General features: G+C 38.7%; 1 protein-coding gene and 1 long non-coding RNA gene across 5 annotated transcripts; one reads left to right on the top strand and one right to left on the bottom strand.

Moving 5' to 3' along the window:
• Positions 1-30,249: 30,249 nt before the first annotated feature.
• VWC2 (von Willebrand factor C domain containing 2) lies at positions 30,250-83,595 on the bottom strand. Of its 2 annotated transcripts, none has more exons than XM_014872298.2 (4): positions 83,542-83,595; positions 81,633-82,414; positions 74,956-75,085; positions 30,250-30,718 (listed from the first exon to the last, which is right to left on the bottom strand). In XM_014872298.2, exons 2-4 carry the CDS (start codon positions 82,344-82,346, stop codon positions 30,567-30,569), a joined length of 996 nt encoding a protein of 331 aa, XP_014727784.1. In that variant the 5' UTR covers positions 82,347-82,414; positions 83,542-83,595; the 3' UTR covers positions 30,250-30,566. The 2 variants fall into 2 exon arrangements, with proteins under 2 accessions (XP_014727784.1, XP_088027408.1); XM_088171282.1 differs by lacking the exon at positions 83,542-83,595 and adding an exon at positions 83,185-83,351.
• Positions 83,596-84,264: 669 nt separating this feature from the next.
• Positions 84,265-89,187, top strand: LOC148225343 (uncharacterized). 3 transcript variants are annotated; one of them, XR_015805986.1, is made up of 3 exons: positions 84,266-84,574; positions 84,660-84,789; positions 88,195-89,187. It is a non-coding gene; the product is annotated as an uncharacterized LOC148225343 (long non-coding RNA). The 3 variants fall into 3 exon arrangements; XR_015805985.1 differs by having other exon boundaries at positions 84,268-84,531; XR_015805982.1 differs by having other exon boundaries at positions 84,265-84,789.
• Positions 89,188-144,179: the final 54,992 nt, after the last annotated feature.

Raw genomic sequence — 144,179 nt, 5'->3', positions numbered from 1 at the left:
CCCAACAGGCAGAACCCCTTAGAAACACAAGAGCTCAATTTCTCTGCGCTTAAGAAGTATCTGTACTGCTGCCCACCAAGTAGATTTTAAATGCATTGAACAGGATGTTAGCATTTTACACTTGAATTTAACTCACTGCAGGCTCTTTTGGCCTGTTTCTGTGTCATAAATTAGTAGCAAAGCTGTTGAATTAACTCAGTCTGATTTAAAAGTTGAGCAAGGAATCCTAAAACAGATATTTTTTATGCAAATGCACCTTTTGAGGGCACGGTCATATAAAACTGGGAGGGAGGTTTGAACTGCTGTGGACCTGGGGGTGAATTGCCCCAAATTTCTATGTGTCTGATACTGATGTAAACTGTTTTTCTTCATTTTTGTTCTTCTGCAAAAGGAACTTGTTCATACTTTGTATGATGCCTGTAAAAAGTACAAGCCAATGAGGAATCAGACCCAAAGTATTTCTAGTGTATATAGCTGATTAAAAAACTTAACTAGGGAGTTAATTCAGAAATTAATTTATTTTTTCCCAGAAAGTACTGAAATAAAGCATTTTTTCCTGCTGCTAGTTAAGGATGTGTTCAGACAGAAGAGATGGAATAATATATTTAATGACTTTAAAATGTGGTTAAAGTAGTTCCCTTGTACTGCATTTTCTGTTGCTCTTTCTGTGGGACTTACTTACTTTACTTGTTAATTTATTTTTCTTCCCCGTATGGAATGGGTGTCTTTAACCTGATCACATACACTCTTTAAACAGAGAGAAGGAATGTGAAAATCATTTGTATTAGACATTGCTGCAGCAATTCTAGTAAGAAATCTAAAACAAGTTTTGAAAAAAATTTGAAAGACTGTCTCAAATGTGAGGAAAGGAGTGTTTGAGAGTTGGAATTCATCTGTGGACCAGAAGATTTGCAGAGTGAAATGTCTCTATGCAAGTGAAATGTGTATGCGCATGAAAGAGCATTTAAACTGACTTTCTTACAATGTAGCATGCAATGCCATTGAAAATACTAAGAAAGTAAATCTAAAAGTTCTACAGCATCTTCCTTTGGTAACTGTATTGCTGTCACTTTTTCTAGTTCTTTTAAAATAAACAGTTCAAGAGCTCCATCTTTGGGTTTAAGGTGTTATTGTAGAAAAATATTTCTTTTTGCATTAAGTAGTACCTAAACCTCCTACAACTTATGTAATGTACATCTTCTCATACCTTGTCAGTTTGCACTTCCTAACATCTCTAGATACATTTATTCCATTGCATTTTGATAAACTTGAATAAACTCTCTTTTTAATATCATTGTTTTCAATTCTTCTCTCATCAACTTACTTGGTTTTGGTGGATTATGTTTTTCCCCTTCAATTATGATACATAAATCAATTTGACAGTTCATAAAATATTTATGGACCATGATAGAAAATAATGGTAGATGGAATTTTAAAACAGGCTGTTTTTCAGGTAGGCTTTGTTATTTGTTAGAAATTAGTATGCTTTCATTAAAATGAGAACATATGCTTATTTTTGTCAATAGGGAATCTGTTCATGTTCTTTTGGGAGCAGAATTTTAATGAAACATTAATTTTGTTTCTGCCAGTAGAGTTCTAAAAGACTTAAATATTACAGTGAAAAAAAATTTAATCCATTTTGTTTTTCAATAAAAAGCCTCTAATTATTCCAGGAAGTCTTTGGGGAAAATAAAGGTATTTGAAAAATTTTGCTTCTCAAACAAAGTTGTGAGAGTGGTACATAACAAAAAATATTGTGAAGTAAATGAAACTATTAATCACAGTAATCCACCACCTGTGAGATACTCTTACCACTCTTACCAGCATCTTCTGTCTCTTGTTTTTTTCTTTCCTTCTCAAATGAAGTTTTATTTCTTCCTATTTTCTAAGTGTCTCCAGGGACATACTCTGCTGACATTCTGACATGACAAGTACAGAGAGTCCTTTTATCTTATCCTGATTGTCTTGTCCTTAGAGAATTTGCCTTGCTTCTGTTTTCCATAATGCTGCAGAGAAGTAAAACTGCAATTTTTGTAATAGGAGGGGTGACTTGATAATTACCCATTATTGCTTAAATTATTGCTTAAATCAAGTTAAATCAAACCCAAGTTGTGATTTCTTCTTGTCCTCAGCAAATATCTCTACCTACAACCAGTTCATGTGACTATTTATTGTTGCTTTTAGTTTTTGACTACTGAATCTAAGTTAGCAACAACTTCGGATCTGGTGTCACATAACTATTTAGCCTGCCTTCATAAAATGATTGCTACTCATGATATGTTAAGTATTTCATTGCTGCCTTTTATTTGAGAGTTTCCCCTTCATCGTTATTTACTTTCTTTCACAGATTTGTCCAAATGAATTAGAAATCACAATGCCTTAACTCCCTGTAACTCACATTCTTTCCAAGCAGAAGGTGGAGACAAAGAACACAAAATGCTGAGAAGCTGAACTCTGTCCTTATCTTCCTGCTGGCTTCAGTTCTGTACTCAGAAAACTCTGTCAGAGAACCCCAGATCTGACTTGTATTAGAATGCCACCTGAACGAAACTTCAAGTTTTCTTTCAGAAGCCTTGAACATCTTCCAAATCTCTGCAATCTTTATCAAAGTTTCTAATTTCTATTTAAAATAAAACAAATTACAGCAGCAATAGAATACCTTGTATTTTATCTCCTGAAGAAGTTAAGAAGGTCACAGTCATGACAGAAACCAAGGTCATTGCCTCACTGATGGTTGATGTATGTATGGATTGACCGCTGACTGAGGTCATTGTTACAAGGCAGCTGAATTTTATCCACATTTGGACAGTGCTTATTCCCCTTTTCCTTATCATGGGCAGCCTTAGTGTAAAATTTGACAGGTCTTTTTAAAAATATGAATATAATTAAAACTACATTTAAACTTGTTATTTAGAATAAGGATGTTTTTTGATATTAGGCCTTTGTCATTGTTTTTTGTTGCCTCAATGAGTCAAGGTTGTAAAGATATTAAGCAGATATTAATTGAATACCCATTGAAGAAAACAACTATTAAAGAGTGTAGATTAACCTAAAGTATGCTGATTGCTTTTTCTTATAAATTAAATAGTTGTATTAAGGTCATTGGTCTGTTGTCCAAGTTCAACTGTTACAGAGTTTTTAAGTATGGCACCAAGAAAAAACAGCTTAAAAAAAGTGGGATATATTTTATTTCCACTGCTTTTCTTTAAATATGAAGAAACAAATTCAGTGAATTTATTTTTAAAAGAAAAGGCTTTTCTTAATCAGATTCCTTGTTGCTGAATGGTTTAAAACTGTTATAAGTGTTTTGGATTTATTACAATTCTAGACTGACCAATGTATGCTTACTAGGTCATCCCACAGAATTCTAAAACTTTTTTAATGCTTCTTTGGATTCTTGCTCATAATTTTCATGAAACCAGGATAATTATTTTCTGTGATTATTGTAACAGTAACAATGTTCTCTGTACTCTTCCACTTGTTTGTAGGACTGTTTATTTCAAAATTTTGCTTTCTTCTACTGTAGGTATTCCAACTTCATCTAAATTGTTATGTTCACAGAACCTGAAGCTTGAAGTTTATGTTATATTCTACAAAAAAAAAAAAATAGGAACAGTTAAGAATTTATTGCTTTCTAAGTTACACATATCTAACTTGAGAATACGAAGTTACCACTTTATTTTCTCATTAAACAAAACAATTATTGGAAATTCTGAGAGTTAATTTTTTCTCTACAGGTGAAACAATTCTGGTTAATAAAGATTTCTTTTATTAGTTTGTAATATTATTTAATGTTCAATAACGGCTCTGAGTGGTATAAATGCTCATCTTATTAGTGTACTTTTTCTCTCTTCTGACTCTCTCTTCTGTAAATAGAGCTACTATTTGAATGGCTCAGTGAAATTTAAAAGTTAAGATGTAAGATTTAAATGTTTTTTCCCAACTCTGTTGCTAAATAATTTAGTATTAGGAAAGAATATTTTCGCTATATCTGAGACAGACCATTGTGAGTACACTAGGCTTGGCTTCAGTGTTCTTTTGAGATGCAGGGCAAGATCTTTATTTTAATGTGTGTTTTTCATTTTTCCCTACAAAAATTTGGTTCAATACAATCCTGCACTTTTTAAATCCTGCAGTTTTAAAATACTTGTCATTAATGTTCTTTCTTTGGAACAATATCTAATCAAAGATAAATATTTTTATTATGGAGAAAATATGAACAAATAAGAACAATAGCAAAGAAATTTGATTAAAGAGGGAGACTATTTTGAAAGGAAAAGGAAAATGTCGCAGACTTTTTTTCAGCCTTCATTTTCTATCAGATGCCCTTCTGTATCCTATAACACACGCTTACAAAACTGTCATGGAAATTTACAGTGGTATGATAGAATTTACCACCTTGGTAGGTTATACTGACAATGACACGATAATTTTGTTACTTATGGATAAATAGGTTTTTTTTTTTCTTATTGCTCTAAGAGAGAACAAAGTGACTTTGAGAAAATTAAAAAAAAAAATGTGAAGAGGTGAAGAGGGAAACAGGTGCAACATATAAAATTTTGCCCCAAAAAAACTACTATAAACCTGCTGGTTAGTAAACTTTGAGAAAAAGTATTAAAGATTTGCAATGGAAAATGATTAATCAGATTAGCAAATGCATTAACATGTAGAATTCATATTAATTTGCATGCTTCAAGGTTAAAACCTGAAACCTGTAAATGGCATTTGTTTCCAACTGAAAATGCATAGTGTGCTGTTTTCTGCATTATATGGTACAGTAAAAAATCGGAGAATTAGCTAGCATGGCCTATTGGTCTTAAGAGCATCAAAATTCTTTTTCAGAAAGATTCCTCTAATTATGACATTGTCTGAATACTCTAGTATGGCACGAAAGCCCCATATCATTGTTTCTACAAGAAGTATGTTGGGTTACTTAAATATAAGGATTGCTTGGCCATCATGACTGGCTCATCAAAAATATCTTTCGAAGTCTGAGCAGGGAATCCAAACTCTGCTTCTTTGTTTCCTTCTATGTATATCTCAATTATCCTTTGGTGTAATTTCATTTTTAAAAAGAAGTGTTATGATTAAATTATAATTCTGTTTGATCTCTTATTAATTTTACAATTTAGATTGTGAACCATTCATCCCTTTACAAGGCAAATACTATCTTATTTGTCTTCCTCTAGCATCTATCAGAACTCTGTCCTTGGTCTGATATTTTCCTATTACACGATCTGAAATACCATTTATATCATAGTGGTTCATCATTCTTAATCCCTTCATGGTAGAGCATGGCTCATTTATGTGATTTTTATCTAATACTGCCCTGTGTTTTACTCTCAATCTGATGATGGGCTTTTTCCTCTGAATTTTAGCAATCTTTACCTCAAAGTAGTTTTGTTTGTATTTGAGGCTGTGGGCAATGTCCTTGTAGTTGAAGCTGCTAATCTCCCTTTGGATGCATATATTCTGGTTATCTGAGTGCCCTGCACTGTAACTGATATATTTTGATGCCCAGCCTGTGAAGCATGACAGAGTATCAGAAGTGTCATGTGTCTAAGTACTGAGCTTAATCTGATCTGACAGAAGAAAACCTCTGATTCACAATTAACAAAAATTGCCTGTTTCACTCCTCTGGCTTCTGTTTACTCAAACTGCAGTTTCATCTGTGTAGAACAGAAAACCATGGAGACCTCAGACTTCTTCCAGTTGGCAGGGTTAAATCCCTTAGGGCAGATTACTTGAGTAGTATCCCAAGTTGCTATGCCAACCTTGGTTCAGTAGCAAAAAAACCTATGGTGGCAAAGATTCTTGGCTCTGTGGTAACTTCAGGTGTACTGCAATCAGCAGCAGGAGGGCAGAAACCATTTCAGTAAGAGAAGAAAACTTATGATTCCCTTATTTACTTTTGTATAGAGATGAGTTAGGTTTGGGAAAAAGAATTTTTAAAAAATATTAGTCAAAGGACTTCATCTTTACCCACCACACCGTGGTAAATACCACGGAAACACTCCTTATTTTAGAGCTGTGATACCTTTTTTTATTAAAAGAAAATATAAACAGACAAAAAAAGCTATTTAAAATTTCTAGCTCATTAAATATTTGCTGTGTGAAAAGAAGAACTTGATCATTTGGCCTCCTTTAACAATGGGTGTCTACACAGTAAAAAAATTTGGGTTTTTGTGTGACTGCTGAGTCTTCTAATATCTGTCATAGCAAGTCTCCATTACAGAGGGAAATTAGGATTCATAAACTTTGCTTGATACATCATTTCATTTTCAGTGTGGTTGTAGGAAAGAGAAAATGGATATGATGAATTGTGAATGAAGTTTTAGGAAAGACTAATAAAATATCTCTTCTTGGAATGCTTTAAAATAAATAAATGCAATTGTTTAAGCATAACATCTGCAGGAAGAGTCTATCCTTCATTGCATTATCTGCCAGAGTTAGGAAAACCAGATTCTCTTTCAGACATGTTAGCTCTTGACACATACACTCCCTAAGAAAGTGTTTTGTGCCCCAAAAGTCTGTCTAGCTACATCATTCAGGCATCATGACTACAGCAAAACCCCACAAAGTGCAATTAGCACTTTCCTTTCTATATCATTAAAACCCAGTTGTTTTTTGAACAAGCAGCTTTGTTCACAGATTGTTCCAGTCCTATATAGAGTAATGAAAAATTGAATACTGCACAAAATTTAATTTAAAATCACTACAACTTTAAAATTAGCAAGCCATTTTTCTTCAGTTGGCATAGTGGCTCTTTTGTACTGAGATCTGGAAATTGTACTTTGAAGTTTTTGAGCAGCTGTTGGGCTGGCTGAGAATAAGAGGTTTTTAAAATATACTTTGAATGAAAGCAAAAACTCTTCAAAATAATTTCTTCTTAAGTTCAGGATCTTAGAATTTTACTGCATTAACAAGAATTTTTGATGTTCTAAGCAGCCAAACAGTACAACAACAGCAATTAAAAAAGATAATGTTTCAACTTTTATTTCCAAATGCAAAGATTGGAATAGGCCTGTTCCAATTGGGTGAAAATGAACATAGGAATTAAGATTTACAAGAAAGTAACTGCTTTCCATACATATCACCTAATATATGCATAGAAAGAATATATGTGTGGCAAGACTGTGACTGTCCTTTCATACTGAAAAAAAGAGCATCCTAGAATTTTGTAAAACAAAGCAGATGAGCAACTGAGAAATGAAATACCTGCACTCAGCCTCTCAAGTACAAGCTAAAGCCCAGACATTCTAAAACTTTCTATTGGTATATAAAACAATATAAATGGCTCTTCTGTGGATAGGAAACAAAAGAGAATTAAAAGAAATATGAAACAGTTTTAGCAGATATGTCTATCTGTATACTCATTTTATCCTTATCATTGGTATGTGAGTTATTTCCTGATAAGACTGTCAGAGTCCTCCTACAAAACAGAGTACAGTTTATTCCTAAGAAGCTTTTCAGCTAACTCAAGTTTATTATATATGTACCTATATATATATATATATATATACATACACATATATGTATACACATGTAAGTTTTATATGTACATATATAACTATGTATGTTATGTTTTGTTTCTGTACATGAATAATTAATCACTGACTTTCCCTATTTGGACATCTTTATATGTTACTTATTTAAATTTGAGCATGCCCAGTCGTTTCATCTGAATTTATGGTGAATTTATGGTTTCATCTGAAAATTCTGTTTCTGAAAAGCCCATCAGCATGATTCTGCTGTCATTTAATTTTGTTCTTATTGCAAAATTTCAAAATACAGGAGTTGATCTACTGTAAAACTGGTCTGAATAAGAGATAGGGTGAAAGGATGGGGAGCAATTTCCCTTTTTACACTGAAGAAACTGGAAGAAGAATCAATCTGTTGGTTTTAAATTTAGTAAACAGAGAAACTAAAAATAGGGACATTTGTTTTAAATAAAATTATACAATGTTAAGGGATTCATAAACCTTGCTTGATACATCATTCATACTTTTTCAGTGGGATTTAGAATCTGTAACATAGTTTTCACAGAAATAGCTCTGTTTTGCATCCTTCTAATTCCAGAGGGTCCTGGGAAATGGTCCAGATCCCTCTCTTATCATTAATTTAGAAAGAATTACAGTTTTAAAATATGCCAATTTCGACTGACTCCAGGGAACCTCTGAATTTGCTTTTGGTCCATGGTGCATGTGAAAAGTATCCTGTGTAATAGAGACATATTCACAGAATCACAGAATAATCTGAGCTGGAAGGGACTCTCAAGGATCCCTGAGTCCAGCTCCTGGGTTTGCACAGGACCATCCCCAAGAATCACAACAAGAATCACACTGTGTTCCTGAGAGCATTGTCCAAATGTTTCCTGAGCTCTGTCACGTCTGGTGCTGTGACCACTTCCCTGGGGAGTCTGTTCCAGTGCCTGACCACTCTCCAGGTGAAGAACTTTTTCCTGATATCTACAGCAAATGAGAGGCTACATGTAATCCCAAAATCCACAAGACAAGTTTACCTAAGAGAACTGCCAGAGGTTCTGTTTTGTTCTGTTTTTCTGTCTCTTACAGTAGCATATAAAGGATTGCTAGGGGAAAAATGTAACAACAAACCAAAAATGGAATAAAGTTTTCATGGCGTTGACTCTTGCTTTTGGCAGTCTGCAGTTTTGAGACACCCTGAACCAAAGTCTCTGACATTACTTTTATAATTTTTAATGGTTCTTTAAAAACAAAATTCTAAGAAAAACAAAACAAAAACCCAAACAAAAAAACCTCCCCAAAACAACAAACAAACCAAGCTAATAAAACAAACCCCCCAGCATTCAAGTATGCATAATATTAAAAACCAGTGGGTTTGGTTTACTTTAAACTTGTTTAATTTTCAATGGGTACTCCTATCACCTGTAACACAACAAATGGTGAAAAATTGTTCCCCTAAGTCTATCCTCATTTAGTTTCTCAGTTCACAGCATCACAGAATAAGCTCAGTTGGAATTGACCCTCAATGATCATCAAGTCCAACTCCAGGCACTGCACAACTCCATCTCAAAGTCACACCATGTTCCTGGGAGCATTGTCCAAATGTTTCTTGAATTCTGGTGCTGTGACCACTGCCCTGGGGAGCCTGTTTCAGTGCCCAAACACCCTCTGAGAGAAGAACTTTTCTCCAGTACCCAATCTAAACCTCCCCTGACACAATTTCAGCCCATTACCTCAGATCATGTCACTGATCGCCACAGAGCAGAGATCAGTGCCTGCCCCTCCTCTTCTCTTAGTGAGGAATTTCTAACTGCAGTGAGGGCTCCCCTCAGTCTCCTCCAGGCTGAACAGACCAAGTGACCTCAGCTGCTCCTCATACAGCTTCCCCTCCAGACCCTTCACCATCTTTGTTACCCTCCTTTGGACGCTCTCTAATGGTTTAATGTCTTTTTTATGTTGTGGCACCCAAAGCTGTCCCCAGCACTGGAGGTGAGGCTGCCCCAGCTCAGAGCAGAGCAGGACAATCCCCTCCCTTGCCTGGCTGGTGATGCTGTGCCTGATGCCCCCAGGACAGGGTTGACCTTTCGGGCTGCCAGGGCACTGCTGGCTCATGGTCAACTTGCCATCAAACATACTGATTAGTTTATAATGTGATTCACACCACAAACCTGCTCACTTGTCTTACTGAACCTGCTGCAGAGAAGTAACATTAAAAAAATGCTAGATTTCAAGGAAGGGTAGATACCTTAGCAATTTTAAAAATTTTGCTTTGAAAATAACTGTATATGAACCCAAGCTGAGCAGGCAGTATTCATTTAGATAATCCCATGGAGCAAGGCATTTCAGGTTTGGTTTCTATTATAGAACTAGGGCAGAAAAGTCACATTAACCAACAATATCACAGGCTCATGATTACATGATCCAAAAGGAGATTTCTTACACTCAGACATACCATTAAAATGATTAATGGTTCCCATGTAGAAATTCTGATCTTTTCTGGTATATGAAGCAGTCACTGTTCTAGGTAGGATAAAAATTCTGTAACAAAGTCAGTGACTCACTTCAACAGAAGAACACTTTAATTTTCCATTGCTGCTGATACACTTTGAAAAAATATTTCTGGTCAGATCCCTTCACTGGATTTCCAAGCTTTGTCTTTTGCAGACTTCTTTTCATCTTTGCAGTTCAGTAAAATACGTTATACATATAACAAAGCTGTCCTTGATACACCTTAAAGGTGCTCCAGGTATCAATCAACTAACAGTGTTCTTGCTTTGGGCCCACACAGGACAGTTGCATATATCACAGATCTGAATTACATGTAGTTCTTAAATCTATACAATTTTTCTGACAAGGTTAATCTATCTATTAGCTATTGCAGCACACAGGAGAAAACGACACCTAGTCCACAGTCAAATCAAACCATCATCCAAAAAATGAAGGTCAGTGTACCATTATTGTAAGAGCCTAGGCAAATATGAAATCCCAAACCATTCTTGCCAAAGAATATGCATTTTCTTTTTAGTAGTTCTCCTTTTCTGAAGCACTTCAATTTTTTTTAAACACAGTCATCTATATATAACAAAATTATTTAAAAGCTTAAATAGTTCCTTGTGGAACAAAGTTGTCCTATATCCTCCTGCAAAGTATGTTAAGAGATGCAATTCAGTTGTGTTATTTTTATTCCTCTATATCTTTCTTAAAATCACAAACCAAGAAAACCAGCATGCATCTACAGCAACGTGTTGTTCTGAATAGGAGTGTGACTTTGAAGTGAATTGCTTGATTGTACCCACTTACCACATTTTGCTTGGATCTTTGTCCTGTTTTTTGAATGCACAAACTGGATTCATTTTGGATGAAGCTTATTGGAGAGGTTTGCTTCAAGAAATGTGTTCTCAGCCTGTAAAACCGCATTAGGACTGGTCTGAAGTAAAAGCCCTAAGCTGTGTGTAATACGGATATTTAATTGGGTTTTTTTCAGTAGAAAAATACACTGTTTTTGCATCACACTAATTGTCTAAGCTTGTATTGTCTACATAAAAGGTCTGAATTATTTAGATTGTTAAGTCTTGGAGGTTTTTTGGTCTGAAAATGGAAACAAAATATTTTTTCTCAAAATTTTTTACGAAGCGAGAAGTTTACCTCGAAATCTATTACAGTTGACTCAAACATATTCTAATATAGGCTTTTATCAACAGCAAGATGGGCTGCATATCAGTATTGTTAAACCCTTTTTTGTTAGTGCCTGAAAACTTTTGAGAAAAGGACCCGTCCACTGTCATCAATTGACCCACATGCAGAATGCATTGGGCCACTCTATGGTAAGTGCTCAACACAGACCTTTAGCAGTGCTTCTGTTTCAGTTTAAAAACTTAGTTTAAGAGCCATGCTCATGATCTGTCCTTTGAAGCAGAGCTTACTTCTGCTCAGCCTTGAACTAAGGAGTTAAGACTGGCCACCGTGACAATGCATGGCTTTCCCTTCAGAAGGATTATTTTACAATATTAAACACATTTCTTATTTTAGCATAAAAATATAATTTTTGAAGGTCCACTGTGCAGTACTTGCTTTACATAAACTTCCTGTCTTGCTTACTTTGAGGTTTACTGCATGTGAAACAACACCAGCAGCTAGCTCATGAAGCAGTTCTGAAGACTGAAAGGTTGTTAGTCTGTTTGCCTATACAGAGGTATAAAAAGAGATTGTTTACACACTTTGTCCTTTTTTTCTGGTAATATTTTTGAGTGGAGTCTGCATTTTTTCTATTATTTATAAACTAACAGCAGTGAAACCTGATAAAACCCTCATAATAAACTACTTTGCTTATATTATCAGGTAATTGGGGTGATGTTGCCTTGAAGAAGTTCTACTTTTTAACACGTCTTGCTAATTTTATTTAGAATTTAATATGCAGAGATAAGAACATTCAGTTTCTCTGGGAAATCGTTTTTAATATTAGTCACTACTATTAGGCAGTTCGTTTAATGCCATTTACAGAGCCTTAAGTGAAGCTCAGTGACTGACTGAGAAACTTGTGATACAGTTCTTGCCTTCAAAAAGAAAAATAAAACATTAAATGTAACAAATTGAATAGGCAGTAATCCTTAATAACATTAACAACTATAATTTTAAACAGTTATTCTTCAGGAGATTAATTTTAGCACAGCTATATGAGTTTATTTCACACATGTTAATGCTTTGATTATTATCTGATTGTGTTTTTAAAGAACATATAATTTAATGATGTAATACTTGTAGCTTATTTTTTCCTGCTCTGATTACATTTTCTTCTGTCAGCAGATAAAAAGTTTTTGATAAAGCGAAAGACCATAATGGCAACATAATTTATTAATTTTTAGCTCTTCTTTTCTTCTTTAAAGGATATTTTGTTCTTGGGAAGATGTAGGCAAGAGCTCCTATTGCCCTCAGCAGGAACTATATCTGTTCTTGAATTTACAACGCATACCAGTGCTCATTTAGAAACACAGTACAGCCCAATAACTTTAGTTAACCTCTGGGGAAGTTCAAAATTTGGTCGTGTAGCCTTCATTCAGAATAACTATGAATTTTAGCACCTGGCTTCCTTGACAGAACAAGAAAGGAAAAGGTTTCTTTGAAACATTTATGACAAAAAAGTTACAGTTTTTATATATATATATACAAAAACAATTCTGAAATATGCAGCAGCATATTTAAGATAGAGGTTCTAATGAGTTGCCTAAATTTGATACTATATTTTTGGTGTTCTCTTTCTCCTTTTAGGTGATTTGGTTTCTATTCCTTCTTTCCTTCTTGCCACCTCTTCTCATTTTTGTGATTGCACCCACACCATGGTACCTCTTCTTAATTTCTTTATTCCTATTGTCTATTTAACATTGTGCTTTGCTGATCTTCAGCGTTGGATAAGTAGAGTGGTTATCATGAAATAACTAGAAACATGTACAGTTGGATTATTTGTAAAAGATGCTCAGCTGTGCATTTAGCTTCATGGTAAATGTGAAATAGCCTATCCATCCATAAAAGTAAATTTCTTACCTATACAGAAATTCTTTCAGCTGCTTCTGCTCACACAGAAGGAATTCCTGTTCATCTGTTTGTTCATCTAGTAGTTCATCTTCTTGATCTCTGGGGAAGAGGATTCAATTTTTACACCCTTGAAAATACTTTTGTGATAGTTGACTAAAAATATGTACTATAACTGGCCAAAATATATAAGATGAAATATCATGCCACATTCTAAATCATATTTTGTATGCTTCTTACCCTTGGAGTTCATATTCCTGATTCTCTTCCTGTAATCTTCTGTTAGTTTAAAAACTATAAAACAAAATTACAATCATAAAGAGTAAGACTTATGTATGTATGTAAATAAGAATCTTGAAGTGTAAAAATCTCTTCAGTGTTTCCAACTGGCCCAGCATATACTATTTTATAATTTAAAATTCTGCATGGGTGCAAACCAAGTTTTGTTTATACACTGAGGATTTAAACAGGAATTTTTTTTTTCAAATATACATATCCTTGTCTTCTTTTGATTTTATATCTGTTCCTCATAATCTTCCACACTTTTTCTTGAAGCTTATTCTGATTCTAAAAATCACCATGAGTTCATAGCCTGGTATCAAACCTGCAACAATTCCCATAACACTTCTGAGGAAGTATTGCTTCTGATACTCAGGGAAAGTAGTTTCTAAACTTTTTGAATGGCCATCATGTAAAAATGCAGAGAGGAGGTCTACAGAATTTTACATCTTGAGGTAAAAATCTGCCTTGCTTTAAAAACATGATTAGAATTTTTATTTTAACAGTATTTACTGCTTACATGCAGAAAATATTGTAAAGATTTAATAATAAAGTTTCTCGATTGTAAAAGTGCTTCCAAGTATTGAATGTGAAATTCATGTCAATAGCAAAAGGATAGTTGATCTACTCAAAAGTGCATATTTGACATTATTTCAAACAGCTTTGGAACTTTTTATAGCTGTGGATAGATCAAGATGTTTTTAATTTTGTGTCATAAACCATTATAATGTCCCTTGTTGCACAGTAGCACAGGAAGGAAAGTGATAAACTGCATTATTTAACTGCCCTGATAACCTTCATCCAGCCACATACAGCAGGTGTTTAAATCACTCCATGGATGTGCCCTGGTCTTTATAAACAGCTTCCAAATGACAGACTAAGGCTGGAGGTCTGATTTTCAAGAACCAAAGTTGAATGAGATGAATCTAAATATTTTTTCCTTCTTTAAGTGGCAACAAAGAGAGAGATTTTAGAATTTTACATTTCTTTAAAACAAAAGGAATCTAAAGGAGACTTGGGTAAAATTGAGTTGTCAGAAATATTGAGTTGGCTTCATTTACAGCAAGTGATTAGGTGTCTTGGGAAGTTGTCACCAAATTACAGGATTTTAAGGATTCTTACTAAGTGTGATTGTATATTGTAATAATTATAAAACATTACATCTGATATCCAGGTATTTAGGTGTTTGAATATAAATGAGTTCATATATAAATGAAAACCCTTTAGTGTCATATTACTCATTCTCCTTTGATAAAGTTGTTAAAAATACATTTTTGCTTCAACACGAATTTGTTTTTATAAAATATTTTCATTACTAGATTTTCTCTAGAGGCTCATAAGGCTTCCACTCTCATAAGTGTGGAAGTCAGAAATCTCAGTGCCATGTCAATTCAAAAGAGAATTTTTCTTCCTGAGATTTGTTCTTAAACCCTTTATTCTGAACACTGAAGCCACATGAAAAAAAGGTTCATTTATGCTGTGAGTTGAAGGAACCTATAAGAGTTCCAATATACAATCAGCTCGTTAAAGTGCTTTGTTATTAAAAGAGATATCTAAACCCCAAAGGAGTGCTACTTATAATGGTTGAGCTAAACATACATAAGAACATCTGAAGTATTGCTTGGACTCACTGCTTCTAATTGTTTTGGTTCTAAAAAGGCCAGTGTTTCCCTATGTTGTATTAGATTAGTCACCATGTATCAAGACACAGAATTTGAAAAGATCCCTTTCTGAACAAAGTATACCAATTATCCTTCTTTTTCTTTTCATTAAAGCAATGAAATCTTTCGTCTGTTGTGTTTCTCTGAAAACTGTATTTGTAGTGGATGGCACAGATGTACCCGAAAAATCTGTTTCCTCTCATATGCAGTTAGTTAAGGTTAATTCTAAGGTTATTGAGACTACATAAATGAGACTTGGCAAATGTGAAGGCTTTATAGAATATTGGAATATTAGTAGGAGGAAAACCAAAATAACTTCCATGACAGAAGTAGGTAAAGCTTGGAATATAAAGAGTTAAATTGAAATGCTAGCAATGAAAACTTTTAATTCCTAATATGGCAGCTTGCTCTAATGTTAGTCCTGGAGAGCAGTCCAGCAGCTTAGTTAATGATTCCCAAGGTCTTGACCACAAAATGTTGGTACTAGTCAGCTGATAAAGAGTGTGAACTCACACAAATGGATTACTAAAATGTAACTATGCTTATTCTTCAGTCTATACCGGAAATCTCCCTTTGTTCCTATGCATCAGAGACATTCCAGGAAGAATGTAAAGGCTTGAGTGCAGGAGGCTCAAGAACTGATCTGTTTGTGCAGGGGGCTGGAGCAGTGAAAGTTTTTTAAAGCATTAGATATTAACCTGATTGATTGTTCTTGAGGGAAAACTCGAGTCCATAACTGAAAGAGGCAGGAGCTGGAACTGTTATGGTTCCTGTATGACTGTTTTATAAAGCTGAATCTTCATAAAACCACAACAGCAGGGAAGTTGAGAGGGAATAGCTTATTTTTTTAAGCAATTCTGATAATATAAATCTGGGAAGAGTCCAGAATTACACAATTCCTGCAAATAAATGACAGTTCCTATGAAAAATTTAAGTATACTGAAAATTAGGTGTAGATGTGTGATATTTATTAGAGGGATAAATTTCCTAAATTTAGTCTAGTCATCAAAGCTGACTAGAATCTTAAGTAAATAAAGAAATAAATTATTTCATTGACTTTGCTCTTCTATAATCAGATTATGTTTTGTTACAGTTGCTTCCTTAGACAGAGAAAAAAAATCAGAGACTAAGCAAGGTACTGTAGATGGAAGAACAAAACACCACCTAACATAATAAGCTACTCTCACAATAAAGAATAGCAGCACTAAAAATATGAAACTTATGTTGTTTAGTAAATTAATAAATGGATAGAAAAGTCCTAGTGAATATAGAATTTTACCAGTTACAATTGCTAATATTCTATTGCCATTATGGGTAAGGCAGATCACACTCTCAATCTATATTGAGAGCATTAAAAGTAGCAAGCCCACTAGGAAACTTTGAATGTGCGCTATCTTATAAATAACCAACACCCTGTTCTGCAATGGGAATGCCTTTCCATCACTTCAAAGTGATTTTATTAGTGATTGGGCAGAATTTTAGCTGCTTGAGGGCATTTGGATGTTGCATTCAAGAAACAGAAGCCAGAGTCCTGCTTACCAAATTATCTGTTAATTCAAAGATTCTTAGAGGGGAAAGAACAAAGGGGAAGGGAAGTACGAGGAAATACCAAAAAAGAAGTGTACTTTTGTGTACCTATTGTGCTTTGGGATTCCAACAGAGGGGTGAGGAAATCTAAATTAACATTGTAATCATTAAGCAGCTTCCACTTCATCCACTGAAAAAAGTCTAAATTTGTAGGGAAAGTTCATGACCAAAGTGCATATTTTCAATACAAAGGGATGAAGTTAAGAGAGCATGAATAAATTTGTTTTTGCCAATTTGTGTGTGAACTGAACCTTGTAAGCATTATAAAGTTTTTGCTTTCTCCTCTTTTCTTTCTCTCTATATAACTAGACCCTGGATACAAAGAAAGCACTGTGGGGATGAAGCACTGACAACTTTTAATGTTATATTTTGTCAGATAGTTAATTTTTTTAAAAATCTGCATTCCATGTATTTTAGCCAGTTATAAGTCACATCTTCAAATTTAACTGCTATGACTTCAAACCTTTAACACTGAAATGGAAAATAGTGTATAAAAATAGTGCAAAATTTATGAGAAAATAAAGCATTTTTAAAAACAAACACTGTCTTTGGCTAGGGAGATGGAATACACGTAATAGAATAGAGCTCCTGTGCATACTAACATTCCTGTGATTCTGTGCTGCAGATTCTACTCTGATTGGAAGTAATGATTTTCTTTTCAAGGATTGTATTTGTACAAACATTTTTGAATAAGAGTCTTAGTCTTTCATGATTATATCTGATTGATTAATCATTATCATCATCATCATCATCATCTTCATTTAAATTGGCTTCAAGAGATTTTTGGCATTTTCTCTTTATTGAACAGAAATAGCTGATAAAGATGGGAAGTATTTCTGAAACATAAGTGGACATAAACAATAGTATTTATTCAGATGGGAAAGCTGCAAGTGTACTGAGGGTGGGCTAGAGAGGTCTAATGTAGGCAAAGTTGCCACAGATTAGCTTTGAAAGTTCTATTTGTATAATCCTGAACACTTTCAAAGCCAATGAACTAATTGATCAAGGTTTACCTAAACTAAACCAAACCAAACATATCCAAGAATATCACTTGTCCTGTTTCCATTTATCCACAGCCCAAAGATTTAGTGGTACATCCTTCACATGTTAATCCTAACTCATTCATAGATGTTTTTGTCTTTTCTTGTATTCTGACCTCTTTAAATCAAAGATTCTGAAAAAAACTGTTTGCTTCAATTTAGGCAAAACACTGTATGGAGATGTTTTCATTGTGGAACTGCCTGAAGTCAGAAGGGAAAGTCCTGATTTATTCCCTGTAATACACCACACAGAAGGTACTCTGCAAATGGTGAGTTGACTGCTACTGTCCCAGGAGTATCCGGGGGCACCCATGGAATGAATGCTCTAGTACATCCATACTCGTTGTCTTAAGTGGCAAACTATCATATGAAGTACTAAATACTACAATGCTTTTTGCTCCGATTGGAACTCAGTATACACTTTGATAGTTAATTTCACATGATTATTATGCCAGACTCTTTTGGGACAAGTCTGTCAAGGTAACAAGCACTAGGTCAGGTTAGTACTTAGGTAGGAGCGAGACCCTAAATTTCTATGGCCTGATTCAAATTAAAGCCAATCAGATTGAGTTCAGACCTCTAAGTATCAATGGTGGCTTTTCTGTAATTAGGATATAAAATCTGTAATCTGACAAAGTATGTTTCAAGGGCTCTTTTACAGTGAGACAAACAAGTTGATTATTTTTGTTCTTAAATTTATAAAGAGGGTCATGATAATGCAATGCTTTCATCTAATTACAAATTCAAATGCTCCATTCCAAATCTAAGTATAGTAAGGATAATAGGTACAATAATTACTCTGTATAAATTTGCAAAATAAATCTAAATTTGAAAATCAAGTTTAGAAAAGCAGGGGTTTTTTAGGATCACTTGCTTTGAATGGACTGCAGTTTTGTTTTGGGCTTTCCCTCAGAATATTTTACTCAAGACTAAATTAATCTGTATTTCTTTTTCCTTCAAAACACAACTTTCATATTAGCTCTGGTGGCTGTTTAACATAAGTAGCAAAAAATAATACCGTTTTCTTAGCTTCCATGCTCCATTACCTCCTGCTCTAGACAGAAACATTACACAGCCCTACTCCAGCATCAACCCAAGGAGCTGATCCCTGTTCAGCAGGGATTTCAACAGACACACCTTTGGCAGAGGCTTTGGCAAGCTTTCACATCTGAAGAACCCAAGAATCTGGAATCTGACTGCTACTACTTCCCACAGTTGAGGATGTCCCATAGTCTGAGTGTCAGCATGCTCAAAAATACACTAGTTTCACTGGTTGGCCTCGGTAAAATCAGGAATTTCCTTTCCCAGAATCCAAATCACATTGCTTATCATCCTCTGCTTGTCCTTGTACCTCAAGGCAAGATGCTAGCTTCAGTTATACCTGAGAGGTGTAACCTCCATAAGCTTTAAAAACCCAGAAGGCTACACAGACTCCCAAGGAAATAAAACTCATTACTGCACATCCTCGCTACTGGAAAGCAAACCTACATCCTACATGTCATGTCTGATTTTAATATCCTTACACAGGGGTCACTTGATTATGACATGGTATTTCATATGAGCTCTTACCAGGGCTTCATTAGTTTTACATCATTAGTTCTTTTATCTTGGTCCAAAGAACCTCTTTCGCAAAAGATGTCACAGCACACACTTCCCCTTTCCATTGTGACTGTTTGTGCTCACAGTCCTCTTTAATCAAACAAATATTATACAGGCCACTCTCATTCTTCTGTTTCTTCCTGCCTATTTACACATTGTCTTTATTCATGGCTTCTCACACTTTTATTGTCAGCGTTGTCCATTGAGACTTTTTCTTATAATCTTAGTAGAAATATTTAGTAAGTCTGGTTACATGCAAGCTCCTGAGTAATCCCTTTAGCAATTTCTCTCTAACTCTCATTTCCCTTTTAGGATCATTCAGTAATCTTTTTAACATTTCATTCTAAACATTGTCTTTTTCAGTTAATTATATTTGTATGTGGTGCCATATCAGGCACCTTCAGATTACATGTTCATCTTAATTCAAAAACCACATCAGATTGTATTGCTTTACACTTACCTGCATGGTTTTCAGCATTCATTCATGAAGTCTTTACATATTATACAAGTCTGATCAGCTGGCCTGTGATTTCTTGGATTGTTTTTCCCTTTTCTGAAAAGTTTATAGTACATTTCTTACTGGTCATGGGCTATCACCACAGACACATTGAAAACCTCAGTTCTATTTTGGAACATGCAAACAGATGTCACTCAGACTTTCTAAAGTACATTAAACTTTGAATACTGCATCTGTTTCTAGTCTCCATATACTTTTGATAAGTATATGACAGAATGAAAGAGGTCATGGAATAGGCCTAAGAGCATGGAAAAATTAAAAAACCTATGTTTAGTCTCTGCAGGTTTCATAACTAAGGCTGCTCTATTTTTACTTCTTAATACAGCAAAATAGCTTGATGTTCAGTTACACCTGTTCTCTTTCCTCTATTATTTTTAGAATATCTCTTTCCACGTGGTGTTTCAGTAGTTCTGCTCCTGCATACTGCTGTGCAGTGCTCTGTTGTGCAATGCATCATTTATTTCACACCACCATCACATAATCTGTGCATCAAACATAAACGCCTTTCATTTACTGCATCATCTGCCAATCTAAATCTTTGTATCAGAACTTGCATGCGTTCACCTCCCTCTCCAAACATCAGTCTCATGCTCTTCAGTATCAAACAATATCCTGATTTGTTTTTCCACCTCTGCTTTTCTACTAACGTGGCAGGACACATCGAGCTATTGTCTCAACTTCTACTCCTGTTTCCTAGTCTAAATCTTTCTGAATTAGTTAAATGTATTATCCCAATTAGTCATTATGTGCTGTACCTATCTATCTATTGAGAAATCTTTTTGGTAGAAAACACAGGTGGTAAAACATATCAAAGTTTTGTTCATCCAGTACTAGATGAGCCTCAGGCTTTACTGAGAAATTTTGTAGAGGCAAGGTCTTAAAGACATAGAGTTAATGATGATTAATAATTCCATTTAGTCTTCTGCTTCTGTAAAGCAGTCTTGAATTAACAGAATTGATAAGCACAAACATCTGAGAAATTATTTCATATAATTTTGTATTAATTTTAATGCTTTTCTGCTTTTAAAATCCTGTTTTATGTTAAATAAAGAATGTTATTTCAGAATAAGTTAATTAAATATTTTGGCAACGTGTTTGATCCACCATTAAATTTTACTTAACATAAGCAATGGAGTCACTTTCATGTCATCAAGACTTTTAAATATAATTTGCATGCTTTATAAATATATATATATAAAAATCATATGCAGCTGTGAGATTAATACAGTACAAAATGTCATATGTTTCTTAGGCCTTCTCTGGAGAGACAATTTGATATGAGATGCTGTAGAAACTTAATGAAATATTTTTATTCTGCAGAGCTTGATTTCTGTGGTATTTTTAGTAGACTAGATACTGAATAGTCAGTTCTAATTTTGTTTTCTTCAGCTCTTTATCATAGTATGGTGATTATTTATATTGCAGAAATATAGCAACTTGAAAGTTCAAAAGGAAAAGCATTATTGAAAGAATACTGAAACAGACCTAAAAATCAGACGAAAGTGCAAAAAAAATTATTAGTTTATAGGATACAAGAACAAATTAGGATGTGTCCAGTTTGATTTGTGAGGTGTGATGTGGCAAGTATGTAAAATACGCTGTAAAGAGCATTTTGTTAAGATTTTTATGCTTTCAAAGTAAATATAGAGAAATAGGACTTTTCCATTAGTGACGAGATTGAAAGAATTTAACAGTTAGAGAAAGTTTCCAGCAGCTGGCTAAGTATGCTACTGGTCCTTACTTCATATTCTTTTTTGTTTTTCATGCTTTCTGATAGGTAGCAAGCAGATGACACTTCTGAGAAATAAAGTTTTTATCCCATTGTAAGAAAAGTCCACTTTCCTACAATTAAATGAACTGAAAATTCTGAAGGATTTCCCAGAAGTGTGTCTATAATCTTCAATAAAAAGAGAAGAATTATTCCCCTGATGCACAAGATGATGGATTTTCCCGACAGAAAGGTTGGAAAATACCTTTAGTCACCTGTAAAGCTTTCTCTTTGCAGTGAAGCCATCTTGGTCTGCCTGTACTAATGCACAGTAAAAGGCAAGGCTCTCACATCACCTGCAGAGGACTCCTTCTCTCTTACATTTCATAACCTCCAAAACCCTTCCATCTATAGCAGTGGCAAAAAATGCTTGATGAGTTGATAACAGCTACTGGGGATCCAAGGAATCCAGCCAGCCTCAACAAGCAAATATAAACTAAACTAAATACTGAAAATCCTGCTGGAGGTTCATGCAGCAGTGGCTGTGATGCCAACGTGGAGACAGGCAGAGCCCAATAACAAGGGAAACTCTGCAAAAGGGAAGAAGACCTTAATTGTCTTTGCATACTGAATGTTAATGCTGTTAATTAAAGGGATACCATTGCCAAATCGAGGTATGATTCAGGACAGTCATAACCAAGTAGCTCAAATCCTGCTTTTTTGTGCCAAGAGCACAGTGCTGTATTAGCCTTCTGCAATGAAGTCATTCTGCAGGTGACTGTGCAGACTTTGTCAAATGGTGTAACGTGAGCCAACAGGAGAAAAAGATTTCATTCAGAACACTTGTTCTGCATCATACATTGATTTCTGGTTTGATGTATTATTTTTGCACTTCTCCATAATAATTACCGGAGCATAAATTTTAGCTTTATTTTGTCTGGTAGTACTTATACAAGGAGCTATAGAAGTGTATTTAAAATATGACTGCATTTAGGCCATGTTAAAATGCAATTGACGGACATATCCCCCATATGTAAATGGAGTAAAAAGTGAAGAAAAGTATGGTTTAAGAAATGGATGGTGTATAAAGTACATACATTTTGAATGTAAGCATTATTTATAATGTCACTGAAATGCCATTTTAAAATGGTTTTTGGCCATAGTTATATGCAGTAATGAAATTCACTGCCTTCAGTGTGATGTTGGTTTGATATATGGAGTAACAAACTAACATCTGAGGGATTTTCACTCTTGCAATATTTTTATGTATTTTAATACAGTAATATGAATATTTTAAAAACGTGTACAGTTTGTTTTGTTCTCATAAATAGAATACATATGTTTTTAAGAAATAATGATTTATCATCATATTGGTAAAATCTTGTAGGTTATACCACTTAGGACTACTTAATTTTTAAGGTCTTTAGAATTTCTGCTAGGTTAATACTATTAGTTAAAGTATTTGAATCACAAAGCTATTTGAATACAAAAGCAGAACTTGTATTTTGCATACTTAGTCCCTCACTAATAGATCTCAGTTCTCTCCATGTGGGCTGATGTAAGGAGTCTGTGCTGCAGTTTTCAGCTCCCTGCCTATTCAGTCCTTGGTTAGGAGGATTAGAGTGAGCAGCTCATAGTCTACGTGAAAGGTCATGAATGCAGCCTCCAGTGCAAAAACATCCTAAAGTCTTTCTCTTAGGATTAATTATACTATCACTACTGACCCATTGGAAACTTCTTCCCAAAGGATGTAACATATCCATTCGGGTCAGTCATCTGTCCATCTTTAAGAGACCATGTTGAGTACAACACTTTTGCTCTTACCCAAAGAAAACAAACAGCTACATGAGGTACCATGATACTTTTCTTGACACTTATCTTTACTTTTGTAAGATTGCTCAGAATTACTAAGTGGTTGACTCAATGCATTCCTTGTCATCATCATTCACCAAGCACCTTATTTAAGTTGGTATTCACTAGTGGAGACTCCTGTTTTGTATTAGCAAATTGCTTAGTTTTTAATAAATATTACAGAGTTTATAATCTTTTTCCACTTCTTTTCCATCTAATTAATGTGTAACAATCAGCTAGATGTGAAAGTAATTTGTGCTGGTTTTAGCTGGGGTAGAGTTAATATTCTTCACAGTGGCTGTTATGGGCCTGTGTTTTAGATTTGTGCTGAAGGATTGATAATAAAGAGATGCTTTTGTTATTGATGATCAGGGCTTACACAGGGCAAGGGCTTTTCTGCTTCTCACACTGCCATGCTGGTGAGAAAGTTGGGGGTGCCTGGGAGATTGGAAGAAGACACAGGCAGGACATGTGATCCAAAATGACCAAAGGGGTCAAATATTCCAGATCATCTGACATCATGCTCAATATATAAAGATGAGGGAAAGAAGGAAGAAATGTGAACATCTGGAGTGAGGGTGGTTGCCTTCCCAAGTAGCCTTTATGTATGATCGTGCCCTGCTCTCCTGGAGACAGCTGAACACCTGCCTGCCCATGGGAAGCAGTGAATGAATTCCTTGCTTTGCTTTGCTTGTTTGTGTGGCTTTTGCTTTCCCTATTAAACTGTCTTTATCTCAACCCATATGTTTTTAATGCTTCCGATTCCCTCCCCAATCCTGCTGGTGGGGCAGTGAGCAAACGGCTGCACAGACCTTGGTTGCTGGCTGGGGTGAAACCATGACATCATTTTCAGCTCTTTGTCATATCTGGAAAGTGAGATTTGCAGGTACTTGCTTTTTCAAGCACAAATATGGACCAGAGATAAATATGTGTCTTCAGAAATTCTACTCTGAAAAAAAGGCCTAAAAACAAATACTGTCCTACACCTAAGAAATAAGTTCTCAATATGATGTATTATCTTTAGATACTATACTGCAAGATTCCCACTAATATTTTGTTAATGTGACAGAGCCTGAAGCTCCAAACATTATATGATTTGAAGGACATCAAATTGAAAACAGTACATTTGAAAGTAACTACTAAGACTGTGTTACTTGCCTTTCTGGTTTGAATTAAGCATATATGAAGTTTTTTGTATAAAACATATGCAACTAAGGCACTTGGAAGAAAATGGAAAGCAAGCATTTTTAGTATTCTACAGTTACACTGTTAACTGCTCAAACATTGTATAAATGACATAACTAGCACAATACATAAAATATCTCTTTTTACGAAATGCCATTTAAAACAAATAGCTGGGAAAGAACCTTACAAAATGTTTGTCAGTTAAGAAATTGAACTCTCTTTTACTGTAACCCTTAAAGGCCACCTATTCCTTACTATCTTGTGGTAACCAGAACTGAACAGACCACTGGGCTGTTACATTAGGCAGTACTGCATGTCTGTGTTATCTCCATGACTTCTCATTTACAACAGCACTAAATTAGTTAGCATTCACTTCAATTAGCAGTGGCTAACGAGAGAGCATAGTATGCAGTATTGTTTTTGTGAAAATACAGGCTTTGGCTTTGTTAAACAAAACTGCAACAAGTAATACAGCACATGGACCTTTCTGAGGTATAGATAGCAAACTAATTTGAGAGTTACCCTCTGAAATGGATGCAGATATTTAAGGAAATAGCCATTTAGGTTAAAAAGCACTTTGACATTTTTAGAATTTGCCTTCCTTTGTATCAGAAATGGAAATCTCTGGTTGGCACATGATTTCATTAATTAAAGGCATGTATAGATTTGCATCTATACTTTGAGGGAGAATAATAAAGCTGGCATAATTTTCGATGGGGCATTATACATACCAGAATACTGAATTTCTTCTCCAAGCATCCATTTATGGATTTTAGCAGAGTATAGGAATAGTGGGATTTGGTCCCCAATGGGTGAAATTCACTTTTTTTCATAAAGTTTTCCCAGCCTTTAGGACTTATTGGAAAAAGCAAAGTAAATAAAGGTTTGTCTTTAATTTTCCCTACTATGAACAAAGGCACTTTGCACCAGGATTTGTGAATGTTCCCTCTCATTCACTGACTGTAGTGAAGTACAGAGACTTTATTATTTCCACCTGTGGAACAAATCCTGCTCTCAATTAACAGTTAGCCTGGGCTTCTGAAATACTCTTGTTTTCTGATGATTTAGCTGAGAAAATAATTTTTCCTATTACTGATAATTTAATATTCCATATAATTATTTCCACTTCTCTGTAACTATTGAGTGACACACTAGTTTGGAGTTTTCCAGGTTTTTTTTTACAGTAATATTAAATAAATAAATACTAGATTGTGTTTAATTTTTGCCTGCTATGGAAGCTGTTTATCGTGAAATTTCAAGAGACTGCAAATTTTCATTTTCAGTGTGGTTGAGCTTAAATATATTTCCAAAGGAAAGAGGGTTCTGGGAAGGAGCGGCTGTCATCTCAAAACGGAAAAGTTATGTACTTTCTAAAGTGTAGTTACTTCATCCAAAAAGTTATGAAAAATTTGAATTCTTGGATACTCAGGATAAAAGTCTGTGATACTCAGTTCAGTGCTGTCTTCCTAGTTTGAGTTTGGTTTTTAATGCAGCAGGAAGTTGCAGTTTTGCAGAGAGAAAACCCATGTTAATACTGGCTGGGAAGAAAACTCATTGCCTGATAAGGGGAATAAATAGAGCATTTAATTGGATTACAGTAGATTCTTAAATAATGTGTGCCTTTAAAAGCCTCGTATGTATCAGGGAGCTTTGATAACTTAGGTATTAAAGTCAAAAGTAACATCAAATATTTTACAAGCACGACAGTACCGTTCCCCATATAGAAACAGAAGAGCTGTTTTCCAAAGTGAGGGAACCTTTCATCATATCTTTTTTCTTTCTTGTATATATTAAAGACTTTAATTTAATATCATTAGAACCTGTTTTTTAATTTTACACCTCTGGAGATGATCCCGTTGAATACCTTGCTGAATTCAAGTTCAGCTACAGCAGGCTGCTTAGGGCCGTGCCCAGTTGGAATTTGGCCATCCACAAAGACAGAGACTCCAAAACATCTCTGGACAGCATCCTCCAGTATTCATTCACCTTCACTGTATGATTTTTTTCATTGCCAACTAGAATTTCCTGTATTTCAATTTGTTCCCAAATACTTTTCTCATTTATTTTTCTTATTCTTTGAAAAACTATGTTTTTTTCTCTTTTGTTGAACATTCCTATTGTAATGCTCAGCTCATCTATCTCTCATATTTTCTTTTTCCCCTTTTGCCTTTTAAATCCCACATAATATTTAAGTATCAGCTCTTCCATTTTTGTGCCTTAAATGAGTAGTATAGAGAATTCTACTGCACACAAACTGTGCGATTTTATAATTACCTGAAACCATCTAGAATGTAATCTCTTCAGGCACCTGCTTACACAGGTTAGAAGACAAATTCATGTATAATGCACTTCTACAGAAATGGATTGTCTTGATTTCAACTGGGAAATAAGCACAAGCAAGTGAAGCAGAAATCTCATATTCATGCCAATGCAGCTACAGAAGAACATCTGAGAAGAATATTCATTATCCAAACAACAGACCTGCAAATACAAAATTATTTGAGTTATCAATGCGTCTGGAAACACAGCTTTAATAGACACAACCCACCTGCAAAGCTGAAGAACTCCTCACATGCAGATGCATAATCCTGTTTGCACTGAAGCAAAAACCAGCTGAGTATCTAGGCTTCAGTAGGATACACAATATTCTCTGGAGTTTAGCTCACTGGAAATGATGGCTTTTCTCTTCTTTTTTAATGTTACATATAACAGGTATATTATATAAGCAAAGCGTAACATTTAGATTAGTACATGTGGCCACCACAGCAGTTCTGGGGTTGCTTTTTTATTGCTTTGAGATTAAATTAGCTTAAAGGCAAGTGGTTCCCAAATGCATTCCATAATGGCTAACTTTAAATTTTACTTTCCCTGTTTTCATTATCGGCTCCAACAACAAGAACCTTTTAAGCCTGTCTGTGTGCAGTGACATCACACATCAGGCTGCAAATCTCAGCTCCCCTACCGTGCTGCTTGCTGCGGTCACTGGCTGGAGTGGGGCTTTTGGGGTCTTTTGGTGTGTTTGCCTCTGTGTCTGTGCGGGGTTGCTGGTGGAATCACCATATGCTGGATGGAGTTACACTCCATAGTAGGCAGTAGGGTGCTGTGCTTTAGGTTTGTGACCAAAGCAATGCTGAAATACACGAGTGTTTTGGCTCCTGCTGAACAGGGTGAGCACAGTGCCAAGGTCTTCTCTGTTTCTCACTCATCCCCTGCGAGTAGAACAAGCTGTGTAAGAGCTTGGCAGGGGGCCACAACTAGCAGGTGACCTGAACTAAGTAACCAAAGAGATGTTCCATGCCACATAGTGCTCTGCTCAACAGTGAAATGAAGGGGAGTGAGTTGGAGGTAAAGCTGGCTATCTTTTGCTTGGGAACTGGCTGTTCACTGGCCTGCCCATGGGAATGGTGTGTGATGGCCACTGCCACGCTTTTTTTGTTTCTTCTTTCCCTTCTCTCTTTATTGAATTGTTTTCACCTTGATCCATGAGTTCTCTTGCTTTTACTCTGCCTCTTTTCCCCCCATTCCACTTGGGTGAGCAGTTGGGGAGTGAGTGGCAGTGTGGTGCTTAGCTCCCTGCTGGGGTTATCCCACAGCACACTGTGTACCAACTGGGCAAGACTGGTGAGATCTGCCCAGAAAGAGTTGCTCAGCCCATTTTCCCATCTCAGGGATAACCAAAGAGTTCTCATGTGGTAATACTACAGACCAAAGCTGGATGTGGCCAGTGATCTAAGCACAAAGGTCAAAAATTCAGTATAACTTCTACATCACTCCATAAAAAGAAAAAAAAATCTAAAAAATACCTGAAATTTGCTTCTCAAAAAAAAAAAAAAAAAAAAAAAGAATTATATAATTCAAAATATAATCTCTTTAAGAAACCACTCACAATGCTGGATGTCAAGATGAACAAGCCTGAGAAGATTCACATGCAACTGAAAGGACCATCCTACTACTACAGCAAAAAAATCACATTAATATGCTGGTACCAGGACTGAAAGACAGAAAAATATTTTTGAAAAAAACGTGCAATAGAAAATATTTATAAAAGCTACACTAGAAACTAACTGCCTAAAAGAACAGAAATTCGCCCAGGAAATGGTATGAGGCTTAACGAGAACCTTCAGTGAAGAAGAAGCAAAGCGTGACTAGTCTGAGGTGAGATTTCCAGAAACTTACTTATTATGGCCATACACTGAAAGACACAAATAATGAGTTTCTCACAGTTCACTGAAAACACTTGTGTCTCTTAGAGACACCAAACAGCCTCCTTGGAAAGGCAATCCCACGCTGAGTTGCAAGTTCAACTTCTCTGCTCAAGTTTCATGGCTGCTTCCTAGATGGGTTCTTCCACTTGTCAAGAAGTCGTGCATGGAAGACCTCTGGCCCTCATGGCACTCTCTGAGAGCTGTGCAGACACTTGATTTCAGTAAGCAGAAGCTCACACAGCCATGAGGCATGGGTCTGACTGGCTTAGGAGCTAGCTTTCTGTCATATGACTACTGATTCTTATGAAATGGTTTGGTATACTTTATCACTAGTTTTAGACAAAACACACATCCTTTACACCCAAATAACTCACAGTGATAGAAATATGCTCAAAATAAGGACATAAGGTGATAACTGGGATCCACTGAAGTCACTGGCTCAAGTCTCTTAGTGTTCAGAAGCAGAAGAAAGTCATGCTTTGTATGGATGCAAAGCTGGTAACCAGGTTACAGCATAGGAAAAATTAGAAAACAGTAAATGGGAATTAAAGCAATAGTCTTCTGGTTTCAGATATTTATTCATCAAATCTTCCCTCCAGCAAAAGCTTAAAAGTAAATCCATATTTCTTGAGCCACTGCCTTAACAGGTATCCAAAGCAGACATATTACTGGATTTGGTGACAAACTAAACTAAAACTGAAATGAACTTAAGCAAAGGCTGTTGGTGGCTGAAGCAGGTAGATATAATTAACCTCCCATGCTCAGGGAGGTAATCTCCCTGACTCAGGGTCAGATAATGTGCTAGAAATCCTCTGATGGATTCAAAGATGAAGTTTTAAACCTATCACTTCAATACAGAGTGTCACTGGTCCTGTGCACACTGCCAAACAAAATATTAAATCAGGTTCCAACAAGGTGGCAAGAGCAGGATCTAGGGAATGGTGCAGGTACTAACCAGCTCTCTTCCCCACAACTTAGCAATGTGAAGCCATGTCAGTGAAGGCTTGTTTGGCTGCTGCAGCCCTTCCAAGCTGCACCTCTCCATATCCATTATACATCACATCTGTGTTGATCTGTGGTTACTTACCATCACTTCTACCAGCTTGGTGATGCCATATTATGTCACAGAGATATTTGTCCTGCTGATAAATTTTATGTCTGAAATTAATATTAAGAATTGAATTAATCTGAATAAATTTTTATAGCAGCAGCTCTGAGAGACTAGTTTCATATTACCTAGTGCTCCAAGTTATCTTGGCTGTGGAGCAGGAGACAGGAGCACAAGTAAAACTAAGATATGGAGCTGACCCATCTCTACATTACAGCCCTTTTATGTTCATAAATGAACACATGTTCTCTGAAAGCCTCTTCTTTCCTTCTTTTTTTTTTTCCCAAAATTGAGAATGTAAAAGTTTTGTCATATGCCATCTCTTGCCCACTCCAATATACTCAAAATAAGCAACAGCAAAAAAAAAAACCCAAACCTAAAACAAAACCAAAAAACACACAAGAAAACTCTCATACAGTGAAACTGGAACAGAACTGTAGTGTTTTAGCCACGGCACATGAATACAAGAGGAGAGGCAATGATACAGTACTTCAATCTGTATTGTCTATATAAAACATTTATTTTTAAGCTCTATAATGGTATTATAGAAATACATAGAATATTTTATAGTGTATCTTAGTGTACTCACTGTGAAAATAACACATTTAAGACAGTTATTCTTATGTCCAAACGTTTTAAATATATGCAATTCTTTGCCTTGCAGTATTATGTTACTTTGAAAAACAAAATACCAGTATTTTACTCCTTGCTCTTTGCCAGAATCTTCTCATTCGGATTTCCCTGGGTCATCTCAGGTGCTCACTGCTGTGGGGTATTTTATAAAAACCACGAAAAGTCTGTAGATTTGTAGATTTCCTATATTTGCTTGCATTCATGTCTAGTGCACATTGCTTGCCGTTCAATCCTCCAAGTGCCTTCTTCGTAAGTACAGTGACATATAGTGCATTCATCAGTTTTCACCTCCCGGCCTGCTGGAATGACAAGGGTTTCTGCAAAGCAGTTTGGGCCTGAAAGAAGGAGAGAGTTCATTATGTGACACCAACAGCACACTGCAACCCAACCTTGCACGGTCCTAGGTCCGGGCACCGAAAACCTACTGCAAAGTGACTAATGCTGGGCACATTAAACAAACATGGACATCGTGCAAAAGGCATAAAAGCAGCAAAGAATGCAAGGACCCTGCCTGCCAAAGTGGGTGGATGTTTCTTGTACGGACTGTCCCTGCCCTGTGTGTGCAATAAAACCTTTCTGTGCAACTGTGACACAGACCTGGGCACACCCTGATGGTGCAGATGAACACGGACTGAAGCTAGAGAAAATGCCAGCTGTTGATAATTCAACAGTGCTACAGTTAGCTACTAGAGTCGCTTATATATTTTATTACTTTTTCCCACTGGAAGTAAGCATTTTAGTTTCTGTAGTAATCATAGTATCACATTAGTTTATCTTCCCTTTCATGAGAAAATAGTCTATTTCCAGCAGAGTGGAATAGCTTCAGCCTCTTCTGAATGAGGACACTTTTCATGTATAAAATAAAATACTCCATTTTATGCAAGTCAGTAAGTCTACAAACACCACTTTTCATAGTACACTGAAATAACTTCATTTCCAAGAGTGAGGCAGGAGAAAAACCACCATCACAACGCTCAGAAGACCAATCTGGTTCTTTCAAAAAGCAGAAGGCTGTGAGGTCTGCATTATCTATATTTCTGTCAAAAAAAGAAGTCTATTTCTGCCTTGGAAATCCACATGCACTTGCAGAGCAGCATTAAACCCTCCAACCATGTATCTGCCCACTGTCATACCCGCAGTGGAACTCAGCCCTCCCATTCATTGAGCACACACAGCAGTTGCTCAGGCACAGCCTGGTCACCTCACAGCACTTTGGCACCACTGTCATCATGGCAGGATTTGTAGGAGGGGCCAGGATACACTGATCTTGTACTGCTGAAATTCTTAAGGGCTATGGATGCACAAAACACCTGTTGACTGCCAGCCTGTTTCCCATACAAGTAAATATATCCCAGATGGGCTCAGTCTTCCATTGGGTTTACTCCAAGACCTGCACCCAAGAGCATGGTTTCTTCTTCTTCTACAGAAATGCAGCCCACCTCATGGGCTGCACATTTTAAAGCACAAACCAAATAGTTCACAAATAAGTTTTAACAGTCACCTCACTGAAACAGGTTATGTCTTTGTGTGCACACAACAGCCTGAGAATTAGATGCCAAACTGGCCATAAAGAAAGCCTTTCCTCACTGAAGAGTTACCTCTAGAAGAGATCTGCAAGACCTGCACAAATTTGCTTCCCCAAGTTGTACTCCTTCTTAATGCTCTGAATATTTAAGCCCATACTTTTTTTTTTTCATAGAATCACAGACTGTAGAATCACTAAGATTGGAAAAGACCTCTAAAGACACAGAGTCCAACTGTTAACACAGCACCACTGTGTTCACCACTAAACCATGTCCCCAAGTGCCACATCCACATACCTTATGAACGCTTCCAGGGATAGTGATTTCACCACTTCCCTGGGCAGCTTATTCAAGTTTTGGAACTGACTGTTGACAATTATCTTCAACATGTGTCCTCTTCCACAATTTTGGGTGACTTTCTGCCCATTTGGATGCAGAAAGTGCAGCAAAATGTAGCATATCTCATCTAAAATCACCTGCTTTACTCTCCTAATGTTACAGTGATATTTCTGTGTTTTCAGTCCCTCTGTCTGTCCATGCAAAGTATTACTGAGCTGGAAACACTGGAAGGAGGACTTAGGGTGGAAGCAATACTCCTGGGTCCCCACTGCACACTGGGAGGTGCCCTGGGTTTCAACAAAGGTAAAGCAGATTTAATCATACTGTCCTCAGTGGGATTTTGTTTAAAATATTTGAATTCTGATCTGTATAATTCTGTTTCGGTGAAATACAGTATTCTTCTTGCACCTAATAAAGTTTCATCCCAAAATGAGTTCACCTGCACATTAGGTAAAGATACCCGAATGTTTTGCATACTGGACTGTAACAGAACCACAATTTACAAAGCTATATGATATAAAGAGTTAAAATATTAAAAGCAGAATCTACTTTCCATGGAGAATTTGTATGAAACCTAAAAGACCACTTGAAATTTAAACACTATTTAAAAGGCACCGTAGGAAAAGAAAGTGATGTCAATGCCCTGTACAGGATTTATTTTATTCCGGAAAAGCAAATGTTATAGGTTATACATGGTTAGAAAATCCAGCTGGGGAATGAAGCAAAACGGGTGCAACATATGTAATATAATTCACTCGCATTCAGAATGTAAATGCCTCCAGTCACAGTTAGCAACACTTTCAAGTCATGTGTGATGAGTCCTTTTTGCACCAGAAAGTTATTTAATGTAAAGATTCAATAAGTTAGACCTCAACTATTAAACTATTTTATGTGGGGGAAAGTCATTGCTTTGGTAAATCTGCAGAAGAGCAATAACAATCTACCTGGGAAAGGGACTTGAAAAAAAAAAAAAAAAGGCAGCAACAAATGTTATTTTAGTACCATGGAACTTTTCTTTGAAAACTTCCCATTTTCTGGTTCTTCATTTGCACCCATCGTTACTGTAAGTGCAAATCTTATCTTGTATTTAAGCTGGCAACAGTCAGCTGGCATCCTTGCCCTCACCTTTTTCTCTGCAATATCGCACACAACATTGTGGGTAATGTTACAGAAAAGGTCATGAATGAAAAGGCTGACTGGATTACTGCAACATCATGCACATAAATGTCAGTGCAATACAGTGTCCAAACAATAATTCCACAACTCTCCTTTTATTATTTCTCCAAACTCTCAGACTTCTAGGGAAAATAACTGAGCTTCTCCCCAAACCCTCATTCAATTTTGAAGCTATATGAGCTTGTCCTGGCTCTTGGTGTCCTGTGGCTCCCTTCCCTCCAAGCAGGGAATGCTCATCCCTTTCCTGTTCCTCTGAGGAGCAGACACAGAGCACAGACTGACATGGCTGGACTGATGAGACCAGCCTGCAGAGATGGGGCATACATGGGACAGCACTGAGGGGACCCCAGGAAGGGCTGCCCTGGCTACTCCTGTGCCTCCAGCAGCCCTTCCCTGGCCCCTGCCTGTCACACAATCACAGAATATTCTAACTTGGAAGAGACCCACAAGGACCATCAAGTCCACTTAGAGGACAGTGGTGATGAAGCCACTAATGATTCTCTGCTTGTCTAAAAGGACAGCAAGGAAACTGAGGAACTGAAGATTTTGAACAGACTGTGGGAAGGCCAGAAGGCATGACAGGCACACAGAGGCTGGCTTTAAAAGCTGAAGAGTGCCTTTTCCTCAGTCCCCCGTTGAAGAGGGTGGTCCTCCACACTCAGAGTGGACGAGCTGCCCCAATGGCAAGGCACTTGCTGAAACTACTGCTTTAATTAAAACTGCGCTGTTTATATTGATTAAACAAGATTTTCAAAAGGTAAGCCGTTTTTAAGTTTGCAAAATTACCTGACTTAGCACATAATAAGCATTTCCAACCCACAGCAGCAGTGGGCTTTCTCACTAGATGCTGCTGCTGCAGGAGCAGTGTATTTGTTCTCCTTGGTCTACAAAGGAGGTTGCCTACTTTCTGAGCTCCTTCCTGGCTACACCACTACTCTGCCCAACTTCAGCACCTGGTATTTGCTCAGTGCAGCACTGGCTGGTTTGCTCTGCAGTATAAACCTCCTGGCCCCATCCCCAACTGTGTACACTTATATAGCACTAAGGCACAGTCAGTGGTGCTGCACTTCTTCACAGCAGATGAAAATCTTGCCATATCACTCTTAAATCTGGCAGAAAATTCATTATGACATATAAATTCTGAGTGCAGCTTGGAATTTACCAGAACGTTGTTTGTTTTCCTGAAGTATACAACTGGTGCTGTCAGACTCCACTCTAGCCATACCATGCTGAGATCAGCACAGATTTTTTTCTCAGGGCTAAGGCACAGTTGCTGCCATTGCAGCAATGTCTCAAAGCAGGAAGTTCAGAGCAAATCCTCAGTTCTCACACTGAGCACCAGACTGGCATGCAGCTCTTGGCTTCCCTGCATATGAAACACTGAACCCTAGCTTCGAAAAACAAAATTTTTACTGGGATCTAAAGAACTAAGAAGGCAGATACAGGTGTTTAATTCATTGGGTGATAATAAACAGATCCTCATCTCAGAAACACTTAAAAACGAATAAAGTTTCAAAATATTATTGGGGTAAATGCATCATTTCACTGGTCCTGTGGAAAGATTCCAAAGATTTATATGCTATGCTTCAGTGTTAACAAAGGCAACAATCTAATTAAAATGCAAATTTTTTTATCTCGGAAGGAAACAGTTGATGCCAATTCTCAGCAGAGAATGCCCAAGCCACTCACCTACAGAAATACCTGTAACCTTGACAACCTCAGAAGTGCCTCTCCGAAACTACTCCTCCCTCCTTCCACAAAACCACAGCTGCATGCCACAGAGCTGTTCCTGTTTCCTCTTCCTCCTGCCCTTGCTTTTGTATAGGCACATGTTCCAATCAGTTAAAAATATGAGATACAGCAATTTGGTAAATCACAATTTAATCAACTGTTTTCATCATGTGTTAAGTCAAATCATAGACAAAGAAATCTGTTCAACTGCATCTTAACGTGCTTGCCTGGAGAATAAGTCACAGTGGACTTTGGCCAATTAAAACTACAGTGACAACCTCTGTAATACAACACTTTGATGTAAGACTGCTTTGGGCTCTGGTTTGTGCTAAACTTCCTCCCAGCTGCCTCTCTAATAGCTCCTTGCAGCAGTCAAGCAGGCCACTTCCAAGGCACCTGACGGCAGTCCCATCTACCCTGACAGTTTTCTGGTATACATCACTGGCATCATTCATGTGGTGCTAGAGCCCTTTGTAAATTACATAACCTCAATATTCAGCTTACCCCATTGGTTTTATTTACTCTTTTATTCATTTTTCATGGAGACAGTTCCAGTGGTTACAACGTGGAAAGAGAGGTCCTGTGCTTTGCCCTGGAAGTGTTGAGAACCATGACAATATACAAGAAGGAGCTATGCTGGGTGAGATCAGAGGTCCACATGCACCAGCCAGAAGGAGATGCATAGGGAAGAATACAGGGACAGAGCAAGCACACATATCCAGCTTCCAGCACTGTCTGAATCAGAGATTTGGTAAATGGCTCCTCCTTGCTAATGGACTTAATGGACGGAGTTAAAAGGTTACTTTATGATTAATCTCTCCAACATCCTGCTGAACTCAGATAAACAGAACTTGGTTGCAAGGAGGTCCACAGCTATTGTGCACAGGGTAGAACAGTTTTCTTTTGTTGTCCACCCACTACCTAAACTTGGTATCTCAAAATCCTCATAGTGGAAGAGGTGGTAACAACCATCCCCACCTCTGTTATGCTACTCATGATCTTACTGACCTGTATCATGCTTCCCTACCGTCCCATTACCTCACCCGCAGGTTGACGAGGCCAGTTCTGCACTCTCACTGTCCCTGCTGACTTCCCCAGACCTCCCCCAGTTCTGCTACCTCTTTTTGGGACCGTAAGGATCAGATGTGTGGTACACACAAAGACGTCTGGTTTTTACAAATTGTAGAAATACCATGGACCTGTACATGTGCTATTCCCTGTTTTGTTTTCTATTTTCCTCCTGCTTCCTGATATTTGCCTTTCTGTTGTGACCACTGATGAAAAAGTTGAGCTGATGTTTTCATTACACTTATGAATTTCACATCAGATAGAAATCTTACAGAAACAAATGCATCATTGCACTCAAGTAAAATCTGCCGCTGTCTGTGTTACGTAAAAATTCCACTGTCCAGAAATGCTACTTGACAGCCTTCCATGTACAGCAAGAGTGTTTTTGTTGCTTAGTAATTTCAGGAACATGCTGAAGAAAGCTAAGCCTTCCCTCCCATCTCTCAGATCTTTCTTCTTTCTGACATTTCGAGACTTTCTCCAATGCAGATGCCAGGGAGATTAATGAAACACTGAGCTGGAAAATGTAGCCAACACCTGCCTGCATTTCAAGCTGCCTACCGCTGCAGATGACCTGTGATGCCACAATACAAAGCCAAGGACATTTTGTAAGTTACACTGGGGAGCTAGGACAACTGAGAACCAAACCACAGGCAGATGTTGGCTGTGCCTGCCTTCCACAGGGTGCACAGGGTCACCAAGTCCCTTCTCACCTGATCAGATATTTGAGATGGGTTTTGAAACGTGCTAATGTGGCTCGGTGAGACATAGCTGCTGTGCTATGTAGCACCACAACAGAAAGATATCTGAGACTTGGGCATTATCTCCCTCATCCCTCTCAAACCTAATCACTTTCTCCAGAGATGGTATCGGTACCTACTTTGTATCCTTCCCATCTCTAATCTCTTCTATGGGGTCTGTAACTCCCTGACTTGATTTTCTTTCCCTCTCACGTGGATGTGTGTGTATATATATAATACATCTATCTCCTGTGAAATGTCAGCTCAGAAAATAAAGCACGAAAAGCAGCTGGCAAAAGGAGTCTGTGACCAGGATTACAGCAGACTCTCATTCTCTCACAAAAATAAGTTCATCACCCCTGCTACTGTCATAATTCTGACTTCTCCCAATCCATCGAAATCTTTTACTTGCCTCAGTACCTCTGGATACAATTGAACCAAAAGCGAGTTTTCAATTACAGAAGGATTCAGGTAAACCCAATTTTAAAATCCATTCGAGTAGTATCTGAAAAGACCATAGAACATGAAACAATGCCACCACAGCCACTGGACTGATCCTTTTCACCACTGCTTCTTCCCAGCTCTGATTCTCCATCACCTTGCACTTCATGGTGATATTAGCATCCCTGGAATGGCAAGGCCAAACACTACTGAAATCACTGACAATAGTACCACTACCAAAAAGGGCTGCACAGATAGATAGTTTTGCACAGATAGAAATGGCTTGCAGGAAGAGAACAGCCTGCAACATGCCACTGCTGCTGTCTCCTTAGATTTTCAGGTGGATCCAGTGAGCAGAATTTCAGATATCTGCTTCTTGTGTACTGAATACAAAGAAGCAAAGGAGCATCGAACGCCACACAATCCAATACCACATGAGCCAAATAGAAAGCCTTGAAGCATAAAAGGGCCCAATTAAACGTGAGGCTTGACTGCCATAAAAATAAACTGCATCAAACCACTTCCTTTATCAGAGAAAATACAGAAAGACTCAAATACGCTACTTAAACTGATATTCAAAGGTCCTATGACTTGTAAAAGGACATTGTATTCCACCCAGGAACAGCACCAATTAGACATGAGCTGAACATTGTGGGTATTTCAAAGAAAATTACATAAACACTTAGAAGCCATCAAGCTGTGCATCGATTTTAGGCTCAGCTTTCTTGCAGGTCTGTCGCAACCCAGATGATTAGGAAATTAAAGACATTGGTCTTGAACATATGAAGAAAAATCATGCCAGATTCCCAAGATAAAAAAGAATCACAGAAACGTTTATGTTGGAAAAGATCACTGAGTCCATGTTAACGAAGCACTGCCAGGCCTACCACTAAACCATGTCCCCAGTGCTACATCCACATGCCTACTGATTTCAGGCACAGTGACTCCACTGTTTCCCTGGGCAGACTGTTCTAATGCCCGACCACCCTTTCTGTAAAGAATTTTGTTTTAATATCGAGTCTAAATATCCCCCGACACAGCTTGAGGCCACTTTCTCTCATCCTGTTACTCGGGAGAAGTGACCTGCACCTGTCTGCAACCTCCTTCCAGGTAGTTTTAGAGAGCAATAAGGTCTCCCCTTAGCCTCTTTTTCCCCAGCCTAAGCAACCCCAGCTCTCATCTGGTCTTCATAGGACATGCATTCCCTACATCAGCTCCACTGCCCTTCTCTGGACATGCTGCAGCACATCAGTGTCCTTGTAGTGAGGGACTTGGAACTGGACACAGGATTCAAGGTGTGGCCCCAGTGCTGAGCCCTAGGAACACCAGCAGTGACCAGCTGTTAGCTGGACCTAAGTCCATTCACCACCACGTGCTGGGGCTGGTTGTCCAGCTGTTTTCTTTACCAAGTGAACAGTGAATCAGTCCAAGCCATGAGCAGCCAATTTCTCCAGGAGAATGCTGTGGGAGAAACAGGAACTCTTGGGGGCTAGCGCTCCTTACCCTGCTTACCACTGTCCCTGCCTGCCTGCACTTCCCTCAGATCTCTCTCTGCTTCCCCCGGCACCATCCACACTGGACTGTGAACCAGCCTGTGCTGAAGCCAGCCTGGAACAGAGGAGGGTGGTTTGGTCTGGGACATGAGCTGTGTTGCAGCATTCTGCAGAGATGCTTGCAATGGAGTGGAGCCCAGGGAGTGTGTGGGAGTAGCACTGGCTACTTGGAATTACTTCTGAAGCCCAGAGAGGGCAGTCATGTCTAAGAAAACAAACTGAATAATTACTAATTTTTCCCTCTGTTACAGAAACTGCAGAAGCATTGCCAGGCACTGCAGGGACTGGCAGCAGTGATGAGGCAGTCTCTGGGCTGCAGTGGGGAAAAATGCCTGCCTGCCCCAGCACTTGTATCATGGGAGCTTAAAATCCCTGCTATTGAGGTTAACGGGGCTAATCCTTCCCTGTCTTAAGCTGTTTTTTCATCCCAGTGACCCTGCTGGCCGTGGCTGGATAACTGGGGGCCTGGTGAAGGACCTGCTCAGCACTAAGACATGTTTTTTGCACTGGGAAACATCAGCTTACTCTTCAGATTAAGCAAGCCATGTGAAATGCCTTTGTTGAAAGATCCCCAACAAGTTATCCTAAAAACTGTTACGCAAGTTTAAAAAGATTCCTCTCTTCCAGAAGTACCTGATACAAGCCTCAGAGATTTGCTGCAAACACTGTAACTAAAAGCACATTATAATTAGCCAAAACACTGCAGCACTGGTGGACTATAGTGCCTATCACTTAGTTAGTTAGGTCGCTGAGAAGTGGTCAGTAACTTAGGCAAAAAAACCACATACAGTCAGGATTTTGTATGTCCTGAAACACAGGCTAAATGCAGGATACTAATGAAGGATAAGATTTAGAGAACTACTTTGTGAAAATCCCTGAAGATTTCAACTAAATTAAAAGCTAAAGTGGTACCAAAATACAGTAAAATTCTGCTTTAGCAATGAAGCAGAATCTAAATGAGAATATTTTTCCAGTCACTATAAATCACTGGGTATTGAGAATACAATGTGCGAGGATGGCCAGTGGCTACCTACTACTACAAGGAATTATTCAAACCAACAAAATATCATCAGTCAAGAATCAGCTTTTTTTCCACCACATTTTAGAACATACACACTGAATACAGTTAAACCAGAATTTATCTTTCTTACTGAGAATGATTTATACCAAAATCCTAAATGTATTATCATTCAAGTCCTGACAGACTGTTACAGCAGACAGTGACAACTCTCACAATTACACAGTCTCTTTGCAAGTTTAGGTATTTTTTAAAGGCTTTGTTTGGCTTTTTGGTGCTATTTTGTGTTTTGTGTCATCATTACTGATCCTTTGGGGGTTTTTTTGGTGTGGTTTTTTTTTGTTTGTTTGTTTGTTTGGGTTTTTTTTTGTTTTTGTTTTGTTTTGGTTATAATCTTAGGGACTTGCATACATAGACAGATTTCTAGCCACTCTTCACTAGAGTGGATTTGTTCTGGTTGTAGGTGTACAGATGTCCCTAACATACCTCTCTCTAGGTAATCTGCTGCTGAAGTGGTACACACCTAGGAGAAAAAGGTGTCATCACTGAAGAAGCTGCAGTTTGGCATCTCAGACACCTGTGTAACCCTCTCATACAGACAAGCTGTGAGCAAAGCTGACAGCTGCAGAAAGAGGAAACAGAGGTTAAGCCTCTTAAAGGGAATAAAGTTTGCGCAGTAACAGAAATAAGTGGTCTGTCACATCTTAACTGCTCAGCTTTGTACTTGAAGACTTTGGCCCTGTGGCATTTTCTTGATTGTATCTGTGATGTTGTGCTTATTTTATCCATTTTCTTTGAGTTACAAAAGGTAAGTACCCAGCCAAGACCAATACTAGCACAACTGTTATTTAAAACATTAAAAAAAACCCAAGCAGTTCCTCAAAGGACATTCTTCCATATATACTGAAGACTGATCACCTTCTTTCCCTCTTCTACCTTTCTCATTTAGAATGTTTCCAATAATCTTCCTCCTAAAACCAGAAAAATAGTACCCCTTCTTACAGGAATAGAAGCATCAGGGATCTGTGCCAAAGAATGAATTACAACTGTCAGCATGTCATGCATCATTTTAAAATACAATGAATTCTAACAACGTCCTTTGCTGTGCATTGTTAGCTCCACTGACTGAAATAAAAAGCTGTCCTTGTGAAAAACATGTGTAATGTATGGGAACCAGAACAGAAAAATGAAGAACCTGTTTAATCACCAGTCTTAACATATTTCTTCTATAGATGTGAAAATTTACAAAATATACAGTGGTAATTGTTAATTGATTTAATGTCATACTATTACTATGTGACTACACCTGTAAAAAGCAGAGTTGTTAAGTTTTCCTAAGGAAAACATTCCTTATCAGCTAGCTTTAAGATGTACCTAAGTTACTCCACAGCTGAGAAAAATCACAGTGTTTTTATGAGCAAAAGAGAGGTTATGCTTTGCCCTCCATGCTACTCAATCAATAATTCCAGCTTTTTATCCCCTTTAACGATTTTCCCCTGGTGGTTATGAAACACAGCCCTGACACAGCTTGCTTTGGAAAGACTGCATTTTGTACCCGTGGAGGAAGCTGAATTTAAAGTCAGAGGAAAATGTCTGTGAGAGCACGTTCTTCCTGCCTCTGGTACCCCAAGCAGGGTTCCCTGAGCAGCCCTACTCCCATGGCTGGCCACAGTGCAGTCTGGAAAATGTCTGGCATCAATCTCTGTTCCAGCACACTGCTTCTGGACAAACACAGTTCTGGGGATAGGCATCCAGCTTTGCCCCCTAAAAATGAGGGATCCGGTCCAAGCCAGCCACCTACAGACTCCATATATGGAGGGAAAGGAAGAGGCACCTGTGGGGACAAGTCCTTGTACATCCTGCAGACAGCTGCTGCCACAGCTGCTCACTAGTCTGGTCTGCAGGTTGAGCACACAGGCATCCTCCTCACATTTTAGTCCCATTTTTCACATGGGCTCCTTGTATCACTATCTTACCTCATCGAGGTCTTGCACAGAATAATACTGAGTGAGATGCTAAAACAACACCACTTGGATGAAAGAAATACTCAGGATAGGAAGGGGTGCATCAAATATCAGTTATTCTGCTGATCAGAAACTGTCAACAAGTCAGAGCTGAAAATTTGAGACACCATTCCTGAAGAGACTTCACACATTCCACTTAGGACTATATCTAAAGCCAGCTTTTAAGATATACAGCCAGGTATTATGCAAATCTAAATATATTAAATTGCAACATGAAAATCCATCACGACCTGAAGTTAATTTCCTCTTATTTCCATTTGCATCACTCTCACACAACTCATGAATCAAAAACTAGCTAACAAGGATGCTTTGGAGTAGGAAGAGTGGGAAACCATAAGATGGAAGGGCGGTTCATTGCAAAAGCAAAAGTTTAGGAAGCTACTGGTGCGGGAAGAAACCAAATTAGTGTGATTTCAAGCAGGAAGGAAAAAGGAAGAAAGTAGGTAGGGTGACTGGGAAAATTATTTAAAGGAATCACCTTTTTGTTGAGATGGAAAGACAGACGGTTTGAAGTGAGAGACATGACACATGAAAGATATGAGAACCAGCTTTAATAAATGTAAGGACTGCCTGTGAGTTATACAAATCCTTTCATCCAAGAGAAGTGCAGCAGCACAAAAATTGCATGTCACTCACAGGGGCACACATAAAAGGACACACACTACCCCAAAAAAATCTTCCACATAACATCGCTGAACTTCTTCACTTTTAGAGTCTTAAGTAGCATTTATTTATGTGCTGCAAAGCCAAGAGCAACATTTGATAGTGCAATGCTCTTCTCCCACCATGTTGGTAGAGCAGGCTCTTTCTTTCCTTTACAGAGGTGTGAGAAATTGGGCAGAGCCCAGCAGAGAGTGCAACCCCCTTGGAGCAGACAGATCTTTGGCTTCCTGGACATATGCCAGCTAGGCCAGGGGCTAGTGAAAGAAACAGAGTGAGGATGATATGCTCCCTTCAACATTCACATGACAACTTGTTAAGGGGTATCAACAGATTGAGTCTGCACATTCAGCCACCAACACTAACATCTCAGGGTGGGCTATTTTGGCTAGGAAGATTCAACAGTTCATCCCAGTCACACAGCAGGATACAGACACCTTCAAAAAACACCAGGGCTCATGTAGAGCCCTCTGGTTTTAGCCAATGCAAATTCACAATCTAAGAAGCCAAAATTCATGCAGTGGAGATTGCAAAGATGTCTGCCCTTCTAAGGAGAGACATGATATTCCCAGCCAGGGGCTGAACTATTTAAATGTCCAACCAACAAGTCAAGGCACTAAGCCCAAGAGGAGGCAAGCACTACCAATATTACTGGAATTCCTGCTCACAGAAGAAGCCATCAAGTTCCTACAAAGATGCTCAGAGAAAAGTAAGATATCGGATCAGGCCTTTCATTAAATTAATAGTCCAGAAAAGTCTGAAAAAAAATCAAATTGGATTCCAGAAATGGCCCCCAAGATGGCCAAGTTGGCACTGGGAAGCTGAGCTGCTTCCTAGAACTTTCTTTTCCTTTTTTTTTCCCCTAACATGTAAGACTTCTGGAGCAGTTACTGAGGCATGACAACCAGCCTTTGTATTTACAGTAACAGAATTATTGTAAACCTATTCTTAAATATTTCCACATATTATATGCTTCCTCTTGTAAAATTATCTCCAAAGGCAATTATTATGGAAATAAAAGTTCTGGAGGAAAACAGCTGGTGCTATTATGTTTATCTGAAAGCTATGTTTGTCTTTTCCTAGGCAAAACCAAAGCATTATGAAACTGTAAATGATTCCCTAGACATTTTGAACTGATTTTTTTGAAACTCAGATTAGTGCACTAGAAAAAAGAGTAATAAAATAATATGAAAGTGGCAAAACTAAAAATTAAATCTTACTTTTCTAATGAAGTTATTACTCCAGAATGTCCTACAACCAACAATTAAACACTTGGTGTATGATTAAAATGATAGCTACTCAATCTGTCTTGGGGGTAGTCTTCTCCTCTCTAGAGATAAAAATGATCACTGCTCACCTGCTGCATACACAGCACAAGTGTAAAGAAGACTTGAGAAGTTTGTGTCGAGCAGAAGTTATTGTTTTCAAGAACTTCCCTAGAACACAAAACTAAATTAAAATGAAAAGCTCTTAATAACAGAGTAGATGGGAATGTTGTAAAACATGAGGTTCAGAGATGTGGAAAGGAGATGTTTCCTGCAGAAGAACTGGTGTCCTAGCAAAGAGGGGATATCAGCCCAAGTGGAAGAAACCAGCAGATCTTCTAATTTGCTTCCTTTGCAAGGTGAAGCTCCTTCCTGTCTTGCTCTAGGGTTCAATTTGAAATTACTCCCGTTGCACTTCATATCATAAGCATTAATAATACAATATGTACTTGTAAGTCTACAACCATTACTGGATTAGTAATTTATTTTCTGATTCTTTATTCCAAGTCTCTATGTAATTTATGCATGTGCAATTGTAATCCATGTATTAACATGCATAAAAAATGAATTCTGTAACGAATCTTTGTGGAAAAAAAGCTGCAGATGGCTTTTAAAGAGAGGAGAGAAAATTGATCAGAACAGAAGGAAAATCAGAAAAAAATCTCCAAACCAAAAACCAAAACCAAAATGCTGCAGTAGTTTTTAGGGAAATCTTGACCACAACACTGTGAATAAGACCATGTAAATGCTTTAAAATAGACTAAAATACTTGGGAATGGATTTTTTTATACAGAATATGTATCATTCCAGGCACATTTCATCAAGGGGTAAAATACATCAAGGAGTCTCTTTCCTCAAGCATGACTGTCAGCCAACTTCTACTGTATCAGGAACACTGCTCCAGGTAAAAACATCTAGTAGCAGGGCAAAATAATACAGTTGCAAACATGATATTCCATGAGGGAATTGTACGCACTCAGATCTCTTTCAAACATCTCTTCAAAATGCCAGCAATAAAAACCGTGGTTAAACACATCTTCATATTTGGCTAGTGCTGCAAACACCAGAACCTAAAAAGAATACTGAAACTAAGTTAAAATACCCTAATCACAGTTAAATAACTGGATTGATAAATTTAGATTTCAGATTTTAAACCTTCTTGGCACATTATGTAATTTTTTTTTCCTCTGGGCATAAAGTCTTATCAAATCAAACACCTCTATACCTGTAATTATGAGACTGATATTTCAGCTAATTATGGCATATTTATTCTTACTGAATAAAATCGTGCTGTCAAGTAATGACTGAATACAGATGCTGACAAGCCAGAAAGGGGAAAACTCTTAAAATAGGATAAAATGGCAGCTATAATGGAAGGCAGGAAGAAAAACTTTGCTTTTGGGCACTTCCCCTCCTTAACTTTCACTTCTTTTCAAAGTGGAACTCCTAGGAGCTGGACTCAGTATTTTTCCCCAGTAACTAATCTGTTGTGGGTTCTTCCTGCTGATGACATTGCTTTTAAAACATCATTTCTAACACAGGTTTCTGGTTAAAAGACAGATTCCACTTCCAGGCTGTTAAAAAGTGAGAAAAAATGTCTAAAGGAGAGGGCTGGCCTGCCTAGCCATATCTGACCACATTTGGCTCCCATTACAGACAGAACACCTATGGCTTTGTTTCTTATTCATTTGCTTAGTGTTTTAGAGAAAGATTTTAAGAAAAGCTTCAACCTTCATCACATTTATTTTTCCCCTTTAAAATACAGTCCTGGCCTGTGTTCAGTTTCCTTATGTGAGCTGTGTGGAAGGATTGTAGGAAGACTGTACAGGGCATTAAAGCATATAAACTTAGGAGAAGAGAGCACCTTGTCCATACTGCAGTAGAGAGTAATGGAGGCGATTAAAAAATCATGGAAAAATAAGAAAGTAAGGAAATGAAAGAATCTGCAAGGTTCCCATACAGAAATGTGGAAGTCTTCATGTTAAGGAAACCAGGCCCAAGGCACTAAAAAGATTTCAAAAGAGGTCATGCAATACAAATAAAACTTAAAAGCACTTTCTCTTCCTCCAGCTATCATGGCATGAGCATACCACATCTAAACAAGTTTTCTCAAAGGTATCCCACTTCCAAGTCTTTATGTGCTGCTACCCCCAGCATCACCCTTAGCACAATACTTTTCTTACTACCTAAGCTCCTCAGCTGCCATGTACACACAGGTATAATCTGTAACCAATCTTCCTACCTTTTAATAAAGTTTAAAGTTGATAAAGTAAAATTATGGTATGCAAAGGTCTCCAAGTTCTCATTCCATTTATCTTTCTGTCTTCACCTTTAGTCTTTCCATCTCCTTCTGCTCCAGTCAGATTTACCTTGCTTCCTTTCTTGCTCTTAACTCCTGATTTCTGAGACAGTTGCAGGACCCCATCTGCTGTGCAGTAGCACCACTTCATGCTGCCTCCTCAAGCACGGACAGCAGACCTGGCCAGAAAGGTGCCTGGCATCACATTCTCACAGACAGGCACCACACATATTCCCAGCTGCACATTCACTTCAGGAATTCCACACCCTGGTGAGGGATTTGCTTTCTCCTCATGAATAGTACAGCTTTCATTATAGTAGTGCATGTTGCACAAATTCACCCGTGTGTCTCCTGAACTCCTGCAGAACATGGATAAAAAAGCTGGTCCTGACATCTTGGCTGTCCTTAACGTTCTGAGGTATATTCAAGGCAGATCAAAAATACTGCAATCACTTTGGTGCTTTTGAACAGCTACTGTAAGTTTGCATCTCTCAGAGGGGCATTTTTTGGACTTTTTTCCCCAGCAGAAATCAACGAGCCTTATTAAGATCCTAGCAGAAATCTAGAAAAATAATTGCCTCTTGTTTTTCTTTTTATCACAGGTTCAGGGTCTTGAAAATTTCCATGTTTCTAACACAGACTAGTCATTGGCTTAAATTGATAGCAGTGGGGTAATACACAGCTTCTTCATATACTTTCTTTTCAATCAGTAACATAGTATTTTAAAGATTTACCCAGTATGTAGCATATTGGACACCTTAATAAAGTTTAAATTGTTTCTTTTTCTCCATCCAATATGCTGTTTCACTTTACATTTGTCGGGGTCCCTTGCTGTATGACTTTTTGTCCTAAAGTTATTATACAGATTGAGCTGCTAATTTAGGCACAGAATTCTGCTGACCATCCACATTTTAGCTCATTTTCTAACTCTGCATTTTGATAGACTTTTCTAAACCATCAAAAACCTAAAGATTCCCCACAGGTTTTAAGAAAAAAAAGTTGCACATGCAACTCCAACCCAAAACTTTTATGTCACATTTCTGGAAACTGCTGTCCTCATGCACCTGTGTACACACTCAGATAAACTATTAACTCCAAAGTAGTTCAGCGAACTGAGGAGGACTCAAATCTCTTTCCCCAAAAATAAAGGAACTGAGGAGACACAGTAAATAATTATGGGCACTTGGGCACTCATAAACTGCTTTTAGTATATTATAGAAATATTTATTTGGATGTTCCCTAATTCATGCTTTTAGAATAATGGTACTTGCAGAAATTACAGGCCAAGCAGACTGCAAAGCACCTTTCAGAGCATTAATAGCAGCATGTGAACTTCCAAGGAGGGGACAAACTGACACCTGCCATCTTCTAACAGATATATTTCAAAGTTATTTTAGTATAGATTTCATGCACGTAAGAAATCAAAATATATGATCAGTCAGAGCCCCAAGACCTCGCGGCTAAAGCAGCCTGTGTTCCTGCAGACGCCTGGTGCAGGAGGGGCAGTGCTGATCGTTCCAAAGACCAAACGAGATGTCAGAACTAGAATTAATTAAGCATTCAGCCAAATAAGACCCAGGACAAATGGGAAGAAGGGGAGAACAGAACAAACTGGCTTTCTAAACTCATGCCATGAAAATTTTTTACTTTACAAAAATGGTTTTATATATAGCTAAGATAATTTCAAACCTGATCAATTTAAAATAGGAACACACACTAATGCTTGTTATGATAATTTCCATATGAATTTGAAACTTTCATTTGCAAAGAATATATCAAGTCAATACAATTCTACCAAGACTTTGTCAAGTAAGAATATATTGGAGTCCCAATTAGAAGTGCCACTTTGAAGAAAGACTGCTCTCCTCCTTCCCAAAATCTATTCAATAAATAGATTAGTCTGAGATAATACACATAACTTCTGTTGTTGAGTCTGTGCTCGGGTGGCACACATACAGATACACACTCTCAAATTACTGTGAAATTTAGTGTTACCTGTCTATGTAATATGAAATGAAGCACCTGTGCATAGATGCATAAACAGAGGATGAGCATGGAAGGCAACTGAAGAGCAAGAACAATTGCTTAAATGAAAATTATGTAGAATAGTAATATATAATGCTCCAGCACAGATCCTAATCATGATACAATGTACTATTGTATAATAAAACTTGTTCTGCTATAATTCACATTCAAGCAAGAAAAAGCAGATGAAGGAAGGAATATTTTCATTCTCGTAATTTTAAACATCAGAAAGTTCTAAAATCTTTTTTTCAAGGTCATGAGAAAACTGTGGCAAAAGTTTGTATGAATATGTTTAGTGGTGTCCACAGCATGTGAAATATGAGCTGGTTCCAGATTACCTCCATGAGCTTTGAAGTACGAGCTTGAGTGACTTGTATTAACAGGGCCTTGCTGACCATACAGACCAGTGCTACTTTGCTGTAAAGTAGTTAACTATATGATCATGAATGAGAGAGAGAATTTAAGCATTTTCTTTTGAAGGCAAGACTAACGTTTCAGCATATAGCCAACACCTTTGCAAATGGAAATGAAGCTTTTTCTGTCCAGCCTGAGGGGGATAAACGTACTAGGTGCAGCGATGCCTAACTGGTACAGGGAGTGCAGCACAGACACACAGCCTGGCACAGCGGGAAATGTCCAACGCAGAGAGAGTTTTTTGTATTATAAAGTGGGGACAACAATTGGACGAGCCTTTGAAACGGAGCAGGGTAAGACACGTGGTGGCCAGGTCTGTGATTAAAAACATTTCTGGAACATCTTCTGAAACTGACTCAAACAGGAGTCTGCACCAGACCCAGCTTGCAAGCTCTTCAGAGACCCATGTGTGCCAGGAATGTCCTCCAGTCCTTCCCAGTGGCCAGTGCTCCCAAAAGGGAAGAGCCAGAGTGGGACTCAGCAGGCAAACAGCGAGAGGAATCTGAACTAAAGCATGGAAACACACAGGGGCCACTGAGAGCTCCCCCAGGGCAAAGGGGTGGTTGCTGATACAGAGACTACACAATAGACCAGCTTCTGCACCCTATCATCTTTCTGCACAGCCCAGAAGAACAGAGCAGGGTAAGCACCGAGCCTTCCAAACCATCCTAGTGTTGGGGAAGCATTTGGACAATTTGGAGCACCCACAGAAATGAGCACAGCTTGCAGGCTGACTAACCTCAGCTCTGTCCTCAGCAGCTGCAGACAGGATTTTCAGATAATTCTTCTAGCATCCACAGCTGACAATTCTCATCTGAGATTTTTGTCTCACTAGTACATATGCTTCAAAATACTAAACCTCCAAGGCCCCGGTTTTAGTATTAGAATAATTTTCTGCAACCCCCCCAAACATGTACCATTTGTTTTTTAAAGAAACTTCCCCAAAAATTACTCCACTCCCCCCATCAGAGCTTTACACTGCCTGCAGAAATTACATTAATTCTATAAAGACAGACGAGAGTTTAGAAGAAAAGCAGTCATCATTCAGAACTCATCATTGGACATGCTGGACATGCATTTGTCTCTCAGTTCCTGCTCCCTTGATATAGGTGATGCAAAAAGGCACAGATGCCAAATCATTTTAGCAGCTAACTATAACAAAAAAAAGGCTCTTGAAAACATGCTCGTTTGAAGGATTAAAAGAGAAAGATTATTTTAAGGATTAGAAGACAAATAGTAGGAAGTCTGAAACAGTGTCACATACCTTAAGCTTCATGAGCCCAGGTACAGGCCAGGGACTTTTAAAACTTGTGAGAAATTTTACCCAGCTAGAGGTGTAATTAAACACAGCTGGAGAGCACACTTAAAAAGTGCCTCAAGGACTGCTCTTGGATGTATGAGTTTTGTCCATCTTGCTCACAACATGGAACTTGTCCAAGCCCTTTCAGGAAAACACAACCAGGGATCACTCTGCTCCTCAGGTCCAGCTGACACTCTTTGGTCTCCACAATGTGCCAGCCTATAACTCCTCAAACTGCTGCTCTGTGCTGATCATGCTCTCACAACAATAGACAGAATGAAGTTCCTTGCAATGGAAAAAAACATATACTGAGAGCCAGTGTCCTTCAGCCTCATGCTCTTCTACTGATAGCTAGGGACTTGGCTAAAAAAGGAAGATTTTGTGCCATAAAGTAAAAAGAAAAAAGCTGCTTTAACTGTGTCACATATTATTCCACAGCTACATTCTCAACGAAGTTTTCCAAACGTGGGACACTACAAGTCACACTATAGAAGACCCGAGTTTCAGCTCATCACAGGACATAACTTCATTGAATAGTCCTAAGTGAGTTGTACAGATCTGTATCCAAAGTTCAACTTAAGCTCCTGACAATACTTTGAATTAAGGTGAGATACTAGTGAATAAGAATGCTGTTATCACTTTGGGAATTTACACTGATATACCACAGGTTTTTGGCTGTCAAAGAACTTGTCAAAGACTGCTCTGGGACATGTTGTACTGAACAATCCCAGAGCACAGATGCATGTTGCCCTATATTTAATATCTGAAAAGATCTGAGATATTGATTTTCATTACTGTTATTCTTTCTTCATATTGTTTTACTTTATTTCAGTTATTAAACTCTTTTAATCTCAGCCTATAGGTTTTACCTTTTTTCTTATTCACCTCTCCATCCCACTGGGAGCAGGGAGGGAAGGAAGCCAGTGAGCAGCTGCATGGTACTTACTACCAGCTGGGGTTAAACCACAACAGAAGCAAACAGCTGCAGCTTACAGTAATAGAGGTCAAAAATTATCATCTCATCACATTTGAAGGCTCACGAACCTGTGGGTCAAGGAAAGTTAGCTCAACTTATCTAACAACACAAAGGAGCTGCAAAAAAGTTTCTCCATGTCTTTGATGAGTTCTTCTTCCAGCTAACCAAAGACAAATCCTTCTCAAAACCTCTCTATACCACAAATTACTTTGCTTGTGCTTCATCTGACACCTAGCAGATCCAATTCAGTCCCCGTATTAGTGCACACAATGCTTGGGCTCTTTGGCGATCTAAAATATCCAGGATACAGAAGTTTGGAACATGCAACACAAATTAACAGAAAATTAATCATGTTGTTAATAAACGGGCTCAAAAATCTTCAAAGCACTAGCAGATCAAAATGACTTTTTGGTATGATAATCAATTATGCACTTGCAGGCAAAGAAAAATGGGAAATCTACACATTTGGACAAATATTTATTGGGGAATATACTCCTTTCTGTACATGTGAAAAGTTCCTTGAAGAAACCAGCAATTCATGTGCCACCTCCACATCCCTAAGAGCACAATGACTCTTATCAACCAACACTGCTGCAAACCTCCCTGCCAAAAGAAAATCTCCTATCTACTGGCCCAGCAGATAGGAGAACAAAATAGCAGCTGGAGACAGCTCCTGCAAGGCAAAAACCTCCTGGCAGGACCAACAAAGTATATGGATGGAGCCCAGGGCTTTTGAAGTTAATTTCCATCCTTTCTTACCAAATCAGTCTTAGGAATCATTTAGTTTCCCTGTGGTATTTCAATATTATCCACAGATACTTATATTAAACTTTCCTTTTTCTTATAATTAGTTTAAGCAAGGTTGTCTCTAGCAAGCATATATATACACTCTCTCTATATATATACACACATATTGATGTAAGCCATCAATAAAATGTATTTATCACTCCTAGGCTACCACTGAGAAATGGTCATCAGGGCCAAATCATAATCTACAAACAGGCACAGTCCAAAAGAAAATCCCAAAAAATTATCACCCCAAGCTGTAACAAGCTGAAATTTCTCATTGCAGCTCAATGACTAAAACAGATTTGGGGAGACACTGCTCTATTAGAAGCATGGACTGAATTATATTTTCCATGTATTATGGTAGCCTTTCAGTGGCATTTTCTGCTCAGAGGAGCTAAGAGAGAGACCAATTAAAGCAATTACAGAATATGTACCAGGGGACATTTACTAATGGGACTAAGCTGTGATCCTGCCATTAACTTATTGTAAGCAGATGATTTTATACACAACTTACACTCTTCCTTGGTCAATGAGATGCTGTAATTACACCTAAACCCACTACCCCCGCAGGAGTAGGGCATTTCAAAATAAAGAATATGTCTGTGCACACATAGACTTGTGTATACATACACACACAAGTAACTTTATGCTGTGTGCCTTATACAGTACATTACTGTAGAATGTATTGTACATACAATTATTATATAGTACACCATCTACACCATCTGTATCTATTGCATAAAATGTAAAAGGAAAGACAGTATTCTATATAGCATTATAAATCAGAGAAGAAAATTCGCATGTATTTGGTTAAAATATTAAAATATAGCAGCAAATATGAGCCTGTCAGTGACAATATTTTCTTCCTTTGTAAGATCTGTATTTCCTGTACCATGCTGCTTTAGAAACAACTGATTTTTTTTCTAACACTAAAGCAGCATAGACGTTGCAGGGAAAAACACATGCTCCTCCAGGAGAAGAACACCAGACTCTGTGGGAAGTGTGTTGAGGCCACTGGCTCAGCATGATTCATTTGAAGCTGTTACTGAAGAGAGCTCAGCTCTGCCAGTGCTCACCTGCCCACAGTGCAAGATGAATACTTGATCCTGGGAGTAAACAGCTTTGGTTCATCTGGCATGAAAACTCAGAACAAAGGAAAGCACAAAAAGACTGACAAAGTCTTTGTTCTGCAGATGAAATTTGAAACTATAGGCTTAATTGTGAATCACTATTAGTTTGGTTTTTTAAAACCAAGGCATTGCTATCTATCCAAACAACACCAAAACAGAGCTCAGGCTCCCTTACCAAATAAAATAAATGAGTGCGCAAGCACAGATTTATTTCTCCACACAGCTAGCACACTCCTCTCTCATCCACATCTGTTTTGACAGTGATGTGCTGGAACAAAAAACAACTGCACACAAGGAAACGGGAGCACAATTCAGATGAACCCGTTCTTAGTTCTTTAGGCACTTTTCTTGAATCTTTGCCTCAAGGAGAAACTGCAATTGTTTTAAGGAACTGGTTGAGGAGAGTAACTTAAAGGTCTGATCAAGGCTCAGGACTTGGGCTGTTGTGCCAGGAAGCCAAAAGCAGCAGTGGAGTCTCATCCCTGCAATGAATAGATAGCTGGATTCTCCACAAAGCTTAAAACCAGGAATAAACTACTTCAGAGTATTTTTCCTATTAGGCATGTAATATGGGCAATTATTACAGAGGTGATATCTGTAATATCACCTGTCCATAATCACTATCATCCCCAGAAGATAATTAGAAGAACCTGTGTTCATCATCCACTAATTATATTATATCCATTTTAATTTCCTTCTCCACTTTTAAGGAAGTACTTAAAAACTCTAATAATAAAATTAAGGAAGACCAAGAATCGGTGTGACAGCATACGGTATAGGAAAACACCAGTTTGTGGATCCTCACCTCTGAAAGACTCAAACTATTCACTGCTGTTGAAAACACCTCAACCATGTGGGATTTGAATATAATGATGCCATTCCAAGAAAAGAGCAAGTAAAGAAATAATTACTCGTAGGCTTCCAACTTTGATTTATGTTTTGTAATGTAGCAGGAATAGGGTATGATTTAAGGGTGCCTGGCCAATAGAATTGCATATGGCATGTCTATTTCTTACAATAGCTTTTACTACGTTGAAAAACTGAAATCATTAATTTAAGCCCTTAAAATATTGACACGATGTATTTACTACCAAGTCTTAAAAATAATTGGATCATTATCATTAAAAGCTCCTTAACTGACTGCAACTTGAAAGTGCTTGCAATGGTGGAGACATGATGTATAAAATGAGCATGTTTTTAATCTTGTTTTTAATCTCATTTTTAATGCTATGTGATCTAAACAACCAAGACATCAAAGACTAGAATTTTCTAACAGTTTTTTGTTTTTTTTTTTTCAGTTAAATGACACCCAGTTTTCCTTTGCCACTTTCCTCTTTGTCTCATGTCTTTCAATTTTCCCATTTATTTAAAATCACATTGAACCTACAGCAAAGAACAGACGTGCAATCTAAACGCCTGGGTGCATGATTCTCACCGTGGCAACCCCCATTTGAGAGCAGCCAGCACCACTTCTCTCAGAGGTCACTTTATTTCCTTTTCAAATACTTGTCAGTTTCACAGCACAGGCAAATGAGTCAACGTATCCCCTAATTATCAGTAAGCCAAAGATGACTTGAAGAGATAATGAATGACAATTCTGATGCACCAACTCTCTGCTGCTGGTTTTGTCCTGATTTCCACTGCTCCACAGAGTTGTCCTTGACCACGTGAGGGCACACCTGACTATGACACCGCCACATACTAATGTATATCCTTTAAACCACAAGGTGGTTTAGAGATGATTTGCTTCTATCCTGCTCTGTGTGAAAGCAGCTTCTTGGTGCCACAGAGGCTCCTTGGCGAGCACTGCTGCCTGGCTCGGCTTCCTGAGGCACTGCAGCACTCATTCCTTCAGCTCCAACCAGAGGTGCACACTCCCTCTGCAGTCACATTAGATAATCTCTTGGTTTCTCCACTGCCAGCTGTTTGATGCTACACGAGCTGCTGAGATTCGGGTTTACCCTGTTTTGCTTGCTGGGACACCTGGAAGCCAGAAGAGGAGGTAGCAGCAATTCACATGTGAAGAGCTGAGAGGGAAGGGGTTCCTGCTCCTTTGTGGGAAGTTCCTTTAGAGCAGGAACTTGAAAAATGCAGAAAACTGCTGGCCAAAGATAGGAAAAACAGAGATGTCTTGGAGAAGACTAAGCAGTACTGCAGATAATGTGAAACCTTGATTGAAGGACGAGTGGGCAGATCTCTCAGTCAAACCTTTCCAAGCCATCCACATCATAGCTTGGGAGACGCAGGAATGCTGTTGACAATCTCCTATGGTGGAACAAAGTCCAAGTCATCTGTTGACATAAAGGTCAACAGCTCAGTAGAGAGTTAAAATCAGGAGGCTGCAGAGGGGAAAAAAAGATCTGAATAGTTCAACACCTGGAACACTTTCAGCACTGAGAAGTACTGGGTTACAGAGCATCTTCACACATCATGACAATGCATGCACAAACTCACCCTCTTCTTTATCCTATTCTTGTATTATTTATTTAAGATGCGAGTTGTTCAGAGGAAGGACCATCTGCTTTCTAACCTCAAAGCTGCTCTTTCATTATCAAAAAACTTCAAATAACCAAACACGTCTCTACTGTAAAGCACATGTAACATAGATACATCGTCACTTAACAGTGGTTTTTTATCTGTGGCAAAATTCAACTGTTGGTGTTTATTACAGGTAGCAACAAAAGACCTTGTCCTAGATCAGGATCCTTGCTAAAGTGTTGTTGTCTTGTTATTTTCTTCTTTGGTTTTTCTGTTTTGTTTATTTGTTTGTTTCCTTTTTCTCCAGAGAAAAAGTTAGAGCACGGTGTAGCCTAGTTTCAGTCTCTTACGACTGCATGACCACAACTGTGCAACACAGCCAAATCAGACTGGGTAACTCAGAGCTCAGCTGCTGAATCTAGATGTCTATATCCAGGACAAAGCACTCCTTACTTGCAGTTTTGCTAAATAAAATCTGTAAAATTGCTGCAATGGCAATTTGAATTCTCCTGTTCTGCACAACTGCAAACAGCAGAAGCCCATAGGAAACATTTATAAGAGTGCACCCAAATCAACACCTGCACTGTCTATTCTGAAACACTATAAATAGGCAGTGACCCGAATGTAACAGGGCTATGGTCCAAACCAGTCAGTCCGAAAGTTGGCAACTAAAATGATACCAGCCCAAGAAAACTACCTGAGAAACACTACACCTTCATTCAGACGAAAATCCTTATCTAAGAATGACTCATACTGTTATTTTTCCAAAGGAACTAGGCAACATGGCAGTATTGATGGCACTAATAAATGCCTGAGTACACATATTCTTAATAAATGGTTTGAACGTGGAAGTGAAAAGTTCCCTGTTTACTTAGACATGTAAACCTTCTTTGTGGTTTAATAAAAGCAATTAAAGAAACTGAAGTCACACTTAAACAAGTTATTAAACTGGAACAAGCATGTTTATGAATAATAATTACTTTTAAAGGTGTCCTGAAAGTTTCTTGTTTCCTTCACTGGCCAGGCTGCAAGATCAATGATTGACACCATTCTCTATTTTTTCAATACTTTCAAACTTCACATTGACACAGGATTATCGGAATAATGTACTGAATTGTTCTGGTCGGTCATGAATAATAATAACAACAACTGGATTTTTTCCCCTCTGTACTTGATACACATCCTTCAGTGCTATCCAAATCCCTATATTTTGTGACTGTAAAAGATGACATGTCAGGGTGAGAAAACCACCCTGCATATGGGATAGGTAATTAGTGATTTAAGTAATGATAGTGGGGGGACTCTGACATTAAGAACCGTATTAATGAAAATAACAACATACTCCTTAAGAGAAATGTGCATTTAGACTGTATACTGCTTAAAGCAGAGATTTACTTTTTATTCTCCATAAAAATGCTCATGGATTTAGAAATTGTAGTGCTACTGTCAATATAAGCCGATTGGAAATGTAGTGAAAGTTTCCCCAAGACTAGAAGCATCTCTAAGCAAGAGACATTTCTGATCATGTGGTGTGAGGAAGAAGGCATTGAGATGCTGAGATACATTGCTTATCTGGTCAAGAAATCTGTGCTAGAAATCCTTTCTTAGTTATGCAAGTAAACATAAAACCACCCAAAAGCAGCTGAGGGAGTAATTTTATTCAAGCAACAAATTCACTACCATTGCCAAAAAAAAGTCACATGAGCTACAGTTGCCACCAGACATCAGAAATGCTCATTTCAGAACTTCCTGTTTGAAACAGATGGCATGTCCTTAAAATAAAAGGGGAAGGAAAAGCAAATCATTCCCCAAACCTGATTTTTTTTCTTTTCTAGTCAATGCCAGTTTTGATGGCTACATGCAGAATTGGGCATCATCACGTTGTCTGGGCTTCCCTCAAACAACACAGCATAGGGCTATCATGGACTCATACTGGATGAGATGCCCTTGGGTCCCCATCCTGAGTTTCTCATGCTCAGGATGCTTGGCATAGACACTGAAAATGTAGGAGTCCCTGAAGTACCTCACACAAAATTTTGCATATTATATTGACCTTAGAACAAAGGGAGACCTTCTCCTCTTTCCTATACTCTCTTAAAAAACCTAAAACAATTTCCTTGTCATTTTTGTATTTGCAAAAGACAAAATGGTATCTTACAACCTGCAGCATGGAAAACTTTCGCTAACAAGGAAAAGCATCATGTCTGTTCACCCAGAAAAAAAACAACAACTCAGAAGTGATTTAATCTTTCCTTAAGTTCTTCTGTTGTTCAGTTTTAAGGTTATGAAAAATCTATTATGACTAAAGGCAGTAACTAATTCAAAAAACCAAATCAACTACAAAAAAATTCAATCCATTTTCTTGAATATCCCAGTGCCTCTACTGCCTACAGATCTCTATCACCACATTCCCTTTTTAAAAATAAAATTTAGCTGTGCAAAAGTCCTGCTATGTTTCATACATTAAAAAAAAAAAAATCTAAAAATAAAATCCCCTGCCAAAGCAACAGAACTGTGGTTTGATGAAAGCCACACTGTCAGACACATACAACATCTCAATAATCTCATCAGTATAATGGCTGCTTAGCTCCTATGATGCTGGGAGGAAAGTTTTAAGATGGTGATGGATGACTTCACTGAAGATGATTAAAATAATGAAGTAAATCTGGTGCTGGTGCAGAACAGATTCAGGCAAGACAGAGACACATGCACCACACAGTTTTTGCCCATCTGCCTTGCAGGGTTATGGCCAGCCAAACAGGTGCAGGCTGGGTTTGTGTAGAATATATGGCACCACAGCTCTGCTTTCTATGCCTCCCACACCCTAATTCTTCACTGGACAAACATTTGGACTGGACCCTATGGCTTGGTATATTCTTCTCCTGCAAACACAGATAACAAGATACATCAGACTACAATAAAAGCACTTCTTGCCTACCTCACAATCTTTTTCTTAAGTGTGTGTTTCTAATTCATCCTCTCCCATCTTCTTTGACTCCTTCTCTTCTCTTTCCTACTCTTCATTCTTCTCTCATTTTTTCCTCATTCCCATACCTTCCATTTCCTTTTCTTAAATCACTTAAGTGATATTTGAACTGAGATGTTGGCAGAATTAAAGACCAGCTTAGATGATCAAGAAATATCCACACCAGACAGGTGTGCCAGAACAAATTTATCAGGAAAGGAAAAAACATTACTTTGTTCCATATCCCAGACTTTTTCTGAGCTATATTCCAAACAAATGAAATAATTTTTTTAAATTTAAATATTTTACATTTCAATGATGACTTCAGAAGAAGTGCTCATATTTTCACTGCAACACCAAAAGAGAGGAGTTTGCAAGTCTGCATGTGTACAAGGACATAACAAGGGCTAGCACTGTTGTTTGAAATTGTTCTAGATAGAGGTGGGGAAAAGAAAAAAAAATGCAAGGTTTCCCTCCCTTATTACAGATTTTCAAACTTCCTCATATCAGTGTGTTCCTGGGATACAATAATATTTTGTGTCCTTTTATCATTCCTGTGCACATAATCTTTATCACAGTTTGGCACAGCTTTGCTCTCTGCCTCTGCAAATAGGTATAGCTCATACCAGTGGGAAAATGGCCAGTGACCGAATTGAAGCTGCAAACCTCATAGCTACAGACCTATCTCAATCCCACCAGCAGTCTCAAAGCTGACAGAGAAAATACAAAGACTGCACACCTATTTCTGGTTAAACAAAGAAAATTGGATTTTTATCAGTTTCACTGCCACCTTCTAAATAGCACTGTTTTGTCAAGAGCCACTAATGAAAGAGATCAGCGCAGATAAAGAACATACAGTTTTGAATTCATAGACTTATCTAAAACATTTTCCAGCCAGAATTATATTACATTTTTTTCAGAGCTGAAATAGGATTACAAAGCATGAAAATAAATGTCTAAAAATATATATCTGTATTATTGCCTATGACTGAGAAGCTTCATTAATAAAGATGTCTCTAAAGATTTCTGGTTTGTGCATAGTCTTGGTGAAGGTTTAAATAGAGTGACAGGACATGTCAGTAATCTATATTCCTTTCAGCTGGCATTTTGAATGGATGCCCTAAGAAAGAACAGAGAGCTTTAGCAGCTAAGACATAGCCCAAGAGGTAACACGTAATTTCATTTTCTGTCTATGTCTCATGTGCACATGACCAAGGACATGGTACTTGGCCCACGGAGATTCTTCTCCAACACTAGTTCTGTGTGTTACAGAGGCACTGTAGGGCTGAACTGCATTGGAGGTGGTTGGGATGATTATGTACTGTGCTGGTGGAGGTCTGTATAAACACTTAAAATAGACAATGCTAGCTGTAAGATGATGCAGCTAGAAGACCTGGAGGTTTTTCTGAAATGCCCACCTAATCGCTCAGTGGTGCAACAAGAATGGAAGAAACTTCAGAAAAACTGAAGAGAAGTTCTGAACCAACACACAGCTTTTAACCAAGACCAATAAAATTATGTGTTAAAAAAAAAAATTATGGGATGAAAATGCAAATCCCAATGGCAGAGCAGCAGAGTAAGCTCTCCCCATAAAACTGGAGAGGCAAACTCTTCCAGAGTCACATATAAGGCTACCCCAGGCAAGGCAGCTGCCAGCAGACCTTCCTGTGTAGCCAAGGAGTCAGAGCTGACTAAATAACATGGTAACCACATCATTTCTTTGTGCACACAAACTGCAGGAAACGTGTGTGCCTCAAGCATACTCACCAGATGGGATAATTAGGCTCAGACGGATCACTGACCTTTCTAACAAAAATAACCCAGAAATAGAGGTTGAGTGAAGAAATCTGTGTCATATTACCAAACTCCTAAACAGTCCATGGAAAGCCATCTATACTGACTCACTCAACAGCTTGGTGTTCCTACAGGTGCACCTTGTGAGGGCAAAAATCATTTGGCTTTGGGCATTCTTAAGTATTTATTGAATTTTCTTTACAGAAGATAGGCACTTAGATTTCACTGCTGGGAACTACTCAGTTTTCTTTCTATGAAAATGATGAAAGCATATATATGCATTTATGCTAAGCTATTCTCTCTATAATTATGACTGAGGCTGGTTTCTCACACTAAAACAACTTTGGAGAAGTCAAGTCTCAAACATCACAAAATGCAAATGCCATTTAACCTTCCATAAGTGGAAGACTGGCACCCATTTAAATAACATCATTTTATCTGTAATTAGAAACGTAAATATAATCAAATAATCTGATGCTTGAAAATAAATTCATTATTTTAGAGTTTCAAAGGCCATATGAGACACCATGCTCTCCCTGAAATCAGGGAAGTTTCCATCCTTTCCCCATCAATTCTCTTTTTCCTTCCTTGATGTGTACCACAATGTTTAAACTCTTATTGACGAATAACCACATTCACACAAGGCTACTCTTTTATTTTCCAGGCATTGTCATGTCATATAATTCTCTTCCATGTCCTAAACCAGAAAGGATTAGACACAGTGCCAGTTATTGCTAAGCACAATCTGCTATGAACAAAGCACCCACTGCAAGCCCAAAGACAAGCAGTTTTGCAAGTTTACAGGCAGAAGACAACTGCAGCTCCTCAAGAGACTCATCACTCCCATGGAGATTAGGCCTGGCTCAGTGAGCTGCAGCAACTGGCAACATCTTTTCTCGTACACCCATGGCCTGGCATTCTTAGGCAGCCAAAATTTTAATGTACCCAGAAGCTTTCTGTGAACACAGCCTACAAACACGTTACATACCCCAGCACAGACAGGCAGCTCCACTTGGCCATGAACTGGATGCCCTGGCACAGATGGATCCATCTTGCTACTTGAGACTTAGATCTATATATATATTATTTCCACAAGGAAAAACTAGGCATCAAAGGCTATTCCTCATTTTATTAAAACGCACATATTCCAAAAATAAAACTAAACATTCTAATTCGACTCAGAGCAATATCTACCTTTTACAAACTGCGCTTCTTTAGCTAAAGAGGAGATTGAAGGGACCTACACCAAAGCTAGAGGCAGAGCTTTGGTGAGAAAGTTTTAGGTCTCTCATTCCACACATTCATACACACAGACACCACTTCCTATATATCCAGCTGCTGTCCTGCAAAAATTAGTGAATCACAACAGAATTGTAACAATGTCTGTACAATTAACTTCTGATCCGAACCCCTGACTGAAAATTACGTTAACAGTTATTAAATTCGAACTCTGCTAAAAAACTAACTCACGAATTTGACAAGGAACACAGATTTTTAATTATAAAGTAGGCAAGTAATCAGGGAGGGGAAAAGACAAGACAGTAAGTCAAATCATCTTGTTACTTACCTCGAAAGCAGCAGTCACTCCATCAAAACAAGAGATAACAAGAATGTATGAAATTACTCAACCCAACTACTTAAGCTCCATATTTTACTTATTTTAGGCAAGTCCCACCTGTGTCACAACCACCCATAGCTCGAATCTACAGACAATTCATTACATGGTAAAAACCGATTTTAAATTTACTTTAATGCTGACCTCTAGTGACAACTGATGGGAATTCACCTATTTATGGGCCTGCCCATTTGGGAATACATTTTTGGGCTTCTCTGTAATTGCAGAACTTGCTCCAGTTCAAAGCCACCCCCACAGCAAGGAGTGTGCAGCCAAGGAGAGACCTTGAACTCACATTTATTACAGTCACAGGTGAATTACGGGTGATTCACCATAGTCTGTAGAAATGTTATGATTAAATCCAAACCTCTGCTTTCACTTATTAAAAAGAGGAAAAGGCAACAAAATACAAACACTAGACTTTGAGCCTTGTAACTGTAACCAATGCATTACAGTATCAGCCACGCAAAACTAATGACAGATAACTGCCCACATCTTCAGGCAATCAAAATGTTATCTTTCATCTCCGGGACCAAAACAAAAAGGCAACCTCTAGTGCTCTATAGCAAAAGCAGTCCTGCAGCTTGAGCAATAAATACCCCTGCAGCTTTCTCTGCAAAATAAGGGTGTGATGGGCCCTTGGGGGCAGGCATTTCCCCTGCATATCCATTGCAACATAGTCCAGGAAGGATACGCAGGTTACAGCAAGAGACCAACCACCTCGTCTCATGAAATCAGGGAGGACACGACAGCCGCTGCTCCAGAATGCAGCCTTGAACACTTCCGTTGATGGAGCATCAGCAACATCAGCATCATAAAAAAATTACTTCCTTATATTGAGTCTAAATCTATCTTCTTTTAGTTTAAAACCATTATACCTTGTCCTACCCCGATCAAAAAATTTGCCCCAGTGTCTGGGGGGCAAAGTAAAAGGGTGATGGCCATGGACCACTGTAGGCAACTGTTTCGAGAGGTTTCCAAAGTGGGAAATGTTTTCATCAAGTATGGTCATTGATAACCCTTGTAGCATGTGTTTGTGTGTATATATATCTGTGTATACACACACACATTCAAAGAACATGCTTAGCCAGGGGGCTGGAAATCTGCCAGCTGGATCTCAGAGTGTGAGAACCCTTTTTGGAGCTGATCCCAGCTTAGGTAAATAGAAATGGGTTTTGTGTTAACTGAATCGATAACTTTTGCGTTGTCCAGATGTTGCAACCTGTGTATATAATTCACATGTGTGCTGGTTACACTTGGGGGAGGGCAGAGTTAGAGAGGTTTATTTTTATGGGAACTTTTCTTGTGAGTTGATGGGACTAACTGGAGGTTGGTTTGGTTATTGACAGCTTGAGAAACTAATTGCAGAAAGTTAGTCTGCTCTGTGAAAACACATTTTAAAGGAGGTAACTTGGAAAAAAGGTTTCTTTTATTGCCAGTGGCTGAGCAGGTAACACTGCCCGGCCCGGGCTCCCTTCCCTGTTGGGAGGGGGCTCGGGAGGCCGCTTGGGTCCCGTTGGCACAGTTTTGGGAAAGCTGTGAAGATGGGAGGAGCTTCACGACTTGCAAGGTTTTTCCAGGGTGGATGCCAATTGTGAAAGTGAAGCCATGAGAGAACTGGTGTTTTCCCTCCTTGTGAAGAAGTCTCTATGGCCTGACAAGAGGAAACGTCTCTCTCCGAAGTGAACTGAAAAAAGGACTATTTAAGTTAGGAACTGACTGAAGTAGTTTTTGTACGTTTGTTTTGTTGTTAAAATGGTTGGGAGAGGAAGGAAAGAGTGGTCTGAAAATCTTATTCTGAATTTACTGTTTTCTTTTTCTTTGTGTAGTTAATAAATTTCTTTTTATAAGTTTTTAAGTTTTAGGCCTGCCTTGCTTTTACTCCTGGTTCTGTCTCACAACAGAAGATGAGTATACTTATATTGGCAAATCAAAACTATAACATTATTAATGCATTAGCCAAAAAATTCAAATTAAATCAAGACAACATGGACATGACTGGCGTCAGGAGGGATTTTCACATTCTGTCAACTGTCCACCCCAAATATTTGTCTCTCGTAGAGTCCTCAAAACCAGAGTCGAGAAACCTTCTGACTTCCTGAAAGCTTGCTTAACATACTGTAAAAGTTTCCAGACTACTCCTCCACTTAGCTGATAAGACAGGAATTTTTATGGAAGCATCTTCTAGTGCACAGCCATGGCCAGGTGACAGCACAGACAGCAGCACAGTTAGGGAGAGAGCCCCAGGGCCCTGAGGAAGCGTGCACCACAACACAACACGGAGCCAAAGACTAATCAGTCATACCTAAACACAAACCCATGTATTTCAAGATAATTGACTTGACTCTTCAGTTATTTTGACTGGAAAGAATCAGCTGTCACAACAAATGTAACTTCAGAAGACTGAAGATTAAAGACTCAGCTGATCTGAAATTAAAAAGTTTTCTCATACTGACAAACACATCACCTCATAATGAAGACCCCCACAATGGTTAAAATATCTCTGCTGAACAAGCTGCTGGCAAGAAAATCCAAGGAAGTGTTTCTTTTTCAGCACCACAGGCATATAAACGGTACATTTGACAAACACCTGCTTGCCAGCAAGCTAAGCAGCCTTTGGCAGCAAACCTGGATCCTCCTTCCCCCAACATTTGGACTTGATGATTCTTCCAATGTCTTAGCAGCTTATCTCATCACAGCAAAACACAACACTCACATGAGAAGGAAAGCATTCCTTATTTAAACACACTGAAACCAAACCTCAACTTGCAGATTTAATGTCTAAGCTACAAACTCGGTAAATGAAGCTTTCTCATGTATGCCAGCCACAAGTAGGAGTGCTTAAAGATGTACATGTATAATAGACTAAATTATCTAAGAGGGTTGGCAGGGAAGAGTGGAGGGGAGAGAGAAAGGGGGCAGAGACTTAATAATGGATACAGAATTGCCTCTAAGTTGTCATAATCATCACCTAGCTTGGACATCAGCACAAAGTGGTTTTAGAAACAATCATTTGCTGATGTTACTGGCTGTCAAAGCTCCATCTAATTCATTCATTAACAAAATATCAGGTTAGCAAGCTGCTGTGGCCAGAAGATAATTAGTTTTCATTGTGGGGTGGCACATTCTGTATCACATTGACATAACTCCATAAACTGCTATAATTTATTTGCTTCCGAGCCTTTTTTTTCCCCATTAGTTCTTCAGCAGATTGTATTAAGCATGCACGAACTATAAATACAGACAGTACTTTGACCAACCGCAGAAGTCTGGATAGCTATTACATGAGCTGTTCACAGGTGACTTGCCTTTAGGTAATTTAAAGAAAAAATGATAGAATTGCTGAGAGAAGACCATGCCAAAAAGGCATCCTCATCAGGTCTCATCTCCATCACCTACAAGTACTGAATAAGGAGCTATGATGGCCCAGCACACACCACCAGGGCTGTGCAATGGCTGTGTAGGAAAAGGACTGCTGCTGTTTTTACACCTCTTCATTAGGTCTGTCTTCTTGACTTCACAAGAAAGTACCCATCCAGGATGGGTTTGACTGGGCTAAAGTCAAGATAGCCCAGTCCTTTTTCTGCAAAGTAATTTAAAATGAAGCAGTTCAAAAAGGAAATTGTAAGATGTGGACAGTAGAAAACAGCTTTGTATTTCTGTTCACATGAAAATGTTTCTGGGAGGCTCTACAGCAGCCACTCCAGCCAGTGTTATGGTAGCTAGGTTAGGGTATTTTATTTCTTCTATCAAAGACATGATCTTTAATCCAAGGAAACTGCATATCAGCACTATCTTCTGCAGTTAATTATGAAGTTCTTTAAAGACCTTATGTACAATGTCTTTTGATTTTCTTGCTTCTCCCTTGACTTGTGAGCACAGGGAAGATTTTCATTGGTACTACCCCTCTCCCCTGGTATCACACTTTATCACATGATTTTTAATTCATGTGCTGTCACTACTGGAGGCTTCATCTATTCTCTCAGAGGAATTTCTTGCTGCTCTTCTCTGTACTTCTGCAACCTCTTCTTGCTGAGTGCTCAGCAAACATGGAAGATAATACAAACCAGGTGGGAGGAACCAGTCTTCAAATAATAGTGTACTTCTAATAAATGCAAGTCTTTCTTAATGAAGCCTGGCAGATGCTTACATACAATATTTCACATTGATATGTAAATCAAGCCACTCAGCAGAAATCTTACAAAAGGTCATCAAAATACCCAAGCAATTTCTTTCAGTACTTAACATATGGTTTCGATGAATTTCATTTACCATTGTGCTGCCTTGTTGTTTGGCTTCATGAGATATTATTAATGGTCACTACTCCTTACTCTTCTGTCTTTAACAGGACTCATTATTGGCATATCTCCTCCAAAATTGTCCAGCTTAACCAGTGATTTCCCTTTTGAATTCAAAATGTTCAAGAAGGTCGTACATTGTATTAGCAGAAAGGAATGGGATCTATTTTGGAGCATAACAAGTTACTTTTTCTGGAAAAAGCAACTAACATCACACTTCAGTGAAACTACCTTTTGACAAAGGAGATAACACTGCAAGTATTTGAAACACAGGAGGCTCAAAAGCAATTGTTTGGATATGGATCTTCTTTATTCAGTGCTATTCACCAAAAAGTATTTTGAATCCTGTTACAATGCATTGCTTGTTCTTTTCTTCTTGCCACTGTTCTATCTGATCAATTCCACTTGAAAAAAAATAAAATAACACGTTGGATGAGCACACACTTATAAAAGATATAGTTATTTTTTCCATGGGTAATAAAGAGTGTGTGACTTGCTGCTCATAAGTACTTAAAAAAAAAGTGGTCAGTAAAGTGTGCAATAGCGAGAAGAAATGATACAGGAGAAAAACCACTTATCATCTACAGGACTGTGAGGTAAGTAGAATTTATGTATGCGGTTTTTTAAATGGGCCCCTATCCAAGGGCTAGCAGCACAGAAATAACCAAACAGAGCTGAAGACTCAGCAAAAGAACAGGGCATTTAGAAGTGATGTTTACCAGTAGGAAGTCATTCCTCTAATGAAAATTTAACAAGCACTAGTGTAGTCAGAGAAAAAAAAAGAAAAAAATTACAGTTTCCCTAAATGAAAATAGCAATCAAAGTTTTTGATTGCCTATCAGCTTTGAAATGCTAATCATTATGGTAACTGTGTTGGTGAAGGTAAGGAATTACTTAAAGGGTGTTATTTTCTTTTTTCAGTTTTTTTTTTTTCTTTTTTTAATCGCTGCTGCTCTACAGCTGCTCGTGCTCAAGGAAACAAAACTGTATGGATAATTACCCCTACAGAAGCAATCGAAAGATTCACAAAGTAGAAGCTCCTTCCACCTTAAAGATCAAGGTTTTAAATTAGGAAAATACTTAAGTCTCCAGCTGATAAAGATGTTTGACCTGCTGGGCAAAGGTAATCGCCAGGGACTTAATTCAGGACTCTGTCAGTACACAACACAGAGGGGATCCCCAGTGCAGTAGCTTGAAACAGTAAGATGCTACTTAGAGCAACAAGAAAAACAAGCACTGCAATTTAAAAAAATATTAATAAAAAATAAGAGAAGCTTTTAGCCTTTTCCCTAAGAACTTATCATTACTTTTCCTTCAGAACCCTTTTCCAAACACTGGCAGAGGTGTCCTAGTCAGCTGCTGGTCAAGCTCATGTCAGGAAAGGAAACAGGTTTTCCTGTGGTTGATCAGGTTTTGACTTAATTTACAAATACAGTTCCAGCACGACTAGAAGAAAACTTCTGCTGTCATGCTCATGGTAAAATCTTCAACTAACTCAAAAGAAAGAGGAGTTATGTTAAGACAAACCCAGCATTAGCAATCCTGTGCTGTGTGGAAAGGCCATCATGATTGCAAAGCTCAGCCACAGAAAAGCAAAGTAGTAAGGGAATGAAATCTAATGAAATCTGCTAATTCCCCATTAACCAGTAAGTCACTAGGATCAATTCACATCTTCCTTAATGCTTAAATCTCAACTTCCAACGAAAAAATAAGCAGAGAAAATTACACTGCACTTAGAACTATAGGAGATTTTGATTATATCATTAATCATCAGAGGGCAAGTGTTCTTGTATGAGACAGATATGCCAACATACCACAGCACTTTAATATAAGCCTCCATTTCCCCTCAAAGCCAAGCAAACTCTCGGATGCCTCACTGAACATAATGAAACAGTAATAAAAAATGCAAAAGAACATAAAGCAAAATGCACAAGATGTGTATCTTTCTTCATTGTTCCTTTTGATCACACCACAAAATACTAATCTGCCATGTAGACCTATTACTGGAGCACCTAGCTAGTAAACAGCTTCTATTTACAAACAGGATTATCTGCAAAGAACACAACTAAGAGCTCACATGGATGGTACAGTAGCTCAGCTGACACTGGATAATGAATTAACCTATGGTAACTCAATCTGGACCAAGACAGGGTTTCAGAATGTAAGAGCTCACAATTTAATCAAATAGTGTAGTGTTCTATTCATAAGGAGTATCACTCCAAGGATGTAGCATACAGCAAGATGCACACAAGTATATCAGACCTTGAAAGCCTACATGCCCTCCAAATGTTTGCCACAAATTCATCTAGTGATACATACCAAATTAAAATAAGACGTCCAATAGCAGAATGGGGGAGCAAAATTAGCACTGGGAATATTTTCTCTAATGAAAATCATATAAAGAAATACTGGATTAGGAGACAAGGCAACTCCCTTAATGTTTGTTTTCTCTGAACAGCAAAGAACTAATGCTGAGGGCAGAGGATGGAGCAGGAGAAGCCCATAATATGAGACCTGGGATCTATTTTTCTCTTCTTACATCTTATCTATCTCCAAGTGTGTGGAAACAAAACTGCAATATAAACTCAGAAAATTCTTATATGAAGAACTTAAAAATAAAAAACAAACAAGCAAGCAAAACCCCAAAGCAACTGATTGCTTCATTTTGGGGAGCATGGGCTAGTGCTCTGCTAGAAGCCAATTAAATGCCCAAATGTGGCTCTATGTAACAGAGAAATTGTCAAGAAAGACAAATCAAGCAATAGCACACTGTTTACTCCAATACTCTGATGGGTATTGGCAGGAAGGCACTTTCCTGTCTGAAACCTAACCAGCATCCAGAACTGCACAGGATGGCAGATACATGAAACTGCCGTGACAAGCACTATAAGGTACATCAGATACACGAAAGTTGCTAGAAAATTTTCTCCTCCCATCCCAGGATTTCAGTGTCTGTTCTTTTTCTATCAGCACAGTAAGCATGTTCATGTTTTTGCTCCCGAGGCCAACATGAAACACACTTTAAGAAGCCAGGTTGCCATGACACGTGGAAGTTCTGACCACCATGAGGAACTGGCAGCTTGTTTCTCACACTCACCTGGGACCATCACCACTAAACAACAGTTTAGGGCACAACATCATTGGCTTTTGCTTCAACTTACAGTAAAATGACAATTCCTGCAAGCAGCTGCCACAAAAGTGGATTGATACAGCAGAATTTAGCTTTGATATATGACTTAAGCCTCCAGTGTCAAGTAAGAGGCAAAAAACTGAATGCTTTTCAGGCTCACTGTAACAGCCTGTAAAGAAAAAATATTGCAAATCGAGTTCTGAAAACTTTATAGGATACACTGTATTTACAGTTTAATAGGCTCTTCTACATCCTTCTACGTAAGTATAAAGTACCACATTAAATACCAAGGTTAGCATAATTTCTGATTGTCCTCGTGTCTGAGCAAAATAATGAGACATTATATACTTAGGGGCAGTTACAGCTGCCTCTTGACAGCAGAACTCCCAACTGAGAGCATTTTGGCCTCTGGAAGGAAAAATGAACCCAATGCAGACTAAAAGAAGCAAGATTGTGTTTTCAATACATGGCTGCCAAAATATCCGCTACAATTTTGCAACCTACTTGCATAATCTCAAGGCAAATTTAATCAGATACAGCAGTTTGTGCAACTTAAATGGTGTTCTTCTCCCTGAAATATTAATTCCCCCTAGAACATTAATATTTCTTGGTGGTCACATATAAATCATTTTGTGAAATACAGTCTAATAAAATGGAGAGTCCATACAGAAGTTTTTGCTAAGTGACTTATGCATATAGAAGCATGGACCAAATGTTACCCTGCATACACAAGCATTCAAATGCCTCAAGTAAACACATTAGAAGGAAACAAATCACATTGGTGCATACTGTGTGGATGGAACTGGGATTCGTTTGAAATTATTTCTTGTTCATTAGGTTATTTTTAATGTGCATTCCATTTTTTTTTAAATAAATGAAATATTGTTTCAATCTTAACTAGAATTTTGAATCATTTTATGGTACCTATATTTTACATCTAGAAGAGGCCAGCGTGACCACCTCATTTGATCCCTTCCTTATAATGTAGACTGAAGAAACCACTCTCAGGCTTTAAAATTCTGGATCTCATTTGTTATATATAAATTAGCTGCCAAAGCATGACTGAAAACAGTATTTAGAGTTACAACAGAAAGAGGAAGAGAGGACAATCAAAGGCACTGATTACTTAAATTTTACAGCAATTACATTCCTGATGTTTGCAATAGTCCTGCCTTGACCTCTACTTGGACACCAGCATGACTTTCTTCACTGCTGAGATTAAGGTATTTATGGTCAAGGTCATATCATATTTTATTTAAACACACTGCAGAAGGACATTAAATTTTACAGACCAGATTCACCCTGGTACTTGAGCAAAGCTGGGGCTGCAGAGCAGAGCAAACAGCCAGCTCACGCAAGAGCTGCCAAGGTGGGACTTCCCTTCCGGGGCCCAGAATAAACATCCTCATCTTTCTTATGGCCAGCCAGGTCTCACAGCCCAACACAGCCTCTCTCCACCTGGATCTTAGAGAGATGAGAGGGGCAACAGTACTGCATCAACCAGCACCATTGTTTAACAGATTTGAGTCCTGAGGTGAGACAAAGTCCTGTTTTATGAACAGTAGCAAAAGGAGACAGCAGCTCTGCCAGCTGTTACCAGGGTTTTGCTCCCTTGAGAGCTCCTTCTCTCAGATGGAGGTCCCCACTTGCCATTCAGAAGCACTTTTAAGTCACCTTGAGCCTAAACACTGTAATTGTATAGAAAGGTACTAAAGAAAGTTTCAGTGATCCAACCTCACACCACAAGGATACAAAACCATCACCACACACCCTTCCTGGCCACAGCCCATTACACCTGCACCTCACTAGCAGCAATCATTTCAACCAAATGATGCATGTATTTCAAGCATAACTATGAACACAGATATTGACCCCACCTAAGGCACCTGAAATGACTGCAATCAGTAAAGTCTCCATATTGCACAGCGAGTAAGAATAGATATCTCCTGCAAATGTTACAGCCCTGAGAACACACTTGATCCTCCAGGAATCAGCGTTTTTCTTTTTGACTGTACAGCTATGAACCATTGCTGAAAGGAGAAGCTCAGCTCTCCCTGCTGTAGACAGAGAAACAACACTGACACACAGATAGATGAACACTAGGAAGGCAACAGGCTCCACTTCATTTTATCTGGGGCAATCTTTCAGCCATATAATGGAATAAAAATCTCTTGGGGACCTTAGATCAAAATGTTTTTTGGTCTAGCAACCACAACTCCCCCTCAGGCTCCACGTGGGTTTTGGATTTAATCGCATCTTCCTGCGAGCACACGGGCAGGAGCGGGGCCACCCGTGACTCCATCGGCTGCTCCATGGCTGCGGGCTCAGACAGAGCACAGTTCAGCTGTGCGTGCCTATCAGGCCTCTAATGCTGGGAAGGCAACCAAGGCAATTTAATCTAGAGGAAGATAATTCACTACCAGCGTTACCCCCGCCCCCTTCCACAGCCCCAAATGCATCAGTGACCAGCACCCAGACTTTTCCCAGTGAAAGAGAGACGGTATGCCCATTATCTTCACCCTTAACTCTGCACAAACTGCAGAAACGTCTGTACCTGAATTTAAGGATTTTGATATTGCTGTAAACAGGGATGTCTTCCACAAAAGTAACCGCAATGCTAATACTGTGTAGCAGGATAGAGATCTGAACTGGGCACCTGTTACTTAATGCAACTTTCTGAATGCTTTTTTCTTGTGGCTGGTGCTGAAGATAACAAAAGCATGAAGCTTAACATGTCAATCCACATGAGAAGGAAGACTCTCCTCCATCCTCCTCTGTCCTCCTGTTTCCTTTCAGGGCATTTATATAAGATAAACACAAAACAGCTCCCTCTGTTGCAGTAACGTGAGATATAAAAAGCAGGAAAATTCCCCTAATCCCAAGATCTTCTCAGTGAGGTGTTTATCTCCTGTCTCTTCTATACACTACTTTTCAGAGCACATGTTCTTTTACAGCACTCCTTGTCTCTGCCCACAAAGGAGAAAATAACATCTTCAGCTATGGAAATATCCAGGCTTCTTTTTGAAAGTCAGGATGTGGTATAGAAGATTATTAAATACTACATGTACAAATATTTAATTCCACAAGACTTCCATTCACCACTGCTTACATCCAAAGCAAGTCTGTACCTATACACATGCACAGTTGTAAGCCCAATGTGCAGTTACACATCCACCCCTCCTGGTAATGGTTGCCAGCAAATTTGGGAAAATAGAGAAGTCAACTACATACCTGCCTTCCTACAAAAGATAAGGCACAGGGTCTCATACCTGTCAAGACACTGAATTCATTAATTTCTAATAATCACAGGCTTTATTAGATCTCCTCCATACTTTTAATCGGGCATTTGTATACATTCTTACCAGTGACAGAGGCAGTCACTCAGCTCTCACTGTTGGATCACTGCCAGCAATCTTCCACCAGGCAAGTTGGGAAAGTGTTGTATGTTAAGAAGTGGCAGGAAAGGGAGGGAAATCAGTTTGATTGTGTGCATTTTCAACACACAAATGCTAGTAAATGTAGAGAACCCAAACTCCACCTCCCACCCCTTCTTGCTCTACTGCAGATCATGATGGCAGTTACCTCACTTGGATGCTTTCCACCAACCACCTTTCCCACCATTCAGGCTAAATGGTTGAGCTCCCCGTACATCACCCAAAGCTCTTTTGTGGCACTAACATGATGTCATTGATGTCATCGCTGTAACTATCAACCCTGAAGCACAACACAATGATTATTTCTCCAACTCACATTCACAGCACATTTGTTCAAGCAGGCTTGAAAATGAGAGGATGAGGCAGGTTAGGTTTTCCTGCTCAGTAGGTTTTTGCTCCAATCTAATTAAAAACATTCAGAAATTCACTGAAGTTCCTAGAAAACTGCATGGGTAACATACTTTAAAATAAGCTCTAAAAGCAAACAGTCCTTTTTTTTTTTTTTAAATGCACTCTCCAGATGGAGATGTTTCCTCAGAAATTTCTTTGTGATCTTTTACTGAAACTGCTGAACCAGAAAAGTTGGGCTGCTTCTGAGCTATCTTGGTCTTGTTATTGCTAATGGTTTTCTTCTTCATCTAAGAGCTAACAAGGAAAGCCACTGCTGGTTCTCTGACATGCAGAGAAGTGACAGTACAGCTTACTAGAAGCAGGCAGCTGTGGTCACCTTGGTCTGAAACTAGGCCAAAGATGCCAGCTCATGGTTATATGGGCAAAATATGCAACTAATATTGGGGATTCAGAGGCTGAGGACAAGATCATCCTTTCCTTGCTGGTAAAACTCAGGTAATACAGCTTTAACAGCTCTGAAAAGGCAGCTTCCTCACAACAAAAGGTATGTTTCATGTACAATTTTTGGTAACTTCTCCTCATTTCTGGGAAAGTGTCAGGGAATGTATATGAACAGCCAAGCCAAGCCCTGCACTGCTACACCACCTTAATCCAAAAGTGAGCCATCAACAGGAGATTGCCACTACTGTGCATTATGTTGCTGCTTGTGGGAGAATGTGTGCTGATGGAAGGACAACCCAGCTTCAAATGCTGTTAAGATCACTGGACAAATTCAGTGGGAAAGACTATAGTCTTAACTATTCTGCTTGTAACTCCATCCCTGATACTGAAAACAGACCTTTTGCCAGCTAAAGTCACTTTGACCAGAGGAGCTGCAGCAGAGCATGTCACACACAATGTCAGCAATGTTCTTGCCATCAAACAAGTGCTAAAAGATTCTTCGGACTAGCTCAATATGACATCACCAGCTTCCAAATTCTGACTTTCTCAGAAACTGTCCCTAAATGCCTCGAAAAATGCCTGTCCTCATCTCCAGAAACAAGAGTGCCCTTAAGCTGTACAGCCAAGAATAAATTCCTTCAGGGTTCTAACAACCAATTAAGGGATGTGAAGCAATTACTTTTATATCCATACAAATGAAACTCCTCCAATGCAATTAACAATCCCTTATCATCTACTGTTGAATTTGCGGGAACCATATGCTGTACACTCTCTCCTCCCCCAACTTTCCCACAAATTTAAGCAGGTTGTTTTAGCTAATGTAATGAAACCTACCTATTCAAGAGAAATAAGAGATGTGTGCATATTATCTGAGTATTTTTAAACGTCTTTTTTAATTTTAAATACAATTTCATTTGCGATTTTGCAGCTTTCATTTCTATTAATAAATTATCATTTCTTCTTTATAAGTGATGAGTTACTATGTCATGTAATTTCTTTCCTCTAAATAGACTAAGACTTTGATCTAATGCAAGCCCTTGCTGGAGTAGAGAGACTTTCTGTCTAATTTAGCTACAAAAAATATTCAATTAAACTTGGGAGTTTAATTCATTTAGTTATGAAAATTAGATGAGCTCAATAAGGTACATTTGATTAGCCTTCAGGAACGAAAAAAAAAAAAGACAAAAAAAAAGAATATCTGAAAGGGAAACAAATATGAATGGAGAACAAAAGTAGCTTTTCCTGCTCATGTTGAAAGGTGGATAATATGAAGAGTCTTAGTTCCATTTTGTGTGCCTATATAAAACACAGCCACAATGATTTTGTGCAAATTATATATCCAAGAGACATATGAAGAGCTGGTGTTAACATCCTAATTGTCTCTCGGGTCACAAAAATCCCCATAGGTGATTGAGTCCCCATAATTAAGTCCACCCCAGTGAAGAGAGATCTGCTTCCTCACAACAGGATTACACCATCCACACATAACTCTTCTTCATCTCCATTCGAGGAAGAAGAAAAATACCTGCATTATTTCTCAAAAGCAGAACAGAGCAGCATGGATCTCTCCTCCTAGTTTTGCAGCCCTCACTCACCATTTTTGCAGATGGGACAGCACTGGTCAGGCTCATAGACGGGATCCACACACTCGGTCTGGGGACAGGCTGAGACCGTGCACAGCACTTCGCCGTTGGCTTCACAGCGACACCTCTCGCACGGAGAAACCTGAAACACAAACACAGTCACCCTTTAACTCCTTCGCTCAATGCGCCCTGCCGTGCGCAGTGCCCACCTGCCCATCTGCAATGTCCTTTCCTTCACATCTTCTTCCTCCCCACTCTAAAACAAATGGGTTTTGTGACCATGCAGAGAGCAAGACTGGGCTCCTGCAAAATTACAGAACTACAGCAGGAAAAGAAAATCAAAACAAAACAGGTTCTTCTCTGAACCTACACACCAAATGAGAAAGTCAGAAGGGATGCTGAAAACAAGAACAGTGAAGACTTTTAATACAAATAAAAAAAAATTACCTCACTGAATTTCTAATGAGCTTCCAGAAAATTAATTTCATAATCTAGTTTAGTTCTATTAGAGGTTCAAAAAATAATTTAGAGATTTTAAGAAGAAAAGTTTGGCTAAATGAAGTTTGAAACTTCCTTTAATGGAAATCTCTACTGTAATTTTTTCAGGTTTGAAAGTATTTTGGTAGTAGAAAGTTACATTTTATTGAAAATTGTATTTTTCAAAGAGGTCAGGAAAAAAACCTCATCTTTTTGAATTCAGGTATTTCCCAGAGGTTGTTTTTGGACAATTCCTCTAATACCTGTAATTTTCTTCAAGAAAGTTGAAATTCAAAGAAAGGGGTGAAGGAAAATACAAGCAATCCTTTATACCTAGTGAAATGTTACTAGGTTTGAAGAACTCAGACAGAATAGGAATACCACGAGGCAGTTACTTGAAAGATCTACTTCAAAGAAATTAATTTCAAACAAAAGAGTAGCAAGACTCTCTTTAGTAAAAAATGGACTTTGAAATGTCTGCATTTGCCACATGTACAATTCCAGCTGTCCCCAGCATTCCTGACATCCTCACACCAGACAAGATAGAGGGAAGCAAGGATGTGAAGAGCAATAAATGCTATACTGTAGCAAATCTCATTGCTGCACTCCATAAAACCACATGGGTACCCATGCTCAGAACACAGGATGAAAATGCAGCTGAACGTTATTATTAGTGATCCTCTAAATGTATAATCTGTGCAGATTACTGATCTACTTAAGAAGGAGGTTGTTCTTTTTATGGATCCTTTTTCATTCCAGATTCAAGCTGATGCAGACAATCCCCCATTGCACTTCTCCAATAAAAGCAGAAAAAAATAAAATCTAAAAAGGAAAATAATTATTCACTATGAAGAATCACCCAGATGTCTAACTTGCAGATCATCTGCTTCTTCTCCCTATTTTTAAGGCAGCCTATCACATTTTTTTCTCAAATCCATTCTCTGCTTGCTTGCCTCACCTCCTTCTCACTTCCAAAGTTCAAACGTGCAAAGCATCATCTCCAACTAAATGCTCATTCATGCTTTGCTACTTCCCACCTGCCAAGGCTGTTATTTGCTTATGCACTCACATATCTTTCATGCCCTCCCCTCTGCTTAGAAAACCTAAATAGGGTCTCCTGCTGTGCTGCTTTCTGCTTTTATTACTATTATTTATTTCAGGTTTCCTTTGCTAGCTACTCACTTTGTGTTTTCTCTTTGCTTTACACTCTACCAAGGGTAACACCACGGCATATGTTTATGAAGTCCCACACAGAGGCTGAGAGCCTCGTGCAGAAGATCTTTATTACAGACTTCGGGACAACTTTGTCCTGTAATTGTTTTTAAACTGTCCCTTTCACTTCTAGAGCTGGAGTGTCAGCAGATGAGGAGGTTTCTGATCCAGTGCTCAGAGTTGAAAGGCTCAGGTATTTCAAGTAATCACTTGAATCACATGTGAAGTTTTGAGTGTCAGCAAACCTGAGCTCCTAAGTATTAAGTCAATAATAAGAATCCTTCCTTCTAGAGTTATATCCAGAAACAATACTTACTAGATGATAAAAAACATGGTTTTTAAGGAGGACTTATTTTTAAAATATTATTTTCCATATAAAAATATTATAAAATATATAATCCTACTTGACAAAAGATAGCAGCACCCAGTTCCAAGGATCACGATCAACAAGGCAAACCTACAGCTTTCAATCAAATTTAACACTTTTTGCCATGACTTGAAAAAGATGCAAATTTGCCAACCATAAAAGTTGAATGAGATCAGTAGCTACCACAACAGACATTCCTTAGTCCAGGACACTGCTCAGTAGCTGTCATTCAATATTTAAAGTGGTGTAAAAACTAGAGTATCTGATGACAATCAGGAAACAAAGCAGCACACAGATATTATCCCTAAAATATCTCCCCCACAAAATTTAAGCATATTATAATCGTATAGATTTACTAGATTTCCAAATTTATCAAATGCTGAAATTCTCAGAAAAATGATTCATTTACTATTGATTAAGAAACAAAACCAATCTAATTCTTATCTAATAATGATGATTCATGATACACATTTCTGTCCTATACAGCACATACACCTGAAGGCTACATCTTTCATGAACAGAGTGCACTGATAATGTGATACTGCAGTAATGAAGACACTTCTAGTGTAATAGATCATGGGACTTCAGGGGAATACTTATAGTACACCCTTGGTAAGTACTGTCATCTGTACAACCCACCAACCTGAGTAATGGCAGCAGCAACAAGGAAGGTCTCCACGAGCTTATTTCTACAAAGCTCTTTTCAGGCATGAAAGTAAACCACGGTGGCTGCTAACATGGTATCAGTGTCAGTCATTATCTGTTCATCTTTGGACTAAACAATAGCACATTGCTTTTTACTGATCGTCAGGATACAGCAGGAACTGTAGAAACCCCCCACTTTCTGCACCTTAACAGCAGCTCAATACTTGGAGATATAATTATCACTAGAGAGAGAGAGACAATAAGACAGTGCCTGTATGTAACAGCAGCTAAATAAATCAGAATGAAAAGACACATTTGGTCCTTCATTTCCCCTCTCTACTCATGCAGTGCAAGCGCATTCCCTGCAGCGCAGTTCCTAGTGGCAGTCAATGCAAGGAGCATCCCACTTGTTCCTGCAGGGATCGACCAGCCCAGCAGCACTCATGCTCAGCACTTCTGACATAACCAGGCCAGACTGGAAATAATACCACTTATCAATCCCTCTCTGACGACTAATGATAGCATGTCTCCATGGTCTACAGATGAAGCTGCTAACTCTAGAGCAGCAGCAGCTCTGCCTATGAAAAACCTGCAGGAAGGCAACAAGAGGCAACAGAAGTCTTGTGTATTCACCAGGCAGCCATAAAATCTCTAGAAAATAGACTACAGATGGCAAAAACCCCTAGTTCTTTAGGGTTGTTTAAAGGGAAGTTTATGAGTAGAGGTATAGGAGTTGCAGGCACTGTAAAAGAACAAATGCACAACTGTGTAAACTGCTAAGTTTTCTACTAATGAGGTGTGAAGAAAGCTGGAACTTAGTATGGGTACTAAGTCTATCCAGCAGCTTAAGGTAAATTATCATAATTAAGAAATGACAAATCATTTGTATTCCAAAATAATTTGAGCTTTCCCCTACCACATGCCCAGCTTTAACCACAAACAAAAAAGACATCAAAACAAAACCAACGAAAAAGCTGGATGAATAGCAGATATACAATCTACACTTGGTCCCTTAAGCCTTGAAAACACTTAAATTAAAAAAAAAAATCTGTCATAATCCCAAATTTATTTTGTTTTGTGATGGTGTTTTTACTAATATTTTCTTGCCAGTGACACAACTAAAGAGAACATGAATGGGGGCTATACTGACAATAATAAACATACCAGCCATGCTTTTATTCCTGTGTGTCTTCAAAATACCATAGATCTTTCAAAACTCATTTGGCTTTGTTAACTTCCATATTTCCAAGTAACTTACCCACATAAAAATACCATTTGCAAAGAAAATGCTAAAAGACACAGAGCAACAGCTTTCAAAATTATAGGTATTTTCCAAAACATTGCACTTCCAAAGATAATTTCTGGTTCTTGCAAGACTTTATACGTCAGCCTTCATTTTCAAATTTTACTTGGAAGATTTGGATCATATGCTTTAGAAATCTCCAGCTTCAGTGCAGAACTTTAACACTCATTGCATTTCACCAAATAAAGATTTTGCTACCAGTTCCACTCAAGCAGATGTTGTGATCACACAGGTGACCAGAGTGGTCATGATGGAAACAGCTTTATGAGGCTTCATTCTTTCCCTACACCCAAGCTGTGCTGACATCCATGTCTTTTTGAAAACACAGACGTGCATGCATACATGCACACCCAAGCAAAGCCAGAACGACAGACTGCAAATCAAAGAAGAAACACATCAAACCTCAAATTCCCTGGCACACTCAGCTTCTGGCTCCAGTCAGGGCAATTCTTTGCCATGCCAAATCATATAGGAATTTTATATAAGCAGACTTACAAACTTGCATGCATAATTACACACATATATATACATGTTTGTGCAAAAAATATCACTTAAGTGTCAGGAGGTCACCTTTTTCTTCCTTCAGTGATGTCTGGTACTCTTTGCCACAAATAGCAGGTGCAGACGCAGAGAAAAATCACTATCCATTTATAACTCCTTCCCTGACCTTAATCAAGAGATAGCATATTAGTGACCTCTCTAAGACCATCAACTTTAAACTCACAAAATTACCTTTGAAACTGTGCAGCTGCTTGCATTTTGCAGTTGCTTCCACAGAGCAACAGCAACCTGACTACATCTGCCCCTTGTGTTGCCAGACAACTCCACTGATTGCAGTGGCCTGGGCAAACAGCTGCATTTACAGCTTGTGTTCACAACACTGGAACCATCACTGAAGCCCAACTTATGTTCTCACATAGGAAAATAATCAGGCTGCAGTCAATAACTTTCATTGCTTGTCCTGAGCAGACATCCCTTCTCACTTGTGTTTCCAAAGCTGGGTAAAACAAAGCAGTAAGGGAACCAATGTGTCATTAAGAGGAAGGTATGGAGACAAGGGCTAAAAGCTGAATGGAGTTAAAAAAGAAAGCTGAAACCCAAAATCTTTTCACAACATTTCTGTAAATGTTACTGTTCAACACTCCATTTTTACCAAGGCTGTCGTCAGCCATATTCAAATGTACCAGTGAACATTAAAGTTCTATGCTCAGTACACATTTCACACAGTATTTTAGGCTTGTTTTACAGTCATTAATACAACACCGCTACAGAAAAAGGCTAAGAAGTGAAACTCTGTAGGAGAGTGTGAATGAAAAGCGGGGAGAAGCCTTTAAAACACTGAACTATGGAGAAAGTGTGGAGAAGTTCATCTTTTGGCCAGACCTCAAGAATTAAGCTTGCTGGGAAAGAAAGGATCTCACAAGGCATCTCTGAAAAGGTCACAGCAACTAGCTGCTGTTAAGGTAGCTGCTCGCTCTTAAGTAGAAAACTGCTACCCTGACATTGAATGCAACCCGTGAGGGTGACATGGAAAAAGGAAGGATGATATAATGTTTTCTGCCATACCTTGCAATTCACCAGAGCTCTGAAAATTACTGCCTACTGAAAAAAGAAGAGCAAATGACAATGCTCTTACTTACTATGGAGAAAGTAGTTCTGCTCTGTTATTTATTTTCTCTTAAATTGAAGAACATGGAAAGACATTATGAGCCAAAGTTAAGTTTTCAGGAATGTGAGAGCAAATGTGGCAACTAACTTTCAGCCTTCAAAAATGCATTTTCTTTTTCTCCATCCTGAGAGGAGATCAGTTTCCAGAACCCTGAATTATATTTCATACTCCGCTCAATATATTCAGCATGAAACTCTCCTGTGTATTCAGAGATGGGTTTTGGAACAGCCCTGTCAGTCACTCACAAGCCATTCTTAGAGCCCGCTCACAGGTCTCAACCACAGTAAAATACTAAATGGAAAAAAAACAAGGTAAACCAGAAAACTGGCCCCAACTCCAAAACTTTTGAGTGCACTGTAACACCTTGCATTTTCAATGATAACAACCATGCATAGCAATGCTAAAAAGACCCTAGTCTAAAAGGATTTCCTTGAACATGAAGCTTTTCAAGTCCTTTCTTTAGGTATCACTGCAATCTAGACTACAAGCCATGCTATTATTAAAAAGAAGGCCTGTAGTCATTCGCAGAAAGCAAACATTATGCAACCTTGGCAGCACTACTTAAGTAGCTAAAAAAGGAAAAGAAATTACTATTAAAAAGAAGGGATCATCACGGACTGATTACTAAGAATAGAAGTCATCTCACAAAACCCTTCTTGATCCCTAAAAGGCAGAAGTTTAACAGTTAATAGTTAAATAAGGAAACAAATGTATTGCTGAAAATATTCACAAAATCCATAACACCACTGAGTAGCATCCATCCAAGTAGCATTTTTTACTGTAAATACCAAAGGAATTAATAAAGATCAGCACCCTCATTTAAAAATGTTAGAGTACCATAGAGCAAGAAAGGTCATGTTTAAGGGGAATATTTTACAGGACCGCAGAAGTAATATTAACACAAAAATGAAAAGAGGAGGGGGAGACCCAGAACACTCTCTGAGAAAGTTAAAGATCATAACATCACTTTAAACAAGAGAATAACCCACAAAATGACTTTTGGCTTCATTCCTTACCATGAACTCCTCTAGGGTCTGGTAGGTTTTCCCTCGGAACTCGCAGTAGTTCTTCCTCTCCTTGCACTGCGGGCAGCACTGCGTGGTGTCCACATGGATGCAGCGAGGGTGGAGCCTGGGGCACTCGGGCTGGATACATAGCGGGCCCTCCTCAGTGCAGAGGCACGGGCAGGCGGAGGGGCCCGGCGCGAACTTCTCCCCGATGGCGTAGACGAAGCCGCTCTCGTCCACGCAGCCTTTCCCCCGGTAGTCCGGATAGGCGTACTCCTCCGGAGGCTCGGGAGTGACGCTCGCAACAGATGCTGGGAGAGATGAATCTTCAGCCACCTGAGGTTCCTCAGGAGCAGCATCCCTTTGCTCTTGCACTTGAATGCTCCCAGATTTACTGCTTGTCCCCTGGCTGTTCCAAGCCTGCTTTTGCTTAGTCCAAGACTCCTTGTTCGAGTAGTTCCTGTTTCCTTTGCTCTTCCAGTCCCTGCTACCCTCCTCCCTCCCGCTCCTGCCGATCTCATTCATTTTCCCTGGACCTGTCTGGCTGTCCCTTGTAGACGTGTGATCCCTCTTTTCCTGGCTCGCCTTTATCTCCTGTTTGTCTTGAGTCTTGGCCAGTTTTTGTATGGGTACGGTGGAGCTACAGAGGGCAACCATGAGGCAGCAGGTAACGAGAAGAGAACTAGAGAGAGCTCCAATTGCCATTGCAGTAGAGCTGGGCATCACCTACTGCATCCCACAGGGGACACTGCATTCACATCGGAGGGAAGCGCTTCATAAAGCCACAGTCCCTAGGAAAAGAAGGATTAGGAATACTTCAGCTTCTGCACTTCTTCCCCCCCGCACCCCGCCTCGCCTCCACCGATGCAACATCTCAAACAATATGCAACCTGCCTCGGTAGTTTATGCAAAAGGCAAACAGCCTGCTGCTGCATCCCTCCTCCTCCTCCCCCGCTCTGCCAAGTCTTATAAATAGCAGGGCTCTGGACACGGACCGGGCATCTTCGGCTCCAAGACAGCACCACGCAGAACTCCGGGGAGTCAGCGTTTGTAAAGGCAGGTGCAGGCAAAACTCAGAGCGCTTAGGGGGTTATTTTTAACTTTCAAATGACAACACGTGAAGAGGACGGACACCCGATGAATTAGATGGAGCTCCCCAAAATCCAGCAGGGTCCGGAATAGAAATTACCCATTTGAGTGCTATTCACTGTCTGCACACACGATGATTTTCATTAACCTCTTACTCAGTCTGAAGTACGCTGGTTTGGGTTTTGTTTAATTACGTACCAGCGAGCACGTTTCTGTTACAGACAACTAAAACCAAGCACACTAAAGCGAGCAAACACAAACTACCTCCCTTCCGAACTACCCAAACCAGCACACAACACCACCTCTTCCTCGCCCGTGTTGGAAAGACAAGGTAGAGCCGCTCCGAGTTTCCGCAGCCGAGGCTCATTTAACCCACATCCTCCAGGAGTTCGGCTGCGCTCCCGGCTCCTCTCCCTGAAACACTGCACGCCAAAGCGGAGAAAAAAAAAAAAACCCAAGCCAAAATACATACACTACTCCGGCCACGACAAGCAATGCCGCTGCAGCCTCCCGGCACGACCCCACCTCCGCGGTAGCGCTCCCCAAAGCCATTTAAAAGCCTCTGTGTCTACCCGCCCGCCTCCCCAGCCCTCGGCGATGGCACCGCGGGGCACCGCGCTCCGCCCGCCCGGCAGCGCTGCCCGGCCCGGCCGCCGCGGGGGAGCCGGGGCTCCGCGCCGCCCGCCCAAACTTTCCGGAGGGCCGGGTGGCTCCGCCCGACCCCCTCCCGGTAGAGCGGGGAGGGAACCGGGTCAGCCCCTTCCCCAGCCGGGCCGGCTCCCCGGTGGCCCGGCGCGACGCCTCCGTGCCTCCCTCCCTCTCTCCGTACCTGCGCTGGCGCCGCGCTCAGCCCCGGCGGCGGTTCGGGGCGGAGAGCCTCGCCCCGCGCCCGGCTCCCATGGCGGGGCCGCGGGCGGGCGGCCGGCGGCGGCTTGTTGCTGCCCGCTCGCCTCCGCAGCCCTGCCGAGCCCGCAGCGCAGCGCGGCGGCCACAGCCGGTGCGGCCCCAGCCGGCGCGGCCCCGCCGCCCCGGGGACGGGCTCCGCCACGGGCCCCGCTGCTGTCACATGGCGGCCGGGCGCCCCGTCCCCGGGGCCGGCGGGGCAGGACGGGGCGCTCCCTGCCTCGCTGCCTGCGTGTCTCCGCGCCGCGGGTGCGGGCCGGGCGCAGGGCGCGGCGCGGGGAGGGGACTCGGTGCCCGCCGGGGGGCGGCAGTGCCGCGGCCCTGCCCGCCCCCGCCGCCGCCCGGGGGTGTGCGGGGCGGGGGCCGCCCGCTCCTGCCGCAGGGCCCCGCCGCGGCCGCGCTCCGGGCACGGCGAGAGCTGTCGGGGGGGGGAAAGCAGGGAGAGGCGGGCGCGCTGGGGGTCGGCCCCGCACGCCGGCGGCCGAAACTTTTGGCGGTGTTAGGGGCGTCGGTTCGGGACGCGAGCTGCGCGCTGCGGCCCGGTGCGGCGATGGGCGCTCTCCCCGCGGTGCCGGGGCCGGGCGGGCACCGCCGCGCACACCTGCGGACCCGCCCCGGGCGCGGGCAGGGCCGGCCGAGCAGCCTCTAGTCCCGTCTGTGGCTGCCCGCGCCGCAGCATCACGCAGCACTGTGCGTTAGCGCTCCCCTGCCAGCCTGCTCTAGCAGCGAAGTGGTTTACTAGTTGAAATACTTACTTATGCTTGTGCGTGGCTGATGGACAGTACTGAAGTTAAATATAGTTGCATTTTTCTCCTTTATACTTTTTTTTTGATGCAAAACAAAAAAGACAGAATGGTCTGTTATGAAAGGACTGTCGAAGGAGTGTTGAGACAGAAATGCATAAGAAAAGATAGAGGTACTTTTGTTCAGGACCTAAGCGAGGGCTTGGAGCCCAAAAGGTTATTTATTTATGTAGTTATTTATTTTTAAGCTGCATTAGATGACATATCAGTATAATCTTCTTTTCTGTATTTTGCTTTACAGATGTTCCAGAACAGTCCCAGCTGCACTAACCCTCTGCTGCAGTAGCACTTTAACATCTGCTGTGCCCTACTCATGACTAGGGCTGGATTTCCCAATGTGTTTGGCACCGTATCTGAAATTTTCAGGCTAGGTATAATTTTCTAGTTTGTTTTGGTTTCTTTTTTCCCATTGAAATGGTAGCACTGCAATATCAGTACTCAAGAGAGCAATGAAAATCTGCTGGATACTAATGTTTCATTGTTAAGTACCTTCATGAGCGCCTGGTATTTGTGACAACCCAGATACTTAAATTCCTCCCCAGGAGGATGCAGGTGCTAAACTCTTTTGGCTGCTGGGATGTTGCTTAAAAAATAATTGACTTCTGTCTAATTTTCAAAAATATTTGTCTTGAAACTGCCTAATATCTTCCAGTCAGATGTTCACCAGCTAAATAATGCTTCAATTCTCTAAAACTTTAAAATACAAGGCTTAAATTTTGGAGGATAGGAACAAGTTAAGCTTTTCCATAGGTTGCACTAATAAAATGAAATTTCGTATTGCTAGGCGGTTTCTAGGCAAATTCCTAAGGAGTTAAGATAGACTTTTCTCCTTATCTGACTAATAATAATGAAGTACTTCCTTTCAAATTACCATCTCATTACCTCTGAGTAAAGAATTTTATCTTTGCCGTGTCTAAACCTGAAACATTGTACGCCTTATATGGTTTAAACCCTGACTTGGGGTGAGCAACCAGTACACCCCATTGCTAATTGCAGAAGAACAACTTGAATGATGGACTTAACCTTTGAGTTCAAAAGCCTGTGAGCATTGCTGTTCAGCAGCAGCTGCTTGTGGCCAGAGCAAGGCAGAAGCAAATAAGGGCCTTGGGAAGGCAATGCTGTGTCTATGATAAAGAGCAGAGAGAAGCCAGTTTATTGTTCTGACATTTTCATGTGTTCCCAGGTGAAACTTTGGAATAAAATCTGAGATCTTCAGCATTAAGGGCTCTCTTTGTAGGAGCTCTTCCTTTCCCACCCCTGGTTACATAGCATACAGATCATCAGCTGGAGCTGATGGTTCAAGACACTGCTCTGTAGCAAGAAGGGCAAAGCCTCAGAGCACTTTTGTAACAACAAACTGCAGCTCATCCTAGCCTACTGGGCAAAGTAAGAAGTAAATACCCTCATGTGTTTTTCTAAAGGATTTTTCATTGTACTTCAGGCTCTGTTTATTCAGATTTGTAGGTATATTAAGTGATGAATTGTAACTGACATTATGACCCTTGCAGAGCTCTAACCTGACCACTTCATTAATGTCATAGAATCAAATTGCAATATGTTGTAGTCCAAATGGTTAAACAGCAGGTAGGTAGGAAATGTTTGGTGTTTTCTTCAGTGGATTGAAGTCCGAACTAGGAGAGAGAATAACTAAACTCTATCATCTGAAGGCAGCTTCTAAGAATATTTTTAATAAGAAATGGTATACTTATGCTGTAACATGTAAGATCCTGGAGACGGAAATCCTGTTTATTTACAGAACGAACTCAGCATAAATATACAGCTCCAAGTTTCCCTACTCTACTCCCCCCTCAGTCAACAGTAGCAAGGACAACTCTGTATCTGGATGAGGATCGAGTTCTGCATCCCATTCAAGACTTTCCTTTCCTCTGGATCTTTTCTACATGATGAGAACTTTTTATTAACTAAATAAGAGCTGTCATGTGCACAAAACAGTTCTTGCTGTTTTAGCTTAGAATTAGCCTGATTTTATAGGATGCAATTGAATGAAAAACGAAAGAGAACTCAGTAGTCGAAATAAAAATTGTTCTGTCAAGGAATAACTTCGGCTGACCATCTCCATTAGACCAGACAAGACAGTGAAACTAGACATCCATGCTGAAGATAGCTGGCTATTAGTCAAAGCTACTTAATTAAACATCTACTCCTGTAGGTTAGGGGGACTGAAATTTTGATGAATATTTTTAAAAAGTGACCTTTGTATGAACAGCAAGAATTGAGATGTAAGATCTTTTGCCAAGTTAAAATTGGTTAGCTGACTGGGTAATTACAACATAAACTCAAAACCTCACAGCTAGGCAGACATGGTCTGGACATCCGAGAGTACTGAAGACAACAGCTTTTACCCCAATATCTTGGATATGCACATACCCAGTGTAGATATGCAATCCTGCACTCCAGGGAATCACCTGAACTATCCAATCCCTTCATGTGTTCTCATTCAGGGACCATTTTATTGAAGGAAGTGTCCCCTGCCTCCAGTGAGGAGACAGTGAGAGAAAAGAGGAGGAAGCTCCATGGCACCCTGGAAAGCTGGGCAGGGCAGGGGGGGCAGAAGAGGAGCCCCAGTGCAAGTGGGGAGGGGGAGTGGGAGTGGGTGTTGGAAGCCCCCACAGAGGTTGGCTTTGGTGACAGAGAACTGCAGAGCCCAGGGGGAGGACAGGGCATGCTCAGGGGGAACAGTGCTGCAGCAGTTCTGAAACTCTGGAAGGTGAGAGGGGAGGAGATGTCCCCAATGCATGACTCCTCTGTGAAAAGGGATGGTTGTGCCTTTTTATTTTGCTTTGTTTCATTATTCCTCCTGAAAGGAAGAGGGTTGTTATATGAAAGGTGTTTTTTGTTTATTTTATTGTGGTGCTAAAGTGGCAGTTGTTCAGGCAGGTTAAAATCACAGCCTTCAAAAGGTGGCAATTTGTGCAATAGCATTAGTCCAGCCATATAAAATAAGGCCTTCAAATAGCAGTCAGTCTGAAGACAGAAAGACAAAGCTGAAGTACATATTACTCTAACAAATCATGTGTATTTGAAAGGCTCAATTATAAATAAGCAGTTTAAACAACTCTTAAAAAATAAATAAAGAAGAGCAAGCTTCCATAACTATTTCTAAAGTAGGTTAGCTTTCATCTTTTCATTTTTATTTCTTGTTTTCTTTATGCCACTTGTCAAAAGATACTCAAGACACATTTCCGTTCATTCTTTTTTCACTTTTCTGATGCCTCTTTAGTTCTGAAGTTACTAATTTTTTAGTTACTGAAGAAATATTACACAGTATTGCACAAGTTTTACTCACAATTGTCTTCATTAATTGTTTTTAACATCTAGTTTTTCGCAAATATTGATATAATATTATTTTTTCTGCTTTGTGTTCATGAAAACTTAAAACTTCTCTGTTGTTTAGAGTTTAGGATCTTCAATACTCTCCTACACTTAGGTAAATCACGGTTTTCGTGCTGGGAAATAAATAATAATAAATTTTTGGTTTAAGTTTTGCTTATTACTTGTAAATAAATAAATAAATAAAATCACTGTAGACCAAAGGGAGATTTGAACTTTAGAAGTGATAGGTTTGGAAAGAATCTTTTAAACAAGGTTTTTTCTGCTACTCGTTTATGTTCTAGGAACTCCCCTTTAGCTTATGATTTGTCTCATTATTAAGCAAAACATAAATCTAATGCTGTGCTGGTTTTGACTGGGGTGGAGTTAATTTGCTTGGCAGTAGGTGGTTTTGATTTGTACTGAAAACAGTGTTGATATTTCAGGGAAGTTTTCACTGTAACCGAGCAGTGCTTGCACTGAGCCAAGACCTTCTCTGGTTCTCACCCCACCCCACCAGCAAGGAGGCCGTGGTTCACAAGGAGCTGGGAGGGGACACAGCCACATCAGCTGATCCCAGCTGACCCCATAGCCTACTCTATGGCAACATGGCTAGGGTGTAAAGCTGGGGGAAGAATTATGGAGAGTGATGAATAATAGGCCTGGAGTAATGGTGTTTGTCTTCTCGAGTCACCATTACGTGTGTTGGAGCCATGCTTCCATGGGGATGGCTGGACACCTGCCTGCCCATGGGAAGGGGGGCATGAATTCCTTGTTTTGCTTTGCTTATGTATGCTGCTTTTGCTTTACTTATTAAACTGTCTTTATCTCAACCTGTGAATTTTATCACTTCTCCAGTTCTCCTCACCACCCCACCAGTGAGTGAAGAAGTGACTGTGTGGGGTTGAGATGACATCGGAATTAAACCATGACAAATACAAATTAAATACTTAATTTAATGTGAGATATCCTAATTAAATGTATCTGTAATGAAGCTTGTTTCAAGATGTTGTAAAGAAGACTGGTTTTGTTTAAAAATGCTCTGGAAATCTCTTTGCAAATATCAATTTCTTTGCCCTGCAAGCTCTGCAGAGATTTTGATGCACAAAATAACATGAAACATTAAAATACACAATATTTCAAATAAATAAGTCTTAATACTTCACTTTGTTCTTCTATTTTGCAAAGCCAAAGGATGCACTACCAATGGTTTTAGTTTGTACATTGTCATTGTTTCAGAAAAGTGAAAAATGTGGTTCTTAGGCTTATGTTTAGGTCTCTTCACAGAGAATCTAAAATTCAGTTAAAATTACGGATCATTATTTTCCCTTTATTACTTATGATTAAATTCTTCTTTTATTTATTTACAACATTTAAGTTTCTCTACATACATTTTGGTCACGTGAAGTTCTTCAATAAAGGCAACATCAACTAAAAAATTTGGTTCCTATCTTGTTCCACATTTTTAGTTGATAGATCTCATCCTTCATTTCTCTTTAGTTTATTGGAGAAAACACCACCCCTAAAATCAAAAATCCAGCTTTGCTCTCTCTCCAGTTCTCTCAGGATTTCCTGACTTTCATTTTATTAAACATTGACCTAAACTTAATGAATAAATGGAATTGAAAAATAAAAAAAACAACTTATGTACCTTACAGGAAGATAGGGAAAAATAAATCTATTATTGGCAAAATAATTTAGCACTATAACTCACACCAATATTTATTTCCATTCTCTTTCTTTGGAACTTCAGTAACATCAGTTTTACTGTTTAGTATTTGTTTTCCATTGAACTATTTGAAAAAAAAATAGATGTTTTCTGAAATATGTATGTATCTGAAATAAAAATGTGTTTTAACACATTGTTCTTATTTACTCTGTTAATATTGTTAGTGTAGAGTAAAACCGTTTATTGTATGGTTGATAGTTATAAACTCTTGTCTTCTACCAAGACAAATCCTTAAAAATAATGAAATTTTTTCCGATATCAAGAACTGGAAAGATAAAGAATTCACAATATCTGTTCAAAAGCCTCCTTTCTCCCCATAGTTTATAGGATTAGAGTATACCCTCCAGGCACTTGATCCTGTAGTATTAAAAAAAAAGTAAAAATACAAAATCTTAACAGTCTGCAAACTCAGAGAACCATCATGGAGCTTAAGTGATATTGAGCATAACCTTCTAGTTACAAAGGCATCTGTGATATGCTTTCCAGAAGACATCTTCAAACTTTTCTTATTCTTTGCCCTCTTATTTTGTCTCATTATTACTTTGTAAAATTTGTAAAAATTGCAGCTTTTGCAATGACACTTCATGCATAATGCATACATATCTGATCCTACTGCCCTCCTTACTTCTTGAATCTGCTGGCTAAGCTTGACCGAAGGAGCTTTGATAATGGAATTGCCTTCTCAAAGTTTCACAAAAAGAGGTGAATTGATAGCAAAGAGCAACATTGGACTGATTGTCCCCAAAGATGTGCCTTGCTGTACCCACCAGTGACTCCACAGGAGAGGGTAGTCATGGAAGTGCCCAGGCCACATTAGGCACGTAGAGTTTGCACCTTGGATGCTGGAGTTAACAGATGTAAAGTTACCAATCTATAAGAAAATTCTGCTAATTATTGTGTTCAAATGCTTTTGCTTTCTTGTCATTATCCTTCCCTATGTTACTATAGAAGTCCCTGTGTCCCTTAGCAAGTACCCGTGATAGACCACCAGGTGAGCAATGGATTATTTTGTTGCTCTTCTTAAATTAAAGGCCCAATGAAGCCTTTAAAATAAATTAATACACATTTGATAATGCCATCATTTTAAAAGCTGGGTAAATTATGATTTGTAACATATTGAAAGTTTCATGAATTGCAGATTCCCAAGTGTTCTGTCCTTAGATCTAATTACTGGAGATGATTACATTCAGGGCCTTCTGAAATCGCAGGGGCTGGTGATACAGTTTTCTCTCTAATAGGAAAAGTTACATGGCTCAAAATTCATAATTTAGGCTTCAGGCTGACAGAGCAGAGCAAAAAGTCAGAGTAGACAATCTTTGGGCTAGAAAACAGACAAACAGAAGGCTTATTAATTGCTGCGTTTGCACTAAGGATTGAGACACTCCAGGCACAAACTGGGTGTCCCTATCTAGGCACTGCACAAATGCTTAACAAATTGGTTGGGATCCCTAAAACTGTACATCCTTCAGTGACCAAGAAAGAAGGAAAAGGGCAGAAATGAATAGCCTGAAGTCATATAACAGGTGTGAGCTGAGGAGTTTCTGTAAAACTCCTGCTTCTCTCTCATCTTTCCATTGCACCTTTACCAGGTTTACCATGCTGCCTCTCTTCCCTAGTAGAATATTGACTGCACTGCTACATAGCTGGTGTACTATATCCCTTATAGATGTACAAAAATGTAGCTCATTTGTATAAAAATCTTGGTGCTTTGTTTGCTTGTTACCACCAGGCCTTCATGTACTGATGTCCTTAGGTTAAGTGTAGTGAGCAGGGTGTTCTAGCACCATGGCACAAAGTTTAATATGAATTAAATAGAGGTATTCTGTAATTGCAATAATGACGGCAAACTTGTCATGCTGGTTGAGTTTACTGTTTGTTGGGAGAAGATAACAGGGAACAAGCTACTCACAGTACTGCTTGAGAGTTATTACAGACAGGACTTGATATGAACTGACTTTTCAGATTAGGTCCTTGCCAAATCAGTAAAGACATTGACAACTTAGAAGCTCACAAAAACTCCCCTGTGACAGTGCTGAAAGTGGATTAGGAGCCAAAAAACAGATAGAACCACAAGTTTCTTCCTTCCCCCTCCTGAGGATATTTAACCCCATAGTTCTACCTTCCCTAACCACCAGGCTACTGGCAATTAATTATTCACTTAATACTGCTCTGCTTTAAATAGTTTCTGGAGAAAGAGTGACCTAGACTTAGTCATCCCCACTGTCAAGGCAACCAACTTCAGCAGGAAAAGGTGAGCAAACCTTTTTTAATGCCCATCTGCAGCTCTGCTTAGAGTTTAGATATAGATCGGATTCAACATGTGATCCTAGAGGTCTTTTCCAAAATTAGTAATTCTGTGATCCTATGTGTTTTCTTCTAACAATTTTAACCCTAATCAGAAAATATTCTGTAAGCATGACCCAAATAAATTTTCATGTGAACAGGCCTTGTGCTCTAATTTTCCAGTCCCTACTTTGCCATTGCCAAAAACCAAAGTTTTTCTTCAACTTGGTTTTAGAACAGAAGCCATAGACCAAGAACTGACAAAAATTCTGGCTAAAAAAACAACAACAAAAAAGTTGAATCTTGATCTAGATTCTAGAGGTGAAATGGTTGTTGGAGAAATATATGGATATTAAATCAGCCATGAATTGGTTTGCCTGAATCAACCATTCCTAACCCATTAATCCTCACAGTGTTAAACTCTTGCCTTTAAAGGCTTTCAAAATGCATCCTTCTTTTCCATATTATTAAAATTCATGTGGATTTAACACAATTACTGATTGCTAAAGCAGATTCAGGCTGCTGACCCAATGCAGTAATTCCATACAAAGCTATACCTTAGCTTCTGCCTAAGATCAGCAGCAGTAACCGAAGAAGAGAAGGAAGATCAATGCATCTGGTACCTTCAAGACTCAGGAAGGATTTGGCTAGCTAGGACTCTTGACAGGCCAAGAAAATAGCTACAAAAACAAGGAGCCTGATTGTCAAAGATCCTCAGCCCACTGGACAGTGGCCTGCTCTGAAGAATCATGGAATCATAGAACAGTCTGGGTTGGAAGGGACCTTAAAGATCATCTAGTTCCAACACCCCTGCTCTGAGCAGGGACATCTATCCCAGAGAAAAGAAAACAATCAAATATCACAGTTTTCTTTTATTTCACTTTAGGCTAAAAATAATTTTGCCATTCCTATCTTTGAAAACAGTCTCAAAACTCCATGTAAAAAATATGTCCAACATTTTTGCTTAATAGTAGCTTAACTGATATCATATGCTAATTTTGCAAGTAGTCAAGGTATAAGTTGGCACATGACAGAAAAAAACCTCAAGATATAAATAGTGGAAAACAATATGTCCATATCCTCTTGAGAAATCAGAAGTAATTAGTTTTACAGGAGAAACAAATGAATGTCCAGGACTTCTGAAAAGCTAATCCTTAGCATGCCCTATGAGCACTGCCTTGTTTTTTAACTTGGTTTCTAACCACAGTTGAGTCCCCATCATTGTTATCCCCAAAATAGCTATCTGCTGAGAAAGTAATCTAGGTGTTGACATTGAAATGAACTTTGTTTTGCTAGCTCTTTGATTTCTGAGACTTAGGTTCCTTTTGCTTCATGTAATCTTTTGCCTTTCTTTTCTTACGAGGGTCCACTTAAATTCCTTTTCCCTGATAGATTCAAGAACAGGTGTTTATGTGCACATATATACTTCTCGTTTACTACTGCAATGAATTCTATATATTTAATTCAAAAAATAAAATTTTGTTTCACACGGGTTATTGCTACATAAAGATCATTCAAGAAACTAGGAAAAATAACCTAGGAGCCTAGGTTATTCCTGGGTGCTAAAGCTGTCGTATTATTTGTATTATACTTGACAGTCCATTGGAGTTTTCATTTTCCTCCTGTATCTTTTGGAATCAATAATTTCCAGTTGTGAGGGTGTTTTGTTTTGGGGTTTATTTGGTTGGTTGGTTGGTTGGTTGCTTTTTTTTTGAATTGAGGAGAGTAACAATCGATATGAGTTGAAGCCACAAAAGGAGATGCCCTTGCTATTACTCCATCAAACTCTAGCTTGGGCCTTTGGAGAGATTCTTGCATAGCAGCTTGCAAACACCCCAAGCAGTTATATTTCTCTCTGTAAATTAAATTTCTTTAAAAAGTCTCATTTTATCCTGAGGCTGAAATTCTGTTCCAGTAAATTCTGATCTACAGAGACATCTACTTCCCATTGAAGTTGATGAGAGCTGCAGGTGACCAGTGCCTCTATAGCTCAGACCCTTAGGCTGGATTTCTCCCAGAGTACGAATATGTTATTAATAAGAGCTAGCTATCTTTGGCTGAAAGCCTGGTGAAAAACACTTTTGTGCTTTAAACAGAAGTGAGATGGTTGATTATGGCACAAACTCTCAACTCTCCTCGAAAGTTTTTGTCTTAGTTTATTTTAAAACAATTTTTTTTCAAGCCAAGCCTTAAGAAGTAAACATAAGAGCAGGCTCCCAGAACTTTTCTACTTTTTTGAGTAAACAGGACAGAATGAGATAAATAGGGAAAAAAGCAACCTTTTTCTATCTCCAGTGCTTTTTTTTTTTTTTTCACTTGGGATTAATTTTTCTTTAGAAAGATAGAGGTTATAACTGATTTTGGAAAAGGAAAATATCAAGCACACCTGAGGTTTTAAACAAACAGTTCCTGCTGTTAAACAAATCCACAGTGATTTGTAGATGGAAGAAAAATCCCTGAAGCAGAGGCAAAAAATCCAGTAGTAGTTCACTGGATCTGTGTCTAGGCTCTTGCTTTGGTACTAATGGGATTTCTTTGATATGTTGACTCAGGCTTTTGATAGAGATAAGATTTAGTGCAAAAATGTTCACAGCTTGTTTTGCTGCTTTAGTTCATATGTGTGGTTTCCAGGTTTGGTGTTTACATTGCTTTTTATAACCTGAATTGCATAGATCACATGTGTAATTTAATTTCTCTGGGGATTTTTTGTGCTGCAGTGCTCAGATTATTCAAGAGAAAGTTACTCTGTTTTGATATTCACCTGACAGAGATTAATTTGCCAGGAAGTCGGGTTCAAATTAAAGAGTAACTTCTTGCCCTTATCCTTAGCAACTCAAGATTGCTGAACACACCACAAGATAGAGGAAAATGTGTGGATAGGTGTTACTCTGTTCACTTGCTAGCTGGCATCTGGACAATCAAGGGCTCTTAAATTGTTAGAAATGTTTTCTTGTTTGTTGATCTATGGCACGTGGGTCCCCCAATCCTTCTTCATCTCAAATAGAGGTTTCAGTAGGCTATTTGGGAAGAAACCTCTTTCAGATTGTCCATTAAGTTCTTGCCTAGGGGGGAGAAATTGAGTGTTGTGCTGGAGAGGGGAACCCTCAGTCCCCAGGGTTAATTGACACAATTGCTGGAAGGATTGTCAAAGCCAAACAGTCAATTATATCAAGCCTGCAGGAACTTGATGACAAGCCTCAGGTCAAATCTCTCAGCACAGATACATACCATATTTTGTCAGTTGCACTAATACTGCATCAGGGTGGGAAACAAGCAGTAACACAGGCAAAGCTGGAGCATCACATCCTGGAATTTTTGTACTCAGAATAGAACTAGGATAAAGAAATAATTAATTATTTTACCTCTAGTCATCTAAGAGGATTTTGGAAAATAGACCTGAAAATGTCATCCCAGAATTGTATATTTTAAACATTAAGACTAAACCAAATCCCACAAACCCCACAAAAACCAAAACAAAAATCCTCTGCCTTCCTCTGATCTTTCCCCTCCTTGCACAATAGAGCCTCATTGGACAGGAAACTAAAAGATGTCTCAACTCAGCCTGTAGAATTGCTCTGGCAATGCAGCAAGTGGCCTGCCTGAGAGAATGGCAGGGAAGTGAGAAGACAGAAGAGAACCAGAGGACAGGTTTAACTGGGAAGGCTGGACTGGAACATCATCTGCAAACACTGTTTGCAAAATCCTTTGATTTTTGACAGGTAAATTCAGATAAAAGTATGGTTAGAAAGTTTAATGAACTAGCCCAATCTTCTGGTTTACTGTCTCTATTTAAAGTCTTCTTTGAGACCGTCACACTATGAAAGGCAGAATATGGAAGGATGTGTTCATGAGGGAGAATACATCTGAGAAAAAATTTCTGTGGTGTTTCTGGATCGCTGATGTATAAAAAGTAAAGTGATATTCAATTCTTTTTAAGAAGTTGGAACTTGGATTTTGATCAAATTAAATAATTCATATTAAATTTTGTTTGATGGTGAAGAGCTACATAGCATTGCCGAATATCTGGTTTTCACTCTCAGAAGCCACACATCAGTAACACTCTCAGTGCTGAATTTTCGTATTGTCCAGTCCCAAATCTATGTTTATAGATATCAACATTCTCTCTCCCTAACAAGAATTATTTACTTAAGTGTGGAGAGAGAAATTAATGAGTCAAAGTTCACCCAATGGGACTTACTCACTTGCAACTTGTATGGACAGTAAAGGATAAACATGAAGATTTCCTTCATCCTGTGCAATTGGTACAACCCCTGAGTGAAAGTTATTTGGGTGCCACCCAAATACCTTCTGATGAAAATCCCAGTGAAGCAGCTACAGTTCCACGGCTGTATTCAGTCTGACTCAATCAATCAGAACCGTTTGACAAAACATCTCATTAAAAAGTCTTCATCCGGCAGAGTGCAGAACTCTATTGCAAGGCTTTCATTTCTGGCAGAAAATAATTTCCTCAGTTTCTTGCTCAAGACAGACTTTTTTCTCCTTCACTGAGTGTTCTTCTCTGAGTGTCTGGACTTAGCTGTAATACTGATTTTATTCAACTGCTTCACCAGATTTACTCCTGTGTGTGTATAAAGTAAGAATAAATGAAACTTCCCATCTTTCCCATTTTATGCCACACACTCTTCTCCTGCACAGTGTCCCAAACGTAGGTACAACCCAAGAGTGCATGTATGTTCTGACCATAACGGGGTAATGCCCCAGTATATTCTGTTCCTTGATTTCTCCCACTGGAAAACAATAGAGTTTTGCAGTGGAAATAGAAGCCTAGGCATCTTTTTGAAACAAACTACATCAGAAGTCCTTGGAGGAAATGAGGCCATAACAGAGAAGCTAATTTAATTTTTGTGTCTGTTCACTGTGAAAGAATCTTTTTTTACAGGGGCACATCAGAAGTTGTATCTCAAACAAATCTTTGTTTCAGAACTAAGTTAATATGAAGTATAGGGACCATTTCTCGGGATTCAGCCAAGAGTTTTAGCCTAATACTGAACTTTACCAGCAATGTGCATTTTCTCATGTCAGCCTTCATATCAGAAGAGTGTAATGTTAACTCTAAGGGTTTCATGGAGTCCCAGAGATATCACTTTCCAGAAATGTCTGACATGATGTGAAAATCTGTAGAAGAAAATCTGAACAATGTACTGGCTAAACCAATCCTGAAGAATAAAAATAGTAGGCATATAAGAAAAACAATACACTATGGGAGAGTCAAGCAGAGTATTTATGCCCCACAAATCTCTTGGCATTGTTTGAGGAAACTGAGAAGGGTGTAGATGAATGAATGTGATCCAGCTAAAGACACTAATCTGGAGGAGCGAAGGCTTTAAAAGTCTTTTCCAAAAGACTTTAACTGACATAAGTAAAAAGGAAGGCATTCTCATGAACTAATAATGGACTAAAGCATAAGACAAAAAAAAAAGACAGGAATAAAACATTAATTTTCAAAATGAAAAGAAATAGATATTTATGCTGGGCATAGTGCGTTCAAAAGTGATCTAGAAAGTGATTGAACACAAAGAAAATGGTGTAAAGGGTAAAAAGAGAAGCTGATTGCAAACGATGGCAGAGGATTTCTTGTAATAAAAAAAGATTACCAATAAAAAAGCAGAATAAATTCTGTTTTAGTAAAGGAAAGTAATGAGGGGGAAAAAAATTCCAGAAAGTCCCTAATGATGAGCTGTAAAGCAGCTGCTACCACTCAGGAAAGAGATTTTGGAGTTATAATCGATAGATCTAAGGCAGTACCAGCTTGATGCTAATCAAGCAGGGACTAGGATGTTAGATAGAGAACTTCCATACATGCAGTTTTGATTCCCGTTATCTCCTAATGAATACAGTTGACTGAGGAAAGGAACAGAAAAATGTGACAAGCAGGAACCATCTGCTCAATCAACAAGGAGACATTATACATACCAAGACTCCTCAACTTGTAAAAGACACAACACTGAAAATGTGATAGTCATGAGAGACATAGAGAAGTTGAATATAGAATGATGATTCAATTTTGTCATGATGTCAGAACTAGAAGGAAGCAAATGAACACATATTTTGACCGCCCTTTCCATACTGAACAGTGAAATTGATTGTCAAAAGATCTTGTGGATGGAAGTAGGTTTAGAAAGCAATCTTGTTTAGACAGATGCACAACTAAAAAGTGTGCTGGCTACTGTCCCCCTGCAGAGGGAAAGTACTCAGCTTTGGAGCTTTAATCTAGAACACAACAGCTGTTTATGCAAGTTTGTAATGCATTGTCCAGGAGTTGTGCATCCTCATCTCCTTCAGAAGATCAGTGAGGTGGTCCAAGAATTATTCTACATGTTCTGAACGTTTTTGCCCAAAAGTACCTAGTTCCTCTGAAGTTCATTTTATGTTCAGAATGGTGGGAGGCTTCTGATTTCAATAGAATTTCTGGTAAAATGCAGTATTTCACCTCCAATTTCCTTCAATGCACGGTCTTGTCATATTTCCCATCATCAATGATTTTAGTATTGTCTCAGACAGGCTTACAGTGTTCAGCCATGTAGTAATGTCTATCATTTTGCTGGGAGAAAAGGGTAAAAACTGAAAAAAATTTCAAGGAGGAGAGAATAGTTTCATTCAAGTGACCTTGCAGCTGGGAATGCTAAAGATGTCAGTATGGGAAAACTCCATTTATTATGCCTAGTGCTGCCTGTTTTTAGAGGAAGAAGTCCCGTGGAGAGACAACACACAACACACTCTCAGAGATGCCCAAAGCCTTTTATTCCACTGGGGCAGGCAGTGAATCCCAGCCTCTGTAGGATGAGCTGAGCCGAGCAGAGCCCGTGTCCCTGTGTGTCTGTGCCGCCCAGCGTTAGTGAGGTAACCAGGTGAATCTACCCTTTGCATTTCAGCTGGGGTTTGGTGGTTGCCCTTGGTTACATGGATGGGTCAATTCAAACATTTTGAAATTTTTCTAACAATTTTTGAAAGCTAGACTAGTGCTTCTGACCAACCTTGGCCTAGCTACATCTGGAGAGAGATTATGATAGATCTCCAAGAAGAATGATACGCCTTTTAGGATGGGTTTTCCTAAAGGAAAGGAAAAAACTCAAAGTGAAATAGAGCAAAAAAAATACAGCAAAAACATTAAAGAGTCAGGAGACTTTGATAATACAGAATCATTGCATAATAAAATTCCATACCTAGATGAAATCAATTAAAGGTGTTACGTAAGGTATAATTGACCACTCAGCCAGGACAGTGATAAGGACTGCATAGTGCTGAAAACAATTATGTATACTTTAAGTATAGAATATTCAATAGTAGTAGAACTCAGGTATTCTCAGTGGTAATTATCTGTATATATTTTAAAAGAAAAAATGATGGAGAGACTTAAATTTTTGACCTTACAATGGCGTTATGTTAGGCTATTTATTGGAGCAATAAGAATTTGCAAAGGCAAAATTTAATCCCAAGCAACAAAGAACCTGGTAAATGTATATCTGACAATGATCTGTTACCATAGTTAAAAAAACAAAATATCCTCTACCTAACTTTTAGGTTCAAAAAAGGGAATTATATAAAAAGCTTTGAGACAGGAAAGGGTAAAATAGTTTTTGCTGTCAGGATAACTGTTTAGTGACCCCTTTTTGATGAGCCAGACTAAGTCAAGATTATGTCTCAAGAAGAAATTACTAGAAGAACAAGAAAAATATGGCATACTTTTAATTGCAAAGTAAACGAGGTTAACAGAATTAGTAGATTCTGAAAATGTGTTCAAATGGAGGGAATATGAAACTGATGGTATAAAGATAGAACTTCAATAAAATCTAAAATAAATTCTATTCAATACAGAATGTTTTATAGGGATATATTAACATAATCTATTTATATATTATACATGCACAAAGGTGTTACAAAACAGGAAAATACAAAAACCATCATGTTAAATGTAAACTTAGAAGAGGATAGACCAAAAAAAGGATTTTTGAGGAACACTTGAGAAAACAATTCAAATCTCCAAGGATGTTTTTCGAAACATTAGAAAAAAGAAAACTATTAAAATGCCAAACAGAAAATGAGATACAATGGCAGTAGTTAGGGGACAAATGACATTAGGTAGATTTCTATGCCAGAGTCCTTCTTTACAGGATGCTAATTTGTGAAACTATGGCCAAACTGAAGCACCAGCAAAGCAGCCTTTGAAACGAATATATAAAATCATTAAATGAATTAATTCAGAAAAGAGTTCTAAGATTTCCAACGAAATTCTACGAATTCTAAAGGAATTTAAATGTGAAATTGCTAGAAGTACTGTGTTCAGTATAACACTTATGTTGGTCTTTCTGCCAGAGAAACAGAAGATATTTTAGGATGCCAGGTACATATGTTTTAAAGGCACCCAAAAGTTCTTATGGATCAGCAATTTTGATATTTCTGACATTTAAATTATGTGAGGTCTTAACGTAGATGTGGATGTATAAACAGATATCTTCTAATAAGGAATAAATCATGTCTCACAAATTTCTTAAAATTCTAAAAAAAAAGTCCATGGAAATATTGTAAATAATAATCTAGCTAGTGAAGTAGACTAAATTGCAGTTTTCCATAAAAGCTTACATAAAGTTCTTTGCCAGCAAGTGCTAAAAAATAAAGTGTGGTACATGAGAAAGATCTGCTTGTATATAGGAAATTAGCTAAAAGGCAGGGAACATCATAGACAGACAGGAGTGGAAGCATTCCCTAGGGCCAACTAATTTCTCTTTTTCACCATTATATGAGAGATCTGGAGAAGAAGTGAAAAAAGGAGTGACAAAATTTCATATAATGTGACAAGCAACATTTAAACAAAGGGCAAACAACTGATGGGTTGAACTTGGGGTATATTATCACTTAGGAAAGACTCCTGAGGCATTGTTGGTATTCAAAATCTACTCTACAAAGCTCACTGGCAGTCAAAAACAGACGAAGATAAAAATTAGGAACTGCTAGGAAGAAAGAGAAAACAGAGACCACCATTATGACACAGCATAAATTCATACACCAAATGCCATTATGGTGGAAACAGAAATCTGTTGGATAACCTAGACAAATCAGAGGGCTGGGCAATCAGCAACCATATTTAATATGAGTTAAGTGTGGATTCTGCACCTGGGATGTGCCATCCCTGGGTGTATGTACAACCCAGGGAATGTGAAGCTGTAAAGCAGTGCCGTGGAAAGGCACCTGGGGGTCCTGGTCCATGGCAAGCTGACCATGAGCCAGCAGTGCCCTGGCAGCCAGGAGAGCCAACCCTGTCCTGGGGGCATCAGGCACAGCATCACCAGCCAGGCAAGGGAGGGGATTGTCCTGCTCTGCTCTGAGCTGGGGCAGCCTCACCTCCAGTGCTGGGGGCAGCTTTGGGTGCCACAACATAAAAACGACATTAAACTATTAGAGAGAATCCAAAGAAAGGCAACAAAGATGATGAAGGGCGGCAGACACTGGTCTGTGCTCTGTGCTGACCAGGGACAGGACCTGAGGGAATGGGTTGAAGTTGTGTCAGGGGAGGTTTAAGTTGGGTATTAGAAAAGAGTTTTCACCAAGAGAGTGTTTGGGCACTCGAACAGCTCCCCAGGGAAGCGGTCACAGCAGCAAGGCTGACAAAGTTCAAGAGATGTTTGGACAACACACTCAGGCACATGGTGTGATTATTAAGGTGTCCTGTGCAGGGACAGGATTTGGACTTCAATGATCTTTGTGGGTCCTTTCAGCTCAGCTTTTCTGTCATTCTGTGATTCTGTGAACTGAGAAACTAAATGAGGATGGACTTAGGGGAACAATTTTTCAGCATTTGTTGTGCTACAGAAAGTAGGGGTACCCAATGAAAAGTTAAGTTTAAAACAAAACCACAATTTAAAAATACTATACATACTTGAATAGTGGCTTTTTTTTTTTTTTTTTTTTTTTTTTAATCAGAGTGTTGTCTTTAAAGAACAGTTAAAAATTATGAAACTAATGTCAGAGACTATTAAATAGGATGGTTGGTCCTGATGCAACTTCTGGTTCAGGGTGTCTCTAAACTGCAGACTGCCAAGAGCAAGAGTCAACACCATGAAAACTTTATTCCATTTTTGGCCTGTTTCTACATTTTTCCCCTAGCAATCCTTTATATGCTACTGTAAGAGAAAGAGAAACAAAACTAGGAATTGACTTCTGGCAGTTCTCTTAGGTAAACCTGTCTTGTGGATTTTGGGATTACATGTAGCCTCTCATTTGCTGCACATGTTTGTTTTTAAATTTTTTTTATTAACACATTTTCTTCAGTTTTCATAGATTCAATGAAGCTGGATGCCAGTTTAATTTAAAATAAAAATACCCAACAGAAGTCCCTTCTTCTTCCTTTTCCTAACTTTGAGCTTCTGGATTTTACTCATGTTTTTATTACAAAATGATAGCTCTAGACCATCATTCTCTAAAGGGACACTGGCAACATGTATTAAATAGTTTTAATTCCCTCTAACTATTCCCCATAGCCCAAAACATTTTCTGAGATCCTAGGAAACACCATTTCTTTCCTCATTGATTTTTTCTTTACTATAAAACAAAGCATTGATTTTCTTCCTCCTGTCTTGTGTTTCTAATGGTACGTAAATTAACAAGGTTCATTTGTATGCCACCTTACCAGGACTCCTTGTCAGACCAGCATCACCAATAATAGAATGTAGGACCCTCCACTTAATCAGCAACCTGATAAATGCTGCCCAGTTGACAAGAACAATGGTTGGATTTGGTCTTCCTCTATGCCCTTGAGCAAGACACTTAATCTAGCCTATCTTTTAATTCTATGTGTACAGCATAGAGAAACTGTTTATTTATACCATACGTGTTTGAAGATGATTCAGATCCATTAGTGAATGTTACATGGACTCAAACACCTCTCACAGAGGCTGAACACACAATCCCATTATTTGGATTCAGAAGAATGAACATATCACAGTTTCACAGGCATAACCTCTCTTGTTGCTGCAGTAATCAATACATTTTTGAAGCTGTACTATTCATCCTCTCTTGCTGAAAAGTCTTCTACTTTACAGGTGCTATTCAGCATCACTAAATAAAATTTGATTTTACAGAATAAGCAGGATTCTTAAACTCAAAAATAATTTGTTACCACTTACTTTGATTCTTATGAATTTCTTGCAGCTTCCTTGCTGTGTGACAGCTGCTAAATAGACCAACATTGCCATTATACCTTTTTAGATGCACTCATGGTTTATTATATACTCATGGCCTCTTTGCTTAACATTTCTGTGACTCCCCAATACAAGATAATGCCTGACTAGCATTTATTCATTTGTTCCTTTATCTTTCCCTGGAGCATGTTAAGGGTTTTTGAAGAGCTTTTTGTTTGTTTTGGTTTGGCTTTTGTTCCCCCCCTTTCTTAATTTACAGTGATGCTGATGTATGCAGATGCAAAGCAAGCCAAAAGAACACAAATGTGAGGGGTTTTGAAACAGTTGTAAAGACTACCCATGGCTCAGGCATTTGGCAAGAAAATAAGGATGTTTTATATCTCAGGACAGTGTTCCTCAAACAAACAAGTCAGAACTAAGAGGTGGAAGAAACATTTGCAATAAAAAAAGTTCTGTTCCTGTCAATACTCGCCTTGCCAAAAGCAAACATCTGCAGAGCTGTATTTGCCCCCAGCCAGCGCTTAGACTCTGAATGAAGACCTAGTGTTGTAGTATTCATTCATTTAGCACAGCTCAAAGCCACATGGGAAGTGCATGAAGAAATAAAATCTGTTGACCGTGGCATTGGAGATCTCCCCTTTTAAATGCCTAGTTTCTTTGCTGAGGGAAGACAGGTGTAGAACTACACGGTCTAGTTATAACAGCACTTGGAAATGCATTGGCAAACAAGACTTTGTCAAGCACCACTGGCCTGAAAATGTTCCTAAGCAGAATGCCAGGACCAGATTTTACAGACAAGTCTCCAGTAAATAACTTGCTTAAAATTATCTGCTCTTAAAGTGAAATGTTTCTAGAGCTGCATTTTCCTTATGCTTATGTTGTGCAATACTGCTATAGCTGATGTTCCTAAGTGTAGGGGTGAGAAGAGAATCCCATCCCTATAGATGATATATGAAGATTATTAAATGCTCTATGTGATAGAAGAAAGCTTGTTATTATTTTCCTGTCATTTAATTATGTATCGATTCAAAAAGTAAAACTTTTAAGTGAATACAACAAAGTGAACCACATAGAATAAACCAATGTTAGAAGTAAACTGATCTATTCAAGCAGATTTGCAGCACAATGAACTTTGTACATCAGGTAGTAGCTTGTTTCAAAGACAACTTTGCCAGTAAAATTGAGCATGAGGAGAAATGAATACCACACAGTAGAAAAATACAGTGTAAGTGAATCATTCATACTTGTCAGAATTTGCTGATTCTTGGAATGTCTTCTGAGCCTGAAATGTGTTCTTAAAGAATGAAAAGAAGTCTTCAAAGCTACACTCTGATTGACAGAGAGCACATTATCTTTTTTTTTTCCCAAGCAAGAAACAAAATGCTTAGAGCTCATTGGCCACAAATACTTACTAAACAGCTAATGAAAAAAAGCAGGCCTAAAAGTGAAAGAACCTCACTTCCACGAAAGTGTGATTTCAAGCAGTACCTACCAAAGGAGGTGGGCAGCACGGGGTGAAATTCTTCTCAGGATGAGAGCCATTCCACTGGAAAACAGTTTATTTATTGAATTGCTTATGCTTGATACTGAACAGGGAAACTTTTACAGACCTCTTAATTTTTCAAGAGTTGATTCAAACGAATGAAAAAGCTCTATTGATAAACTGTTTCGAAAGAGGTTGGAGATTTTCCTCGTAGTAATTAAAAGTAAATAAACCACCATTCACATAAACCATCACTGACATTAACTGGCATCCCTGATTATATTGCTAGTAAAGCTGATAGGAACCCAAATGGCACTAAAAGCTGAACAATGTTCACATTTTGTATACCTCGGCTTCATCCAGCCAGTAGAACAGGGGGGGCCATGAAGGTATGTTGACCTGTTATGCAGTTTAAAGGAATTTTTCCGTATTAGTCTGAAATGTTGAACCAAGACTAAAGTCCTAGCAATATTTAATTAAAGGGAAGCCATATATGACAGCCCAGTTAATGGGCCATGAAGCACATCTTACAAGTGACTCTGACAGCTGTGGGTAAGCCTTAGGTTTCCAAATGTTTGTAGCTACATAGAAAGCAGCCGTGTTGATGAAAATCTCTCAGCTGCAAATAGTGAAACTATTTGAAACCATACCACCTTGTGCCCGCAATGAACAAAGAAATAGATCTTTACCTGTTTGCAGCAGCAAATCAAACACATCTCAGGATAGCAGTGTACAACCTAGATAGATAGTTTGGGGTGTAATATTAAAATGACAGGGGAAAAAAAGCAGATGAGTAAAGAAAGGTATATATCACAGGTCAGCAAGCTTACCTAAGTCTCAGTCCTGGGAAAGAAGAGAGTTCAGGCTAAATAATATCTTCTGATGCCTCCCCAGCAAGAAGAGTTTTCCTCCATTCATACTATGGATAAACAACACACAATCACTACTTCAGTCTGGTTAAAATTGAAAGCAGTCAATTCATTTGAAATGAATGAAGTCCACTTGCAAGAAACTTCCTGGGCTAAAGTGAGAATGATGTAACAGAGAGAAAGGACGAGATTAATATGGTAGAACTTTGTAATAAAAGCAAGAAGCCAGCAGCTGGGAAGCCAGGCTGTGAAAAAAGGAAAGATCAACACTTTCTCATCTAAAGAAAAAAAAAAAAAAAAAAGAAAGAAAAGAAAAAAAAAGTTATATAACACACTGCAGCGGCTTTGATTTTTTCCTCTTCCTGGCCAGAAAATCCCTATGGGGACGAAAAAAATCATAGTGAGCTTCATTCTGCTGTCCACAGGTAGGCAGAACAACAGGGCTCTGAAACTGAGATCAGGTCATTAAAATAGGGCATGAATACTTGTGCATTGCTCTCTGCCTTGGAGGCTGCACAACTCAGAGAGCACTGGGAATGTTTAAACTCCAGTCATCTCCCTGGGGTTATCCCATGTAAAATAGATTCACTCTAAAATTCTGTAATCTTTGATACCTGTCTCTCAGGTCCTACAATTATCATTTCCAAATTTAAACTTGCATAACATACTCAAAGAACAACCCCATGACTGCTGTCTGCTGGCCATGGTCAGAATTGTTCCCCTGTTGCTATTGGCAGGGACATTTGAACATCTTCATACCTTTTTTTCACTTTGATTTTGTGTAAAGGGGTCAAAGCAAAGCTGCAGATTAGCATGGGAGCTCTAACAGAATGGTGTCTCCTTGAATTAGGTAGAGTGCATGTATTTGCATTAATGTTCAGTATAAAAGGCACATGTCTTGCTATGTGAATGTGTTTGCAAAATCAAATAACTTCCATCTGACTGACAAACTCTATCCCAAAGAAAGTGCTCTGAATAATCCATTACATAAAAGGAAACAAAAGTGCAGCATACAAAAAGTGATGTATTTAAAGCTTGTTCATTTAAGAGACATTGGAACAAGAGCAGACATCTAAAACTCTAGCTTTATACCCAGTCAAAGGCATTTGTGCTTTACTGGCAGTAAACAATTTCAGGATGCTTTTGAAATGTCATTGATCTTGGTTTGTACTGCTCAGAACTGCAGCTGTCTTTTACTGCCTAGCTGGTGCTGGGCGCTTGACTTCATACATTTACATTTTCATTTCAGGTGCCCACCTTGTGAGTTCACTGGGTAGAAATTGTGAAGATACCAGCATGGAACAGCGTGTTACAGCCATTCACCAGCAAGTTTTGAAGCAGACTAACAAAATACTATTTCCCTCCAATACTCAGACTAAAAATTTACATAATAATGGGATGTATCCTTTACTGAGCTTTAGTTTATTGACAATGGATTTTACAATATAGTGCGTCCTGCTTCTGATAGCCTCAGAAATCTCAGGGAAATGCTTGTTTCCCTGATGGTTTTGATGCCCTGATGTTTTGGGTGCTCAGCCAGGAAGTTCAGATGTAAAGAAATTAAATAATTACGAAAGTTAGTCCAACTAGAAAATAATTTTATTATTTTTTATTTGCAGGCTTCTCCTCTCCTAATACAGTATGCAACAGCAAAGCTAGGGATTTCTAATTGATGGCCTGATCTGTGCTTATCACAGCAAACAGCAAAGCTTCTCATCATTCACTTTTTCAGTGCATAGAAGCACTAAATAATACCCTTTTCTTTACTTGCTAAAATTTCCAGCTATCAAGTACAAAATCCCTAGAGTTTCAATAATTTATCTATACTTCTTGCATTCTCAAGTCCAAAAATATCACAATTTCAGCTACTGGTTGGCAAAAGGTGGAAGAGAAAATATTTCCTTTTGGTTTAAAAAAAAAAAAAAAGCCTCGTTTTGAGCAGCATCGCAGACAAATCATGGCTTGAAGCCCAACCATCATAAAGGTGACCATTTTCATTTCTGCAGAAGACCAATTTTTGAGTTGAGAATTAGGATTTTGTGAGAATTGCTCGCTAATGTTGCACAAGAGATCAATACGGCCCCTTCTGCAGCATGTTTTGAAAGCATATGGCTTCCAAAAAGATGATGACTGTTTAGTACCCAAATCCAAGTGCTGTCTTCCCCAAGGAAATATCCAACTTCTTCAGCTTTCTTTGAAGGTACCCTTCCTGTGCTAGACACATATGTGTGACTTGACTTGCCTGTGTTTTGTGCTGCTCTGCTCCTCATTGCAGCTGACACAGCCCAAGACTCAGAAGTGGATGTTCCAAAGCCATATGCTCATTTCCTGAAAACTCAGTGAAAGGCGAGGACTTGGGGATTGTGTGTGTGAACCAAAACATTGTTGTTCTTCTCCCCAAAATACCCCAAACAGCCCAGCACTTCAGGCCATATGCAGCATATGAGTTGGCACCAAAGTCGTGTTTGGCAAGATTTCTATGGATGCTACTTAAAATAAAACCGGAATAAAAGCACAACCTCAGCAGGCAAAGTTTTACACACAGCCTGGTTGCACAATCTGCTGTAGAGGAACATATACCCCGAAGACATTTTTATATATTTATTCACTTTCAAATAATCTTCCTTTCTGAAATAGATATTAACCCTGCGTAATCTTGCTCTGTACAGAGAAGTGAATCCTGATTTCTTTTACATCAAAGCCCCCCCAGATTTGCCACACAAATCCTGCAGAAAGAAGGCAAAGGAAGCCTTGCTTTGTGGAAAAAATTGCTCTCCTGATGTCTAGCCAAAGGTTTGTAAACAGAAGCACAGACAAATTATTTTCCTTGTCACCAAGGCTCGGAAGTCACTAAAGGAGAAGTAGTTTTTACCTTTTCTTTCTCTGCTGGGCAGAGGGCAGACAGGAAGCCCTGCTTCCTTCATCAGCACTGCTCCATGGTGTAGGTCACACAGCTTTTGGTACAGACTGCATCTCCCGGCAGGACAGCCTGGCTGCAGTGTGTGGCAGAAGCATAAATCTCCCCTCTGCTGCCATCACAGCAAGGTTATCAGATTTGCTCTTCCAGGAATCCCAGTTTGTCTTTATATTTTTAGTCCATCTGTGATAGGCTACAAAACCAAGCAGACTGGCCAGCCTCTCCTCAATATGAGGGGTGGGAGGGTGCCAAGGACATCCTTGTGCGGCTTGGAGACTTGGACTAGAGGAGCAGAAAAAAAGCACTACTTAGCTCCTGGCTCCCAGCACAGCAAAGAGTGTGCATGAGGAAATCAGAAGACATCCATTTCTGTACATGAAAAAATCTCTGTGTTCAGTAAACAAAAAGCACTGCGAAAAACAGAGTCTTGACTTTTTGATATAAGGAAAGAAAAACTAACAATTAATCTTTAAAACTGTGTGTGTATATATATGTTTCTAATGCATGCATTCATAATATTTACGTATGTAGAAATCTGTGTTATATGTGCAGATCTGTATGGAAATATTAAAAATCTGCACATATAATAGAGATTTCTACGTACATAAATATTATGAATACATGCATTAGAGACATATAAATATACACAATTTTAAAGATTAATTATTAAGATGTTTCATTTCTTTAGACACACTGAGCATTCTTTCTCTAATGAGTACTTTTGTGCAGGAGAAATTTTTAAATAATGCAAGTGAATAAATATGTCCCAATTCCAAACAAACACAAAACTTAGATATCATTCTATTCAAAACTAGCCACGTTGTGGCTGCATTTATGTATGTAAATTGGCATCTATGTAATATTTTTAAGAAAAAAATTGACTGTGATTGTACCTATACTCCATCATCTATTACAAGAACAGTGAGATAGATGACATTTTAAGTGTGGAAAGAAAGCACAGTACAGTTACGTTTATCCCCTGATAAAATGTATGATAGCAAATGTCTTTCAGGACTTCCCAGTCATGATTTCACTAAAATCCAGAAGTTTGTTTAAATTTCCTAGAGACAACTGAGCTCCTCTGGTTCTTCAGAATGCGCTCTCAGACTTTGCAAGAAATTCGAATAAAGGATTTCTGTCTCAGCAGCTGCAAGCTCAGAGCACATATGTGCATTTCCTGACTCTGTTCAGCAATGTTCAATGCATGAATCATAGAACCACAGAATCATTAAGGTTGGAAAAGACCTCTAAGATCATTGAGTCCAGCAATTAACTGAGTACCACCGTGTTTACCACTGAACCCCGTCCCCAAGTGCCATATCCACAAGTGTTTTGAACATTATTCTAGTGCATGACCACCCTTTCAGGGGACAAATTTTTCCTACCATCTAATCTAAACCTCCCCTGGTGTAACTTGAAGTCATGACATATACATTGAGCACAGTGTTCCTTCAGCTGTCCCTGCTTTGCCTCTCCTCTTCCATAGATCCTCACAGCTGCTCTAGCTCTACTCCCAGGCAATAAGGAATCTTAGCTCTGTATCCAAGGGAAAAAGTTTCCCCTCATGAGGCTTTCTACCCAGGGAATACAGCTACCTAATATTTCTAGTAATGGCTTCACATCAAACATCCCACAGCATAGAATGTCTCACTGCTAGATCACCTGGAAGAACCTGCTTAAAACTCATCATACTGCCATACCTACAGCAGTAATCAGTAGTCATTAGGTAGTCTCTAATGACTATTGATGTAGTACAAAAAGGAGACAAATGCAAACACAATAAGCTATTAATTTTCAACGGCTGTGGTATTATCAAGACCTTTAAGTGAATGACAAAAAATAGGTCTAACTGGTAACTCCAAATATATCACACTTTATTTATTTAGAGGCTGAGGTGCTTTAGATATGCTCACTCAAAGGGAAACTCAACACTGCAGAGCAATGCCAAGGTGATGAGCTGCTGCAGGATGCAGTGCCTAAGGCTAGCAGGGCTGGGTAATCCTGAACTTTGTGCACAAGCCTCAGCTTTTGGGCTGTGCAGCTTGGATGCTCTGAGCTGCCAGAGCTCTTGCTCTACCATCCCAGGGCTGCATGTCCTTCTTCAAGTAACTCCACCTTGTGTCCTCTCTTTTCACTCCTCCTGAGCTAGAAGTGCACCACACTGCACCGATACCACAGCAGAGAACAACTTCTCCACTTGGGCCTAGCCTGCAAGGAATGAGGGAAGGAAGGAGATTTTATCCTGATGATGCTGTGAACCAGGGAAGCAAGCCAAAGTTTAAAGCAATAGCTGTCATGGCTGACCTGCCAGCCCAGAGCATCCATCTGTGACTGACCAGCTGCCACGTACTGAGAACATGAACACAAAAACATGCTTCCCTACTTCTGCTATACTAGATCTTTCTCTATTGTGTCTGTTTTGTCAAATGTGAGAAAATTATCTCTGTTCTCACAGCACTCAACTTGAAAAGTCAATAACACAGCCTTTTTTCCAGCTTTATTTTACAGCCTAGGAGACTGTCTGGCAGCCTCTTTGGGCTTGCATAAGCTTCAGTAGCTGGTCTTGCATTACTACTCAGCTCCAGTTTCAGAATTAATCGTGACTTGATTTTGGTTTTGCCTTTCTTGTGTGTTGTACCTTAAATAGTTCCAAAAGGGAAAAAGTGTTTTATAGCCTCTTCTGGCAGAAAAAGTAAATTGAAAAATTTATACTCAAAGGCTGAACCTTGTTGATTAATATTTTAGGAAAAAAACCCAGGATTTCACAGTTTTAGCTCTCTACTTCTTGTTTTTTCTTTGGAATTAATTCCTGATTAGTTTCTACAGTATTAAGGAAATATCTGTTATGGAAGATGAAGTTTCAACTTGCAGAAACACAGGAACTAGTTATATGAAAAATAAACACCACCACTTACCAGAAGCGCTTTAGCAGCCATTAACTCCTTCTTCCCCCTTTGCAGTTTGGGTTTCAATAGGTAAACATCTACTTGCCATATCATTTCCCTTTTGCCTTGTCTGATGATGTCTGCTATCATGTCTCCACCAAGAGGCAATTCCTGCACAGCTGCTCAGGAAAGGACACTTGCTCTCCAGAGCTCATTGCATTAGAATAAAGCAGATGCAAAAACATGGTATGTTCTGTGTGTGGGTGGGAAAGGTATGAAATCAAGCACATAAAGAGAAGTCCATAGAGAGCTACCAATGAGAGGCAGAGGAGAGAGCTTTGCTTTCTTACCTTTATGCAGCTAATCACTGCATTCACCTGGCCTCTTGTGTTCTCCAGGACCACAATAGTCTGCCCTACAGATCTCAGGTGCCTTCAGGACAAACTATCTCCAGTTCCTAGGCTAGTCCAGAACTCATAGTTTCTTCATTCTTCAGTAGCCGGTTAGGGAAGACCATCCTTGAATATTGGGACAAAAATACAATGATGTTGCATAGTATTGCATGTTACTGCACAGAAGCATTAGCTTCATGTGATTTCTCATTTAGGGATAGAAGAACGAGGTTGGAGTGCAGGAGGTACTGCTGCTGGGACTGTATTTCCTGCCAAACATGGGATCCTTGTTTTGCACATCTTGTATATACCCAGCTATCATGGGAGGAATTGTGGGTAGAAACCTCAGGCAAATGAAAGTTTGGGGTTTTTTTAAGCGCAGCATTTCTCTTTCCAGTATCAGAGAATGCTGTGATTGCCTTCTCTTGGGAGAATCAGTTTTTCTGGAGTTTTAGGTGAATATTTTGAATACTTAAAGCAGCTCTGTTGTTGCTCTTTCCTTATTGGCTAACATCACAGAGCAACTAGCCCCACACAGAGGGATTTGCTGAAGCTTAATAGCACATCACTTTATTTCATGGCTTTTCTTTCCTTCCCCCTTTTTTTTTTTTTTCTTTTTAATAAGCCAAGATAGCTTATAAAATGTATGAAGGACCAATATTAATGTAAGCTGTAGGGATTAATGCAACTACAGTTCATGAAAACGCCCTTAAATTTTTTTAATAGGTGCATATTTAGTGCTTGTATGGTCCTATGGAGAAAACAACTGTGCAATCAAAAGAAAATGGAAGGGATTTGCCAGATGCCCTGCTTCTCTCCAAATGGTGCCAGCCCCTCTCCTGCTGCCAGGAGGGGGCCACGCTCACAAGGCAGTGCCATGGCACACAGAGAGGGTGGCAGCCTGCAGATGCTGGCAGACACGAGCATCATTCCCCACCCTCAGAGGTGCTGCCCTGCACAGTATCATCCTCATTGGTCCTCCACTGAGCTCCTTTACCATCAAACAATGCTAGATGTTTAAGAAGTGAAAGGCCTGCAGTACTATTAATATGGCATGTTCAAAAGAGTTCTTCTTGCCTGGAGAAATGTTTTATGGCTAGCAGAAAAAAAGCATTGCCCCCTTGTAGTAATGCTGCTGCAGCCTTTATGCTTTGCAATCATGGTTAAATGGAAATAAAGATCCAGGCACTCAGCATCCATATCTGAAACTTTTTTTTTGTTCTAATTACAGACTTTCCCCCCCCCCCAGTATTTTCATACTGCCTGTAGCAAACCGATAAAATAACTATAAAATGACAACATATGCTATGGTATGTTTGTCAGATAGGAGACCAAACCCATCCTAATCTGGTTTTAAGATCTGGTTTGAACAACTGGTTTTTAGCTCTTTTGAACTAGAGTTGCCTAAGAAGAGTGTTTCCCATACTGACATCTAAAACAGCTCTACTAACAATAATTCACCTGTCAGTTATGTCACGTCGATTTTGCTCCAAGCAGACTGGGTTGATCTTGACTATTTTTTACTATAGAAGGATTCATTAGTTGTTTGATAAGAATTTGTACAACTAGGAAAAAAGTTGCAGTGTATTAATTCCATTATTAAAGAAGTTATTGACACAAGCGTTAGGTGAATTTGTTGCTCATTACTTATGTTGCATATCTTTTCCTGTTCATTGCAAATAAGGTATTTCTAGAGAGTGGTGACTCAGAAAGATCCTGTTTCTGGTTTATCTTAACTTTCATTCTGTCATAATCCCGTGTGTTCTCTCTGATAAACTTTAAACAAGACAGTTTGTTCTTTGTACCACGAATCACCAGAGAGTCTAATCAGGCTATTTTTCAAACTCCAATGTTTATGCATTTGAAAAGAGAGTGAATTAAAATAAATAAAAATAAAAATAATTCTTTTGATAAAGCCTTAATAGAAAGCTAAGAAAATGCAAAACAAATGAGAGCTGCTAGAAATGAATTATTAAATCTCTCAAGCTGAAAAGTTGGTCAGCTAGGATGCGGTGGGAACATGGTTTCAAATAGCTGCTTATTTCATTTTCCCGGTGACTATTCATATTAAAGCAGTAATAGAAATGGCACTAGAGGTTGATTAATAAGACGTCTGAGAGGGTGAAAGCTCACATTCAAGTCCCTATTTTTAAAGTACAAATTGCTTTTTCTTTTTGTTTCACACCTTGAACTTAAACAAAAACATATCCTATAAATTAAAATTATTATTCAAAATTTACTGAAAATATTGAAATAAGTAGCCTATATCTCTTTCTTAAAATGTGTGTATGAGCATTTGCAGTTTATTGTATGTGTTTTTAACATTTATAACAATATTTAGGCCCAATACCAGTACTGCTCCACCAGTGTAGGATGACCATAATCAATTTGTTTTCTCTTGCAGTTTTGATACAAACTCAGTAATTTTAAAGTTCTAGGAAAACTGAGGCTAAGAGACACTGCATTATATTTACAGTAATTGCCCTGAAAGTGCTTGTTGAAAATCTGGGAATTCAGCATATCATCAAGGTAGAATACATAAGGAAAAATATAGCCATAATCATCTAGATAATAAAATAAATGTGTTCTGACAAGAGGAATAGCCCATGGCACTGTATTTGTTAGAAATACCAGCTAAAGGATGACCCAGCTAAAGCCATTTGCATGCCCTCTGAATACAAGTGGTCCAATTGTTGTAAAGTGGTAATAGAAATGTGCCTGGAATTGTGCTTAGCATTTTTTATAGAATTTAATCAAGGTATAAACATTTAACAGAGAAGGTTTCTTCATAAATACTGCATAATACTTTCATACAAATATTATGGTGTTTTCTCAGATATCATGTTCTACATATATTATCTTCATGGCCTTGAGTAGCTACTGTTGTTCCAAAACATACTGTTTTCCTCTGTGGGAATGCACTAATAGGATTTTCTTCTTCTTGCCTGAGAGTTGTGATTGCAGTATTGGTAATTTACGGAAACTGTGAATACACTTTATGCACTGAGATGTGTGTTTATGTAAGTGCTTGGCATGTACAAATCGCCAAGACATACTATTTTATCACTGGATGAAATCAGTCTTCACTCAATATTACTGTCTGAGGACTCTGCCAAACTGAATGTATATGCATTTCTATAATTTTCTTTTGATAGAAATTCAGACCTGTGCTCTTTTGGCAACAATTTCTAGAAGCAAATAACTTTTAAAAGTAGTTCATAACTGTAGAAGAATATGAGAACCCTAAGGAAGACCTGGATATGTATTAAAATGAGATTAACATGTTCCAGCACATATACTATTTATTAGGCAGCTGTATAGCAAGGGCTTAATTGATCTGTTCAGAAAAACATTTATAGAATGTGAGAGTGAGCTGGGACACTTGTCTGTCTGGCTCAGGTACAAGGCTTCATTTAAATTTTATTTAATGCAGAGGTATTCTCTTGTAGCTTCATGCATAACCTGTATTAAACATATTCTTTCCCTCCTTTGTTAATTATTATAGTTTTGAGGCTGTCTTCTGTGCCTGAAGTTTTTCCTTTAGAGTTCATGGCTCCCATATTCCCTTGTGCTGGGATTATGCTGTTTCACTGTGCAGCCGTGATGAGCAGAACTATTAATAGCTCGCTCCCTCGTGCTGCACTTACTGGGAACTTGTGAACAGCCAGAAGAAATGCAGCGGCGCAGCGCTACGTGTCCTTCTGCTACGGCCTTTTATCTTTCCTCTGCACTCAACTTACTTGATTACACAGTGCACAGCACATTTTTTCTGCTCTTCCACATACCTGGTGGGCCCTCACCAGAAGAGGCATGCCACTCAGAAGAGCACCTGTCGGAATTCAAAGCTCTGGTCCTATGTTTACTTGCTTGCCTAGTGGTATCAGACCACTTCGTTTACAACAGCATTATTTACTTTTTCTTGCCTGCAACCAGGGCTGCTTGCAAGCACATTCAGAACTGGCAGCAAGCTCTCAGGAGCTGCTAAACATGCAGAACCTTCTTCTCCGCAGTGCACCCTACAAAGCCAGACCTGCTGCTGCTTTGCTCAGGTAAGGCACAGAAGCAGGACGGGCAGCCTCACTCCAGTGCTTCCCAGCAGCAGTCACAACCTGTCCCCTACCCTCATGCTGTCAGGAGACACAGAAGGCTCCTCTGCTCTGGAGTTACCCCAAACCTGATTGTCCTGAGCAGTCTTGGCCTGCTGCCACAGGAACCACCCAACCTTGGACATCTCACCCAGCCCACTCTCTTCCCGCTCAGGTGATGGTTGAATCTGTTCTGCAGCTAGAACCCCAGGTTGCCTACCTGCCTGAAAACACCCGAGCTGGATCTGCTGCTGACCCAACTCCGTCTGGGTCTTCCCTCTTTTTTGTGCCAACTCTGACTTTGCAGGCCAATGTACACACATAGAGAAACTTGCTGAAATCCACCTTTCTTTTAGGTGCTTTGTTCAAGGAATTAGAATGTAGTTAAGCTGTTGCTAATTAACCTACTGGGAGTATCAGAATTCAGTTAACTATCCATTCCTCTCAAGATCATTTTACTGCAGAGCTGAAATTCAACTATAGGTCACCTGATAGGAGAACAGGTGATTTTTGAAGATGGGCACTGAGGGGTAGGTGCACCTTAGTTCACTCTCAGTAGGAGAGATATTACCCTTCTGCAGTCTTCTTGCACCACATGTGGCTGGGTAACAGGGAAATGGATTAACAAATTTACCTCTTAAAGTGGGGAAATTATATGGAAAAAGGTGCTAAAGGTTGTTTAATCCTGGAGGTGGGACAGCAGGAGCAGAGTATGGAGAGTGCCCTCCGTTAATGGGGTAAAACAGGCTTTAATTGGAGAGTGAGAAAACCTCAGGTTTTCTCAATATGGTGAGCTGATGCACTGAAAGATTACAAGGAATAGCTTTGCAAGACTATTTTCACAAGCATCTGAAGAACAAAACCCCTTTTAAAATAGAGGGAAAAAATAAATCCATGATGGCATAAAGAGTGACGAACAGGAATGTAGAGGGAAGAGTTTTGCTTCAGCCGTTTTAACTCCTTCTCATGGTTATCTGTCGGCTCTGATTTCCTTATTTTTCATATGTCCTCACCATGCATTTTACTATTTATTTATTTATTTATTTATTTGGTTGGTTGGTTTGTGTGCAGAGAGGTAGGGATCATTTTGAAACTCAGGAAACACTTTGCTGAGGAATACCAGGGAACAACACTCCAGACCTTCTGCTTTCTAGGAAAGTGTGCTGTGCTTTGAAGAAGCCAGGTGTGCATAGCAGCCTCATTCAGCACCCTCATTGACACGCATCTCCTTTTTTCCTTTTTTTTTTTTTTTTTTTTTTTTTTTTTTTTTTTTTTTTTTTTTTTTTTTTTCCCCACAGACAAGCCAGGCAGGTTCCCCTTTCAATAGCTGACTTTGAAGCTGTGGCTTTTTGTGCTTCATTTTCTAAGGGATGCAGCGTAAGGAAGCGTGAGTTTTCGCAGTAGCCATCACAGTCAGGGTAAGAACTTGGCAGACAAAGTCTTTCATCTGTCTCAAACCACAGCATCATTTCCCACACACATTGAGAGCTGAAATACAAGGTATTGGTCCTTTCTCAAGTGAACCTGAGCATGCAGTCTGCTGCTTTAGCAGGAATAATAGTGCCAGAAAAGAGAGTTTACAGATCATCTTTTGATGAATTCCAAGTCCTGCACCATCCACCAAGGCATGGGCAGAAATTGCTAATGCCAGGTCTCAATGCAGGCAGTAAATGATTCCTTGTTTTTGACTTACAAATGTGAGAAATGAGGCACTAGTGAATCTAACCAAACCAGACACCTTTTATAACTTATTTTGAATCAATATCTTTCTATCCTTCTCCTCCTCCTCAAGTTAGGTTCTTACAGCAGTTCATTTACAATTTTCAGTGTATGATAAATGTGATTAGCTTCAGAAAAAGAGCTGAGGCTGCTCAATGAAAGAAGAATATTCTTCACTTTGGGGAGAGAGGGAGTTTGTGTGTGCGACTGTGGTGGAATATTCAGGGGTGGTTTCAAGATTGTTAATAATTTTTTCCCCTTCTTATTCAAAGCTTTTCTTTTCACAGGGGTAACATTCAATTAGGAAACTCCTATGGAGCAGAGGGGGAAACCAGCAGGCAAGGAGTCAAAATCTCTGCAATCAGCACTGATAAAGGGCTGTTATTTTGACAAATGGGATAAAAATAAAAAGCATAAAAGGCTGCAGCAGGAGGCCTGAAACGGATGCTGAGCACTCTCCTTACTCAGCAAGGATGTGTTTGCCATGGTAAGTCATGCATGATTGTTGGAGGTGATATTCTTTGATTTGTTACTGCCTTTTATCTTATTAGCAGTTACTGTAGTTTGAAATGTGTTAAGCAGAGCAATGCTCTATGTGTGTAATGCTTTCAAGAGTTTGACTGCAGCATTTTGAAACATTTCACAGCCGTCTGTGTTGAAAGAGTGACAAATGGCTCAGTGGTTTGTGTTTCAATGTCTGCTCAGGTCTAAAAGAGCATAAAAACCAGGTACAGATGATGTAGGCTCAGTTCAGCACGTATTGACCGATGTTTCATGACCCACATCTTTATTTGTTTGATGCATCAGGGATCTACAGGGAATCATATCTGACATTTGGCTCTCTACTCTTTACCACGTTTCAGAGCCTCTAGGATGGCCAACAGGCTGCCCAAAGCAGTTTCCTGTGGCTCATTGAAGCACAGTGACTGAGGAAGCACACCTCTGGAATGTTACAAGTCTAGCGCAATCACTTTGCATCACTGGCCCTACAACATGCAAACCTAGCACGATTTGCCACAGAAGAGGAATTGTACATGCCCCAGGAGCTTTAATAAGGCAGCCCAAACTAACACTGCATACACATAGAGAGCAGTGGAGAAAAGCCAGGAGGGTACATCTGAGACACTTGCAGCTATTAGCATGCTGAAATAAACTGGATTAATTTTGTGGCCAAAAGTTCTCAAAAGTTGAATCTGGACAATTAAATAAAATGCAGATTCATCCTTATCCAGATTTCTAGGAAAGATGTATATTTCTAAGGACATCAGAGTGTCCTATAGCTTCATTTCTTGCTTCACTTGTCCTGTGCTGCAATGGCTGATAAACCTGTTCAGCTCTCATTGTTGTGGCTTTTTATCTGTAAAGCAGGATTAAAATACTCACTACCATCCCCTGAAGCATATGATGGATGCATGCACCTCAGGATGGAGACAATGATGAATTGTCTTTGTGAGCCAATTTAGAACCGAAACAGCTTTCTGTGGACTTGCTATGTCCAGTAATATCACACACAATCAAAGACTGTCCTAATCTACAGGATCCAATTGTCTGGAAAACACTGGATTTTTCCACTCAATGTGAATGCTTTTAAAACTTCTCACATACATTTTAATCCTAAAGAAGTAGTAGCATGTTGATACTAGTCTACTTAGCAGACTGATATAATATTCATTACAAAGTGATCAAAACCAATCATACAGATATAATCTACTGGGGAGACAAGAGCCCTGGAAAACAGTAAGAGATTAGTAGCTCTGCTGTATATGGAGTATGATGATGACAAAAGCCAGCTAATTATTGCGATTATGCCTCAATAATTTATAAAGTCAGCCATTTCCCCAAAAGATCTATAGGTCTCTTTTGGCTCCTCAAGGAAAGAATAAATGTATTACAAATAAGAGTCTAGGTTTTCCACAAAGGGGTTCGAGTGCTTGGTTAATGCTGATCTCTTGTCCTTTGAGAGAGTAAAATGTACTGAAAATTTACATGGCTGTTTGAATGAACATCCTGAATTTTGGGCTATGCCTCTGGTCTCCAAAAAGGCTGACCATGGAAAACAGAATCTTTTGTGTCCCAGAATGGTTTTCTCCAACCCGCTTATAAGCCATAGACAAAAATGATAATACCCTCATATACCCATACAAATATGGCCTGAAATTTTTGGAACTATTTATTGTTTAAATATCCAGATATCAAAGTTTAACTTTTCAGAAGGCCCTAACCCCTTGCTCCTGAAAAACTTCTGTCTTTATCTGGTATCTCCAGTTCGTCATATAAAATTATAAAATTATTACTAACTTATTTTTTTCTTAGCTAAAGGAAATCACAGCCTAATTTGAAGGGTAATATAAAGATAAGCCAGTCTATGAAGTCTCAAGGTTTAATATGGGTGCACAATTTCATTTCATACTAATCAGTCATCTTTGCTATCTTGGAAAGCAGGTAAGAGAGTTCACTGCACAGTTACTTGCTTCAGCTTTTAGGAGAATATTGAAACAATTAAAATCATATACCAGTGAAATGTGTAGCCCTAAGTGACAAAGGCATTAATTTTCAACAGTGTTTATAACAGAGTTGCTTCCAGGTTCCACCTGGTGCCAGGTTAGGCTTTTTGTGTCTCATGCCACTTGTGTGCAGTAGGTTGATATCTGCATGTGCATGTGGTGCCCCAAAGAGGCATCAGGAATGTAAAGAATGAACATCGAGATAATTTTCTGTGTGCAGGTAAGGCTGCCTTGCAGCGGTGTATGGTTTGTCATGGTGCTTCCCTCCTCTTCCCCATCAGGGCACTTCAGTGTGATAAGAAAAGGCCTCTCTGGCCAGTTTACAGTTCTCTTCACCATAGAGGGATCACAGGTATATGTTGGAAAAGATCTTCAAGATCTCTGAGTCTAACTGTTAATCCAGCATTTCCAAGTCCACCACTAAACCGTGTACCCCACTGCTACGTCTGTCTGTCTGACACCACCACTTCTCTGGGCAGCCTGTTCCAATTTTTAGACAACCCTCTCTGTGAAGAAATTTTTCCTAATGTCCAATCTAAACCTCATCATTACAGCCTATTCCCCACTGGAAGGGGATTTATTAGGTTTGGATGAAGACACTTTCTTCAAAGCCTACACTGAAGTTTTCACTGAATTTATTGAAAAAACCCCACCACTTTGGAGCCAAATAATTGTGGAACACTATCAGTTTCAAATTGCCCTTTTCCAGATAAAATTTCCCTTAGGAGATGGTGTAGTGGTTTAGGACTTGTACTTCCTAATTTAGTGTTCCCACTGAAACTACTGCTAACCACACTTCACTTTCTCATTCCCTGCCTCCTCCTGCTCCACCCCTGCAGTGAGCCAGGGAGGGGAGCTGGAGGCACAAAAGGTGAAGGTCACGGGTGGATATAGGAGCAATTTACTGGTAACAGCAATGAGATAAGAAAAGGAACGGTGGCAGCCACAATACGAATGACAGAGGGTACAAGAAAAGAATTATGATTGCTCCCCATGGAATCCCCCCACAACAGACAACACCCAGCCACAGCCACACTATCCTGACTGCTCCCTCTGGTTTGGGACCAGCACCATGCAAGCAACCCCTTCTTCCCAGAAGAGAGTCCTTTCCTTCCCCTCCCCTTCTCGCCTCCTCCCCTCCCAGTACTGATGTGAGGTTGTACAGCAATCTCTGGGTCCCTATCAGGGCCCCATGCCAGATACTGAAATAATTAACCCTGCCCTGGCCAGAACCTCTCATGGTACCCTACTCTTCCTTTCCAACAGCAGGGAGTAAGAATCCAATCACCACTTTTAATTGTCACAGCCAAGAAGTTACAAGAAAGGATACCTTTTTTCTTCTATTCTAAGAGTACTGTATTTACATGAGAGAAAATAAGACTTAGAATTGTAGGTCTAGTTTCATACAATGTCTAAGAGTATGTACGCTTGTTTGCTCAAAGAATTCAAGTTACAAAAAAAATTGTCATGATGGTTATGAGAATACAAACTAATAAAATATGTGTGATGGGTGGAAAAATATAGGCATCAAGGCAGACAGCCTGAAAATTCAAAATTCTTAGCAAATGCAGCAATACATCCTATTAGTAACAGAACTCACTAGGAGAAGGACTTCAGGTTATGGAAGGCACCCTCAGGTGAAATGAGCATCCACAGATTTCCTTTTTTTCAGCTCTGCTACAGCTCTGCTTTGATAATTTATTCCCACCCAGTCTCCTGCACATTGTGCCCAGTCATCCATACAAACATAAAGCAAACAAAAACCTGTAATAAATTAATCACGCCATTTCTCCTGTCTCCAAGGAAGAAGAAAGGGGACTAGCTGTTATCTCTATTTCAAAACACTTGGGTGACAGCCACATAAGTGTTTTAAGGTAAATAAGTGGAGAGCAGCTTCATTAAAGGAATGAAACTCTATTGAAATGCACGGGTGCAGTCAGAACTTTGACTGCACACTAGGAAGAGTTCTATTCAAAGTTTGCTATTAGGAACTTTTACTGCAGTTACCACAGGTATGCTTACACATTACTTCTCTTCTGTCACATTTAGCTGTCTCCTTCCTACCAAGCACCAGTAATTGCAGTGATGTACCACCAGCAAAATAAATAGGGTAAGGTGCTGGTCCCTAAGGATGCCACACCATCCCATAACCTGAAAATCAACGTGAAGAAGCAGAAAATGCAATCAGCACATGCACAAAATTAATTAATTTATGTTTTTGGCTCTGTTATGCTGCAAAAAAACCTCCAAACCAAACAAAAATCAAAAGAAAAAAACCAAAACAAAACATAAAAACTCCCAACAACCCAAAAAGAACCCCAAAAAACAACCAGTGAGAATGGGAGATATAAAAGACTCCAAATAATATTTCTCCCAAACTTTCAACTGAGCAAATTTTTCCTTGTGGCGCTAATGAGAGGACAAGTATGGTCAGGGTTGTGTCTTCACCTGGTTCTCAGGCATGCAAAAGCTGTCTATTTTATGACTGCAGCCTGCTTAGCCCCTGCAGAGGGAGCAGGAACACCTCATTATCAGAGATGGGAGATTTGCAAGCAGGAATCTTGGATGAGATGCACCTAATTAGACGAGACTCTTTCCCTCTGTCATCATCAAGGCTTTTTACCATTGGCAATGTGTTCTCAATGAAAAGGGCCTAATGTGTATTTTATTGTAGTATATTCTGTAGGAAATGCATATGAAAGCCATTGTTGGCAGCCAGTCCTGCCTGTGCAGACATTGCATAATCAAGGCCAGAAGCCCTAGGGGCCTGACAGTCAGTGGCTTTAAAAAAATCCTGCTGTTTCACTGCACTTTAGAGAAAATTTTTGTAACTTTTTCTTTGATTACTTTCCTAAGGAAAATCCCCTATCATTTTTCCATTGTTCCTGATCTTGCTGGTTTTTTTTTTTTCCACTGAACAGGGTTTAGAAAGTAGACATTCATTTTAAATAATTCAATTACTCCTACTGCTGTGCAGTTTGCCTTAAACTCCATTTCTATGCCCAGAGCTATGCTCAGGGCAAGAGAAGACTTCTAATTATTTGGACAGTTTTGCTCTTTAATTATAGAACATCTTTGGCTAGAATGACATTTTCAAGAAACGAGGAGAGGCTTGTTAAAGAAAGATAACAAAAGAACCCACAAAACCCAAAAGACTGAAATCTTTATGCATTCCTTGTTTTGATATAATGCTACTCATTATGATAGTGTTGAAGCAGGTTTAAAGCCTGGAGTGTTGGAGGGAGAATAGATAACATGGTGTGTTGGAGAGTGTGAGAAGTACTGCTACTGTCAACACTGATTTTTCTATTCTCTGAGCTCAGTCTTAGGATATCCTAAGAACTGTTCTCAGTTTGTTTAACATCCTTGCAGGTTTGGCTAAATCCTTAAAAAAATAGAATGATAGAGACCTGTGGAAATGGGATGGTGTATAACATATTTTACATGTCAGCCCTGCTCTCTTGTTTCTCATGCAAGGGGCTTTCATTTCCCAGGAAGATTCCCTGCTGACTTACACTCTCCGTCTGTCTGAGTAGCATTTAGGCATCCTTCCCTTCTTCTTCCTCTTCACTCTCTTCAGTTTAACTGAAGAGTGGACTGCCATTGTCCATACTGCTCCACCTTTCCGGTGTCGTGCCTGCTATAACTTCCTTCATATTGTGTCCATTCCAGGTCCTTTGCTCTTCCTCAATTTGTTTTACAGGGTGACATCACTGTGCCTAAAAAATTGGTCAATTCCTTTTTGAATAGAAATGCAAGAAGTGCTTCCAACCTAAGCTCAGCACTTCCTGCATCACATCTTCCTACTTCTTGAGCTGAAGATAGTGCTGGAGAGGGAATCTCATCCTATGAAACAATGAATTATCTCATCAATTTCAGAATGAGTCAGCTCTATTGGAAATGCTCACTCCAGATTGCATCTTGCAGCAGTAATTCCCCACCAGTTAACTGTGTGCTGCTGGGAATGTGACGGCAGCTCCTGGCACTTGGAAAGGTTTTCAGACAGGAGCAGCATCATGCAGACACACGCAGGTGTTACGTGGAAGCTTCCAAGCCACAGCAGCTTTGGCACTGACCCTGACGCTACTTTTCATGACACTGTGGGCACAAGTCGTCAGATAAGGACAGAAGTTCATAGAGCACGTCTCTGAAAAGGTAATACATGATGATACCTCACATGAAAGAATTATCCAGCTCAGTCGCCACAAAAATATGAGCATATTCTGCCACAAAACATGTTCACATAAGGAAAAAGATATTCCACTCACTGAATTAAGTGTACTACACTTGAATATTGTCAGATTCTATCAGTTGTAAAGTGTTTAACATTCCCCAAGTACTTAAGCATGCTGAACTGAAGCCTGCCTTGCAACACATAGTGCCATCTCTAAAGACAATAGCAGCTGCACAGCTTTGGACTTACAACCTCCAAGAGCTCAATAGTTTCTTACTGTGTAGAGTTTTGTGCAGGTTTAGTGAGATGCAGGTCTGTTAGTGAGTCCAGCAGCATTCAGTTCAGCTGCTATGAGCATGGTGCTGCTGTACCCACTTCTGAGATGGTCCTGGGAGGGATATGTCTGCCTGCAGGCTCTGGAGAGGATGATGCTAACTACATCTGTTGCCTATATCGTCCCATGCTGTCTGTCCTTTGGGGTTTTGCTTGCAATCTCTTTTTGGCTGATATTTCTCAAGTTATAATCTCCATCCCTAAATCAAAGACTTTCATCCGTTCAGAGTCTCTGTAACTTCCCTTCCCCCACAGATATATCTTTTTCTCATCTAGAAATGTTTCTTCCCAGATCTTGCATACTTACCTTCCTAAACACTTGTTTACTTTGTTGTCTATACCCAGGGACTATGCTGATCCCCAAATACATCACTTTGCTGACATTAAGCATAGCTGGAATTTTCCCCAAACACATGTCATGAATCCTTTACTGCTATTTTTGCCACAGCATATGCTACCAGCTGATTATATTAAACATAGGCAACCACCAAACAAGTGGAGTAGAGGCAGCAGTTCTCCAGAGGCTGCCTTCTGAGCCTTCAGCTGAGTGCTAAATTCCAAGAGTAAATAATAATTAACTGAAAGTAATTAATGTAATAAAACTGCTGCAAATGGTACAATTTCATATCTGCATAAGCATCCTGCAGTTGATCTGGCACTCCCCTCCTGGTACAGTGATGGATATATAGTCCCGAGATCAAAGCATCTATATTTTCTTCTGGTTTAAAACTTCAATTTTAAAAGAAAAGTGGAAAAAGTTTCTTCTGCAATTTAAAAAAGTTAACACAAATAATTACTTTTAGCTAGAATCAAGAAAAGCTGACATTATACATAAAAATATAAATGTAGCCAAACAGGTTGTCTTCTCACACCAAACTTAGCTCAGGAATTTAGTTCTTAACTTACTAGAAGGTCACAACTTTCCACAGGTTTTTCTGCTGATATTCTGAAGCTTTTAAATCTAAGATAATCTTCTAAGCAGAGACTAGGAAAAATAATAAGGAATTGGATGCAGTGAGGTAATTACGCCGTGATTCAGGATTAAAGAAGCTTTATTACTTTTTCTCTCCTACATCCTCCCCCTCACCATCAGGTGAAAAAAGGATAGTAAAAGATGTGTGCAAGGGAAGAAGAGAAGGAAGAGGATAGTTTCTTTGCTCCTCCAGCCAAATCACTACTTGCTAGTACAGCTCCTTGGGGATTACAACTGGATCAACTTCTCCGTTGCTTATTTTAGAGTCAGCTTTTGCCAAACTACTGTGCTGTTTTCCCGTTTTCCTGTTATCCATAAAATCCTCACATTTTCCTTTCTCAGAGAACTGCTTTTGAAAAATCATGACTCAGCCAAAATGCTTTAGAAAATTAAAAATTTAGGACTTTGGAGAATTCTGACTAAGCTAAATGGGTCGTTATGGAGCACCCACTCCCAGCATGGGAGACCCCCAGTTTCCCCTCTTCTCTTCCCTCCACCCCTCATTTTAGTGTCATTCGCAGACCTGCAAAATTACACAGGTTATTAATTAATAAAGACTTTAAACAATGCTGGCCTCAGTGTTTGTCCCTGAGGGATGTCACTCGTTACAGGCCACCAGCCGAATTGAGCCTGATGGTTCAGCCAATTTTCCATTCACCTCATTGTCCACTTATCCAGACAAGAATTAATCACTTGAGCTACAGGCACCCTATGGAAGACCGTGGATTTCCTAAACTCAAGGTATACAATATCTAGGCAACTTTTTATACTGCTCCTGGGTAGTCTGCTCTGTCTTTCCACCTTCTACGAACTTTAATTCTGCATAAGAGTTCAGCAAGATGTTCTCTGTTTCAAACCATACAGCTTCTTATTGAGAACGGATGAGTTAACCCCATATTGAAGAGATTAAATTAGTCTCATAAAGCGTGGCAGAAGCACTCATACATTTCTCATGGGGTTAAAGGTACTACAGTCCCATTTACAGGTCTGAAAGGAAACCAATGCCTCTTGAGCTAGTGGAAGAGTAAATGGTCTGTGAGACTTGAATTTCAATACTTGGCATGGATGTTTTGTTGAAGAAAGACTGTATACTGATTTTGTGTATCATATGAGTTTATGTATCATATCTAGGTATGGACATCAAGCTACTTTTAGGGAAGTATGACTTCCTTTTAAAGTATCCTTTCAGCTTTCTCTGATTTGCTTCAGGCTTCTAGAATCAGCCTCACTTGGTTGATGCATGACAGATCTGCTAACCAAACCTTCACCCAGCTTATGGAAACCCAGAGCAAGAAGAGGCAGAGACTGGGGCTCTGCCCCAGAAGCCTCATAGTGTGGGACCACAAGGCAACACGTGGAAGAGTAAGTCTCCTGCTTAAAACCCAAGACACAGCTTGTTGTTCAAGACTACTGATGCAACACTGGACGTGGACTTTTAGCTCATACATACTCCTAGCAGAGAAAAAAACCTCAAGAACTGGAGCCAGTGCTATAGCAGTAGACCACAGGTATTTGGAAAGAGTTGATATACAAATGGAAGGGACAGTGAAAGGTTTAAAAATTAACCTGAAAATGGACGATGATAAATGGAAGCCAAGATCTCAAGATCTATCTGTTTATTGAGAAAACTCATGCAAGATCTGCAATTATTTCTCTAGAAGAATTCTGTAGACCACAGAACACCATAACAAGAGCGCTTTGTTGGCAGCTTCAGATGTGACAAAATGTGGGAGAGAGCTTTCAATTGGAAGTTAATTAACTTGGACTGTGAAACATCCACAGCAATGAAAGGTGGAAGAGACTAACTCACTTCTTATAGCTTTTATGTAATATTCCTTGTTGACAAGCACAAAGTGTCTGAACCTTCAACTACATGTCAAGGTAAGTCACAAGAATGTGAAGTTTTTCTACTGTCTTTTATAAGCAGACAACGTATGGAGGTGGAGCTTCCTTATAGATACAGAATAAGAAGAAGGCTCACAACATCCTGAAGAGCCTGTGAGTTTATAGAGGTTAATAAGATTAAATCAATATTGCTGTTCAGATCCTCTTTTGATTTCCTTTTGACTTTCCTGGTGCTCTCTGGTTCTATAAAGGCCAGCCTCTCTTTGAGGGATATAAAACTATAAACACGGGTAAGTGCAGAGAAGTGCAATATATTTATTTTTTTATGCCTTAAAATACAAATGGGATTGGTTTCTGTTTCACCTCAAATATTTTAGCAGTGCTAATGTAAACCACAAAATCATTCCATCATATTCAGAGAGACTTAAGAAAGATCATGACTTGCAGTAAGGAGATAATCCACTCTAATCACAACTGTAGGGTCAGAATTGCACCCATCAATTTAAGACTCCACATTTACAATTTTCAAGTAGTCAAATTTCTTCTTAAAAGGTCTGTTCATTTAATTACTAAGGATCCAGTGGTCCTTACATGTTCTCCTAGTCAATTTTACCCACTATTATGGTTCCTTCACAGGTGTGATGGGATAGCCCTGAAATCGAGTATTGCCAGTACTTGTAACAAGTTTACAAGAACTCGGGACTGAGGCTTTTCATGTCTGTCTCGTTGGAAGGTGTCTTAACCTGCCTGTAGCTTTGTTTTACTTGTTTTGCTTTGACAACAATTTTTTCTCACAGGCCAGGTGTTTCAGGCTAATTTGGTTTACTTTTGTTTTTCTTTCTCAGTTATAGCCATCGTTATATATGAGTAGCAGTAACAAGCAGTTACTCTATGCAGAATGAGATATTTATGATTCTGCAGTGGAATTCCCTTGCTCAGTTTACATCCATTCCAGGTGATTATTTCATAATGCATGGATCCTTGGGATTCTTGGTTAACAGCAACATCTGCTATAGAGGCGTTTTAAAAGCCTTGTTTTTCTGAATATAAAATCTCTCTCTCAAGCATGTAGAGGGGAAGGAATTTTTTTATTTTTGAAAAAGAAAACTTTAATTATACTCATATATTCTGTCTGTAATCCTGAAGCAAAGGACCCAGTTCAGAATCCTGAATGTTTGTAGAGAGGCTCTATTAAATTCCTTAGAGAACATTTGCATGAGAGCATGGTTTTCCATTAAATTAATATTGATCATGTTCACAGTCTGGAATTAAGTGGATAATTCTTTCCCATGCTTGTACAAGTCCCATCTATGCAGAACAATTTGATAACTGTATTCAAAGAATGAAAGCAAATAATACATGTAATCAGTATGAGATAAAATCAAAGTTCAGCTATGGGCACTTCATTCCGTTTCCCAATCTATAGTGTTACAAATGAGGAGGGTATGTGGAACTCGGCTCTTGACTTAATAACATCATCAATGAAATACCAATGACCATCTTGTTATCACTGCACTTCTAAAGGTTCAGTTTATATGGTTGATATGAGAACTCTCGATTTAGCTTCCTTCATGCTCTAAGGACTACCTTTCAGCAGATCACTTCTGCTGGACTCAAGATGTCTGCAAACTGATATAGAAACAAAGTGTATGTATAGATAACTATATATGCTTTTGTGAGAAGAATCATTGGTTAAAAGTGGATGATAAATTAAGATTTACTAGTTTGTTTTGATCCAGCCTCACACCTTTCAAGTATCAATGATTCTGTGTACATTTACTGTGCTATTTGCCCTACTTTCCAGTGTGGCTGTATTCAAAAAAAGAAAGATGTGCAGTGCAATAGAGACAGTATACAATGCTAACTTTTGAAACCAAAACCATAGATATCACTTACACCATTTCTACAAGATAAGTGGAAAAATAATTTACTGTCACTGGTTTTATGCTGTGATTTCATTGACTATGAGAAAGTGAAATACCTGTGTACACATGTATGTAGAGAAAATCAGGAACATTAAAAATGGTTTAATGTCCAGTAAATAAAGAACTAAAATTATGAAAATACACTAAAGATGTTACCATCGTGGTTTTGCAGAAACGATAATGAAAATAATGGTTAGACTCTTACTTTCTCAGGCATTTTCCAGCATAAATGGTTCTATGATTCTGTGAAAGGCTGTCCCACAGCTAAACAAAAGTAATGCTGGAAAAGAACTGTGTTTTTATGCTAGAGCCATCAGCAGACCCTGCAATGCCAGTAAGAGTGAGCTGGGAGACCATGGCATAGAGGAAAACTATGCACTTTTCACCCTCTATGACCATACACAAAATTAAGCTTCAAAAATTCATGCTGGCAGCACCTCCAATGTAAACACAGACAGAAGTATGTTCTTCCTGCAAGATTTAAAAAAATAAAAAAAAAATCTCTGGTTACAAAACTGGCCACAGAAACCTTGTTGTGTTGCCATCCGTTACTGTCAAAAGGTAATGGTAAGATTAAATACTGACCACAACATGTATCACATGCAATCTATAATGAGACTTTCTTATGTTATTTGGGTTTTGGAAATAGCCTATTAAATCTTGTGTGTGTATTTCCATCCATGCATCAAAGACCATAAATCACTCAAACACAACATTATAACTGGAAAAATTTAACTCACCAGGGATTTTCATGCATAGAGAACAGACAGGTTTTTTTGTTCTTATATAGAACCAAAGTAGAAGAGAAAGTAAGTACATTTTAATGTATGGAATGAATACATGGAGTTTTGTACTACTGTAGGGTGCTTTGAATATGTTTTTCTAAAGTGATGGGACCAAAACAACTCAAAAACTGGGGAGAGGAGTGGGATTATGATTTAGAAAATAGTCAAACCCCCAAAATGCTTTTCAAAGGAAGAATGCTTGTAATTTATAGAGAATTTAGAACTAAAATTGAGCTATACCCATTTTGAGAAGAATAAACATAGTGAGCAGAGGCAGTGTAATCTCAAAATAGATTTCCAAATACATAAGAACGTACAATCTTCATTTTTGTTATGAAGATTCACAGTAATGTCAGCTGTACTTCTTCAGACCCTTCCTTCATTTGGACTGTTAAATTTTATGTTTAGTTTATCATGAGACCAAACTGACATGGTCAGAAGTCATTAAAATTAATGAAATTACGTAAAGCACTGCCTGCTAGGTCACAAGCAAAATCAGCCTACGGGCTTGGGAAATACAGTATGCTACATCAAGATTTCCATTTTATTTCTCTGCAAGAGAAATTGCTTCTTTGCTAAGTGCTGTTTGCTTTCATGTTTATGTGGATCAGTACAAAGAAGCTTAGTCACATCTGTGAGGCAGTGGAACCAGTGTATAATACAATACAGACTGTGGAAACAGTAGGTTAAATGCTGTCTTTTGGAGGTTCAGGTTTAAGTCTGGCAGAGACTAGTCCCTAAAGGAGCAGTCACAGCCACTGTGTCTCCTGCAGTCTTCTCCATGTTCCCATGTGCCAGGGCTGGCATTCATACAGCTGCACTTCATGAATCACAATCTTCTTCTGCAATCTTTTTCAGGAACCACATTTACCCTGAAGGACTTCCCCCTGCTTAGCTTTCACCTTACACCATTTTTATCAGTTTTTACTCTAAAACCACATGAACATTAGCTCCAGCATAAAGGCAAGAGTAGAAATGACCTTTTCAGCAGCAGCACAAACATATGCCAGATTAAACTGACTGTGGAATTTAAGTCAATTCTTCTGACATTTTCCAATTATTTGTAATGACTTAATAAATTTATGATTCTCAATCCAAGAAGACTGTAACTGAGCCTGTTCTAGGACAGTAAGTATAACTCTGCCAAATAAAATTGAAAGTTATATGTGTATTGAAAATCACGATTCATATTAATTTCAAAAGGAAAGTTACATTGGATTTCATAAAAACCCCACATCCTGGTTATAGAGTCTGTTACCAGAAGATTTATAAAGTAGCCTTTTTCTGCACATTTTGCACATGGGAAAAATACAAGGCACATGTGTACTTGTTACTATCCATGTTGCTGAGTTGCTTTTTCTACATCCTTCTGGCTGATCATATTGTACATATTACAGGGTATTTGTAAAGTAAGAAACCCAAACATTATTAATGTTATATTAAGTCAATAAATGAGAACCTGACAGATCAAGACAAACCTTAGCAATTAGATCCAAGTAAATCTGGCAAATCCTACTAAACTGAAAGACAAAATACTAAGGAGATGCAGTCAATGGAAGGAAAGAATCATTGCAAAGACATCTCATTTAATTCTACTGCTTCATTTGTATGGCACCAACACCCCTCAAAATTAAATATTCTGCCATCACACCAGAAATGCTTCCACAGCTTGCTGAGAGCCACTTCTTTAGAGCAGATAGAGTTTATGTCCTTATTTTGAATTTGTAGACAGTCCCACAATGGCCTGTGAGCAGAGAAATACAGCCCCTCCACAGGCAGGATCATGAGCGAGCTTGGAATTTCCTTTAACTGAAGGTAGGTTATGTGCATAACAAAATAAAGAGCAACCAACCAGCTGCCCTGAGTAAAACAGCAGGAGAAAATCCACAGGTCAGGAGTCCCTGCTACCTCCAGGGCAGCAGAGGCAAAGCAAGGCTTGGGGAAAAGGTCGTTCTCAAACTCACCCCAAACACACAGGGTGACCAAAGGCCTCAAACCACCTGAGTTTGAAAAATGAATCCTTTTCCAAAGAATTCAAGCAACTACATCAAGACAAAAGTACTTAACAGCATTTAAGGCAGCAAGAACCAAGAAAAGGCAACCAACAGCATCGGAAGTCCAAACATTTAGTGGTTTTGGAGAAAAGAAATGGCAATCTCCACCACTAAATTGCAGTAATATATAACAGCTCCCTGGGGCTGCAGGTAGTTGGCTCTTCCAGGCTTAAAGACCCAGCAAATATAACTAAAAGGAGAGGTGGGAAAGAAAGAGCCAGTGGTAATCTATCAAAGAAAAGTGAGTCCTTTCTAATAAGCACTGTAATTCCTGCTTGTGAAGACAGTTGGTATACTCTTATACCAAATAAAAAACTACCAAACATATTTGCTTTAATTTGGGTTGTGCTTATCCACTGTCTTGTAGGAGACATAGTTTGAGTTGCAATAAATTCATTAAAGCAGCTTTGAAAATATTTATCAGATTTATACTAATATAATTACTATATTTTATATAATAAAATCTTAATGTTATTTAAAATAATATTGCACATATACTTGCATCTTTTGTACCAGATTCTGCACCCCTTCAGTTCATGTAAGTATACAGATATTAACTTCAAATTTGGTTAGTTGTGCTTTTACAGAAAATAGAGATGAGTGTTTATAATTCACCTGAGATTCCATTCAGGTTTTACAAAAGGATTTTGTAAATGATCTGAAGTCCTAGAATTCCATCACTGAACTGCTGATATCACCTGTGCTATCCTGAGAAAAAGGTGATCTATCTCTATCCGCTTTACAGGCTTACCTCTGTTGGCCTCTTTTTGCTAGAATGCTCAAGGGAAGTTTGTGACCAGGACCTTGCTTTTAGGTGCATTTATGAAAAAGTGTATTTGTTGCAAAGTACATTGAAGAAATGTTGTTGTTGTTTTTCCTGCAGGCATTTATAGTTACCAGTCTCAGTAATCTAATTCAATTGAGCTCAATCGGTACATTCACATTTTTAAAGGCTGTGTCTTTGAAGGTCTTATATAATAAAAAAACCTCTCTTAAAATAGATTCTCAAAATAAAGTAGGCAGACAGGTTTAAAACTTGATATTCATGGAGTATACTAAAAAAGTCCTTAAACTTTCAAGGAACTTTAGACTTCCATCTTTTAACAGTTTTGCAGGGGGCTGTAACAGAATTGAAGGCATTATTTCAGAACACTCCTCTAACAACAATAGAAGGGTTCTTCAAGCCTGGTTCTCAGTGTTGCATGAAAAGACAACGTAAACAAGGAGTGTATATGAGCTACAATGGCATGAGTATTAACATATATTGAAGCTATCCATTTCTTTTCTTTAGAGCACTATAAATCTCAGTAATTTTCAGATAATGTAGATCTTTATTAGAAATGCTCAGGGGTTTTATTTTGCTTTTCTCAACTGGTAAACTCGGAAGTTATCAAACATTTACATTTTAAAGAGGTAGCTCCACTAGGTGAAGGTTCTGTTTGAGCAGTTGCATTCACCTAATGAGTCTGTTCTAAGGTTTTTTCACTTGTTAGGAAAACTGTTATGTACTTAAATAGTTTGTAACTGTGGAAAGTTACAAGGCCTATCAAGTTTCAAGGACTCTTTAGAGGTCAGCAATGGTGCATCCTGTACATTACTAAGTCAATGCTACATTTTTTCTCCCCATTTTTTCTTGGTTAAGAACAATGGTGCTTTTTATTCAGCTGAGCTGACCATATTATTATCTGTTCCATAGCTTTGGAAAGCATTCTTTTCTATTTGCGTGTGACATTGTGTGTCTGTCTCATTATTTCAGTGGTACACAAATGACCAAACATTGTAAATGCTACTCTCTGTAAAACAGCACAATGACTGCAACTGCACTGAAAATCTTTTTCGGTTGCCACAGTACTGGATTCATTTTGATCACACTAGGGAGAAACATATTTTAAAAGGGATGTTAGAAATCTTGTAAACAAGGAAAAGTACCTATTTAGTGAAGCAAATGAAAACACTCCTATTGATTTAATTAGAATTGAAGTGGACCCTCTTTTCTCATTATCAGTTGGTAGTAGACCCTGTTGTTTGCATTGAATACTACTGCAAACCACAAGTACTTTTATTGGGATCTCTGTAGGACTATTTATGTTGTGCAATAACCTACTCCACATGAATAAAGGCATCAAAATTACCTTGATCATTTGATCAAAGGCAGTGTATACTTAGGGACATTAACAGAAGTTCTGGAACAAAGAATTTTTCGTATTATTTTGAACCTAGTGACTGAAATTTAGGACTTCTTAGAACTTTGCAAACACTAATTACCAAAATGCCTTTTCATCCTTCCTCAAAAAAACATTTTATTTCCATAAAGTGATTAAAAGTATGCTGTTCTCAATAACTTTAACAAAAAACCAAACAGAACTGTTGGGAGCTTGGTATTTCTCTTGTAATCTGTGCAAGTTACAGAGAATAACAACCTATAGGGGGGCTGCATTAGCCTGAAGTATACAATAATGTCACTGCAGCAGGGCTGTCTATGGTAACCCACTGTCCTTGTGGTCATTCTCTTTTTGTCACCAGAAGCCTCAGAGACTGCTCAGTGAAGATCTTACAACAGTGGTGTTCAGCTTAAAGTGCTGAAACCATCAGCTGTGCATCTTAGTGGTTGTTAGTGGGCAACACTTTAAAGGAATAACCTTTCCTAGTTAAACTGATAATTACCTTAGGCACGAGTTGTTGATTCAACATTTTACCAGAAATTTCTGAGAGCTGTGGGGTTGTCTCTTATTTCTAGAGATGCCATATCACGCCTATCTCCCAGCTACCAATTGATAGCCCAGTGGATTTTGCATGTCCTCCTTAAATACCGTGATACAGTGGGGCAAGAAGCCTACGTTTAACTGATAGAAGTCTTCCTGTCATCTACCTTTAGAACTGTGCAACTTTTCTCCAGCTATAGATAAAAGTATTCAGGGTTTTTTTGGGTTTTTTTCTTTTTTTTTTTTTGAAATCAGACTTAAACAGCACAATGAAAATCTGAGACAGATAGAGACATTTGAGGCTTCTTGGTAAAAAATTATTGTATTACCAAACCACATGGAACAGTTCTGGACCAGAGAATGGGTTAGTACCCAATGTGTTCTATTATCTTTGGTGATGATAATAAACAAGATAATGAACAAGATCCAGAGAATACAAGTGGAAGAATAAGTGTGTGCATGTGCATGTGAATGTTTCTGTATGTCTATGTATACGTATTTTATATCTATGTATATCCTGCTATGTCATTAAAAATACTTTGAGTATTTGACTTTCTCATTTCCTTCTTTTTTTCTTGATGACTCTTATGTCTAAATCCCTGTATCCACTCTTCAATTTTCTGGCTGAACTAATTGTTCTGATTTTTTTTTTAAATAGGCAATATTTTTAATACAAATTCTTTGATCAGTTTCAATTTCCATGGGCAGGTTTCTAAAATGGTTGTTCTTGGAAATCAACCAGAGCTATAATTAATATATGAGAAATGCTCCAGGATACTTTCTTATTTTTCTGCACAGCAAACAAAGTGTTTGATGGTGTTTTTTTAAATATTCATGTATCCGGAATCAGAATTGAATGTGAGAATAAAAGGAGAGGCTGCAGTGGTTAATTTCGGGGAGAAAAATTTAATACAAAAGAAATCTAAAAGAGAAAGGAATTTTTAAGGTTTGGGGTTTGACTATTCTGGGGGAAAAAAAAAAAAAAGAGAAAGTATTCTTTCGCTTTATTATTTGGTTAACAATTCTATGTCATTTACTGAGAAAATATGCTGCTAGATGGCCATGAGATATTTCTATGTAAAATTAATAATGATAATTTTTTAAATTACTATTTGCAGACAGAAATCAAGCAAAATAATAAAATGTTGAAAAAAAAATTCTGGAAAGATCCAATTATGTTTACTCTTTCCCAAGTGTAGGGGGTTGACTCTGGCTGGACAGAAGCAACCCCTGTAGGACCCCCCTGCTACCAAAGCTTGGCTATCTAAACCCAGTACATCAAGAATGACTACAAGGGATCAGAGACAGCATTTTCATAATCCAGTGACCAAATCTCTGATACTAAAGCTTAGATGATATTTTAGGGAAAGATTCAGAAATCCTTCAGTAATCAGTTATAGAGAAATATGCTTTAAGGTTGCAATATTTCTATCTTTGAATGTATTTCTCAGAAATATCTTCAAAATTGAAAGAATCAAATTCCAAATTTGATTCTGAAAGACATATTATTTTATCAATTTAAATTTCCATTTAAAATGAGACTAACACCAGCAATACCTTCACTTAGTATTCTATTAAGCTACTGATGTCAGTTATCTTTTGAGAATGAGTTGGACAAACAATGATATTTGCAAATATTTAGTGCATATCTATGACTATTCATACCTTTTTATAGTTACTGGAGCTTGAAAATGAATTCTTAAGAAATCCACAGCTTCTGGTAAGGCCTTTGCTATCACAGACAGGAAGAAACAAAGACGCGGTAAATAGGAGTTCTTATATTAATTTCTTTTCATCTTACCTGCCCATGCATGTCACTCCTGTTCACATGGGATTGCAGAATGAAGGTAAATACATGTGTATGTAACCATATGACTGTAGCTATATCTTTATCTGTCTACCTATATCAATATATCTTGAAACGTGCATGCACACCCCTCTTCTTTTTCATATTGAGGGTTGTCAAACACGATAATAGATTACCTGAAACGATTGTGGAGTCTCTGTGGAGATATTTATAATGTATATGGACATGGTCCTGGAAAACCTGCTCTTGTTGACCCTGCTTGAGTAGATGACTTCATTGATTTCCAAAGATCCCTTCAATTTAACTTCTTCTTTGATTCTCTGTAATATATGTTAATGGATAACTTCTATTAAAGAACTTGTCTAGTTACTCAGTCTCGATGCCATAATTTTGCTTCACAGAACAGTTTACTGAATGACTCACATCTTATAGTTCTCACTGCTCACTTCTGAACACTCTTTATTTCTTTATTCTTTTCCGAATTGACTCTGTGGAGAGTGTTCCATTGATTTCCAATGGGATACTTGTGTGCTTTATATCCCATTCATTATCCATCTTACCAAGTTTGCTTTCCTTAATTGCTGCTGTGAAGTGCAGAGTTCTCTTCAGTTTGAGCTGTCTGCAAGGATAATTATTATTTTTTCTTTCCATGAGTCTTTACATACAGATACCATAAAGCAATTTACATGGAAACATGTCTTAAACATCAGCTTTTCCAGTTTGAAGGTTTCAGAAGGAAAAAGAGATGAACTGATTTCATCATGTTGGTAGCAAATCTCTAGAGCATGTCAGGATCTTTTATTTTAAACTAAATATTTGATTTTGTTGATTTCTGCCTCAATCAAAAAGCAGCAAAATCTTAGAAACATATGATTTAAGTATTACCTCATTTATACTATATTTTATCCTTTATACTGTATTTTAGCCTCATGTTAGTGTCCTCAAACCTGCTGAAATTCATCCATCTCGGTTAGTTTCAGAAAGTCTAGACTGTCTGATTTGATTTTCTGCTTATCTGGTAAGGACAGAAGAGATTCTGATTAACAAAACTTTGATGCCAAGAAAAGCCATCATTACATAAATGAAAAATGCTTCTTGATACCTCAAAGGGAACATTCCTAACATCACCCAAAGTGCCAAGAGAAATTTCACATACTATGTGAGGGCAATATGAACCTACAACATGAAAAATTCTTCACAATCAAATTATGCAGGTGGTTAATACAGGATAATGTTTAGCTTTGAGCTCTTCTGCACTTTTTCTATTTGCACAAGGGTCACTTTGTGAATGTGGTAGAGGCCTCAGCCTTCTTAGCTGAAGTCATTACCCAGTGCCAGTATGGAAGACTAATCACCTCTGAAACTACACCACACAGGAGGAATATATTCAAATTGATGCTAAAATGAGTATAAGCAGCCATTGGCGCTAATGGTGAAATAATGGAATCCTTTATTCTGCAGAAGCCTTGTTGCCTAATGGGCTGATTCTGCTCTGATGCCAAGTGCAACATAGGCTTTAACAACAGCTGTAGGAATGTCTCCTACAAGATAGAATTGCACTGTAAATTTTATAGTCTTTTCTGTGCTGCAAAAAACCACTATATTTCTTTTTCTAAACCCTTTCTAACATCAGTAAATTGGTTTGAATGCCTCCTGCAAAATAATAAAACTTAATCACTTCTATGTGGATCCACTGAGGGGTTGAACAAAAATGTTCAGAATTGGCCATCTTAGCCCCTAATCATCAGCTAGTAAGGATGACATGGTTGTTAAAAGTTGACAAGTTGAGAGTGATTGAACAATACTTTAGAAAATTCAATGGAGGATTATTAAGCAGACAGTTAAGGTGTCTAGCTGAAGAAATCCCTAAGCACAAATTTTTGAAGGCTGTAGAGTATTTTTGGGAAGTATCACTGCTTGCTTGTCCTGTTATTACACTTAACCTTACATATCTTCTATTGACCATGGTCTTGGCTGTTCAGCTCAATTGATATTTGGTGAGATCTATTCTTGTATTAGAAAAAAGCTCTTGACAGTTTTCAAGAAAATGATTTGTATTGTCCTTCTTCTTCAAAAAAAGCCATAAAAGCATTTTAATTGGAGGAAATCTCATTATATGTCTATTTCAAGAAATGCCAGAGAAAACAGGACCTGAGTTAGTGAAGTTACTAGCACAGAGCCCTCTCTAGTTTAATTAGACTACTTCTACTATGAATTAAAGCCAAAACATCAATACGACTCATTAGGAATAACTAAATATTGGTGTACTGGTAGAGCTTTTTTTTTAAATTAGAATACTCAGATTAGCCATCTGAACTAATTCAAAGCAAGAATTTTACTCTTAGAAGTATATTTAGAGATTTAAGGCCTATGTCTGTATCTAGCATGTTAGTTGAAATGATGGCTACCAAGGGTAAAGACAGAAGTGTCTAGGATATCATGAAGTAAAATAAAACCAGCATGGCTTCTGCAAAGGAAAATCTCATTTTGTTAGGTTTAAGTTCTTTGAATGTATCTATAAAATGGTAGATGAAGGAAAAAGATTTCACATAATTTAGTGAAACTGCTTAAGAGCCTTTGTCATGATCCTGAGTAAGATTCTATAAAATAAACAGACCAAAAGGACCAGCTACATCCCGTGGAGCATCAAGCACTGCATTACTAGCTCGTTGAGGGAGGTGATTGTCCCACTGCACTGGCCCAGCCTCAGCTCAAGTGTTGTGTGCAGTTTTGGGTGCCTCAGTATAGGTTATGGCAATGTGTCCATAGGAGGTCAACCAAGATGATGAAAGGGCTCAAGGGCAAGACCTACAAAGAACTGCTGAGGTTGCTTGGTTTGTTCAGCTTGAAGAAGAGGAGGCTGAGGGTGACCTCATTGCAGCCCTCAAGGGAGGAAGGTGCTGATCTCCTCTCTCTGGTGACCAGTGGTAGGACCCAGGAAAACAGAATGAAGTTCAGGGGTAGATCATATGTGACATTAGGAAAAGGTTCTTCTCTGAGAGGGTGGTCAGCCACTGGAACAAGCTCACCAGTGAAGTGGTCATAGCACCAGGTCTGTCAGAGTTTGAGAAGTGTCTGGGTGATGCTCACAGTCAGATCTTTTAGTTTTATGGCAGTTCAGCAAGCAGCACGGAGTTGGTGAGTCTTATTGGTCCTCTGCAGCTTGAAGTATACCGTGATTTTATGATATAAAATAATCTCAAAAGGAATTGTCATGAAGAAAAAGCCAAAGAGCACAGTGAAATGGCCAGTTAAAACCCCAAAAAAGCAACTAACTGGACACAACAAAGACTTCACTGCACTCAAACTTTTATTGTTTAATGCTGATCAATAGTTTTAAAAGAACTGTAGAACAGGGCTGGTTCTATTTACTGAAGTTTCCAGATACTGTAAAGTCATTTAAGTCAGGAAAGGTCACAGAGGTTGAAAGAAACTTTGGACCTGTTTAATTCAAGTAGATTATTCTTCAAAATAATAAATATTAATTAGACATGGAAAAGGAAATTTCACATTTTTCCAGCATATCAGAGGGCTCTAAATTTGTGGAAGCAACTCCTGCAGAAGACCTGAAAATTGCTACAGATTCCTTGATAAAACTGTAGCGGGGAGCCTAACAACAGGTGATGTTGCATGAAGAATAATAGGGTAATCAACATTGCCATATGATGAGTTTCTGTAATTAATGATATTACCTCATTTGGAGTGCACAGTGCTGATCACTTAACCCAAAAAGGACATGGCAGAATTTTGATTAGTTCCTAGGTTATTGAAAAGTATGAAAAGTGGACTGGAAGTGTTTGCATATAGAAAGAAACTGAGAAATTAGAACTGATCACTGAAGAAACAGAGAACAGAGACATCATAAAAGTATATTATATAAGAAAATAATAAAAAATTAGAAATTCTGTTACTTGCCTCAAAGTGTAAATGCAAAGAAATGTGATTACATGAAAATTTTTTTGATTAAAAACAGATTCAAGGAAATTTCCGTTCACCAACTGTAAACTCCGGTACTTATTTTCACATGAAATTGCCAAAATGAAAAGTACAGGAAGAATTAAAAAAAAAAAAAAAAATCAATGGTTATCAAAAACAAATTTGATAAACTATCACCATGGTTGCTAGATACAGGAGAATGATGGATTCACTGAATTTGGAAGTCTCTTTTGCCTTATTTTCCTAACTCATTCTTACCAACACTCTCGAGTATCACCTTCAAATACAAAGCAGGTGTAGCATTACCTTTAACCAGCTGAGGGGGACATGCCCCACTTTATGAAAAGAATGAACTAGGCTACTCCAGAGAATGGAATCTGTCTCCAAATTGTGCCCTACTCATCCCAGAAAACACTAAGGCTACATAAGACCTAGATCTTCTACACTGGAAAGCAAAATTTTGCAAATATTACCTATTACTTTACTTTCCTATTAATTTTCAACCTTCTTTCTAACATAGAAGTCATATTCTTGTTTTATAAGGTAGTGATGTAAAGTCTTGCTCACTAGAAAAAGGATGATTGAGTGCACAAAATAAAGAACAGGTACTGCATGAGTCGAGATTAACTGGTCACCTCAAGACTTTCAACCAAATTCAACTGCAAGACATAGTCCAAAACCATTCCTTGCCCTTGAGGTTAATAGGCACAGTGCAGCTGATAACTCACCCAATGGTCCGTTCAACTCATTCTTTCCTGGAGTAGCTTGCCTGTTGTAACTCTGCTAATTGTCACTGGTCTTGGAACCTGCTTTCATTTTAAGGATATATATATTTCTTTCTTGTTTGTCCCATTCAAGACACATCTACTGCATGTAAAGTTTAGAAAGCTCCGTTTGACAACCCTGTTTACTATCACTGCCAACCCACCTCAGAACACCTCTGAATTCCTCCTGTTCCCAGACATCCACTAGGGCCATTGAAAGGGCTGTTCCATGTGAACACCATGATCCACTAGCTCGTGCTCGTGCCAGCTTCAAAAGCATATCTTCCAAAATATGGAGTCACTGGTCTTCTACAAACAAACAGCTAAGGAAATATTAAACTTTGGCAGAACTGCATTGTTGTAAACTTCACAAGGGAAAACCTACTTTCAAGAAATTATTTACAAAGTAAACAACAAGCCAACTTCATGCTATCATAACAACTTTTCATTTCAAATATTTACTATGCTCATTTTAAGTAATTCAGAAAGAGGTTGCATAATGAAAAGTGTTAGAAGTTATTGGGTTTTTTTCAATAGTAAGACTAACTGCCTAATTTATTCTGTAGCTGAATATTAATCCTAACAGTGGAAAAACTTCATCAATTATAACATGATTTTTGAAAGCTTAGCTGAGCTGCATATTATCTGCAGATTGCCACTGGCAATTCAGCTCGCTAAATAAGCAGAACTGGAGTGAATAATTTTTTTTTTTTAATATCATCAGACAAAAAATAAACAACGAAATAAACTGAAAAGGGATTTATATTGCACTAGAGAGATTTGACCAATGAATGAGAAGGAAGAACTGAAGTATTTGTACTAATCAGGCAGGAATTGGACTTAACTAACTCACATAGAGCATTTGCAATTTTCAGTGAATGACTTTGAAGTCTGTAGTACGCTTGACTGCATCTTGCTTGATTTTGTGCTTAAAATGTTTTACTAACAGTCCACTGAGTTGTGAAAGTACAATAAGTTCTTACTGTGAGAGGAAAGGTGCATTTCTTAAGAGTACAGCAGAACTAAAAATAGATTGCTATTTCTCCCACATGAAATGTGCTACTCCATACAACAGGAGTGAATTTATTTCTAGGCACCAAGGTCCTATCAATGTTCCTTCTTGTCAGCTGTGTCAAGCCTTCATCACAAACGTAGTTATAATTAAAGAAATAAAAAAAAATTACCTCTCACTGTCAGAAACACTTTAAGGAATAATTCTGTGTAAGACTTAATATACAATCTAAAATAAATAAGAAAGTAATCAACAACTATAGCTTTCATCTATTTCTTTTTTTCCAATTTCCATCCCACTTTAGGACTAATCATCTTCTGAGGTATGGCTTCATAATTATGATTATAAATTCCTTCCTTCTTTTTGTTTCTATACAATTGCTTTTCAGGTTCCATTCAATTTTAGGCTAATAGTACAATGCCTAAGGAACACCCATAACAAATAATTTGCCTTTGTTTAGGTCAATGAAAGATTTCATGGATTGTTGACAAATACATGATGCTAGATTGCACATCATTTCAGCATTTTCTATTTTCAGTGAGGAAAGCAATATCGAAGTTCACATCAAATTATGAAAACTGGCAAAATCTGAAGCTTTATATTTTATGTTCCATATTTCAAACGTTATTGTGAATAGGAGATATTTGGATGTATTTAAGCAATAGAAATAAGTGAGCTTATATGTATTTTTTAATCATGAGACACCACGCATGGAATAGATGGAATTTTTTCCATCTATTCTTACCAGCAGCAGGTCATCTGGTTCAGTGAACTGTATTTCAAAAGCAGAGTATGTTCTGCTAAATAAGTATTGTTTCTGTGACTTCAGATAAGTAATATATTGGAAACTAACATAAATTTTTGTTGTCCCAATTAGAGCTCAGAGAAGTTGTAGAATCCTAGATGGAGATCAAAGCTGTCTGAGTGGCTTTAGCTGATTTTCTAAAAATAATAGTAACAGATATATTAAGAAACTACCATTAATCTTCTTTCAATTGCTTGTAAATCATCACAGTACACTCACTCAATTTTAAATTTTCAAATATGGTCTTTATCTATTGTTCTCAAGCCCAACAAAACTTGATAAAAACCTGCTGTTTTTCCTAAACTAAGCTGAGTTACTTAGTAGTGAGAAAATGTGTTTCTGGAAATTTCAGGAATGTCCATTTTTTTTTTTTAAACAATTACTCAGTTTTGCAATATTGGGTGATCCTGTGTGTGCTTCAACTCTTCTCTGACTTGCAGATAGTATATGTACAACATCACACTATTTAAATATTGAGACTACATTCATCTTAAATTTCCAGCACTGATATAGAGTGGACCCACCAGGTAGACAGTCCAAAGTCTGCAACACAGGAAGCCCTGTTATTGGTCAGGATCTGCAGAAAACCCTACAAAACTCTCCTAGTTTTGCTGAAAACAGAAACAAAGGAATTTTCTCATTGGTGAAAACACAGAAGAATCTGAATAGCACTACCAATTTTATGGGAAAACCTAAATTATGTCAGGATATGCACATAAACTCTAAAGACTGCAGCTCCCTGTTCCCTTGCAGTACCCAAAGCACTCACAACTTCAAGCAGCAGGATTCATCCTCTTTGAACTTACTGCACCAACATCCCATTGAGACTGGAAAACAAAGAGCTCATGAGTGGGATAGTTCTTTTTTACTTTTTGAAGACCCTCTAGAAGCCTTTTTAATGCATCTTAGGACCTTCTGCAGAGCAAGCACCATGCTCTGTGTGCATATGCTGGGTAGATGCACAGTGGCACAGGAGCACCCAGGTAGCTGGGTTGGTATTGGGTTGATGCTTGCTCCTGCTACCTGCAGATTGAACAATTCCTGCATCCTGTATGGAAAGCAGATGTATCAGTAAGAGGAAAATACAGAATATTAAATAGTCAGGAATCCATATCCACAGCTCTGATATTACCAGTCGTCCTGATCTATGTGAATGAGGAACAAAATTGAAGAAACCCCTTTCAAAATGTGCATTCTGCTTTTCCAGACAATCCACCTCAAAAGTAGTGTGATCACATGCCCAGAAAAAAAGTCTGTAGGCTGTCAGTCAGAATATTATAAGTGAGAGGAGATA

Source organism: Sturnus vulgaris, chromosome 1 (assembly GCF_052056855.1).
Source record: "Sturnus vulgaris isolate bStuVul1 chromosome 1, bStuVul1.hap1, whole genome shotgun sequence".
Lineage (NCBI taxonomy): Eukaryota > Metazoa > Chordata > Aves > Passeriformes > Sturnidae > Sturnus > Sturnus vulgaris.
This window is presented reverse-complemented; position numbering and strand designations above follow the sequence as displayed.

Excerpts from the sequence above, each read along its gene's own strand:
- VWC2 (XM_014872298.2), bottom strand. The coding sequence starts at position 82,346 with ATGCCCAGCTCTACTGCAATGGCAATTGGAGCTCTCTCTAGTTCTCTT. Across the intron at positions 75,086-81,632 it reads AGACCCTAGAGGAGTTCATG|GTTTCTCCGTGCGAGAGGTG; the intron begins GTAAGGAATGAA and ends TTTGTGTTTCAG. Across the intron at positions 30,719-74,955 it reads CTGTCCCATCTGCAAAAATG|GCCCAAACTGCTTTGCAGAA; the intron begins GTGAGTGAGGGC and ends TCCTTCTTTCAG.